The sequence below is a fragment of the Eleutherodactylus coqui genome, chromosome 1, assembly GCF_035609145.1.
Source record: "Eleutherodactylus coqui strain aEleCoq1 chromosome 1, aEleCoq1.hap1, whole genome shotgun sequence".
NCBI classification, from domain to species: domain Eukaryota; kingdom Metazoa; phylum Chordata; class Amphibia; order Anura; family Eleutherodactylidae; genus Eleutherodactylus; species Eleutherodactylus coqui.
In genome coordinates, this window is record NC_089837.1 from 194,653,537 (window position 1) to 194,776,917 (window position 123,381).

A 123,381-nucleotide genomic window follows, 5' to 3' on the forward strand; every position below is an offset into this window, starting at 1 on the left:
TGACCAGGCCAAATTTTGGAAATCTGACAGGTGTTTTTTCAACACATGTTGTACTTCTTTTAGGTGGTAAAAATAGAAAGATAGAATTTGTGTATATTTATTAAAAGTGCCAAAATTGGCAACATTTTGAAAAAATTGTCATTCTTTCACATTTTCAATTGCAATATCTCAAATATGTGCAAACATACTGTACAAAGTTTTGATAAGATATATATTTCCATCTGTTTACTTTATTCTGAGCGCACATTGGAAAAACTTTCGTTTTTTTAATCATTTAGAAGATTTACAAATTTAACATTTATTATTAACATTTTGAGGAACATTTTGTTTTCCTACATCAAGCCAAGATTGCAAAGGCTTACAGGTGTCATAATGATAGATGCCCCCACAAATGACCCCATTTAAAAAAATACACATTTAAATGTATTCACTGAAGGATGTCAGGAGTATTTTGCCCCGACGGTTTCTTTTAAGAAATTAATGTAATTTAGAGGAGAAAAGATAAAATTTCATATTTTGCAAATATGTCATTTAAAAGACAGGATTTTTTCCTATAGTGCACATGATAATGAGGATTTGCACCCAAAATGGATACCCCTCTTTGTCCTGTGTTCAGAAACATACCCATTGTGGCCCTAATTTTATATCCGTATGCATAACGGGGCCCAAACTGAAAGGAGCAGCCGGTGGCTTTCAGAACAGACATTTAGCTTGAAGGTGTTTTAGGCCCCATTGCACACCATGAGCGGCCAAAATGACACCCACATATGATATGATCCGTGAGGGGAGATGAAACTTGAACTTTTTTTCTCTTTTTTTAAACATTTTTTTTATTTGACATTGATGTGGATGTTACTTTGATATGTACCACCTACCTAAACATTGCCGCAGCCCAAGTACATCCCTTCAAGGCAACAGTATTTACTAACAGCAGTAATCTCTTTCATGCTCCCCATCATACTGCAAAAGTTGTTCAGAAATGGTTTAACAAACATAATAAAGATGTTAACTTGGCTTTCACATTCCCCAGATCTCAATCCAATCAAGAAAGTCTAATCATGGGAAACCCGACAACTTACAGGACCTGCTGTTGGGGTCTTAGTGCCAGATACCACAAGCCCCCTCAGAGGTCTTGTAGAGTCAGAATTTTTTCGTGGCATGAGACCTACCATACACAATATTGAGTAGATGGTTTTAATGTTATGGCAGATCAGTGTATGTTTTGCTGACCATATTCTTTTATTAGTTAGAATGAAACGTTTCCAAAGACATATTACATAAGAACAGAATATCTAGTAACCATAACTATAGTGTGATTCATCACTGGTGTTTTGGCATCATTTCTGTCTTGGTATATTCTACTTAGCAGCATAGGAAACTATGTGATTTTCCTTTTTGAATTTCCTGTGTAGCATGAGACACATAAAGGATAGACTGTACTTTCTGAAGACACTATGAAAGAATATTGTTTCAAAGTGAAATGAGCTCAACAGAAATGGATTTTTCACGGGGGGGGGGGGGCAGTAAAAGTCTAATTAGAAAATTCAGCCCTATTCACAGGAAAGACTTATGCTAAGATAATAATCTTTATTAGAATAATTTAAAAAGAGACAGTAGACTCAGGGTACAACACAAAACAAAGAGTTGGGAAGGATGTTGCAGCCACTCAAGGGTGGTCAAGCCACCAGAAATGGAGCACTAGCTCTCAAGCCACGTGCACTACAGTATAAATGCCCATTACTGACAACTTCTACATAGTATGACACTATAAGCTTATGCTATATGCACACATATAGACACATGCACAGAAATAGAACTGATGAGGGCTCAGGGCAAAGATAGTTATATATTAAAGGGACTTTACAGTTTTAGACAAATAAAATGCAAAAAATATGGACTTTTTTAAAATCAATGTATTTTTCAGCAAAAATAATTTTACAAATGTTTAACTATTTCCCTCCTGCACTTGCATGTATAGCTGTATACTACAAGCTGAAGGATTGAATTTCTTGCAAAATCCAATAGTGACACAGACTGAAGAGTTATAAATGCCCATTACTGACAACTTCTACATAGTATGACACTATAAGCTTATGCTAAATGCACACATATAGACACATGCACAGAAATAGAACTGATGAGGGCTCAGGGCAAAGATAGTTATTAGAGATGAGCGAACGTACTCGTCCAAGCTTGATACTCGGGCGAATATTAGCGTGTTCGGGATGCTCGGTACTCGTAACGAGTACCACGCGATGTTCTGGTTACTTTCAGTTTCCTCTCTGAGACGTTAGCGCGCTTTTCTGGCCAATTGAAAGAAAGGGAAGGCATTACAACTTCCCCCTGTGACGTTCAAGCCCTATACCACCCCCCTGCTGTGAGTGGCTGGGGAGATCTGATGTCACCCGAGTATAAAAATGGGCCCCTCCCGCGGCTTGGCTCAGATGCCTTGTGAGTTAGCTGAGGGAAAGTGCTGCTGCTGGTGCTGCTGTAGGGAGAGCGTTAGGAGTTAGTGTAGGCTTCAAGAACCCCAACGGTCCTTCTCAGGGCCACATCTAACAGTGTGCAGTACTGTGTTAGCACTGTATTTTTTTTTTTTTTTTTCAAAATTGGATCTGCAGAGCATTGCGCCCTGCAATAGGGACAGAAGTGGTGGTTAGGCAGGGAGAGTGTTAGCAGTGAGTGTAGGCTTCAAGAACCCCAACGGTCCTTTCTAGGGCCACATCTATCCATGTGCAGTACTGTCCAGGCTGCTGTTAGCAGTGTTGCATTTTTTTTTTTCTCTCAAAACCGGCTGTGCAGACCATTGCACCCGGCATTAATACTACAGGGATAGAATTGTGTAGGCAGGGCCAGAAGACATACATTATTCATTGAATAGACGCAGTGTGGCTTTTCCTTTGAAAAACAAGGGAAAAAATTCTATTTCGCCTGCCTCTGACAGTCCTCAGGGCTCTGGGTACGTGTGTGCTGCGTGCAGAACGTTAAAAAAAATCAGACGCAGCCAGCTACGTTTTACTGCAGGCTTGCGCCAATTTTTTTCCTGCATGGGAAATCCCTGATCTGCTGGAGCCAATAACTTTGCATCACTGCAGTTCTCTGACACATTTGCAGGGCCACAACACAGTTATTAAACTTAGTAGTATTCATTGAATACACGCAGTGTGGCTTGTCCTTTGAAAAACAAGGGAAAAAATTCTATTTTGGCTGCAGGCTTGCGCCAATTTTTTTCCTGCATGGGAAATCCCTGATCTGCTGTAGCGAATAACTTTGCATCACTGCAGTTCTCTGACACATTTGCAGGGCCACAACACGGTTATTAAACTTAGTAGTATTCATTGAATACACGCAGTGTGGCTTGTCCTTTGAAAAACAAGGGAAAAAATTCTATTTTGGCTGCAGGCTTGCGCCAATTTTTTTCCTGGCTTGGAAATCACTGGTAATACAGCATGCTGAGGGGTAGGGGTAGGCCTAGAGGACGTGGACGCGGCTGAGGACGCGTAGGCCCAAGTGAGGGTGTGGGCACAGGCCGAGCTCCTGATCCAGGTGTGTCGCAGCCGACTGCTGCGCGATTAGGAGAGAGGCACGTTTCTGGCGTCCCCACATTCATCGCCCAATTAATGGGTCCACGCGGGAGACCTTTATTAGAAAATGAGCAGTGTGAGCAGGTCCTGTCGTGGATGGCAAAAAGTGCTTCGAGCAAGCCATCATCCACCCAGAGTTCTGCGCCGTCCAGTGCTGCAAATCCGAATCCTCTGTCTGCTGCTCCTCCTTCCTCCCAGCCTCCTCACTCCACTACAATGACACATGCTCAGGAGCGGGAAGACTCCCAGGAACTGTTCTCGGGCCCCTGCTCAGATTGGGCAGCAGTGGTTCCTCTCCCACCAGAGGAGTTTATTGTCACTGATGCACAACCATTGGAAAGTTCCCGGGGTCCGGGGAATGAGGCTGGGGACTTCCGGCAACTGTCTTAAGACCTTTCAGTGGGTGAGGAGGACGATGACGATGAGACACAGTTGTCTTGCAGTGAGGTAGTAGTAAGGGCAGTAAGTCCGAGGGAGGAGCGCACAGAGGATTCGGAGGAAGAGCAGCAGGACGATGAGGTGACTGACCCCACCTGGTGTGCAACGCCTACTCAGGACAGGTCTTCAGAGGGGCAGGCAAGGGCAGCAGCAGGGCAGGTTACAAGAGGCAGTGCGGTGGCCAGGGGTGGAGGCAGGGCCAGACCGAATAATCCACCAACTGTTTCCCAAAGCGCACCCTCGCGCCATGCCACCCTGCAGAAGCCGAGGTGCTCTAAGGTCTGGCAGTTTTTCACAGAGACGCCTGACGACCGACGAACAGTGGTGTGCAACCTTTGTCGCGCCAAGATCAGCCGGGGAGCCACCACCAACAGCCTCACCACCACCACCATGCGCAGACATATGATGGCCAAGCACCCCACAAGGTGGGACGAAGGCCGTTCACCGCCTCCGGTTTGCACCGCTGCCTCTCCCCCTGTGCCCCAACCTGCCACTGAGATCCAACCCCCCTCTCAGGACACAGGCACTACCGTCTCCTGGCCTGCACCCACACCCTCACCTCCGCTGTCCTCGGCCCCATCCACCAATGTCTCGCACCGCACAGTCCAGCCGTCGCTAGCGCAAGTGTTGGAGCGCAAGCGCAAGTACGCCGCCATGCACCCGCACGCTCAATCGTTAACCGTCCACATAGCCAAATTTATCAGCCTTGAGATGCTGCCGTATAGGGTTGTGGAAACGGAGGCTTTCAAAGCTATGATGGCGGCGGCGGCCCCGCGCTACTCAGTTCCCAGTCGCCACTACTTTTCCCGATGTGCCGTCCCAGCCCTGCACGACCACGTCTCCCGCAACATTGTACGCGCCCTCACAAATGCGGTTAGTGGCAAGGTCCACTTAACTACGGACACGTGGACAATCACAGGCGGGCAGGGCCACTACATCTCCCTGACGGCACATTGGGTGAATTTAGTGGAGGCTGGGACAGAGTCAGAGCCTGGGACCGCTCACGTCCTACCCACCCCCAGAATTGCGGGCCCCAGCTCGGTGGTGGTATGTTCGGCGGTGTATGCTTCCTCCACTAAAGCACCCTCCTCCTCCTCCTCAACCTCTGTCTCGCAATCTAGATGTGTCAGCAGCAGCAGGACGTCGCCAGCAGTCGGTGTCGCGCGGCGTGGCAGCACAGCGGTGGGCAAGCGTCAGCAGGCCGTGCTGAAACTACTCAGCTTAGGAGATAGGAGGCACACGGCCCACGAACTGCTGCAGGGTCTGACAGAGCAGACCGACCGTTGGCTTGCGCCGCTGAGCCTCCAACCGGGCATGGTCGTGTGTGACAACGGCCGTAACCTGGTGGCAGCTCTGCAGCTCGGCAGCCTCACGCACGTGCCATGCCTGGCCCACGTCTTCAATTTGGTGGTTCAGCGCTTTCTGAAAAGCTACCCACGCTTGTCAGACCTGCTCGTAAAGGTGCGCCGGCTCTGCGCACATTTCCGCAAGTCCCACATGGACGCTGCCACCCTGCGCACCCTGCAACATCGGTTTAATCTGCCAGTGCACCGACTGCTGTGCGACGTGCCCACATGGTGGAACTCTACGCTCCACATGTTGGCTAGGCTCTATGAGCAGCGCAGAGCTATAGTGGAATACCAACTCCAACATGGGCGGCGCAGTGGGAGTCAGCCTCCTCAATTCTTTTCAGAAGAGTGGACCTGGTTGGCAGACATCTGCCAGGTCCTTCGAAACTTTGAGCAGTCTACCCAGGTGGTGAGCGGCGATGCTGCAATCATTAGCGTCACCATTCCTCTGCTATGCATCTTGAGAAGTTCCCTGCAAACCATAAAGGCAGCCGCTTTGCGCTCGGAAACAGAGCCGGGGGAAGACAGTATGTCGCTGGATAGTCAGAGCACCCTCCTGTCTATATCTCAGCGCGTTCAGGAGGAGGAGGAGGAGCAAGAGGAGGATGAGGAGGAGGGGGAAGAGACAGCTTGGCCCACTGCTGACGGTACCCATGCTGCTTGCCTGTCATCATTTCAGCGTGTATGGCCTGAGGAGGAGGAGGAGGATCCTGAAAGTGATCTTCCTAGTGCGGACAGCCATGTGTTGCGTACAGGTACCCTGGCACACATGGCTGACTTCATGTTAGGATGCCTTTCTCGTGACCCTCGCGTTACACGCATTCTGGCCACTACGGATTACTGGGTGTACACACTGCTCGACCCACGCTATAAGGAGAACCTTCCCACTCTCATTCCCGAAGAGGAAAGGGGTTCGAGAGTGTTGCTATACCACAGGACCCTGGCGGACAAGCTGATGGTAAAATTCCCATCCGACAGCGCTAGTGGCAGAAGGCGCAGTTCCGAGCACCAGGTAGCAGGGGAGGTGCGGAGATCGAGCAGCATGTACAGCACAGGCAGTGCAACAGTCTTTAAGGGCCTGGACAGCTTTTTGGCTCCCCAGCAAGACTGTGTCACCGCTCCCCAGTCAAGGCTGAGTCGGCGGGAGCACTGTAAAAGGATGGTGAGGGAGTACATAGCCGATCGCACGACCGTCCTCCGTGACGTCTCTGCCACCTACAACTACTGGGTGTCGAAGCTGGACACGTGGCCTGAACTAGCGCTGTATGCCCTGGAGGTGCTTGCTTGTCCTGCGGCTAGCGTCTTGTCGGAGAGGGTGTTTAGTGCGGCTGGGGGAATCATCACAGATAAGCGTACCCGCTTGTCAACCGACAGTGCCGACAGGCTAACACTCATCAAGATGAACAAAGCCTGGATTTCCCCAGACTTCTCTTCTCCACCAGCGGACAGCAGCGATACCTAAGCAATACGTAGGCTGCACCCTCGGATGGAAGCATAGATCTCTCTCACCATCCAAAACGGGGACATTTCTGCTTCATCAATCTGTGTCTAATATTCCTCCTCCTCCTGAAACCTTACGTAATCACGCTGAACGGGCAATTTTTCTTAGGGCCACAAGGCTCACTCATATAATTTTTCTAAAAATTTTTTATACGTTTCAATGCTCTTAAAAGCGTTGGAACTTTAACTTGAACCAATTTTTCGTTAATCTGGGCTGCCTCCAGGCCTAGTTACCACTTAAGCCACATTAACCAAAGCGATTAATGGGTTTCACCTGCCATCTTGGTTGGGCATGGCCAATTTTTACTGAGGTACATTAGTACTGTTGGTACACCAATTTTTATGGGCCCTCACCTACAGTGTAATCATAGCAATTTCTATGTTCTTCGCCTGCACTCATGGTACAGAAAGGTGTGTGGGGTTGGCCTACACTTTAGCTACATAAATGTAACTTGGGCTTTGGCTATACTGCAGCTACTGAAATGGAACTAAGACTGCGCTCCCACTATACTGCTGCTTCGGAATTGTTCCTGGGGCCTGTGTAGGCTGCTACTATTACTTAAATGGAACTTAGACTATGCTCCTCCTATACTGCTGCTTCGGAATGGTTACTGGGGCCTGTCTTGAGTGCTACTATTACTGAAATGGAACTAATACTGTGCTCCCCCTATAATGCTGCTAGTGATATGTTAGTGGGGCCTGTCCTAATGCTACGGCTGAAATGTTACGAATTCTGGGCTCTGCCTATACCGCTGCTAATGGTATGTCTCTGGGGTGTGGAAACAGAGGCTTCCCAAAGACATGATGGCGGCGAGGCCATTTCCCACCAACGCGGTTACTGTTAAGGTGCATATAACCACGGACACGTGGAGAGGACACGTAGTGCCTCAAAAACATCCCCCTCCTCCTCCAACAATGAAAACATTCTTGGCAAATGCCTTTGCATTGGTTCATCTGGTGGCAGTCCAAGAATTTCACCTTTACCGATACAACAAGAGAGCCCCCCCACCATCCCCCCCCCCCCCCCCCGCCACGGCCCACTTAATCCTGGCCACATTCCGAAAACCAACAAAATACAACCCTGCTACTAGGTCCGCAGTCACCACCACATTACCACCAACGCGGTTACTGTTAAGGTGCATATAACCACGGACACATGGAGAGGACACGTAGTGCCTCAAAAACATCCCCCTCCTCCTCCAACAATGAAAACATTCTTGGCAAATGCCTTTGCATTGGTTCGTCTGGTGGCAGTCCAAGAATTTCACCTTTACCGACACAACAAGAGAGCCCCCCCACCATCCCCCCGCCACGGCCCACTTAATCCTGGCCACATTCCGAAAACCAACAAAATACAACCGTGCTACTAGGTCCGCAGTCACCACCACATTACCACCAACGCGGTTACTGTTAAGGTGCATATAACCACGGACACGTGGAGAGGACACGTAGTGCCTCAAAAACATCCCCCTCCTCCTCCAACAATGAAAACATTCTTGGCAAATGCCTTTGCATTGGTTCGTCTGGTGGCAGTCCAAGAATTTCACCTTTACCGACACAACAAGAGAGCCCCCCCACCATCCCCCCGCCACGGCCCACTTAATCCTGGCCACATTCCGAAAACCAACAAAATACAACCGTGCTACTAGGTCCGCAGTCACCACCACATTACCACCAACGCGGTTACTGTTAAGGTACATATTACCAGTCTGACTGGGGCATACAGACACCTTGACAGAATGAATAGTGTGTGGCACATAGGTTCCCCATTGCTATGCCCACGTGTGCAGCTCCTGATGGAGGTGGCACAGGATTGGATTTCTCATTGCTTCTGTACAGCATTGTGGGCTATCGCCCCACCACTTTTAAAGAGGGTCGCTGCCTAGCCGTGCCAACCCTCTGCAGTGTGTGCCTGCAGTTCCTCCTCATGGCAGACGCACTTATAAATAGACATGAGGGTGGTGTGGCATGAGGGCAGCTGAAGGCTGCGCAGGGACACTTTGGTGTGCGCTGTGGACACTGTGTCGTGCAGGGGGGAGGGGGGTTGGGCAGCATGTAACCCAGGAGAAGTGGCAGCGGAGTGTCATGCAGGCAGTGATTGTGCTTTGTTGTAGCTAGTGTGGTGCTTAGCTAAGGTATGCCATGCTAATGAGGGCTTTTCAGAAGTAAAAGTTGTTGGGAGGGGGGGGGGCACTCTTGCCAGTATTGTGGCTTAATAGTGGGACCTGTGAACTTGAGATGCAGCCCAACATGTAGCCCCTCGCCTGCCCTATCCGTTGCTGTGTCGTTCCCATCACTTTCTTGAATTGCCTAGATTTTCACACATGAAAACCTTAGCGAGCATCGGCGAAATACAAAAATGCTCCGGTCGCCCATTGACTTCAATGGGGTTCATTACTCGAAACGAACCCTCGAGCATCGCGATAAATTCGTCCCGAGTAACGAGCACCCGAGCATTTTGGTGCTCGCTCATCTCTAATAGTTATATATTAAAGGGACTTTACAGTTTTAGACAAATTAAATGCAAAAAAATATGGACTTTTTTAAAATTAATGTATTTTTCAGCAAAAATAATTTTACAAATGTTTAACTATTTCCCTCCTGCACTTGCATGTATAGCTGTATACTACAAGCTGGAGGATTGAATTTCTTGCAAAATCCAATAGTGACACAGACTGAAGAGTTATACAGCTGAGGGAATGAAATATTCAATATACATTTACAGTAGGGCAGGATAGGTAAAGTTAAAGTCCCCTGGTGCAAGCACTGAGTCATGACGTTTTCTTGGCAGACTGTTTTTGCGGGGTGGTTTGCCATTTCCTTCCCCAGTCATCTTTTTAGCCCCCAGCATTTTTACCGACTTTGAAAGGATGGAAGGCTGAGTCAACCTTGAGCCGGCTACCTGACCCAAGCAGGCATTGAACCTGCAACCTTCAGGTCGTGAGCCTTAAGGCCTGAGCCACATAGGGCAGGGTAAGTTGTGCTAACTAAAAGCTTACAGCTGGTAGGGGGGACTTGAATATATTCAGGCAACTTCTATTATAATACGATGAAGAGTATTATTGTACAATCTAGCTAAGAAGTGTGGGCAGACAGTGCTGCTATCTCCTTGTAATAACAAGCACCGACTACTGCTACCCAGCTCCTGTGAGCAATGTGAGCCAGGCCCTGTCTGAGGACATCATTAATTTATTTGCAATGCCTACTCTACTGCCACTGATGTCGGCAGTCCCGCTCCTCCCTCCTCTCAGTCACCTGAACCCTGGCAGTGGTGACAAAGCGCAGTGCAAAAGTTCAAAAATGTTTTTGGATGAGACCCAATTACTAATTCCTATTACCCTTTAATAAATTCTGTCAGGAAACAGATGATGTTTAGTGAGCAACGTGGTGTCAGATGTTGGCAAGGAAAGTGGTATGCAACCCAGCTTTGGTGTCCTGAAAGGCCTAACGTCCTGTAGTGAGTGGGAAAGTGCTGGTTTCCATAAATAAAAGTGATATGTTGCAGTAAAGAGCCAGGACGGCTGAAAATGGAATAAACTGCATGGTGGCATTACTGAGACTTAAAGCCAAAAATTCCAGAGATTGTTTTTTGTGGATGCTAGACGGTCATTGATGTGGGAGTTGCCATGAAAAGTCTCGTTCAAAATTTTTGGCAGTAGCTAGCCAAGCAAAAAGAGGACTGTTGTCACCGTCACAAGTGCTGTTCTTTTGGAGGACAAGTGGAACAGAGGGCAGTTGCTTGTGCTAACAAGTGTCAACAGCACTTAGTTGCTACAAAGAAACGTTGGCTGGAGGTGCACCAATGTGTATGGATGTGCACCTAAGTGTCCTCTGGCCAGGAAGCCAGTGATGCTGAAGGCAAGGACATGTGAGTTGGTGGGTGGAAACCGACAGTTGGTCAGGTTCGACCCCAATCAGGAGGTATGAAGAGTGCATCTGTATATACTGTTTATTGAGATGGGACCAAAACTGGTGAGACTGTTCTGGTTACTTTTGTGACTGACTATGGGATTGTACAGCATGAACTTGTATAGAGCATTGAACGCAATGTTTATACTGGGCAGAGACTTTTCATACTTTTGGCACCTGTGGGAGGGAGAGTGTCATATGCAGCCTCCTATGCAATCTGCTGTTTAGCAGTCTAAGGCCCAATGTCCATGGGCAGATTTGATTTGCGGAATACACACGGGTCACCCGCGTAGAAGATCCGCCATTCAAAGTGCCCATAGGGAAGCATTGGCATCCGCAACTGAATTTAAGCATTTAAGGATTTAAGGATTTTATTTGCAGACCGTTTGGTGTGGAAAACAAATCGCAGCATGCTCCATTTTAGTGCGGATTCCGTGCGGACGGGCTCAATAGAAGTCAATGGGTTTGGACAATCTGCAGTGCAGACGCAAATACAAGTGCAGATGTACTGCGGATTTGAAGGCTAAGATCAATTAGGGAGTTGGAGAAAAGGCTGGGAGGTAAGGCTGCAAATTTTTTTTCTGCGGGGATGATCTGCAGTGCATCCGCATACATTCGCGCGGAAAAACCATTACATCCACAATCTTCCGCAAATGCTTTCTGTAGGTCTCCCACAGCAGAAATTCACGTGAAGAATCCGCAGTGCCCATGGACATGAGGCCTCAATAGCACAAGCCAGAAATAAGCCTCTGAGCAGATAGTGGCTGGAGTTCCATTGTTGAACAATGTGAACTGTCCAAGGTCCTACATTGGTGTGTCCTGTGAAGTTGCAGTGTCACAAGATAAGTCTGTGAGGTGGTGAAACCATCCAAGGGACTGGTAATAGGGTGCAGCATAGACTTGCAAGAAAACAATGAACTCTGGCTTAAAAATGTGTTGCTGGATGTGTCTGCATTGTGTCATTTCTATTAACAAACAGATAAGAGGATTGCAAAGTCATGTGACGTACTTAATGGGTTTTTTGTGTTTAAGAAAAATGTATATGAAGAGTGTAGTGATAAAAATGTGCAATATTATCTAATAAAACTGACACAGAATCCTTATGTAATAAAGTTAATGGAATATCCTGTTCTGTTTACAAAATGCCTACAATCTGTAAAGTAATGCACAGTCTGCACAGGTGAATGCAGAGTGGGAACAGGCTGATACAGAAAGCTCAGCCACATGGGAATTAGCTCAAGTATGCCCCTAGTGGTAAATTGTAAAAATAAGAAAGGGATTGCATGTATTTCTGAGGGTGAAGGCAAACTAAAGTGAGGTACTGTCAGTACAGTTTCCTGTGAAATTAATGTGGTTGTTGGCAACCAAATGTCTGTTGATACTACAGATAAGAAAAATGCAAAAAAAGAAGAGTGCTTCTCTGTGAAAACCATGATGTCCAAAATAGAAAAAGAGGTGAACAGCTGTGTAAAGTTCAGTGAAAAGATATCCAAATGAGTGAGAACATGGATATTCTTTTGAAGGCCAACATGATTGTAGAAGAAGCATGTCAAGCTGCAAATTTAAAAAATCGGGAGTAGTTGGAAAAGAAAGCTGTTAGCTTGCATCTAATTGCAGGAGAGGCCAAAAGTTACAAGTAGAAATTACAGAAGGTGACAAATTACAGGCACAGCTGTCTGGGAAGGCATACAAACTGCAGGTGGAATTGGATAATGTCACAGGACTGCTTACTCAAACAGACAACAAATGTATTACATTTTCTAAAGACTTTTCTACATTGGAATCTCAACTTCAAGATTCTCAGGAACTGTTATAAGAAGAAACTCGTCAGAAGCTTGGCCTTAATACAAAACTGAGACATAGGAAAAATGAGTTGCTCCAAATGAGAATACAGAAGGAGGCCCCTGGAGTAAAGGCTGAATTAGAAAAGCTCAACAAGCAATTGTGCATGGAAAAGCAAGACTTGGTTAGCACCAAGAAGAATGCTGAAAAGAAAGTTCTGGAACTGAAAAAGTCCAGGAGTGTGTTCCAACAGCAAGTAGAAGAAATGAAGACCCTGTTAGAGGAACGTAAAGATGAGTTACAAGCAGGAAAGTTTGTCAAGTCGTGCTTAGAAGGTAACCTGGAAACTGTGTGAAGTCAGTGCCATCACCTGATTAGTGGTGCTGCGCTCAGTTCAGGCCACAGGATACCGGGTGAAGGATTGCGCTGACAGACGAAGTCTTAGGAGGTGCACGCTGCATCTGCCAAAATCAGCTGTGGGTACACAGCTGATTTCAACATTTTGACTGTTTACAATGTGGAAAAGCCGCAAAATTTGCAGCAGAATTTCCACTGTGAACATTCCGCAGCATTTCTGCCCTGTGTAAACACAGCCTTTGTTGCCCATACCAATCAACCACAGAACAGCTTGCATTTCTCAACAATTATGAGGAATGAAAGATAACCTGTAATTATTTCCTACAGGCAAGAAAGACCGTTTTTGTTGTAGACCATTTCATAAATCTCTCCCTTGAGGATTTGTAATGAACACTTGCTTAAATATTCAGAACATGATTTATGAATCTAAAGTAATATCAGTTCATTTCCCAAACGTATTAATGATAAAACATGAGAATACAGGAAATAGGAGAATTGTATTCAGATGATTCAATCCTCTTTGGCTGTCCATGACAAAATTATATAGGATATTTCTAATTTTTGGAAAGTTAATCCTTTCAGAAACAATTAAACTATTTGAACTAATAAGTTCTGAAGTTGATTTTTTTTTAAATATATTATAGTTAGAGATGAGCGAGTATATTCGCTAACGGCAATTGCTCGAGCGAGCATTGCCTTTAGCGAGTATCTCCCCCGCTCGAGACTGCAGGTTCAGCTGCCGGCGCGGGGGAGCGGTGAGTAGCGGCTGTCAGCAGGAGGGAGCGGGGGGGGGGAGAGAGGGAGAGAGAGAGAGATCTCCCCTCCGTTCCGCCCCGCTCTCCCCCGCAGCTCCCCGCTCCGTGCCGGCACCCGAACCTGCAGTCTCGAGCGGGGGAGATACTCGCTAGAGGCACTACTCGCTTGAGCAAATTGCCTTTAGCGAGTATACTCGCTCATCTATAATTATAGTATTTCTATTATTTTTTAACATTCAAGCCTTTCTTAAAGGATCAAAATGAAACCACTATACCTTCAATTTGTCTGTTTAAGGCTACATTCACATGGGCTAGTGCGAGAAACTTGGCTCAATATCTTGCTTGCCAAGGTGCCTTTTTTAACGCCAATGCGAGTTGTTTTTCATTAAAAAAAAGCCTTGCATCGCTTATGTGAAAAATTGCAATCCTCGGGCACATGTTTCATGAGTGTCAGAGAATCAGCAAGTGTTTCCCACTGATTTCAATGAGAGAACATTACATTGCACGGTATACAAGTGTCATGCCATGTCTTTTAAGGTCAGATTGGAAAAAAAAGAATCATTTTGATGTAATGCCAAAAGATAGAACATCTTGTTCTATCCTTGCAGCATCTCTAAAAAGGAAAACAAAACACTCATGTGTAAGTCCATTCAAAACTCGCATAAGATTCTCTTCCATGTGAAGCACATAAAATAATCTTTGAATTCTCCCAAGTATACAGATAACAAATATGTAGATGTTACATGTTGGCTGTTGCACTTATTACTGCTCAAAACAGCAATCTCCATTAAGGTTTTAAATGATCACTAAATTTTCAGCAGACTTGTCCTTATGTGATAGTCAATGTGATTGCTAAGAAAAATACAAATTACTCTATTTACCTAAGGGTGTATTCACATGGTCCACAAAACTCAGAGAAATAGTGTACTTGCAAAGCTGCAATTTTTTTTCCTGCGAACGCGATGTATTTTGCAAGAAAAAGATCACATTTCTGAACATGCGATTCTCAAAGTCACATGTTTTAATGGAATAAATTTTAAAATTTGTACTTGAATGAAAATCACATCTGTGAGCATGATAACATTTTTTTCCTTTTCCCATAGAACAGAATGGTCATCACAAGCAAAAAATCGCCTATGTAAAAAGTTCCGTTGCAAATAATGAGTTCTATTTTTGTGCAGATGTTGTGTGATTCACAACACACAACTCGTGCATAAAATTTCCTGTGTACATAAATCTTAAAATTAAGTTTTTGTATTTAAAGTGCTGCCCACTAGTGGTCTCTCTTCCTTCTAATTTGCTCTCCACTGCCTGTTGTCAAGTGAAGTCTGTCTCTAGTAACACAGATAACAAGATGGATAACAGGAAGTGGGAGGGGGTGTTGTCTCATGCTTCTCCCTCTAGGCAGGGGAGAAGGAAGTCACTGCAGAGGGAGGGAGATTCATACAAATGTGTCACTGGAGTTAATAGAAAGAGCCTTGCTGTACTATAGCTACTGGAATCACATCTACACTGCTCAGTACTGTTGTATAGGATGCACAATTATGCTGTTTTTTTCTGTCAGCTGTAGAGGATTAAGGAGCAGAATCTACTGTTTTCTCCATGTGCAGTGTATGGATTTATCATACCAACTAATCTTTTCCCACTAGCTCACAGAAAACTGAAACTTAGAAATCTGTTTGTAAGTAGGGGATTATCTGTATATATATTTTTTTATAGGAATAAGAATATTATTCAGTTTTAATTTTGGAAGTGTGGCACTTACATTTGACACTATTTTTGTCATTTTAGTAACAAAAACATAATCATTGCACTTCTTTGTCACAATACTAAGCCTGGTCCAGAGAATTGCTGTGTCCAATTAAAAATATTCAACCATCAAATTGCCAGCTTAAAGGGGTTTTCCAGGCACAAATACTATTGATGACCTGTCAGTGCCGCTATACACAGGGCTCGGATCAGAAGCAGCTGTAGTGGCTGGCGCCTGTAACCAGAGGCACACCTCCCACTGATTTCCTAGTGGTTTAAGGAAGGGGGGAGGGGGGAGGATGTAATACAGAGGTCCATCAAAGCCATTTCAAAACTGAATTGTTTCTTAAAAAATTGAATCAGGGAGGCAACATGTTCTAGCATGCATAGAGACAAGACGCATCTAGAGGAGTTCTACCTAGAGAAACCAAGCCATTCAGCTCATCCTGAGCCTCAGCTAAACCCGGCTGCCCCAGCGCTGATCCCCTTCCCTCTTGGGGAGCATTTTGAGACCTGTGTACATAAACTAATTAGAGGAGCTATAAGGACAGGGTCGACCTGGGCCTGAAAGCCTCGGCCTGAATTTTCAGCCACAGACACCCGGAAGTGTAACCACAGCTCTGGCAGCGGATCATGACGAAAACCATCCCGGAGGTCCCGACGGGGAAGAGGAACAGACAGGAGGGCATCCACCGACCCGTTCTCTGGGGCAAAAGGCAGGTTAGCGGGCTGTGGGAGGTGCCGTTGCATGCATCGGCTGCAGCAGCAGCAGCTAGAGACAGCTGCTCTCCTCTCCCTGGCCTTCACAACAGGAGGAGTGAGAACCTTGGATCTCCTTTGTCGTAGTGGTGTCCTGCTGAATAACATGGCCTAATGAGGCCCTTGAATCCCCGACCTCCATTTCAAGCAGAGCTGAGGAGGCGGAGCTATAGGCCTGTGTTTGACACATAACCAGAAGCCTGCCCTAAAGGGAGACAGAGAGTAGAGGGACACGTAATACAGAGAAAGAGAGGCTGCATGTCTGCTTTGCTCCTCCTGCTTATTTGTCAGAACAGGGGTTTACTACTGGGACTGACATCCAAACTCACCCAAAAGCCCCACATTACATAATGGCCATCATCTTGCAGGCCTGAGGGGAAAAAAATAAGAACTCCTGATTGCAACTATAAGAAAGGGCTGTAAGGAGAGAGCAGCAGGGAGAATTCACTCACTCAAATAGGAGATCTCAGATTTATGGAAAGACGTGAAAGAAGTGCACATTAGAATCAATAACCAAGAGGACTCCTGTACTAAAATAATACACCATGCAGAAAAAGTCAAAGATATTCTGATCGACAAACATAAAGAACTGTACCTCCAAAGAATCCACATAGAGGATGTGGAGAACCACTCCAGACGTAACAACATACGCAAACGTGGGATCCCTGAGATTCCCACCACCCTCTCCTAAATCTTCAAGGGTTTCCAAACAGAACATGGATCATGAAAACCCCGGAGGACCTCCCCATGGTTCTAAGCAAGCTAGACTTCTCCCACATTCAAATCTCAGATTGGACATCTGCAGAAGAATCGCTAAATCTTCTCCCTCTCCCTAAAATGGATCACTGGTCCCAAGTCACCCAAAACATGCCAAGAAAGCTGTGAAGAGTGGAACAGGACCACACTAGGTCCCCCAGAAGAGGTCGTCCATCAGATGAGACACCCTCTCAACAATCTGCTCTCCTTCGTGCAGATAAATATTGACTCATTTGTTTTCCATTTATTGCAACTTGCCTGTTCATCATTATTGTTCAGGTTTTTTTTTTCAATGTTACTTTTGGCTATGCTGGGAGATCTGGCTGGAGCAAATTTTATTTGATTCACCCAGTTTCCTCTACGACTTTTGCTAATATAGGATCATAAACGATCCTCTTTGGTTTGTGTTCCCCACCCCCCCTTCCAAACTTTGATTTCTTGCTTTTGAACCTGAGCAGGAGCGGACATAGTCCAGATTCTTCTGCCCAGCTGCAAAACTTTACCAACTATTTTTTATTCTCGTTCTCATGTTCACTCTAAAGATTTATTGTATTCTCCGCTATTCCACTCCCTTTGTTTCAACTAACTCTGCGGATCCTAACAAATGCCCTAAACCAACCTATACTATGTTTAATGACACATTATCTCTTTTAATGTTAAAGGTATTAATTTTCCACAAAAGAGGTCCCAGGTCCTTTATTTACATTATTTAGATAACAAAATGGATATATCCTTTCTACAAGAAACAAACTTTAAGAAATGCTATACTCCTTAATCTAAGAATAAAACATTCAATAAATAGTATAACGCATCTTGTCCGCTCAAAAGACACAGAGGTGTGGCGATCACATTAAATAAAAATCTTCCATTCCAATTTTGAAATGTCCAACCAGATCCAGAGGAGCGTTATATATTCCTCAAAGCCACCATTCATGATGAAACATATACATTTGCCAATAATTATGCCCCAAATAATAACAAAGTAAGCTTTTTCCTTACAATCTCTGACCAAGTAGAAACATTTTAAAAAGGTCAGTTAATAGTAGGGGGAGATTTCAATGTACCCTTACAACCCTCGATTGATACAACAATCTCTAGGGATCAAAATCCATTAATTATCCTGGTCAACCCCCAATAATAATTCTTTGCTAAAAGAGATCAACAACCGTCCTACTGCAACCTCCTTTAAAATATGGCATAAGCTAAACAAGAAAAGGAGACTTATACCTTATATAAAACAGATACTCCCCCTCTTAAACTTAATGCCAAACGAATTGAAACGTCTTAAAGGCTACCTTTTGCAACACTCTAAACATCTCAATACACCATCTTCGAAACTCTTTCACAATAATCTTTTCATTTCATTACAAGACCTCCAAGAGACGTTAGGTTTACCACAACTAAATAAAAGGGATTATGAGCCAATCACAGACTCAATATGTCTGTTCCAGATTGATATTCTTAATACAAATCACACTTTACTTATTCATAATGAGTACCCCACATATATCACAAGCTGGGAAAGAGCTCTCGATACTGTATTCTCACAAAACGAAATTAAGACCATCTTAAAGAACTTGCACTCAAATTCAACATCAACATTCAACATCAATACCAAGAACTAAATTACTAAATTATCTCCAGATGGTATAAAACCCCAGACCTCCTACATAAAATTGATCCAAAATACCCTTCAATTTGCTGGAGATGTCTCAAAGCAGAAGGTACACCATTACATATTTGGTTCGCATGCTCGTCTCGCCATCCTTTTTGGCGGGAAGTACAAAAGATACTAAATCTCATCTTTAAACATGATGTAATACTCTCGCCTAAACGTTTCCTACTCAACATAGTACCCTTGACCGATACGGAAAAAAGAAATACACTGCACCCATTCATCTTACACATAGCTAAAACCCTAATTCCTAGACACTGGATAGATAGAACCACCCCGTCCCCAGGATTCAAGAGTGGCTTAACAAGATCCGCATACTAAGTAGTTTCGAAAAAAAAAAATAGTTTTACCTTAAAACATGGTCTGAATGGCTCTCCTACTGGAACAGATAGTTCCCTTCACACACTTACGCTTACCAATCAGTTGGTATATCTCTTTAATTCAATACACTTAGTACATACCTTTCTAAAGGCCCATTCACACTGAAAGATAATCGCTCAAACGACAGTTTGAATGACAGTTTTGAGCGATCATCTTTGCCTATCTCCAAGTGGCTAATTAGCTATTTAAGAGTTAATGCAGGTGGAGCAGGATACCACTGCGATAACCCAAAGAACAAAGCAGCTGTTTTCTATATGCAAACATCTGCATTGTTCTTGGAGCTTTCAGTTTGTGTCCCGCTGAGAACTGCCAGTGGGATACCAGCTGAAAAAATGCTACCAGTGCCGCCCGCTGAGAAAATCAGCGTGCGGCACTAATAACAGTCATCGGTGATTTCTAGCTTGCTAGAAATCACCGATGAATGAATAGTGCACAAACAGTGCACAATGGCTGCGCATTTAGACGCAACGGTCATCGCTCAAAAGATGGATTTTGAGTGAATTTTGAGCAATAATCGTGTCTAAATGGGCCTTTAATAGATCATTAAACAGAGCCCCAAACCCCTTGGTGTTCCCTCCCCACCTTTCCTTGGTTAAACCCTGACCACTTTTTGTAATCTGTTTTAATGATTGCAGGAAAACCTACAATTTGGAAGAAATGAAAACTCTGTTGTGCGGTTAAACTTGTACCCCACATTCCCCTTTTTTTCCTTTTGTACCATCCCCAAACTTTATAAACAAAGAATTTTTATTTAAAAATATTTAATCTGGGAATGTTCTTCAAAATTTGAAAAATTGCTGCTTTACTCACAAGCCTTGTAACATCCTGAAGAAATAAAACAGTTTAAAAATGATGCCAACATAACAGACATATGGCAAATGTTATTTAATAATTATTTTGTGTGGTGAGATTATCTGTATTACAAGCAGAAAATTCAGAAAAATGCGTAAGTGACCGGACTATAGTAATTCGCAGTGGCCGGACTGGTTACTTTTAACGATGTCTGGGGCCACAAACAGAGAACTGCAATATTCCCCAAGCCAAAACATAGTTTGTCTGTATAGGCATATAAACATGATGCAGCTTCTTTCCCTGCTCCCACCAATACAACCCTAGTTAACTTCTCTACTGGTATACAAGCTACAACACCCAGCAGGAATATATCCTCTCTAGAGTATCTGCCCCTAAGAACAGACAGCGTGTTATATAGGCATATAAACATTGTTATGTCTTCTGCAGTCTTTCTTCAGTAAGATTGTCTGTACTGTTGTAATGTATTATGGTATTGGTTTATTTCTAGCATTACTAGTTGGACTTTCTGTTAGGGCTCCATCTAGTGGGCATTTGTATACTGAGCCTCAGTTTATTTTGCCCTCTGTGGGATGTTGTATCTTTTACCCATGACCTCGGTGACATCATCAGCTCAGCCCACAGTAGTCATTTTCTAGGTATATTCTCTTCATGTCTGGACTGTTCTAGATACCTCCTGGAAATCTTCGTTATCCAGGCCCACAGTGGCATCGTCAATGTGTCTGAACTTCTACCCGAAGTCATACTCTTACATCCTGTGTATATTATGTTTCCCGTTCCATGATTATACCCCTTCTATAGTTTCTAGTCTTATGTGTGTTATTCAGATAGCATAGCATGTGTCCTAGTGTATGTGCGTGCACACCTATCATCTCTCATGGCTGTATTACATGCTGCCCATCTTTTCACATGTATGTAATGTATTCTATGTCCTGCTATGTTAGTGTACATTGCTAAGTGCATTATTTCTTTGTTCTACAGTTTTACCTCTGCCTTGCAAAAAAGTTGAAAGCGGACTTTGCTCCATTGTTATTGTGTTGCAGGGAAGGTTGTCTGCCTGTCTACTTATGCTCCACTCATAGGGAGGACAGAACAAACATGATGCAGCTTCTCTTTCCTGCGTTCAACTGTAAAATCGCTGCTGGTTACACTGTGTCTATGTTATATATGGCTATGTCATGTAACGCAGGCATCCAGTGAAACTGCTGCCCATATGCAAGATGGAGAACACATTTGGTGACAAGGCTTCTTGATTTCCTGCATGCTGTCCTCCAAAAAACACTCAGCAAAAGAAAATTCTGAATTAAAATCCAGGTTCTAGACTATTCATGAGGGTCCACATGAATAGTCTAGAAACCTGGACATAAACTGTTTCATTATATATTGACATATATGTGTATTCACTATGTAAGTAGCTAGAACTCTCCTATAAAACTGTGCTAAATCACCCGCTGCAGCTGGGGACCACGCCAGTAATTGTAGTGTCTAAGCATGTGGAAACCATGATTAAAATGCAAAGAGCCCCCCAACAAGTTTTGCTACTAATGCAACATCCTCATAGTGGGGCTATAAGCAAAGGAAAGGAATACTGGCCAATTTTGCTTGCAGAAGGTGACCTGGAGAGTGTCCTAACTAAGCAACCCAGAATAACATACAGGAAGGGTCAGAACCTTAGAGACATTCTTGTCCATAGTCACTTTGATATAATATCCCAGCCCAGTAGGGGTATTAATATGGAGGACTCCCTTGGCAACCAACCCTGTGGTAACTGTTCTTTTTATCCATTTATGACCAAGTCTACTATTTTTAGGAATACATTATACAGAAAAAAATATAATATCAAACAACATATCAACTGTAGAACACAATGTGTGATCTATGTGGCAATGTGTAACTGTTCCATGTTATATGTGGGGAAAATGATACAGGAACTATGAAAGAGAATTTGTAAACTTTAGCATAATTGTTACGGTATACTACCCTTGATATGCCAGCCCGGGTGCCCCAGATCTCACCCACAACCCCTGTCCCTGCCTGCTTGCCTCCACTCCTGGCTAACCCCAGGCGGGCAACTGGGCGGCAGTCCCTACTCTCACTAAGGACCAAAAAAGGGACGCTGGCATTCCTGGATGGAAAGGGTAGAACACTGAAAGAAAAGGCAGATGTAAATAACCAACATGAACAATACTGTTGCGTCCTCCGGATGTGCAACCTCAAAAACGCAAACAAAAGGCACAACTGTGCAAAAGGAAACAAAAACTAAGGGGAATTCTCTCCCTATAGTCCCCTAACTCGAGAGGGGGCCCTGCCTACTCGGCGGACCAACCGCTCTGAAAAGTGCAAGCCCGCATGCGTGCCTGGGCCACTGACCAGTCCCTGTCCAGGAGCCCTAGCACAAAAGAAAGGAGAAAACAGAAAACCAAATAAAGCATAAAAGAACTTAGCTAGGAGCTTAAGCCAAGGTGTGCTCCTCCGTCGCTGTCCAAAGGTAACTGAAGGATTGACCAGCACAGGAGATCATGCTGGCACTGTTTAAGTAGGAGCCAAGCTACTCAGCACCAGGTGCTGATTGACATTACTCCTGCAACTACCACACCCCTCACCTCCAGGAGAAGCAAGGGCACGCCCAAAACCTGGTCTGGCCTGCAAGCAAAGTGCAGTCCTCAGAACGGCTGCAACAGTACCTCCCCTTCTAGAAGGGGCCCCAGGACCCTTAGGACCAGGATGACCAGGGTTTGATCTATGAAAATTTTTTTACCAGACGATCTGCATGGACATCCGCTGCAGGAACCCATAACCTCTCTCCTGGCCATAACCGCGCCAGTGCACCAGGTACTGCAGGGAATTCCTGACTAGACGGGAGTCCAGAATGCGGCTGATTACAAACTGCTCCTCCCCATCCTCTAGCACAGGAGCCGGGGGTGGTGAGTCATTTCCAGAATCGATGAATCTTTTGAGCAGAGATTTATGGAACACATTGTTAGTTTTCATCGTGCTGGGAATTTCTAACCGGAAGGCCACCGCGTTAATCTTCTCAATTATTTTAAACGGACCGATAAATCACGGGCCCAGTTTAGCGGATAGTTGTTTCAGTTTTATATTTCTAGTAGACAACCACACCAAGTCTCCAACACAGAATCCCGCCCCTCAGAGCGGTTACTGTCTGCAACTCGCTTGCTGCGCCAAACGGATCGCTGTAAATTTTTCTGGACCTCCGCCCACCCGGCCTCCATATCAGAACAAAACTCATTTGCTCCTGGTACTTCTGAAACCCTCTTGGAAAGGGGGCCAAAACATGGGTGAAATCCGTAGTTACAAAAGAACGGTGAAGTCCCCGTAGCCTCCAGTGGTCTATTGTTTAGAGCAAACTCGGCTAGTGGTAAGAACTTCGACCAGTCCTCCTGATTTTCCGAGGCATAACAATGTAAATACTGCTCCAGGTTCTGATTACACCTCTCAGTTTGCCCATTGGTCTCAGGATGGTATGCCAAGGAAAACGAAAGCTGGACACCCAAACGAGAGCAGACTATTCACTAAAAGCTAAACACAAATTGTACGCCGCGATCGGAGACTATATTCTCTGGCAAGCCATGTAGTCTAACGATGTGGCAAATGAACAAACTCGCCAACGTCATGGCGTTAGGTAAACCGGGGAGTGCCACAAAATGGCACATTTTACTTAACCGGTCTACTACCACCCACACAGCAGTGTTGCCATCGGAAGGTGGTAAATCCATAATGAAGTCAATGGACAAATGCGTCCATGGTCTCTTAGGAATAGGCAGCAGCAATAACATACCGGCTGGCCGACTGTGGGATGACTCGGTTCTGGCACACACCTCACATGACGAAACAAAACTGAACGTATCCCGTTGTAATGACGGCCACCAATAGGTTCTCGATAGTAACTTACGGGTGTTATTAATCCCCGGATGCCCAGCCAACACCCAACTGTGAATCTCGGCCAGCACCTGTAACCTTAGATGAACAGGAACAAAAAGCTTCCCAGCCGGAAGCTTTGAGGGTGCCAAATTTTGTGCTTTACGGACTTGCTCCTCTAACTCTAATGACACTGCCGACACCACCACCCCTTAAGACAGGATAGGGGCAGGGCGTTCCTCAGAAACTACTGGAAGAAAGCTTCTGGAAAGAGCATCGGTTTTCACATTCTTCCAGCCTGGACGATATGTAACTAAAAAATTGAAACGGGAAAAGAAAAGCGACCAGCGTGCCTGTCTGGAATTAAGTCTCTTGGCAGATTCCATATATATGAGGTTTTTGTGATCCGTGAAAACCGTTACTTTGTGTTGCGCCCCCTCTAAAAAATGACGCCACTCCTCGAATGCCCATTTAATCGCCAGCAATTCCCTGTCCCCAATGTCATAATTTCGCTCCGAAGACTAAAATTTACGGGAGAAGAATGCACACGGGCGGAGATCTTGCAATGTCTCCGTTCCCTGAGATAGAACTGCTCCAACCCCCACCTCTGAAGCATCAACCTCAACAATAAAGGGCCTGGAAGAATCTGGCTGCACCAGAACCGGAGCAGTTGCAAAACACCTCTTCAATCTCTGAAATGACTGCATAGCTTTCGTCGACCATTCAGTAGGAAAGCACCCCTTCTTAGTCATATCAGTGAGAGGTTTAACTATCACCGAAAAATTCCTAATGAATCTACGGTAATAGTTGGCGAACCCCAAGAACCTTTGTAAGGCTTTCACATTTTCTGGTAGGACCCAATCCTGTACAGCTCGGACCTTCTCAGGATCCATCATGAACCCTTCGTGGGTAATTATATGCCCCAAAAATGTGATCTCTTGTACAGCAAACACATACTTTTCTCTTTTGGCAAGCAAACAATTCTCACGCAAAGCTTGGAGGACTTGGCGAACATGAGAAACATGGGAATCAAAATCCGGAGAAATGATCAAAATATCATCCAAGTATACTAGTACAAATCTGTCCACAAATTGAGAGAGAACCTCATTGATCAAGGACTGGAATACAGCAGGGGCATTAGTGAGGCCAAAAGGCATCACCAGATTCTCAAAATGCCCCTCTGGGGTATAAACGCAGTCTTCCACTCGTCCCCCTCCTTAATCCGGATTAAATTATATGCCCCGCGCAAGTCTAGTTTGGAAAACCAGTTGGAGCCATTCAACTGCGAAAACAGATCTGGAATAAGGGGGAGAGGGTATGGATTGCGTTTCGTGATTTTGTTCAATTCCCTAAAGTCAACACAGGGACGTAACCCCCCATCTTTTTTCTTTACAAAAAAGATACCCGCTGCTACTGGGGAATTAGATGGTCGTATATGATTCCTTCTCAAGCTGTCCAGGATATAATCTTTGAGCGCCTGTCTCTCAGGGGCCGATATGTTGAACATGTGACTCTTGGGGAACTTGCAGTTCAGGAGAAGTTCAATGGCACAATCCCCCTTTCTGTGCGGTGGTAATTTGTCTGCCCCCTCTTGGGAAAATACATCAGAGAAGTCAGCGATAAATTCAGGCAACTCCTCTGCCTGAATGGAGGCTATATCGGCAGAAATGCAACCGGACAGACAACCAGGGCTCCTTTTAACAATGTCCCCCTTTTACCAGTCCACTACTGGGTTGTGTAAGCGCAGCCAGGGCAACCCCAAAACTACTTGCGTAGGGAGGGATTCCATGACATATAGTGTTATACATTCCGTGGGGAACATCCTAATCCTTAAATGGACATTAGGTACACAAAAACTCTGATTTCTCTGAGATAGTGGAGCAGCATCAATGGCAGACACAGGGATGGGAACATCCAAAGCACTCATCTCTAAGCCTAAACATTTGACAGTCTCCTGATGTATTAAATTAATACTAGCTCCACAATCCAAAACGACTCGTATGGGAATTTCAGCGGAAAGCACCAGCCTGGAAGAGGATACCCAAGCAATCTGATGGCCAAGAGGGACCTTCCCTCTAACCTCCAGGCCATCTAGTTTTTCCCACTGAGCATTACGACGTGGGCAAAACTGAGCCATATGACCTGTACGATTACAGACAAAGCATTGGCCATTAAACTGTATCGTCCTTCTCCTCCTAACCCTGCCAGCTAGAGACCCCAGGCTGCATGGGCTCTTCCATACCTATAGGTAGGAGGCCGGGATCCGTAGACAGTTCCTGATGCCTCTCCCTGATCCGTCTCCCAACTTTAATAGCCAGAGACATGGCCTCATCTAGACTGCGAGGTACTGGATGTCCTACCAGTACGTCCTTAATCTCATTGGACAGACCACAGTGGAACTGGCTCTTTAAAGCAGGGTCATTCCACTGAGTTTCTGCTGCCCAACGTCGAAACGTAGCACAATAATCTTCCACAGTGGAATCTCTCTGTCGCAAACGTCTGATATTTCCCTCAGCCACGGCTATCTTATCGGGGTCGTCATAAATAAGACCCAAAGCAGCAAAAAAGTTATCCACTGAGGTCAGAGCCTCAGATGTCGGGGGCAATGAAAACACCCATGCCTGTGGCGCTCACTGCAGTCTGGACATTACAATGCCCACCCTCTGGGTGTCGCCCCCCGAAGAGCTAGGACGCAGTCTGAAATAGAGCTTACAGGCCTCTCGAAAGAATCCGAATTTCTACCTATCACCAGAAAAACGGTCCGGTAGCTCAATTTTTGGTTCCTTGCAGGGAACCTGCAGCGCAAGTTGTCGCTGTTTAATCTCCGCGTGCCGAGCTGGTGCGACAAAACCTCAAGGGGATTCATGTTAACAGCACACAATCTCCCTGAGTAGGTAAGGGCTGGTCAATCTGATGCGTCCTCCGGACATGCAACCTCAAAAACACAAACAAAAGGCACAACTGTGCAAAAGGAAACAAAAGCTAAGGGGAATTCTCTCCCTATCATCCCATAACCCGGGAGGGGGCCCTGCCTACTCGGCGGATCGACCGCGCTGACAAGTGCGAGCCCGCACGCATGCCTGGGCCACTGACCAGTCCCTGTCCGGGAGCCCTAGCACAAAAGAAAGGAGAATACAGAATACCAAATAAAGCATAAAAGAACTTAGCTAGGAGCTTCAGCCAAGGTGTGCTCCTCCGTCGCTGTCCATAGGTAACTGAAGGATTGACGAGCACAGGAGATCATGCTGGCACTGTTTAAGTAGGAGCCAAGCTACTCAGCACCAGGTGCTGATTGATGTTACTCATGCAACTACCACACCCCTCAGCTCCAGGAGAAGAAAGCGCATGCCCAAAACCTGGTCTGGCCTGCAAGCAAAGTGCAGGCCTCAGAATGGCTTCAACAAATACTAAGCAGAACTGAGGCAGATGGAAAAACGTTGCGGATAATAGCAAAGTATAGCAGACAAGATGACAGTAGCAGGAGACCAACAGAGGCAGACTAGCTAGCACACTGAGGGAAACCACTAACTGGCAGTGATTGCAAGTCTCTGCCCGACCTTTAAACAAAAGCCTACGCGCAGGGGCAGAGAGAGGGAGACAGCTAACTCCCAACAGAACACAACAAAAGGGAGCTCGTGACCGGCAGCTGCACTCACAGGTGCACGCGCGCACGGCGCCGTGCACCACCAGCACCATGCCGCCCACGCCGGCCAGGCAGCCGCGCCCCCCCTCCCCCGCAGCCGGCTAGGGGGGATGCACCCTAACTGTGGGACCCCACACTCTGCAAACCCAGGAGGACCAGCAACCACCGCATGGTAACAATAATAAGGACAAAAGTTGATACCCCTCTATTGAGGCACTTCAATACCGTACATGGGAGTGATTTGAATGTATTGAGGTTCTGGAGTATTACCCAAATTTGGTTGGGTCCATGTGTCAGTCATATAGTTGCAAAATTACTAAAGGAAGAGGCCAGATGGATATTAAGACCCAACTCCAAGAGTCTCATTAGCCTCAATGAAGGTTTTTCCTTTCGGCATTCCTTTAAGTGGGCCTTGAAAATTGAGTTTTTATACTAACCCTCTTTCTTATACCTTCTATTTGTTCTCAGTGGAAGTACTCATTGGCATTTGTTATATTATACTTTATCAGTACCTCCAAATAAGTATGAAAAACTAACAGTAATACCCATGACTTTTTCAGGATGTAGACCCATTGATTTCCCACTTCATACAGCACACATGGGTGTCCTGTATGAGGTGTCCGGGATCAAGTGTCTTATGCAGTTGAATGATGCAGTTAAACAGCGCAGTTCAACAGTGCAGGAGACAGGTAAACTCCACATTCATCCACACTCTGCACATTAAAACCCTCATCTTCACACTAACATCCACTGCTATCCTATGCCCAGCCCCAACACACTCATTCCACATCCGGCCCTCCCTGCTCTTCTCACCTATGCACAGCTTTCACACTCTCCTCACTTTCTTTAAATGCCTCCATCCACCTCTCGCTACCACCAAGAAACACCACAGCCACCCTCACAAATCCCCCAATCACCTGCTCACCCTCGCTACTCTACTACTTTTAGCTGCAGGGACATCTTCTCCAACCCCGGCCCACCCCACACTGCTCCCTGCCAAAACCTTTCCCTAATTAGCCCACGTGCACCCACCCTGTCCCCTTCAAATGCACCCTTTGGAACTCCCAATCTGCATGCAACAAACTCCCAATCATCCACGACCTCTTCACTTCCAATCATCTCAACATGCTCGCCCTCACTAAAATGTGGACACAGCAGTCTGATTCTGCCTCCCCCGCTGCATTGTTCTTTGATGGCCTGCAGTTCTCCCACAGATCAGACGACAGGTGCGGTGGAGGAGTAGGTGTTCTCCTCTTGCCAAATTGCACCTTCCAGGTCCTCCCCCTGGCTCCCTCCCCCACCCTCTCGTGGTTCAAAGTCCATACCCTACGACTCTTCTGTCCACTGTCCCTGCGTGTCACAGTCATTTACCAGCCCCCGGGTCCCACCCACCAGCTCCCAGAGGATTTTGCTGCCTGGATGACCCATTTCCTTTCCTGCGAACTCCCAACCCTTATCCTCGGTGATTTCAACATCCCCACTAACAACCCAATCTGCCTCCCAGCTTTTAATGCTCACCTCCTCCCTCTGCCTATCACAACTCTCACACTCCACCACTCACAGAGACGACAATGCTATAGACCTAATTTTCCTCTGACTCTGCTCTGCCTCCCATTTCACTAACTTCCCCCACCCACTCTCTGACCACAGTCTCCTCTCCTTCTTTATTAGGCACCTGAGCATTTCTCCCGATCCTCCCACCTATTGCATCTCTAGCAACCTTCACACCGTCCACACCCAATAGTTTGCCGAGACCCTACAGTCCTTCCTGTCCCCCATCTCTCTCCTCTCATGTCCCAACCTAGCTACTGAGCACAGCTCCACCACCCTCAGACCTGCCCTGGGTAAAGCAGCACCCTTCATGACCCGAGCCGTCTACTGCAGACCATGACAACTTTGGCTCACGCCCCAAGCGCGCTTCATCCGGTGATGTTCTAGATGTTCTGAACATCTGTGGTACAAACCTAAACAGCCTGCAGACTTGACCTACTTCAAATTTATGCTAATAACCTACAAACGTGCCCTCCACCATGCCAAACAGGTTTATTTCCTCTCCCTTGTCTCCGCCCACTTCAAAGAAAAAATCGAAAACATCCAGAAAGAAATTTCCAAACATTACATGGCTAGCCTCGATCCTGGACTTTTCAGCGCTGCATCCAGCACTCATTTACTATCTATACTAGAACCAACAATAGAAGAAGTCTCCAGACCTCTTTCCGCTGCTCGCCCCACCACCTGCACTAGAGACCCTCTTCCCAGCTGTCATTACTCACCTCACCACCATCTTCAACCTCTCCCTAACCTCTGGTAGTTTCCCCTCCTAATTTAAACACTCCATCATATCCCCTCTGCTAAAGAAACCGAGCCTTGACCCAACCGAAGCTGCCAGCTACTGACCCATCTCCAACCTCCCTTTGATTTCCAAACTACTTGAACGCCTGGTTTACTCCCACCTCACATGCTTTCTCTCTGATAACTCTTTCTTCAACCCCTTCCAGTCCACCTTCTGCCCCTACATTCGTCCAAAACGGCCCTCACAAAAGCATCAGTTAACGGCCAAATCGAGGGATGACTACTCTCCACTAATCTTCCCTGACCTCTCCATTGCATTTGACACTGTCAACCATGATCTCCTCCTCGCTATGCTTTGCTCTATCAGCTTAAAGGAGAATGCTCATTCCTGATTCTCCTCCTACCTCTCTGACCAATCTTGTAGCATCTCCTTTGCTAGCTCTATCTCCTCTCCGCACCCCCTCTCTGCTGGGGTCCTCCAAAGCTCGGTCCTTGGCCCCCTTCTCTATCTACACAGCCCCAATCGGACAAATCATCTGCAGATTTAGCTTCCAATACCACCTCTACACTGATGACAACCAGTTATACACCACTTCCTACAACATCTCTACACCTTTCCTCCAAAACATCACCGACTGTCTGTCTGCTGTCTCTAACACCATGTCTTTCTTTTTTCTCAAACTTAATCTCTCTAAAACTGACCACCTTGTCTTTCTGCCCTCAACCTGCCAACCTCCCCCCAACATCTCCATATCAGTATCTGGCACCATCATAACCCCCAGACAGCAAGCCCGCTGCCTTGGGGTCACACAGGATTATGACCTCTCCTTTATTTCCAACATCCACATGCACCTCAGGAACATTGCTAAAATCTGGCCATTCCTCACCACAGACACTCTAAAGACATTCGTTGTCATCCTCATCCATTCCCGACTCAACTACTGCACCCATTGCTCATTGGCCTTCCCTGCACCAGCCTCTTCCCTCTCCAATCCATACTAAACAGCACTAAATGTGGCAGCTAGACTCATCTTTCTATCTAACCGCTTCTTGTATGCCTTTGCACTATGCCAGTTGCCCCATTGGCTGCCCATACATTACAGAATTCAATTCAAACTCATCACCCACAATGCTCTCCACGGCACCGTGCCTACGTATATCGCTTCCCTCCAGTCCATACATCACCCAGCCTGTGCGTCCCGCTCTGCTAGCACACTCAGACTAAACACCCCTCTAACAGGAACCTCACATGCTCGCCTCCAGGACTTCTCTAGAGCATTAACAATCATCTGGAATGCTCTACCTCAAAACATCCGGATAATCACCGAAGCATGGAACTTCAGACACATCTTAAAGATGTACTTCTTCAAAGAAGCATACCAAACCTCCTGATCTTGTCCCCCACCCTGACAATATGCCCCCTGCCCTCCATATGGCTTTTTCACTTTTGCCCAACATGTACACTTTCTGCCCCATACCTCCTGTACTTCCCCCACCCCATTTGTGTCCTTAAGGCCGCCTGCAGATGGCCAGGTCGGATCCGGCAGCGAGAATCCTCGCCGCAAGACCCGACCCGAGCGCCTGCAGAGAGCTGCGCATGCGCAGACCGAAGCTGGCAGCGGGTGAGTGACATATCTGTGTTAGGCTCTGCGAGCCCCGCACAGAATAAGAGCATGCCACGGTTTGTTTGCCACGCGAGATTTCATGCGGCCAAACCGCGGCCGTCTGCATAGGATTGCATTTGTTAACACAATCCTATGCAGGCTTCCAGCGGCGAAGATCCCGCCGCGGAATTTCCGCCTGTCTGCAAGCAGCCAAAAACTGTATATCTCATGTTATTGTCGCATTGCTGTGTTACCCTTGCTCTACCACCTGCCCCGTACCTTCTGTATCACCCCAAACCCTTTGTTTCCAAATAATTGAATACCACATGTAACTTTTGTAATTTCTGTAATTTTCGTATTATTTGTGTTCCCCTTGTAGTAATATTTGCACCTTGTATATGCAGTAGGTAATATAATTTAGGGGTCTGGGGTAACATATAAGTGCTTAGCTGTTAGTTACACTATTCCTAAGCCCCTAGGGTAAGGACACACTTAGCGGTCTACTATTTTTCGGTCGCCTAGTACGCTATGCATTACACAACGGAAACCCACATACGGCTGTGTGAATGAGGCTTAGACTGGCATTAATCAAAATATGTCTCTCTATTTATTGTTGCATTGAAAAGTATAATCAATTGTATATACTTTTTAATACAGTTGGAACAGTGGGATCTGGGTGTATCCTGAACAAATGTATGTTAAAAGCACATTCTTTTGAAACACATTTTTAAACAAAAGTTTATGGGCACTTTGATGTATACATTAGAAAAGTTTTCAAGTATATACTTGATAGTAAACCAAAAAGGTGGTATTCAAATATCCATGATTGTGTCTTATTAAGGCCGCATCCACACGGGCGACATGATAGCAATGCAAGAACATTGCAGCGATATCGCATCAGTGGTCAGTGCGATATCGCTGCCTTTCACTCGTGTCGATAACGTGATTTTGCGGTGCTACAAAGTCGCGCGACTTTATAGCACCATCTGCTAGAATTTTCGGGGGTGCCTGAAATATAAGCCCTACCCCGAAAATAAGGTCTAGCAGCAGTAAAATAAATAAATAAATCACCTAAGAAGCGCTGTCCAGCTCCGGCGTGGGTTTCTTCTTCACGTCCGGAACTCGTCTTCAGTCTTCTGCCAGCCCTTCCTGGATTGGAGGATCAAAATCCCCACCTCCAGGAAGGACTGGCTGTGATTGGCTCATGAGCACCAGGGGCTCAGCCAATCAGAGCCAGCGCTCAATGAACCAATCACAGCCATTCATTCATTCATTGAATGGCTGTGGTTGGTTTACTTAGCACTGGCTCTGATTGGCTGAGCCACCGCACTCGTTAACCAATCACAGCCATCCCTTCCTGGAGGCAGGGATTTTGCTCAACCAATCCAGGAAGGGCTGGCAGAAGACTGAAGACGAGTGTCAGATGTGAAGAAGAGATACGCGCTGGAGCCGGTGATGCATTATTTTTTGTTTGTTTTGTTACTGCAGCTAGGGGTTTTACAGTAGGACTTCCTACTGTAAGAGTTGCATTGCACAGCATGCAACTGCATTTTCGTGTGATGTGATGCAACAAAAAGGCAGGCTGCATAAGGAAACATGCGCTAGAAAAAAATTACAAAACGCGGCTGTGTAGAGAATGCCGCGATTTTGTAGTCTCACAATGTCACACGCTATTTTTTTAAAAAAATCGCTCGTGCGGAAGAACCTATAGGAAAGCATAGGCTCTACATACATGCGATTTGTAACACTGTCGCATTGCGACAAAATGCCACGAGAAAGTTGCCCATGTGGATGTGGCCTAACATACACACAGTAATTATACTTGGTAGTTTTCTTCTTGGACTTATCAAACAGCATCTAAACAGGTAGGCAGGTTTTGTACAAGTGAATTTATATAAACTAAGAAACACAAAGTGCACAAGCAGATGACTCAGGAAAAGCTATACTGCTAACAATGTCATGGGTGTAGTAATAAAAATAGACACATATGTGGAATCTGGGCATAATTTGGTTTTATAAGCTCTTCACAGCCAGCTCAATGGTTTTATGGATGAATGGATGCACGAGTAACACAATTTCAAGACTGAGGCTGTATTGTCTGAAAGCTGTGTGAGAGAGAACAGTGAACACACAATCGTTTGCTAAAGAGTTACTTTCTAACTGCAAAAGTCAATAGTGCAAGTAAAGATAAGCAACTTTGAAATATATTGTATTATAGAAACACAACTTGTTTCCAATTTATCAACCACGTTTCTTCTCTCCTTGCCTCATGCACTCATCAATACACTGGTAAAATTTGTCTTCAGAGAAGCAGCGATGAGATGGGTTATTGGCTCACTGAGGGATCAGATTACAGCTGTAGAGGTATATGGAGAAGACATGAGGAAGATGAGTAAGGCCTCATGTCCACGGGGAAAATCAGATCCGCTGCAGATTCTCCATGTAGAATCTGCAGCGGGTCCCTCCTGCCCCGCGGACATGAGTGCTTAAAATAGGAATTTAAAAGCATTTACCTTTCCGTAGCGGGCGGGGACGCTCTGCTGTTCCTCACGGCCGGATCTTCATTTTCGGCCGGCGGATGAATTCCTGACGCCGGCGGCACGTCGCCGGCACGTCGTCGACGTGCCGCGCGCATGCGCCGGGCACATCCGCCGAGCCGAAGCAAGGGAGATGCGGCCGTGAGGAAGAGCAGAGCTTCAGCGCCCGCTCCGGGTGAGTAATTCTTTTAAATTCCTATTTTTGGTCTCCCGCGGATCCGGACGGCTTCCATAGGCTTCAATAGAAGCCCGCGGGAGCCGACCCCGCGGGAGACCCGCATGAAAATGGAGCATGGTCCAGATTTTTTCATGCTCCATTTTTTTTAAAATCTCTTTTATTGACGATCCGCGGGCATTTATCTACCCGCGGGTGGTCAATGCATCCCTATGGGGTGCGGATCCGCGCGCGGGAGATCCGCTGCGGATTTTAAATCTCATTTTGCCCGTGGACATGAGCCCTAAGAGGATGCAGTAGCTGCAGAGAGAGTTGCAGATATACCCAGATCCTGCTGCTTTTAGTAAGTGTTTTACTGGCTTACCCCAGTGCTTGATTCACTGCTACACTGCTTCAGTGTTGCTGCTGACTCTGCATATGTATGAGACTTCTATAATTGCTTTTGGCAATTCTCTAGCATGTGCCTGTTTTTAGCTACAATTGTGCATGCTAAGATTTCGGATAATAGCTAGTTGAGACAGTCTAAATAAAGACCTTTATTAAAGGGGTTGTCCCGCGCCGAAACGGGTTTGTTTTTTTTTCAACCCCCCCCCCCCCCCCCCCCCGGTCGGCGCGAGACAACCCCGATGCAGGGACCTAAAGAAAGCTTACCGGAGCGCTTACCTTAATCCCCGCGCTCCGGTGACTTCTATACTTACCGGTGAAGATGGCCGCCGGGATCCTCTTCCTCCGTGGACCGCAGCTCTTCTGTGCGGTCCATTGCCGATTCCAGCCTCCTGATTGGCTGGAATCGGCACGTGACGGGGCGGAGCTACACGGAGCCGGCATTCTACACGAGCGGCCCCATAGAAGACTGCAGAAGACCCGGACTGCGCAAGCGCGGCTAATTTGGCCATCGGAGGCCGAAAATTAGTCGGCTCCATGGGAACGAGGACGCTAGCAACGGAGCAGGTAAGTATAAAACTTTTTATAACTTCTGTATGGCTCATAATTAATGCACAATGTACATTACAAAGTGCATTAATATGGCCATACAGAAGTGTATAGACCCACTTGCTGCCGCGGGACAACCCCTTTAACTCTATATGTCCAGTAAGACTCGAATTAGATCTTCTTTAATAAACTTGATAGAGACTAATGAGTTTTCTTCTAAAAATTAAATACAGAAGTAGAGGCAAAGTGTGGGGATGGAAAAAGAGTAAAAGAGGTAAAAGTCCAGTTACCGACCAAGATTAAAGGCCCATTTACACCAGCCGATGATCGCTAAAAGATCGCTCAAATGACAGTTTGAGTGACAGCTTTGAGTGATCATTTTGCATAAACTATTAAGTAGCTACTTAATTGCAATTAAGTGTGCAAATAAAGCCTTCACTGAATGCAGTTAACAGCCCGAGGACTATTATCTGTGCTCAGATCCTTTGTTCTCCACGGGAAAAAATGCTATCAGCACTCCCCGTGGACTGAATTTAACGATCAGCTAGCAGTGCCCAAAAAGCGCATGATGGGCACGCGTTTAGACGCGCCGATGATCGCTAAAACAATAGCCGATTAGCAAATTTTTTTTTTGGCAATCATCGGCTGGTGTAAATGGGCCTTTACACAAAGAGCAAACAAATCTTTATTAGGCCTCTATCACACAGGCGTTTTTGTACAGCATTTAGCGCTACTTTTTCAGCGCTGTGATAAACGCTTTACAAGGCTCCCATTTATTTCAATGGGGCTGCTTACACAAGGCTGAAAGCACTATGTTGAAAAACACTGCATTTTGAAAGTGCTGTATATTCTATTCTTTTCAGCTGTGTGTCTCCCATTGAAATGAATGGGCAGCGTTGAAAAACGCAGCGTTTTTGCAAACGCCCTGGGTGAGAGAGTCCTTACTCTATTGAGATGTAGGGGGCTAATTTTGCCCCTTTGAGGTATTCCCAGTGCCACACATATGTCTCTCATAGTCCTAGTGTATTTTTGTATGCTGTTTGTTACTGTATTGCAATTCCATATGCATGTTATGATACTTTTGGCCACTGGATGGCACTGTAATTATGGAGTCGGTTCCTGGGGAGAAGTCTAGCTTAGACAGGAAGTTTGTGGGCAGTGTGTTCTAGTTTGTGCAGAGAAAAAGGAGAAAGGGTTTGTAGAGTAAGTGGTGTCAGCTGGCCATCAAGTGTTACCAGCAGCATTCAGACAAACTAGAGTAATTCTAGCACAGAGCAATGAGTCAGTCAGTGAGCTGGCCTGATACTGGAAGCCTCATCTGTGACCACCACCAGCATGAGTACAGCACTAGGGTAGAGACAAAGTGGAAGTGCCCCAAAGCCACAGAGACTTTGCATTATCCAAACTGATAACATTGAGAGACTGTTTATCTTCTACTGGATTTACTTATATATGTTCTGCATATATGATTTTGATCGATCACGTACATCAAGTAGAACAGGAACCAGGCATTCTGGAGAAAGAAATCACATGGCCCTGAAACAACTACCAAACGGGAAAGCTCCGGGCGTCAAAAACCAGCCTAAGGGCGCCCACCCACTGGCGATTTTTTTTCCCTGCGAAATTCGCAGCATTTTTTTCTCTGCAGGGGTCTATGGGACTTGTAATGTTAAAATCGCGATCGCGCAAAATCGCGATTTCGCGGTAAATTGCGATTTTGCGCGATCGCGATTTTAACATTACAAGTCCCATAGACCCCTGCAGAGAAAAAAATGCTGCGAATTTCGCAGGGAAAAAAATCGCCAGTGGGTGGGCGCCCTTACTGCTCAAACCAGTGTCAGTCAAGCTTCTAACCGACCTATGTCAAAAGATCTGGAGCTCCAAATCGTGGCCCAAAGACTAGACAAGATCTGTCTCTGTCACACTTCCAAAAAAAGGTGATGCTCAAGACTGTTCCAATTACTGCACGATCACCCCCATACCTCACGCGAACAAAATTCTTTTAAAGAGCATACAAAAACGCATAGCATACTAAAACAAATTGTTGAACAGGAACTGCCGAAGGTTCAAGCTAGCTTCCACCAAGGACGTGGTACCAGAGACAAATCGCGAACCTGCGCTGGATCATGGAGAAGACCAAAGAGTATCAAAAGGACATGTATATTGTGTTTCATCGACTATAGCAAGGCATCTGATTGTGTTGAGCATGACAAGCTTTGGAAGTGTCTGAATCAAATGGGCATCGCAGAACATATTGAACAGCTGATAAGGTCGCTTTACCAAAATCAAGAAGCAACAGTCAAGACAGTTTATGGAAACACGGATTGGTTCGGAATAGAGAAAGTCGTATGGCAAGGCTGCATTCTACCACCAGTCCTTTTAAATCTGCAGCAGAAATGATCATGAGGCGATGCAATCTAGACAAATCAGAAATTCGAAGTCAAAACGGGTGGTAGAAATGTCAACAACCTTCGATATGCAGATGACACCACCCTGCCTGCGGAAAGTGAAAGGGACCTGGAATACCTTATCCTACGAGTGCAAAAGAAAAGTGAACGCATGGGACTGTACCTCAACAACAAGAAAACGAAAGTCATGACCGCGGTAGGCAACGGAAGTGTGAATATAAAAATTAATAAAGAAGACGTTGAGTCAGCCCAAGATTTCATCTTCCTTGGATCCCAAATCGATTGCACTGGCAATCTGGATTTAAGATCAATAGATGGATAACACGTGGTAGGAATGCAATGCAAGGAATGGAAAATATCTGGAAAAACAAAGATATTAGCATTGCAACGAAAACCAGTGATCCATAGAGTGACCGAAGGTCAGATGCGACTGCATGGATAATCCTCATCATTGTTCTGCATTGTGGTGCCATTCGCACCCTTGAAGTTGTAGCCAGATAATCTACAGTAAAGTAAGAAGTGATTGTAACTACTGCCTCAGTGCTACTGTCTCCTCTCCACCTCTGTATTACAGATAGATATAAAAAAATAAATAAATCACAAATTCAAAAATATCAATCTTTGAGTTGTTGTGTTCTGTGATGTTTTTAAATATGTTTGCAGTATTTGGGAGATTTTTAGAAATTAAAATATGATTAAATTCTAAATTCTGACAATCCGGGTCATGGCATATTGGTCTTCTAGGGTTTTAAAAGTACATTATTAATGAATAAATGAAGTCAGATCATCGTAAAAACAGATTCTATACGTTTTAATAAAAACAAATTGCGGGATAATTTCCACAAACTAATGGAAGTCTCTGAATTGTTCTAGAAACTTGGGATAATACAAACAAAATATTTTTCTGATGAGGCAGGAAACGATAGTTAGGGTGGAGATCCTTGAGTTGCTGACCAAGATAATTATGACATACTATTAGAGATGAGCGAACACCAAAATGTTCGGGTGTTCGTTATTCGGAACGAACTTCCCGTGATGCTCGAGGGTTCGTTTCGAACAACGAACCCCATTGAAGTCAATGGGCGACCAGAACATTTTTGTATTTCGCCGATGCTCGCTAAGGTTTTCATGTGTGAAAATCTGGGCAATTCAGGAAAGTGATGGGAATGACACAGTGACGGATAGGGCAGGCGAGGGGCTACATGGTGGGCTGCATCTCAAGTTCACAGGTCCCACTATTAAGCCACAATAGCGGCAAGAGTGCCCCCCCCCCCCACTGTCAGCATAAAGATCGTCCTCCTCTGGCACAGCTGTAACAGCTGTAGCAGAGAAGAACGATGTTTGCCCATTGAATTCAATGGAGCGGCAATACAGCATGTTCCACTGAATGCAATGGGCTGCCGGCGATCGCAGGATGAATGGTCGGAAAGGGGTTAAATATATAACCCCTTTCCTGCAATTCATCCAGAAATGTGTTACACTAAAAATATATACCGGCGTATAAGGCGACGGGGCGTATAAGACGACCCCCCAACTGTCACCTTATACGCCGGCAATACAGTGGAGCAAAGAATAAAAATCATTACTTACGTTTTTAGATGATCTGCGGCGCTCCTGCGGGCCCTTCGCAAGCGGATTCCACCTATGGCTGCGTGAGCCCGGCGTTATTTAGACCGCTACCTGTAATACACAATTTACAAGAAGCCCGTTCGCCTTCCTGCAGTTCCAAGAGCACCTTGTTGAGCGTCTTCTGTGCGAGACCGCCGCACCTCATCAAGCTTACGGAGACTCACAGTGCGCCACTTTTTACACCCCATACCCGCTACTGAGGTCACGAAATACCCCAAAAAAACATGAGAGGGGGGGGATACCCGGTATTATTGTCCCATGTACCCATCCCAACCAGTCTCCGTAATTACGGCTGTCTTTGGAAATACCACACAGTGCACATTATTGCTTTTATATAAGATTTGGGGAAAGCCGAAAAGGGCGCGGAGGGTGGGGGGATATTTTTAGGGAGTCAATTTTTATTCCGTACAAATGAACAATGGGGCCTGGGATTTATTCAGTTGTGCCCTGCAATCCAACGGGTGTTCCCTGCATTACAGGCCTTGCCACGTGTCCTTTAAGTAGATTAGGGCCACAAGGGCTATGTTTTTGAACACAGGACAAACGGAGGTATCCATTTTGGGGTAAAGGTCTTCATTCCTATGTACACTGTACAAAAAAAACAGTTTTTAAATTGCCAAAATTGCCAAAAAAATGAAAATCGTAATTTTTTTCCTTCTGCTTTGCTTAGATTTATTCAAATACTGTGGGGTCAAAATATGCAGTACACCCCTAGATGAATTCATTAAGGGGTCTAGTTTTTAAAGTGGGGTCATTTGTGGGGATTCTTTATCGTTTTGGATGCTCAATGGCTCTACAAGTGGGCAATGGGGCCTGGAATTTATTCAGTTGTACCCTGAAATCCAACGGGTGCTCCTTCCATTATAGGCCTAGCCATGTGTCCTTTAAGTAGATTAGGGCCACAAAGGGTATAGTTCTGAACATGGGACAAACAGGGGTACCCATTTTGGGGTGAAAGTCTTCATTCCTATGTATGCTGTACAAAAAAAACAGTTTTTAAATTGAAACAATATTTCCTACTGCTTTGCTTAGATTTATTAAAAAATTGTAGGGTAAAAATACACAGTACACCCCTAGATGAATTCGATAAGGGGTCTAGTTTTCAAAATGGGATCATTTGTGGGGGTTCTCTGTCGTTTTGGCAGTTCCAGGGCTCTACAATTGGGCAATGGGGCCTAAATCACCTTCATGCTAAATTTCTGTTCTGAAAGCCACCGACTACTCCTTTCATTTTGGGCCCCGTTGTGCATCCACACATAAGATTAGGGCCACAATGGGTATGTCTCTGAACACGGGACAAGCATGGGTATCCATTTTGGGGTGCAAGTCTTCATTCATGTGTGTGCTGTACAAAAAAAGCAGTTTTTAAAACGACAGAATTGCCAAAAAAACGAAAATCACATTTTTTTCCTTTTGCTTTGCTTGAATTCGTTCAAAAACTGTGGGGTCAAAATGGGCAGTACACCCCTAGATAAATTCGTTAAGGGGTTTAGTTTTCAAAACGGGGTCACTTGTGGGGGTTCTCTTTGGTTTTGACCGCTCAAGAGCTCTACAAAAGTGCTATGGGGGCCTAAAACGCCTTTAAGCAAAATTTATGTTCTGAAAGACACAGACTACTCCTTTCATTTTGGGTCCCGTTGTGCATCCAGACATAAGATTAGGGCCACAATGGGTATGTTTCTGAACACGGGAGAAACGGGGGTATCCATTTTGGGGTGTAAATTCTCATTTTCATGGGCACTATAGGAAAAAAATATGTCTTTAAAATTACATATTTGCAAAAATATGAAATTGTATTTTTTCTCCTGTAAATTGAATTAATTCCTGAAAAAAACTGGTGGGGTCAAAATACTCATGACACCCCTCAGTGAATACATTAAGGGGTGTAGTTTTTAAAATGGGGTCATTTGGGGGGGTATCTATTATTCTGACACTCATGAGCCTTTGCAAACTTGGCTTGGTGCAGGAAAACAAAGTGTTCCTCAAAATGCTGAAAAGTAATGTTAAATTTGTACGTCCTATAAATGGTTAAAAAAAACAAAAAAAAACACAAAAGTTTTTCAAGTGTGCATTCAGAATAAAGTAAACAGATGGAAATATATATCTTATCAAAAATTTGTACAGTATGTTTGGACATATTTGAGATATTACAGTTGAAAATGTGAAAAAATGAAAATTTGTTCAAACTTTTTCCAATATTGGTACTTTTAATAAATATACACAAATTATATCGGTCTCTTTTTACAACCAAAATGAAGTACAACATGTGGCGAAAAAACAATGTCAGAATCACTTGGATATGTAAAGCCTTTACGGAGTTATGCTACGTTGAACGACGCATGCCAGATTTCCAAAATTTGGCTCCGTCACTAAGGCGCAAACAGGCTTTGTCACTAAGGGGTTAAAAAGCTGTAGGACTGAAACATACACACATGCATAAAGTGAGCTAGGTGTCCCCTCTAATCGAAGTTTAGAGAATGGGAGTGTGTTCTCCCTAGGGGATCAACCTGATCTGTAGAGCAGACCGGGGTAATGTCTTTTGATATGGTCATAAATGGGGATGATTGCTGATGCTTGGGGTGATTAGCCCTGCCCCGGGACAACATGATATAAGTCAGGGGCTTTGCTATCAGGCACGTCCCATATTACATAATTTATATTTATGTGTATGTTTCAGCCCCACAGCTATTTAATGTACCATATAATGTACTGAAAAACTTTTACAAAATTCTAATGGGGAGAAATGGAAAAAAACGACATTCCGACATCTTTCGGTGCGTCTTGTTTCTACGGCACACAAACTGCAACAAAAATGACATGATAACTTTATTCTATGGGTCAGTTCGATTACTACGAGACCAAACTTGTATAGTTTTTTTTTTTTTGCTGTACTACATGCACATGCACATGAACATGCTTGTCTGAATGAGGAAGGCGTTAAAGTGTTTTTTTGGTTGGTAAGAGCTCAAATGATTGATTAGGGTTGCCAACCCCATATAAATTCCTGAACAGTCCATAAAAATAGGGGATGCTTTTCCATTGTCCATAAAAAAATTGATGTGTCTGTGATTTGTTTTGAAGCTGGAACAGCTTGCAGAGATTAATGTGGCTGTAGCTATCATTATTTTACGGTTCACAGTAAATGCTTATGGGGTCTTCATACCATTGTTCTAGGCTGCAGACATATATAACTTATCATTTTTAGGATTCATTACAGTTTTCTAATATGTCGGTAAAAAACATTACTTGTCTGTGATTTTTGGATAGGTGATCCAGAAAAAAGAAAAAAATGATGATGGCAGCCCGAGGCCAGATGTTTACTGGATCTCATGGTAGAATATGTGTTAATTGTGTTTCAGCTTTATGAGCAATATTTTTACAATGTTTTTAGTATGTTTATTAATAGAGATGAGCGAACGTACTCGTCCGAGCTTGATGCTCGGGCGAATATTAGGGTGTTCGGGATGCTCGTTACTCGTAACGAGCACCACGCGATGTTCGGGTTACTTTCACTTCCCTCTCTGAGACGTTAGCGCGCTTTTCTGGCCAATTGAAAGACAGGAAAGGCATTACAACTTCCCCCTGTGATGTTCCAGCCCTATACCACCCCCTGCTGTGAGTGGCTGGGGAGATCAGATGTCACCCGAGTATAAAAGTCGGCCCCTCCCGCGGCTCGCCTCAGATGCGATGTGAGATAGCTGAGGGACAGTGCTATAGTGTTGGAGCTGCTGTAGGGAGAGCGTTAGGAGTTAGTGTAGGCTTCAAGAACCCCAACGGTCCTTCTTAGGGCCACATCTAACAGTGTGCAGTAGTGTGGAGGCTGCTGTTAGCAGTGTTGCACTTTTTTTTTTTTTTCCAAATCGGCCGTGCAGAGCATTGTGCCCTGCAGTAATACTACAGGGACAGAAGTGGTGGTTAGGCAGGGAGAGTGTTAGGAGTTAGTGTAGGCTTCAAGAACCCCAACGGTCCTTCTTAGGGCCACATCTAACAGTGTGCAGTACTGTGGAGGCTGCTGTTAGCAGTGTTGCACTTTTCTTTTTTTTTTCCAAATCGGCCGTGCAGAGCATTGCGCCCTGCAGTAATACTCCAGGGACAGAATTGTGTAGGCAGGGCCAGAAGACATATTTTATTGATTGAATATACGCAGTGGGCCTTTCCTTTAAAAAAAAAGGGCAAAAATTCTATTTGGCCTGCAGGCTTGCGCCAATTTATTTCCTGGCTGGGAAATCACCGCTCTGCTGCAGTTAATAACACTGCAGTTCTGTGACACACAGCAGGGCCACACAACACATTTATTAATTGATTGAATATAGTCAGTGGGCCTTTCCTTTTAAAAAAAAGGGCAAAAATTCTATTTGGCCTGCCTCTGACAGTTCTCAGCGTTCTGGGTACGTGTGTGCTGGGTGGAGAATGTAAAAAAAATCATACGCAGCCAGCTAAGTTTAACAGCAGGCTTGCGCCAATTTATTTCCTGGCTGGGAAATCACCGCTCTGCTGCAGTTAATAGCACTGCAGTTCTGTGACACACAGCAGGGCCACAACACATTATTGATTGAATATAGTCAGTGGGCCTTTCCTTTTAAAAAAAAAAGGGCAAAAAAATTCTATTTGGCCAGCCTCTGACAGTCCTCAGCGTTCTGTGTACGTGTGTGCTGGGTGGAGAAGGTAAAAAAAATCATACGCAGCCAGCTAAGTTTAACAGCAGGCTTGCGCCAATTTATTTCCTGGCTGGGAAATCACCGCTCTGCTGCAGTTAATAACACTGCAGTTCTGTGACACACAGCAGGGCCACAACACATTATTGATTGAATATAGTCAGTGGGCCTTTCCTTTTAAAAAAAGGGGAAAAATTCTATTTGGCCTGCAGGCTTGCGCCAATTTCTTTCCTGGCTGGGAAATCAAATCACTGGTAATACAGCATGCTGAGGGGTAGGAGTAGGCCTAGAGGACGTGGACGCGGCCGAGGACGCGTAGGCCCAAGTGAGGGTGTGGGCACAGGCCGAGCTCCTGATCCAGGTGTATCGCAGCCGACTGCTGCGCGATTAGGAGAGAGGCACGTTTCTGGCGTCCCCACATTCATCGCACAATTAATGGGTCCACGCGGGAGACCTTTATTAGAAAATGAGCAGTGTGAGCAGGTCCTGTCGTGGATGGCAGAAAGTGCATCCAGCAATCTATCGTCCACCCAGAGTTCTGCGCTGTCCACTGCTGCAACTCTGAATCCTCTGGCTGCTGCTCCTCCTTCCTCCCAGCCTCCTCACTCCATTACAATGACACATTCTGAGGAGCGGGCAGACTCCCGGGAACTGTTCTCGGGCCCCTGATCAGATTGGGCAGCAGTGGTTCCTCTCCCACCAGAGGAGTTTATCGTCACTGATGCCCAACCATTGGAAAGTTCCCGGGGTCCGGGGGATGAGGCTGGGGACTTCCGGCAACTGTCTCAAGACCTTTCAGTGGGTGAGGAGGACGATGACGATGAGACACAGTTGTCTATCGGTGAGGTAGTAGTAACGGCAGTAAGTACGAGGGAGGATCGCACAGAGGATTCGGAGGAAGAGCAGCAGGACGATGAGGTGACTGACCCCACCTGGTTTGCAACGCCTACTCAGGACAGGTCTTCAGAGGGGGAGGCAAGGGCAGCAGCAGGGCAGGTTGCAAGAGGCAGTGTGGTGTCCAGGGGTAGAGGCAGGGCCAGACCGAATAATCCACCAACTGTTTCCCAAAGCGCACCCTCGCGCCATGCCACCCTGCAGAGGCCGAGGTGCTCTAACGTCTGGCAGTTTTTCACAGAGACGCCTGACGACCGACGAACAGTGGTGTGCAACCTTTGTCGCGCCAAGATCAGCCGGGGAGCCACCACCAACAGCCTCACCACCACCAGCATGCGCAGACATATGATGGCCAAGCACCCCACAAGGTGGGACGAAGGCCGTTCACCGCCTCCGGTTTGCACCGCTGCCTTTCCCCCTGTGCCCCAACCTGCCACTGAGATCCAACCCCCCTCTGAGGACACAGGCACTACCGTCTCCTGGCCTGCACCCACACCCTCACCTCCGCTGTCCTCGGCCCCATCCAGCAATGTCTCGCACCGCACCGTCCAGCCGTCGCTAGCGCAAGTCATTGAGCGCAAGCGCAAGTACGCCGCCACGCACCCGCATGCTCAAGCGTTAACCGTCCACATAGCGAAATTTATCAGCCTTGAGATGCTGCCGTATAGGGTTGTAGAAACGGAGTCCTTCAAAAGTATGATGGCGGCGGCGGCCCCGCGCTACTCAGTTCCCAGTCGCCACTACTTTTCCCGATGTGCCATCCCAGCCCTGCATGACCACGTCTCCCGCAACATTGTACGCGCCCTCACCAACGCGGTTACTGCCAAGGTCCACTTAACAACGGACGCGTAGACAAGCACAGGCGGGCAGGGCCACTACATCTCCCTGACGGCACATTGGGTGAATTTAGTGGAGGCTGGGACAGAGTCAGAGCCTGGGACTGCTCACGTCCTACCCACCCCCAGAATTGCGGGCCCCAGCTCGGTGGTGGTATCTTCGGCGGTGTATGCTTCCTCCACTAAACCACACTCCTCCTCCTCCGCAACCTCTGTCTCGCAATCTAGATGTGTCAGCAGCAGCAGGACGTCGCCAGCAGTCGGTGTCGCGCGGCGTGGCAGCACAGCGGTGGGCAAGCGTCAGCAGGCCGTGCTGAAACTACTCAGCTTAGGAGATAAGAGGCACACGGCCCACGAACTGCTGCGGGGTCTAACAGAGCAGACCGACCGTTGGCTTGCGCCGCTGAGCCTCCAACCGGGCATGGTCGTGTGTGACAACGGCCGTAACCTGGTGGCGGCTCTGCAGCTCGGCAGCCTCACGCACGTGCCATGCCTGGCCCACGTCTTTAATTTGGTGGTTCAGCGCTTTCTGAAAAGCTACCCACGCTTGTCAGACCTGCTCGTAAAGGTGCGCCGACTTTGCGCACATTTCCGCAAGTCCCACACGGACGCTGCCACCCTACGCACCCTGCAACATCGGTTTAATCTGCCAGTGCACCGACTGCTGTGCAACGTGCCCACACGGTGGAACTCTACGCTCCACATGTTGGCCAGGCTCTATGAGCAGCGTAGAGCTATAGTGGAATACCAACTCCAACATGGGCGGCGCAGTGGGAGTCGGCCTCCTCAATTATTTTCAGAAGAGTGGGCCTGGTTGGCAGACATCTGCCAGGTCCTTGGAAAGTTTGAGGAGTCTACCCAGGTGGTGAGCGGGGATGCTACAATCATTAGCATCACCATTCCTCTGCTATGCCTCTTGAGAAGTTCCCTGCAAAGCATAACGGCAGATGCTTTGCACTCGGAAACGGAGGCGGGGGAAGACAGTATGTCGCTGGATAGTCAGAGGAGGGGGAGGAGGATGAGGAGGAGGGGGAAGAGACAGCTTGGCCCACTGCTGACGGTACCCATGCTGCTTGCCTGTCATCCTTTCAGCGTGTATGGCCTGAGGAGGAGGAGGAGGAGGATCCTGAAAGTGATCTTCCTAGTGAAGACAGCCATGTGTTGCGTACAGGTACCCTGGCACACATGGCTGACTTCATGTTAGGATGCCTTTCTCGTGACCCTCGTGTTACACGTATTCTGGCCACTACGGATTACTGGGTGTACACGCTGCTCGGTATAAGGAGAATCTTTCCACTCTCATTCCCGAAGAGGAAAGGGGTTCGAGAGTGTTGCTATACCACAGGACCCTGGCGGACAAGCTGATGGTAAAATTCCCATCCGACAGCGCTAGTGGCAGAAGGCGCAGTTCCGAGGGCCAGGTAGCAGGGGAGGTGCGGAGATCGAGCAGCATGTACAGCACAGGCAGTGCAACACTCTTTAAGGCCCTGGACAGCTTTATGGCTCCCCAGCAAGACTGTGTCACCGCTCCCCAGTCAAGGCTGAGTCGGCGGGAGCACTGTAAAAGGATGGTGAGGGAGTACGTAGCCGATCGCACGACCGTCCTCCGTGACGCCTCTGCCCCCTACAACTACTGGGTGTCGAAGCTGGACACGTGGCCTGAACTCGCGCTGTATGCCCTGGAGGTGCTTGCTTGTCCTGCGGCTAGCGTCTTGTCAGAGAGGGTGTTTAGTGCGGCTGGGGGAATCAACACAGATAAGCGTACCCGCCTGTCAACCGACAGTGCCGACAGGCTTACACTCATCAAGATGAACAAAGCCTGGATTTCCCCAGACTTCTCTTCTCCACCAGCGGACAGCAGCGATACCTAAGCAATACGTAGGCTGCACCCGCGGATGGAAGCATCGTTCTCAATCACCATCCAAAACTGCTCCTCCTCCTGAAACCTGACGTAATCACGCCGAACGGGCAATTTTTCTTAGGGCCACAAGGCTCACTCATATAATTTTTCTAAACCATTTTTATACGTTTCAATGCTCTTAAAAGCGTTGAAACTTTAACTTGAACCAATTTTTCGTTAGACTGGGCTGCCTCCAGGCCTAGTTTTACCACTTAAGCCACATTAACCAAAGCGATTAATGGGTTTCACCTGCCATCTTGGTTGGGCATGGCCAATTTTTTCCGAGGTACATTAGTACTGTTGGTACACCAATTTTTTTGGGCCCTCACCTACAGTGTAATCATAGTAATTTCTATGTTCTTCGCCTGCACTCATGGTACAGAAAGGTGTGTGGGGTTGGCCTACACTTTAGCTACATAAATGTAACTGGGGCCTTGTCTATACTGCAGCTACTGAAATGTGAAAGAGACTGTTATCTCCCTAAACTGCTGCAATGGGAATGTTACTGGGGCCTGTCTTGAGTGCTACTATTACTGAAATGGAACTAAGACTGCGCTCCCCCTATACTGCTGCTAGTGATATGTTAGTGGGGCCTGTCCCTAATGCTACCGCTGAAATGTTAATAATTCTGGGCTCTGCCTATACCGCTGCTAATGGTATGTCACTGGGGTGTGGAAACAGAGGCTTCACAAAGACATGATGACAGCGAGGCCATTTCCCACCAACGCTGTTACTGTTAAGGTGCATATAACCACGGACACGTGTAGAGGACACATAGTGCCTCCAAAACATCCCCCTCCTCCTCCAACAATGAAAACATTCTTGGCAAATACCTTTGCATTGGTCCGTCTGGTGGCAGTCCAAGAATTTCACCTTTAACGACACAACAAGAGAGCACCACCACCATCCCCCCGCCACGGCCCACTTAATCCTGGCCACATTCCGAAAACCAACTACATAAAACCGCGCTACTAGGTCCGCAGTCACCACCACATTACCACCAACGAGGTTACTGTTAAGGTACATATTACCAGTCTGACTGGGGCATGCAGTGTGGGCCGAAGCCCACCTGTATTGTATCTGACGTTAGCTCTGCTGAGTAGGGCACTGCAATGGGATATATTTATGTACCGCCGGTGGGTTCCAGGGAGCCACCCATGCTGTAGGTGCACACGGAGTTTAACCTACATCTGTCCACTTGTAAAGAACCCCAGTCAGACTGGGGCATGCAGTGTGGGCCGAAGCCCACCTGCATTAACCACGACATTACCTCAGCTGTGATGGGCAATGCAATGGGATTTTTTTATGTACCGCCGGTGGCTTCCTGGCACCCACCCATGCTGTGGGTCCACAGGGAGTTGTTACTACATCTGTCCACTTGAAAAGAACCCCAGTAAGACTGGGGCATGCAGTGTGGGCCGAAGCCCACCTGCATTAACCACGACATTACCTCAGCTGTGATGGGCAATGCAATGGGATTTTTTTATGTACCACCGGTGGGTTCCAGGGAGCCACCCATGCTGTAGGTGCACACGGAGTTTAACCTACATCTGTCCACTTGTAAAGAACCCCAGTCAGACTGGGGCATGCAGTGTGGGCCGAAGCCCACCTGCATTAACCACGACATTACCTCAGCTGTGATGGGCAATGCAATGGGATTTTTTTATGTACCACCGGTGGGTTCCAGGGAGCCACCCATGCTGTAGGTGCACACGGAGTTTAACCTACATCTGTCCACTTGTAAAGAACCCCAGTCTGACTGGGGCATGCAGTGTGGGCCGAAGCCCATCTGCATTAACCACAACATTACCTCAGCTGTGATGGGCAATGCAATGGGATTTATTTATGTACCGCCGGTGGCTTCCTGGCACCCACCCATGCTGTGGGTCCACAGGGAGTTGTTACTACATCTGTCCACTTGAAAAGAACCCCAGTAAGACTGGGGCATGCAGTGTGGGCCGAAGCCCACCTGCATTAACCACGACATTACCTCAGCTGTGATGGGCAATGCAATGGGATTTTTTTATGTACCACCGGTGGGTTCCAGGGAGCCACCCATGCTGTAGGTGCACACGGAGTTTAACCTACATCTGTCCACTTGTAAAGAACCCCAGTCAGACTGGGGCATGCAGTGTGGGCCGAAGCCCACCTGCATTAACCACGACATTACCTCAGCTGTGATGGGCAATGCAATGGGATTTTTTTATGTACCACCGGTGGGTTCCAGGGAGCCACCCATGCTGTAGGTGCACACGGAGTTTAACCTACATCTGTCCACTTGTAAAGAACCCCAGTCTGACTGGGGCATGCAGTGTGGGCCGAAGCCCATCTGCATTAACCACAACATTACCTCAGCTGTGATGGGCAATGCAATGGGATTTATTTATGTACCGCCGGTGGCTTCCTGGCACCCACCCATGCTGTGGGTCCACAGGGAGTTGTTACTACATCTGTCCACTTGTAAAGAACCCCAGTCTGACTGGGGCATGCAGTGTGGGCCGAAGTCCACCTGCATTAACCACGACATTACCTCAGCTGTGATGGGCAATGCAATGGGATTTTTTTATGTACCACCGGTGGGTTCCAGGGAGCCACCCATGCTGTAGGTGCACACAGAGTTTAACCTACATCTGTCCACTTGTAAAGAACCCCAGTCAGACTGGGGCATGCAGTGTGGGCCGAAGCCCACCTGTATTAAGCACGACATTACCTCAGCTGTGATGGGCAATGCAATGGGATTTATTTATGTACCGCCGGTGGCTTCCTGGCACCCACCCATGCTGTCGGTCCACAGGGAGTTGTAAATGCATCTGTTTCCACTTCTAAAGAACCCCAGTCTGACTGGGGCATGCAGTGTGGGCCGAAGCCCACCTGCGTGAACCACGACATTACCTCAGCTGTGATGGGCAATGCAATGGGATTTATTTATGTGCTGCCGGTGGCTTCCTGGCACCCACCCATGCTGTGGGTCCACAGGGAATTGTTACTACATCTGTCCACTTGTAAAGAACCCCAGTCAGACTGGGGCATGCAGTGTGGGCCGAAGCCCACCTGCATTAACCACGACATTACCTCAGCTGTGATGGGCAATGCAATGGGATTTTTTTATGTACCACTGGTGGGTTCCAGGGAGCCACCCATGCTGTGGGTGCACACTGAGTTTAACCTACATCTGTCCACTTGTGAAGAACCCCAGTCTGACTGGGGCATGCAGTGTGGGCCGAAGCCCACCTGCATTATCCACGACATTACCTCAGCTGTGATGGGCAATACAATGGGATATTTTTATGTACCGCCGGTGGGTTCCAGGGAGCCACCCATGCTGTGGGTGCACACGGAATTCCCATTGCGGAGTTGTACCTGGCTGTGACTATTTATAAAAAACCGCGGTCTGACTGGGCCATGCAGACACCTTGACAGAATGAATAGTGTGTGGCACATAGGTTCCCCATTGCTATGCCCACGTGTGCAGATCCAGATGGAGGTGGCACAGGATTGGATTTCTCATTGCTTCTGTACAGCATTGTGGACTATCGGCCCGCCCCTTTTATGGGGGGGTCGCTGCCTAGCCATGCCAACCCTCTGCAGTGTGTGCCTGCTTTTCCTGTGGCAGACGCACTTATAAATAGACATGAGGGTGGCGTGGTATGAGGGCAGCTGAAGGCTGGGCAGGGACAATTTGGTGTACGCTGTGGACACTGTCGTGCGGGGGGGGGGTTGGGCAGCATGTAACCCAGGAGAAGTGGCAGCGGAGTGTCATGCAGGCAGTGATTGTGCTTTGTTGGAGGTAGTGTGGTGCTAAACTAAGGTATGCATTGCTAATGAGGGCTTTTCAGAAGTAAAAGTTGTTGGGAGGGGGGGGGGCCCACTCTTGCCGGTATTGTGGCTTAATAGTGGGACCTGTGAACTTGAGATGCAGCCCAACATGTAGCCCCTCGCCTGCCCTATCCATTGCTGTGTCGTTCCCATCACTTTCTTGAATTGCCCAGATTTTCACACATGAAAACCTTAGCGAGCATCGGCGAAATACAAAAATGCTCGGGTCGCCCATTGACTTCAATGGGGTTCGTTACTCGAAACGAACCCTCGAGCATCGTGAAAAATTCGTCTCGAGTAACGAGCACCCGAGCATTTTGGTGCTCGCTCATCTCTATTTATTAATCACACCCAAAAAATGTAAGGACTTTTCTGTCAGTCCTCAAATCTGTACTTCCCTTGATGACCATAAGCTACAATCCTTTACATCTGACAGATGCTGATAGCCATGAAATCAACAGATGGCCATGTAACAGTTGAATTGGATCAGAAAAAGCACTGTTTAAATTGAAGGTCTTAAGTATTAAGACAGGCGCAAACATTTGGCTATAAATAGGCAAACCTTATTGAACAGACATAAATGTTTGGACGTATTGTCACAAGTATCAATTATTGCTCTGAATACTTGTAAATGTTCTCACTGCCTGAATTATTGCCGTGTGTATGACTACCGTGTTTCCCCATAAGTAGGTCCTACCCTGATAGTAAGACTTACCCGAGTTTTCAGGAAAGGCTTGAAATATAAGCCCTACCCCGAAAATAAGACTTAGCTGACATTCACCCACAAAAAAATCAATACTCACCTGGTCCGCGGTATCCTAATGGTCTTCAGCAGTGCTGCGACAAACTACAGAGTCCTTCTCGTCTGCCATCTCAGCTTCTTCCGGTGATGGGGTTTTGAATACCCCGCCTCCAGCAAAGCGAGCGCTGTTATTGGCTAATCGAGCACTAGCAGCCAATCACAGCTGGTGCTCGATGAGCCAATCACAGCTATTCAGTGATGTCATTCACTTTTGGGCAAAACTTAATGTAAGACAGTGTCTTATTTTTGGGGACACACGGTAATCAATAATTTGATGCAAGTATCTGCTTACTATCAGCCAGTTATCTTAGGGTGCGTTCACACGTTGCGGAAACGCTGCAGATTTTCTGCAGCGGAAAAATTTACTATCAAAATTAATGTGATTAAAAGTAAACCCAGTTCACTTATAGAGAAAAAAAATGCTACAGATTTTCTACTGTGACTGTACTGTAACCATAATCTGCGGATTTGCTGCAGATCCGTTGTGGAAATTCCGCAACAAATCCACAGCCTTTCTGCAATGTATGAACACACATTTATTTCTATATACTATTAATATTCAGCGATCAGTGAAGGCCTCAGTATGAGTACCCACAAATACACTGTTTGGCCTTAGTTAGACGGGCGTTTTTTGCCGCGATTTGCGCATGCGCATGCGTCCGGCGATTTTATAAAACCATTGCTTTGCAATGGTATCGGACACATGAGCGCTTTTTATGCGCTCGTCCGATAAATTATAGAACAGAAATCGCAGATCGCACCTATCTGCGATCTGCGATTCCTGTTCTCTTCTCTATATGCGCTCAATGGGGCCGGCGGCAGCAGCGCCGACCCCATTGAGAACATATAGAAGACAAATCCTTCTCTGCCACAGCTGTAACAGCTGTGGCAGAGAAGAACGATGTTTGCCCATTGAATTCAATGGAGCCGGCAATACAGCCGACTCCATTGAAAGCAATGGGCTGCCGGCGTGCGCAGGATGAATTGTCGGGAAGGGCTTAAATATATAAGCCCTTCCCTGCAATTCATCCAGAAAAGTGTTAAAATAAAAAATATATATATACTCACCTGCTCCCGGCAGCCGGAGTTCCGTGCGGCCGGCCTGCAGTGGGTGTGAAGGGGGTGTGAGTCAGACCTGCCCCCTGATTGGCTCAGCGCTGAGCCATTTAAGCCCTTCCCGACAATTCATCCCACACTCGCCCGCAGCCCATTGCTTTCAATGGAGCGGGCTGTATTGCCGGCTCCATTGAATGCAATGCGCTGGACAGCTCCGGCCCGTTTCTAATGAAATGCGGCTAGGAGCAGATTTTCGGGTGATTTTCGGGCACCGGTCACGCGATTTGCGGATGCGCATCCGTCATGCGATCCGCAAATCGCGCGAAAAAACGCCCGTCTGACTAAGGCCTTTGAATGGACACCCATTAAATAGACACCCACAGATCTAAAATAAATGGCCTTTTCAGTTTTAGACACCTGGATAACTCCTTCAGTTAATTTAAAAAGTTAATGGAATATTGTGTTACAGACAAATACCCACAACATTTAGGGCGCCTACCCACTTGCGTTGCCGATTTTCGCGTGTGAAAAACGCGGCGTTTTCGTGTGTTTTTTGCGCGTTTTCCGCGCGTTTTTCACGGTGTTTTTTTGCAGCCCTCCATTGACAATCATGGGTGCATTAAGAGAAAAATAAGGAGACATATGCAACTGACAGTTCCTGTGTGAAAAAACCCCATGAAACGGAAAAAAACCCCCAGATGGACTCAAGAACACATTCTATACTAATTGCTCTTGAGAAAAAATGCAAAACATCACAGGAAAAAAAATCGCAAGTGGGTAGGCACCCTTAGGCCGGGCTCACACCACTGGATTTGGATTGCAGATTCTGTGATCGTTTGCGTGGCGATCCGTGGTAAAACGTGGGCATTAGTACAAATTGCGTATTCCACAAGTGGGGAAAAAAAAAAACAACATGCTCTATTTTTCCCACGCGGACAGCCTCTATTGAGGTCAATGAAGGCCATCCGACCCGCAGCCCATACAAAATTAACATATTGTATGAACATTGCATATGGGCTGTGGGTACCAGCGTCATCACTAAGCGACAGTGCGGGAAATACAAGAAAACTAAAGAAAACCATGTACTGTGCATGACAGTGAGCCACGGTCATTTGCAATGCAGTGGAAACAGGCACACAGGGTCGCCGACCGGGCTCACAGACGGAATCTGCTGTGAATCCGGCCTAAGTAGGTCAAGTTGTAAATTATAATTATTTATTATAATTATTAGTATTAGATAAATATTATTACAGATTACATTATTATAACTGTGTCAATATTTCTGGGTATATTTTAAAAATATTGTTACACAAAACTTCAACAAATATACACTGTACAAATGTTCAGGCCCAGATTCTCCATTAGACCAGTCTCACACTGTAGTGAAATTGTACTGCACATGACAGTTCAACCTTGGTCTCATAACACATTCTCCCACATACTTTTGGCAGAATTGATGTAGGTTTTGGCAAAACAAATATATACTGTACAAATGACCAGGCTCACACGGCCAAAAACGTAAGACGCTGCAGAGGCCGCGCAGCATTTTACAGCTGTGGAGTCCACGGTGACCTGGTGTACAGCTGCGTATGGTAGTAAAAATTGTACTGCACATGACAGTTGAACCTTGGTCTCATAACACGTTCCCCCACAGACTTTTGGCAGAATTGATGTCGGTTTTGGCAAAACAAAGCCAGGTTCGCATGTTTTCCTCTGTGAGAAAAGGCTTCCATCTTGCCACCCTACCCAACAGCCCAGACATATGAAGAATACAAAGGATAAGTGTTGCATACACTACACAACCAGTATCTGCTAGGAATTCGTGCAGCTCCTTTAATGTTGCTGCAGGCCTATTGGCCACCTCCTGGGCCAGTTTTCTCTGGTAGTTTTATAAATTTCTGAAGGACGTCTAGTAATGTCACTGTTGTGCCCGAGTTAATCCAATTTTTTCATAACCATCTTCACTGTGTTCCATGGTATATGTAATGCCTTGGACATGTTTTGGTCCCCTTCTCCTGACTGATACTGTCCAACAATCAGACCCCTTTAATGTGCTGTGGGCTCTTTTGGGCTTTTACTTAAAAATACAACTAAGAAAATGTCAGGAAAATCCTACTAGAAGAGCTGAACTTTATATGGGGAAATCAGAATCCCTGTAAATAGTGGCAGCGGAGTGCTGACTACTATTTAACATCAGTATAAATGTGATTGGCTAATTCTGAGCACAAGCACATACCCAAATATAAGAGGGTTTCACACTTATGCAACCACATTATTTTAGTTTTGTTATTTTTATTTTTCCATCCTAAATGATTTCAGTTTGTTTTTCAATGTAATTGTACATATAGTGGGGTGCACCAAAACACCAGCTTTGTTTTCCACAAATCTAGCTACTGATACTGGAGCGCTGGCCAAACATGCTAGCCAGCACTCCATTCATTTAAACAGGGCTGACGGAGATATCTAAGCAGGTGCCGCTCGGTAATCTTGGCAGTCCCGTTGAAAGTGAATGGAATGCTGGTGCGCTTGTATGACCAGCGCTCCATTTAGTCTCTGCTTCGCTGCAAGGGGTGCAGTAACCCTGCAGTGAGAAGTACAGGGGACATAGGATAGGGAATACATTCAAATTCTGGTACAACCTCTTCAAATATATTTAGAGATGTGGAGTGACTTTGTATGCCACCCAGCTACTGGAGTGAGAATGTGACAAATTTAAAGTCACGTTATAAATTGTCTCTAAGGCCTTAGTCAGACGGGCGTTTTTTGCTGCGATTTGCGCATGCGCATGCGTCCGGCGATTTTATAAAACCATTGCTTTGCAATGGTATCGGACACATGAGCGCTTTTTATGCGCTCGTCCGATAAATTATAGAACAGAAATCGCAGATCGCACCTATCTGCGATCTGCGATTCCTGTTCTCTTCTCTACATGCGCTCAATGGGGCCGGCGGCAGCAGCGCCGACCCCATTGAGAACATATAGAAGACAAATCAAGCGCTGAGCCAATCAGGGGGCAGGTCTGACTCACACCCCCTTCACACCCACTGCAGGCCGGCCGCGCGGAACTCCGGCTGCCGGGAGCAGGTAAGTATATATATATTCTTTATTTTAACACTTTTCTGGATGAATTGCAGGGAAGGGCTTATATATTTAAGCCCTTCCCGACAATTCATCCCACACTCGCCCGCAGCGCATTGCTTTCAATGGAGTCGGCTGTGTTGCCGCTCCATTGAATGCAATGCGCTGGACAGCTCCAGCCCGTTTCTAATGAAACGCGGCTAGGAGCAGATTTTCGGGGCGATTTTCGGGCACTGGTCACGCGATTTGCGGATGCGCATCCGTCATGCGATCCGCAAATCGCGCGAAAAAACGCCCGTCTGACTAAGGCCTAAAGTGTGGCCAAGCAACAAGCCATGCTCAGTTTTGAGAGGTGTAACACAGTCGCACCACTATAGGAGTTGCATGGCTCGCATTTGTGACCTGGGCGCCTTGCCACTATAGCACATGGGAGGCGATATGGACAATGCTGGTGTAACCTAGGTATGTTCTGTGTATAACTATATATGTATAGCTGGTATAAGTTATACTGTATAACTTATGCATGGAGCATGCTTGTTATCTCCTGTTTATAATTATATATGCACAGCTGGTATAAGTTGTACATCTCCCTTTATATAGTGATATGGACAATGCTGGTATAAACTGGGTATCTTCTGTATCTAATTATATATGTATAGCTGATATAAGTTATACATCTCCTGTATATAGTGATATGGAGTATGCTGGTATAACCTGGTTGTCTCCTGTACATAATTATATATGTACAGCCTGTATAAGTTATACATTCTGTGTGGTAGTCCTGTGAGAGACGCCAACGTTTGTAGTGTCCTGCATGGGATATTGCAGGGTAATGGCTAACTACCCAAGCATACGGTTCGAGTTGGGAGGGTGTAGTGCATGGACCTGTCACGGTGGCACTTACCAACTCCTGTTCCCGGAGTGAGTTACAGCAGCATAGGATAGGGCCAGTAGTCTAGTAGTTGTCAGTTCGGGACGCCACCATTCCACACACCGGCATGCATTCATGGTGGCTGAAACAACACCGGACAAGTGTATCGGGTCCCCAGGAACGGTTGAGGCCCGGTAAAACTTTACTAGTGACTTTTAAACACGGTACAACAAACTTCAGCAGGCAGAGTTTACAGTGCAGGCAGATTAGTAATATTCAGACAATTTGACATGAAAGTCAATAGCCACAGAATAGCAGTAATTATCACCCCGCTCTCATAGACTTCAGCACGCGTGGGTGTCAGGTAAAAGTGTACCACTGTACGGTGATCCAGACTTCAGACGGCCACATAGGAATTATAAACATACTTAGGGTGACTACCCACTACAGTTCTTTTTCACTGCGAAATTCGCAGCGTTTATTTTTCTCCAGGGGTCTATGGGACTTGTCAATGTTATAATCGCATCGCGCAAAATCGCGGTAATTTGCGATTTTGCCGCAATGCGTTTTTAACATTAGAAAGCCCCATAGACACCTGGGAAAAAAACGCAGCAAATTCGCAAACGCAAGTGGGTAGTCACCCTTAGGGCTCCTGCACACTTGCGTTTTTCTTGCACGTTTGTTGATGCGATTTTGCTGCGTTTTTTTCACATGATTGTCAATGGGACTTTCTAATGTTAAAAACGCATCGCACAAAAATTACAAAGCACAAACTTGCGATGTGTTTTTAACATTAGAAAGTCCTATTGAGAATCGCATGAAAAAAACGCAGCAATATCGCTGCCGCCTATGCGCAACCGCTCACATTGTTTTGGTTTTTTTTTTAATCTTTTTTTAAATTAATCTAACTCTCGCTCAATTACCCAATCCTGCTGCACTTACACCTTGCGCACAGACACTTATACACTCACACTCTAATATCCCCTCCCTTAGTCACAGACACACACTTAGACCCACAGAACCACAGGCACACACACACTAAGACCCACACCTAGACCCACAGGCACACACACTAAGACACACACTTAGACCCACACACACTAAGACACACAGAGTACACTTATCTGCTCTGTTGGCAGCTCTGGTGACGTCACCTGCAGTCTCATCGGCAGGACCTCTCTCCCGGCATCCGCGCTCCCTGTGATCCTGGTGCTCCGGGAACCCGCTCCTCCGCTTCTGCCCACTGACTGGCTGCTCCCTCAGACTCCTGGTGGCGCCAGTGCTGGCTCCTGCTCTGCTCCGATATCCCCTGCTCCCGGCTAGCTCCCCTGCTCCTGCTCCTAGCGCCCATTACCTGGCGTCTGATGTCACTTCCGTGAGAAAACTGATTTAGGTCTGGGTACAGGTAAGGTAATGACTGGACTGCAGACTTTATGGTTTAGGTATGGATACAGGTGCAAATGACTGCAGGCCACCTGGTTTAGTTATGGGTACAGGTGCAGATGACTGCTGGCTGTGTGGTTTAGGTATAGGTACTGTCACAAATGACTGCAGGCTATAAGGTTTAGGTATGGGGACAGGTGCAGATGACTGAACTGTAGGACTGTATGGTCTAGGTATGGGTACAGATGCAGATGACTGCAGGCTGTATGGTTTAGGTACGGGTGCAGGTGTCGATGACTGCAGGCTATATGGTTTAGGCATGGGTAGAGGAACAGATCACTGCAGGCTGTATAGTTTAGGTATGGGTACAGGTACAGATGACCACAGGCTATATGTTTTAGATATGGGTACAGGTACAGATAACTGAACTACAGGCTGTATGGTTCAGTTATGGGTACAGGTGCATATGACTGCAGGCTTTATGTTTTTGGTCTTAAGAGATAACTTTGAGCTTGAAGATTTGGATCTGGAAAATAATAAAGATTAACAGATGTCACCAATCAAAAAGATGTCAACTGTGATTACTGGAGGTAAGGGCAAGTTCACACGGCTAAAAAGATTGCTCAAAAGATCAAATTTCAATGCTACTTGCCTTGTATAATAACAAGACATTGAGCAAGAAATCGCTCAGTAGTTGCTAGCCACTTTGTTCTGACTAACTGAAACTAAATTACTAGTGAGCGACCCGCTCTCAGTGTAAACAGGCAGTTGTTCATTCTTCAATGACTGCCTGTTCACAATGAATGAGTGCGGGTGGCCAGAAGAGATCTCCAGCACGCTCCACCTCCATTCATTGAATGATTATCACTGCTGTGTGAAAGCACAGGAACAATAGTGATTGGGACAGCTGCCATGTGCTTACGGTCCTGATAGTGATTACATTGCATTTAGTGTTACTTTACGCAGGATGACCATCACTGTGTAGAGCTGGTGTCTGACTACTATATGGTGCCAGCATTATTTTGAGGTATCGCAGATAAGCCCACAGTTATAAAAGTCCTGTAGATGTAGTGCCTGTAAGATTATAGACCGAGAGATAAATCATTCGCCTAATTTTTTCAGACTTTAGGAACATCCTTGGTTGTTAGTGTTACATGGGTGGACCTCCTAAGAAACTCAGTGATCCTGCAGAAAGCTCTGAGCAGACGACGGCCAGCAGTCATCAAGTGCCGTAAGGGGGGGTCCAAGCTGAACTTTTGCACCTAAGCCCCTGGGCCTTCAGCTACGCCCCTCATGTAACATCTGGTTTTTTTGGAGTAAATGTGTTGATTTGCACCACAAAAATGTGCAACTTAATCCAGAATTCTGACACAACACTAGTAACAGAGGTGTCCTTTTAAGCTTAGAGGACATTGATATGTAAATCTGGCAATATCCTATTCATATGGTATGTATACAAACCTGTTGAAAATAATTAGCATGAATGTCTGTTAAAGTGACCATAAATGGATCATTCAGGGTATCTACAATGGCAGAAACATTTCCTTCCAGCTTACCACTCTACAAAATTGCAAACATTTCCATGCCCTATGGGACAATGACAATGTTCCATTTTAGTCATCCTTATGATCTCTCTGAATGTATAGCAGAATAGGGGGAACAATGTTTGTCTGAACCTGGATAAAGCTTCAATTAATAGCTACCTCTATTTTAGTTACTGATCTCTGAAAGCAGACTATACCTTTGTGAAGTAGTTGTACTTGTTTTAGGATGCAACATGTTACAGTACGAACTAGAAAATCTAAAAACGTAAAGGCAGACATGAGAATTCTGTTACTTTGACACTTTTCTATGCTTGCTAAGGAACACCTCCCAGATCCTCCTCTGTAGAGTCCCCTCCTTCTGTAGATGAAATGAATTTTATGTTAGTCAACTAGAGCAGTGCACAAGGAGACTTCAGATGTGCACTTGCCAGCTTGTGGTAATGCAGCTTGTGGCTGTGCTGTTGCTGCTCTGCGGTGAGCTTTGCACTCTTTCAGCGTCCTTCGAAATCACTATCCTGCACACGAATGATGTCCATGCTCGTGTAGAGCAGACCAACAAGGACGCTGGTAAATGTGGCACCCCTGCAGACTGTTATGGAGGGGTGGCCAGGAGACTCACCAAGATCAATGAGATCCGTGCCACCCATAAAAATGTTCTTTTGCTGGATGGAGGTGACCAGTTTCAGGGGACTATTTGGTTCAATGTTTATAAGGGAGAGGAAGCTGCATATTTCATGAACCACTTAAAATATGATGCCATGGTGAGTGCCAGATATAGTAACTGATATAGTAATGGCCAGGTGTTTGTGTGTGCCGTGTAGATGTCTGAAGAGCAGATATGATTGTGTGTGACAAATGGCAAAGACTCAGCAAAGAAAATAGCCTGAACCTGGTGCCAGGGCAGATTTCTGTGTTAGATGTGTTCATACTCCTGCTATGTCTACCCAGAAAAAGCAGAAATTTGCCATCAGGCTTAGATCAACAAAAATAGCCCAATTTGTTGTCAGATGCTCAAGACATTCCACAAATGTGTGTGAATTTGCGGCATGTACTGATTGGATGCTGGCGGTGTGCAAAGATGTATTTCTGGTTTAACCCTTGGTATTCACTGTGGGGTCTGCAAAACCCCTAAATTGTAATTCTTGCTTACATTTATTTAAATGTCTTGGACTAGCTTGCCACATTCATTTGTGACTTTGTCAGCTATCTAAAGTCTTCTATGATACTATAATTGTCCTGTTTCTGGGATTTATAGAAATGGGTTATACCTCTTTCAGGATCAACCCTACAATGAATACTATGTTACAATATTCCACAGTGAATACCAAGGGTTAACTGTCTCTTGTTACAAAATGTTTGCAAGTCTTTAGATAACATGATGTAGTATCATGGCACACTGCTACATTTCAAACTCAGCTCTGCTGAACTTATGAATCCAGTCTTCTGCAGCTGTATTAGGTCCCAATTAGCATATAAAAGAGAAGACAATACATGTGTAGTGTACTAGTGTTATTAGTTTCAGTGAAACAGTATTGCTTGGTAGTCATCATTAGTAAGCATGACCTAACAGGGGTTTCAGTCTTGTGTCTCACCCACCCATATATAGGTCATTAGTATTTACAAACATTCCCATGCTGATACTTACATTTGATAACAGATGACAATGGCTGGATTGTTTCACTAATGTGGGCATGGCATAAAGATTGTAAATTCTGATATAACCTGTGGTTTTATAAAGAGACCTGTAAGGATAGACTTTTAGTTAATTATGTGACTTACAGGTACAGATGTAGTGGAGCTGAGTTTGTCAATTAGCACAGCTCACAGGGACCTTTCACACGGGACAGAATTAGTCCGTAGGAACATTTCTGCATCACAATGTTAACTCTATGGGGCTTGAATTCTGCACCTGTTCAAATCCACTTGTCTTTACTTCTAAACTGCAAGATTAAATTCTGCAGCGGAAAAGCTGTCTGCTGTGGAATTAAGGACGTCTTGCAGAATTGTTGGTGCAGATTTCTGACTTACAGGAGATGTGATCCTGCAATGGATGTCTACGAAAAAAACACAAATTCCGCAAGATGCACGGCATAACATATTCTGCAGTTGAAAACGCAACACAATCCACATTAATTGACAAAATCTACATCTTCCCTGCATCCTGCGGACAATTCTGTCCCATGAGAAAGGGCTGATTCACACAGATGTATTCGCATGCACAAAATTAGTGCGCAGAATAAGCTGAATCCATTGATTTCAATAGGTCCGCTAGATTTGCTTTTTGGAAAAAAAAACGCGTAATGCTCCACATTTGTGTGCATTTGTGAACCAATGGTCCCCATAGAAGTCTGTGGGGTGCGCATAATGGGATGTGCAGTATGCTACGCAATTCTTCGGGAAAAAGAACACATCTGGCACTCAGGCTAAATAGCCATTTACATTGGGGCGTGGTAGTGCAAAAAAAAACATGACCTGCAAGCACAAAAAGTACAGTAAAATACGCCGATTGACTCTTTCATAGTGCAAATGCATTGCGCTGTTATGTGCAGAAATGCATACGCCGTGTAAAGCTGCCCTAAAATGTCAAACTGTTATCTGCAGCTCTACACAAGAATACAGGTAAATCACATGTTTTACAAGTTTTTACAAGGGTCAGGAATGCTATCTTTTTTCCTTAGGGAGAACACCTAGAAGGTGAGTGAGTGAGGAGACTTATAAAGCCATTCATGCTCCTCTGAGTAATATGCAAATAAGGGAGTTGGAGCAATACTTCTGCAGCGCCACCTATTGGAAGGCAGCATTTCTGCAAGTCAATGTCACAGTCTTTATTCAAGCCTTGTAACAATGGCTGAGAATAAACAATGACTGGGAGTTTTTAAAAAGTACATAAGAAACAGTTATAGCAAATACATTTCTGTTACAGTGTAGCAGTGTGAAGGCGCTCTTACAGGCAACCAGGACGCCTCTCATTGTTGTCTTTAATTACATTCCTTTAAGTGAATTTTTAAGACATACAGAACCTAATAAGATTACACAACGCTTACGGCCAATGAAAGTACTACTGGGAACATTGTGAAAGATCTGCATATTGTTATAGGAAGGTCATTACAACATAACATTCCTGTATATGCTAGAAAGTATTTCCCTGCAAATTAAGAAAACATTCTAGTAAAGTATTCTATTGTTTTCTTCTAGCCCTGATGTTGTAATTGACTTATCATTATTATACAGAAACTGGATTAGTAAGGTATATTCACATGGGGCAGATTCGGATTTTCAGTGCATATGGAAAATCAGCAGCATTTACAGTAGCAGCAATGTGAATGAGATTTTCAAAATCTTGTTTTCACACTCCAGAGAAAATCCTCCCAAAATCCATGCAGAAGGTGAAATGTGTTTCAGGGAATACAGCCACATGATCAGATGCATTGGAATTTAATGCATCAGACCGTAGCGTATATCGGCCAGGCCGTGAAAACGGCGGCCGATATACGCTCGTGTGAAAGAACCCTTAGATCACCAAAAGATCGTATGAGTCAGGTTGACTAGACATCTGGATATTGTGACTATAAGCTGCAAGGAGCCATTCACAGGCACATCCAGTACAACCCAATAAGGACCAGATATTTTTCATTTTTTTTATTTTTTTCCCCCATCTTCTAATAACCATTTTTTCCCATCGACATAGCTGTATGAGGGCTTGTTTTTTACAGGACAAGTTGTCATTTTTATTGTTACAATTTCCCATGTTACCATGCACTGTAAAACTCAAAAAATTTTAAGAGGGGCAAAATGGGAAACAAATTCAAATTTGCTATTTTGGGGGGTTCGCTTTTATGTCTTTCACAATAAAAGTTACTTGTGAATTTTTGATGAGTACAATTACTGCAAAACCAAATTTATATATTTTCTTATATTTTACTATTTTTGAAAAGTGAAGAAACTTTTTTTTTCTTTCACAAAAATTGTTTTCTGTCACCATATCCTGAGACCCATAACTGTTTTTTTTTGTCAGTTGGACTACGTAAAGGACCTTTCATATGGGGCAGAATTTTCTGCGCAGATACAGACTTTGTCAATTAGTACGGATTTTGTCAGTTAGTAGTTTGTGCCCCTCAATCCATAGGGGTGCGGACGCCTGAATGCCCCTCCGGCCGCAGCATGCAACATCTGTGTGTTGAGTACTTATGGGGGTTTATCTTACATCTGGCTAGTTCTATTCTCTTTCCTACTTTCCGTTAAGGGACAGACTAGGCTCGTAGGTATAAGATGCAGGCCAGTTCTTGGAAGGACGATCGCCCTGCTTGTAGGTAGGGTCCACTCTCCCAAAAGTTGCTAGGGAAAACCTTCTGTTTTATGTTTGCTGGTGTGGTCAATCTTGGACTGTTATACCTTGGTGGTAACCCCTTACTTAGTTCATTCAGGCTAGGTGAATAAGCCCTGCATGAACGTAATGCACATATTACAGAACAACAAAGTAATTAACAGTTTGAACAAGTGGGATGAGAACCCCGATTGCTGGAGCTGAGTAAACAGGAAGAACACAAAAGGTAAAGTGCTTGCCTTGTATGATGGTCCAGTCATCTTTTCTATTAAATAGGGTAGTAGATATAAAGCCACATGTGCCAGGCATTGACTGTGCCATGTGCCATGCACAGATACGAAGCACATTAGGGTGCAAGGAGTGTGGGGGATAGTGTTGAAAAAAGGGATGATTTTCTGAGGAATAGTGATGATAAAAGGAAAGGAGTCAATTCATGGAATATAATAGGTCTACCTAAAAAGAAGTGTTTTTAAGTCATACTTAAAACTGTGGTTGGTAGGCATTAATTTGCATGCTTGGGATGGCAAACTCAAAGAGAACTGATGCAGCAAGAAAATAAAAGTCTCGGAGATAGGAGCGACAAGTTTGGCTTATGGAGGATGTTAAGTCTGAGATCATGGGTAGAACAATTTCCCTTTTCCATGCATGATCATATTAGTGAGTTAAAGGGGCTGTAAAGGTATTCAACAAAATGGCTTCCCTCCCTGCAGCCTATGTAATCCTGTCCTAGGATGAGAATACATCACTAAGACCAACCCAGCCCATGCCTCAACCCCACTTGCCCACAGGTTGCAAGAAGGGTGGCCATTTTGATGAATTCCCGGAAACCCCTGTAACAGCCACTAGCTCTTTAGCACTTGCATTTTTTTGCTACTGACCGGTTGCTTGGTAGTTGATATTTTCTTCTTTGGGTCTGCTTATTATAACAGAGCTCAGTAGAGCTGCTCTTCTCTGCCTACTATATAGCTTAGTCCAGCTATTTGTAACTCATTGAAGTTGCAAATTTTTATGTTTTTCTGACAGATTGCTGGTGTTTTGCGTTTTTGATATCTGTGAACTATATTCTTTTACTACCATTCTGTTTTAAATGGTCGGCTCAGATGAGCCCCATGAACTACACTTACGGGATCATAGGGGCTCTGAGTCCAACAAGGTTGTTCTCATACTCATCTCTCTGCCTGCAAGGTTGCTGCTTTGTGGAATACAGCGGATTACTTATACTCGGCTCCTAATGACATGATTAGTGACTTTATATAGCAGTAATAGGGTTTATTGGCTTAAAGTGCAGAATCTAATGTGTTACCTTTGGAACTAAACTATTAGTCAAGTGATAACATAATCATAGACATGAGATTGTTGTTCACAACTCCATTTATTAGTTATTGGACAATTTAGGTTTTAACCTGTCTGATTCATTCCCCTCGCTTGCCTTTTCATTTTTGTTTATATCACATTAATATAAATGTCTTTCTCTGTTTAGGCTCTGGGAAATCATGAATTTGACAATGGTGTATCTGGTCTTCTGAGCCCTTTCCTCATGAATGTACAATTTCCGGTTCTGAGTGCCAACATTAAGTCGGACAACCACATCGCATCTAACATCACTGGATATTTTCAACCATATAAGATTTTGGATGTTGGTGGTGAAAAAATTGCAATAGTTGGATATACTTCAAAGGAAACCCCAATATTATCTGATCCAGGTGATACATTCATTCCTGCTATGCTGTAACACTTCCTGTGTCTAGTCTGTATGGCAATGAGCTCTTGCAAGTAAGGACATAACATATACAGAAATGTCTTAAAGGAACTATATGACCAGATTTTCTTAATTACTTAAAATCAGAGAAACACTTTCCATTTATCTAATCTTTTTTTTAATTGCTGACTGTCGATTTCTTTTTATTCTGCTATCTATACATGACTGTTATTAGTGTACCTTGACGCCACCAGGAAGTAGTGCTGGAGAGAGCAATGACAGCCCGGTGACACCCCCAGTACCTAATTGGCTGAACAGATGGCTCCCCTGCAGGTCCTGCAAGCTGAGTCATTCTCCCCTCTTCTCCCGGCCAACACTTGTCCGGGGTGCTCCTACTGTCGGCACTGCAGCTTCATCCCCGTTGTCCTCGCCGCTGCTGCTGATCGGCATGGTTCCCTCTTGCTGCTGGGCCCCTGCTCTCCTGCAGGAGTGTGCGCCGGCCGGCAAGCAATTACTGTCCCCCAATACACTGGGCCTCCATGCTGTCCTCCTCCTCTTCCTGTACTCCGCCGCTGGCGGGTGTGAGGCATTGTCCTGGCGCCGATGTGGCCTCCATGCTGTCCTTCTCCTGTAGTGTGCAGTTGACGGCTATCACTGTCATTCCACCGGCGCTGTGTCCTCCGTGATGCACACCATGCAGAGCGTGGACATAGAAACATTGCATGTTCCGCTGGCGGGGAAGTCACTAACGTGGCTGTGTAGTCCCTGCTGCCGACAACCCTCGGTGAAACACAGAGCGGGTGTCCGGCTGCGGAGAAGGCGATTGCACCTGTGGCTATGCGTGGCTGGCGCGGTCCCCGCTGTGTGCATGTCAACTAATCGCAAGATTCCATGGACAATGGCACATTTGGTGAGACGGCTGCAAAACTCGTAGCAGCGTGTGCATTGCCTGACATACACACACTGCTAGGACCTTGTATTCTTCTGCCTATCGGGTGCTGGGGGTGTGACAAGGGCGTTCTCCCTGTCATTCCCCTAGCTTCCGGTGGCGTCAAGATACACTAATAGCTACATGACTATAGGGGTCGTCCATCTTGCTTGAGCTACATTTAACAGCATTTAGAGAGATACTTTAGAGCAACTTCATGGACCTTTCATACAATAGACAGGAGATGACTCATTGACTTCTAAGGGAGACTGTTTTAGACATGCTCTGTGACCTGTTTAGGGAGGGGGGAGAATAAGGTCATGTGGATAGTGGATTCTGTGTTAACTACATGTAGGTGTTACCTTTCAGTGTAATCCTGCCTGTGTGGTTGAGGAACCTACACATGGGACAATTGTCAGGTGCATTAGCACTCCACAGCAGTTCCAGCAACTAGCACTCCTGTTCTTTCACACAGGAGTGACAGTTGTTCTATGAATGAAGGTGAAGATCGCTTCTGGCTGCCCACCTCTACAGCCATCTTTCCACGGACGCAACAGAATATCGCTTTTATTTATTACCTCCGTAGCCAGCTGGGGGGTACCGACCTCGAAAGGATGGAAGGCTGAGTCTACCTGAACCAGGCGGGGATTAAACTTGCAACCTTCAGGTCATAAGCGGAAGCATAGCACTGCATTTTTGCTGCCCACATGAGAGATTGGCTCTTTGAGAGAGCAGTAGTAGTAGTAGTAATAGAGAAGTCCAATCCCACGTAGATTCCCATCCTGTGTTCTAATAATAAGTAAAGGTTGAACTTTTTTTTTTGATCATTCAATTTTGTACTTTCCTTTTAAGACACATGGCTTACACAGCCAGATGGCATTTCTAAAATCACAGACAATCAGCATTCAGCAATAAATTTGGTGTTATGTATGTAATTCACAAGAACAATATATCAGTTGCAGTTTATGCTCACGTAATAGGCACCCATGTCAGTCAGTGGGTCTCTTCTTGACTTTTTTCTCCCACTGGTTTCATGCAGACATGTACAAAGTTTCTTCTGTCAGAATAAATATGAAACGTGCCATATTCCATCGGATTATGGCATGCTCCACTAAATGCTATATCATGGACATATTTTTCCCTAGAAAACTAGCTTTGGGGGAGAATATCTCTGTAATACAGTGTTGTACAAAGATAGCATCCTCTACGCACACAGCTCTACCTAAAGGGGTAGTCTTGACACATGCACCTCTACCTGTCACTGCTGCCTAGACTATCCTAGACTAATGTTAAATTAGGATGATGTATTACCATTTGACAAATTATGTTTTCTGACATACTGTGTTTCCCAAAAATAAGACAGATGTGCTAGGGCTTATTTACAGGGGATGTCTTATTTTGACGCAGGTCAGCCAAGTCACTTACCAAACAGGCTCGGTCCAGGTCCCTCCCACTGCTCTCCAGAGTCCCAGCGCGGTTCCTGCAGTCCTCGGCTGCCCACACAGGATTACTTCCTGGTTACGGGATTCAGAAATCCCACCTCCACGAAGGGATGGCTGTAATTGGTTCTTCAAGCGCTGCATTGATTGGCTGAGCCACATGGAAAGCATAGTAAAAATGCAGCAGTTGCGTTTTAACTGCCCTTTTCATGCCCCTAATGCATTGCCATTGACTTTTTTTCTGAACTGTAAGTACGGCTTATTTTGGGGATATTTCAAGCCTGCCCAAAAATCCTGAAAAAGCATGCTATGGCTTATTTTGGGGGGAAACTGCAGTAGTACTGCACCCCTTAAATTAAGGAGATATCATGCAGTACCATGTGAATGAGCTGTGATTGCAGCTGAGACCATGTGATTGCTGCTTAGTATATTAGAAAGGGTATGCAAAGAATCCTGTGATAAAGCCAACAAATGTGTTGAGTACTTAAAATCAGAAGGTGAATAGACCCTCGTCCATGGGTTGGGCAATTCATAGTTGACCTTGTTTTTATTTTGAGGGACCCACAGGGGGAATTAGAGAATTATATCTAGGGCAGGGGCATAACTAAAGGCTTATGGGCCCTGGGTGCAAAAGTTTATCTTGCGGCCCCCCAACTTCTTTTAACCCCTTAACACAGAGTCGTAACTTCCAGTTCCTGGGTCCCAATGCAAAACCTGTAACAGGGCCCCCAACTATAATGCTTTATTCCTAGTACTGGGCTCTCTATATGGAGAAGAGAAGCTTTATGGGGCCCCTAAGGCTCCTGGGCCCAGGAGCAACCGCATCCTTTGTATCTCTTAAAGTTACGCCAGTGATCTAGGGAATTAATAGTAATCATTGGGGTCTCCACTGCACATGTTTCTGAGACCATATGTTTGGAGTGGCATTTTTTTTTTAGAGGAGTTGGTTGTTCATTCTAAAATTCACCTAAACAAGTTGACATAAACAACTATCTATTTAAATTTCTGAAGTTGTCATTACATGGAAATCAAAATATACCATAGAGTCAGATGAAAAGGGTACAGAGGAATTGTTCAACAAAAAAAATTTCCAGGCCAGTTGAAAACTATGAAAACACAGTTTACCCAAAAGGGGTACCCCAGAAAATTGGTGGATGAGGCTAACTTCACACTGGTGAGGGCGATATGATTCATGGCCTGATATCACCCTCGCCATCTATGTGAAAACAGCCTCGCATCAGTGTTGGAATGAAGGGAACACCACTTCTGATGCTGACCCCATTGAAAACAATGGGCGCTGCGATGCAAGAACACACAGATATATAGAGCATGCCGGGATTTGCTTCTTGCATAGCATTGCATCGCGGTACTATGTGGGGAAAAAAAATCGCTCATGTGTATGAACCCTTTCAAATAAATGGGGTTCATATTTGTGCAAGATTTGTGCATCTCGCAACATACAAACTCGTGCGATTTTCACGCCAGTGTGTGAAGGCAGCCTAATGCCACAAGAAGGATTTGTCTCAGTACACATGTGGACTGTTTAAAATCTAATAAGAGGTGTAGTCAGATGGAAGAAGGGAATACTGTTCAATTTTTGCCTCAATGCAATGCCGGGCATTCAAAAGTTGGAAGTAAATCTTGGCCTATATAACTGAATGATCCAGTAGCAGTGGGTACTTTGGGCAAAGGCCCCTTGCTAACCTTTAGCTCCAAATCTCAAAGGAAAGATTGCTCCATCATGCCCTAAGGGGGAGGACTATAGTGCAAAAAGAAAAGGACTAGTGTTCAGGGGTAATATTGCTACCCTCTTAGGGTCCTATAAGTGCGGTAACAGAAGGTGCAAATGTTGTGATTCGAATAGAAATGATGTACAATATGTCACAGTTTTTTTCTACAGGACATATAATCTTTCTAAAACAATATAGTGGTGCCTTGGGTTAAGAGTTAATTTGTTCCGTTACAGAGCTCTTAACCAGAAAAACTCGTAAGTCAAATCAATTTTCCCCATTGAAATGAATGGAAAAGCCATTAATCCATTCCGGATCGCGAAGCTCTCCCACTGATTTCAAAGGGGATAGTGTTGCCCCATTGAAAGTAATAGGACGCTGGCACCCCCGCAGTGATTTTCAGGGAAGGGCTTTAAATATAAGCCCTTACCTAAAAATCATCCTTAGTTGTAGTAAAAAAAATATATACTTACCTCTCCCGGGGGTCAGGAACATCTAGCCGCTGCTTGTTCTCCCTGCACTGCTCTGAAGCTTTTCAGCAGGCGGGAATTAAAATGCAGGGAGAACAAGCAGCGGCTAGACACGCCTGAGCCCTGGCAGCGGCAACAGGTGAGTATATATTTTTTACTACACCTAGGGAAGATTTTCAGGGAAGGGTTATATTTAAAGCCCTCCCCCGAAAATCACTGCAGAGGTTACCGGCAGCCAATTGCATTCAATGGGACCACCGACAGCAGCGTCAGCCCCATTGAGAGCAAGGCTCTTAACTCAAGTTTTTGCTCTTAAATCAGAGCAAAAATTCGGAAGAGAGACGGCTCTCAAGTCAAAAAGCTTGTAAGCTGAGGCACTCTTAACCCAAGGTATTACTTTATATGTATTGTGGGTCTAGGTATGTTATCTATATGTTGCCATCTCCTTGCCACCTGCAATACGCAAGTGGAACTATATGAACACTATAGGAGCATATTAACAAACATTGCTCCAATAAATACAATAAATTTACTCAACATAGTGTCTCTAGACATTTTACACAAGTCTATAATGGTGACCCCCATGGCCTTTCAGTTGTACCACTTGACACAGTTAGGAAAAATTTTAAAAATTACATAGACAAGGAATGTTTTCGACTTTCCATTTAAATTGTGTTTTTCCCAAAGGGTCTGAATTTAGCTCTTGAATATGTTTTTTATTCATTTTTATTTTTATACTGGATTTTTTTATTGGATTTTCATTATATGGATTCGTTTTACCTTATTATGATGGATCACATGATTATTAGTTTTTATATTGTCATGCATTTTATATAGCATTTTGGTATTGTGTGTATATGTATATATATACATATATATGTGTGTATATATGTATGTATATTTATATATTCTTTTTTTATAGTTGCTATATGGCAAATTAATGGTCTATTCCTATTGTTTCTAATATCAGTATTTATGAATTTATATTAATTTACTGTCAAAGTTGAGAGATTTCTTCTCTTTTATTTTTTAAAATACATTTAATGTGTAGCGTTGTATCTGGGCACCGGGCGGTTGCATCACATGGTTTGTATCTTTCGGCTCAGTGATGTGTTCCACTGGTTGGAACACGGTGCTGCGTACTTTGTGGGACGTCACTTCTGCTCCCGAATCATTACATCACGCATTGTTATGGCTCAGGGCTGCTTCTCCTGTTGGAGCGTGGTACGGTTTATTCCCCATACACTGCCTTTGCCTCCTACGAGCGGTGGCGTTTCACGCTGGAACACATTACATTATAGCGCCATCTCTGCTGGCAGCTTGGATTTCCCAACATGGCCATTTTGTGTTCACTTGGTGACTGCAGCCACTTATTTTGGCTTTTGGCAAATCTCTAAAGAGGCTTGGATGTCGCAGGCTCATAAGTGAGCCAGCACCATCCCACGACTGTAAATCACGACATGTAAGGGAGAAGTGGTTTTTAATAGCTTTTGCCTTCTCCTTCCTCGGCTACATAGCACTCATGGAGCACTATGTACTAAAGAATGAAAGCGAAAGTATAACTTTCACTATGCGACGGGCGATCACATGACTGCTAGGTGCATCCCATTAGAGCAGAGCTGCAGGGTCCTAGCACACCCTGATCAACTCTGTTAGTGACTGTTGTCACTACAGGGGAATGTTTTCACCTGTAACTGAGGCTCCTATGGATGATCCAGCTACAGAGGAAAAGTATGAAATAAAAAATAAAAAAAGACCATGTGAATGACCCCCAGACATTTTACATGACATCTCAAAGGGCATGGATGGTAAAAAAAAATAGTTACAAAAATAAGTTAAAGAAAATTACAGAGTAAAATAAAAATATATACATAAAAAATAAAATGACCCACCGCCAACGCCAACCAAAACAGTTGCCATATGCATCCTGTAATCCAAAACTATACAAATTATATATCACAACGTCCAAAACAAAATGAGGAACCCATTCTGGTACTTTATTTTAGAATAAATATATTAATTTAAAAATAAACAACCATAATTTTTAAAAATATATATATATTTACCTTTTTACCCCCAATGAAACTGAAAAATGGAAAAAAGTAAGTGAAAAAAGATATTAAAAAATGGCTCTATATGTCCAGAAAAAAAACACAGCAAAAATAACTTTCGTAGCTGAAGAAAGGAAAGTAAAGCAGTAAAACCACCACATGATTTGGAGAAGGACTTCTGAGTAAAAAAAAGTTAATCCTAAGAGGGCGCTAGCAGAAAGCCCTGCTGATTCCACCCAAGCACAGTGATTGACAGTTTTCCCTGTATCAATGTGTATGTAGCAAAGGTTGTCAATCACTATGTGGACAAGGTAAGCTGGACTCTCACTATCTCTTCTAGGAGCCCTGTCAGGATCTACTTTGCTTTTTCTCAGAAATCCTATGCCAAATCACATAAACCTAAATATCACACAGTGCAGCTTTCTTTGTTCTCTCAACCATAGCCTGTCCTTAGAAAGGGCAGCATAAATCAACTGGCGGGTTTGCCCGGATATGCCATAACTTTGGGAGAACAGAGGTCTGATGACTCACATTTGCCTACATGTTTAATGAAGAGGTGTTCGAGCTTGTGAGTGGCCCTCTACATCGAGGTCTATGGGAAAGCTATAGGAATACTCAATCACGCCTTGTCTTTCATCTCTCCACTGAACTGTATGAAGAAAGCATCAATTCCTGAACTGGGGTAACTGTTCTCTTGATAGGTGCCTGTCTCATCTTTTAGACCCTTACCTATTACACATTTATAGCATATCATATCATGTACTAAGCCATAAATGATTACAATGGGAATATACCCCTTTAAGTGAGCCTATTGCAGACCTACATATGAAGGTTTTGCTTGATTGCCTTTATTGTATTAAATAGGGGTGCACTTTATATCAGCAGCACTTTGAGCCGGCAAGCAAGGACATGTAGGATTTGGCTCTTCTGCTGAGAGCTGCAAGTCCTGGTATGACCTATATTCACAGAGTATAGTAACCAAACATCAAAGGAATTTCAATGCGTCTGGTTTACTTATTTATTTTTACATTTTGTGTTTCAGGTCCACATTTGATATTTGAAGATGAAATTTCTGTGTTACAAAATGAGGTTTCTAAAGTGCTAACCCTTGGAGTAAGCAAAGTTATAGCGCTGGGACACTCGGGCTTTGAAACTGATAAACTCATTGCTCAGAAAGTGAGAGGAGTTGATGTCGTGGTGGGAGGACACACAAATACATTTCTTTATACAGGTTAGTACTTCAAGTGCCCAAACTGTTATTTTAAGCATGAACAGTTCGTGCAATGGACTTGGACTGCTTCCACTATTTGTATTTAGAGGTTGTGCAGAATTAGAAAAACATGGCTGCTTCCACATACAGTGCCACATCTATCCGCAGGTTAAATGTGGTATTGCAGCTCAGCCCCATGGTAAGGTGCTATTTCTGGAAGAAAAGGTTTTCTTTGCTATGGAGAAGTCTATAAGAAAATGCATAAAAAATACAAACCCAAGAATGTGCAGTGCCGAGTTAGAAAAAGAACCCCAAAATATGCCAAAATACTGTTTTACATGCTTTGCACCTTATTAGTGATGTATTTTAGGGCATATGGCTCCTTCACACTGGCGCGTGCGATATCAGGCCATGATTCGCGGCTCGATATCGCACCTCCCATTATCTGAAAGCCCCGTCGATGGGAGGTGTTTTCATGTGAAAACTGCCTCGCATCGCTGCAGGGATGAAGAGAATCCCCGCGGCAGCTGTCACAGCCACGGCAGAGGATCGCAGAATTGCTCCCATTGATCTTAATGGGGTTGGCACTGCTGCCGCCGGGCCCCATTAAAAACAATGGGCGATATCACAGCTAGATAGGACATGCTGCGATTTGTTTTCTGCAAAGCAGCGCATCGTGGTACCTTGCAGGAAAATATTGCTCATGTGAATGAACCCATTCAAATGAATGTGGTTCATATGTGTACGAGATTTGTGCATCTCGCAATGCACAAATCTCGCATAATTTTCTCGGTCTTGTGAAACTAGCCTTACAGGAGGACGGCAGATGAAAGGTAGCAAATGAGAGCTCCCATACTGGGTAAGTCCAGGCATTGGATTGTGCACACTTGAGATACTCAGACCGAGGGAAGACGCTGTATCCTCCTGTTGTAGAGGGAATCCTCTGGAAGTGTAGAACTGCTGAGCTTGATGGTCGGAAACAGGGGAGTATGCAGGAGATAGTGTTCTGCTGTCTCATGTCCACTGCCAGCGCCAAGTTGGGAGTTAATAGAAGGAAAAACTCAATAAGTGTCCCTGAGTTACCTTTTTTTGTTTTCTCCATACTGCAGCACTAAGGACTCATTCACATGGCTATATGCGTAATACAGTGTGTGAATCACGCAGCATTTTACCACCGTGGGAGCTGGCGATGAGTCAGCTATCGCTGCTTATAGTGCACTGCACATGACCGTGTATCTCACGCACGCAGTCATGCGCAGTGTGACTTGTGTCTTTTTTTTTTTTTAAATCCCGCGCTCATAGCGGAGTTGTGTATGCAATGCCGCCCATATATAATGTATTGCGTATGGACAGCGTTGCATACACTACCCATAGAAAAGAATAGGGCTGTTTGTGCATGATATGCAGAGAAGTAGAGCATGCTGCGATCTTTTTCACGCACATATCTATACGTAAGGTTTACACGTTAATGTAAGTGGATCAAATAAAATCAATGTACTTTCATTGACTCCATTCACCACGTATCACCCGGTCGTCCATCACATGCATATTGTGCGGTGAAATCACGGTCATGCGAATGAGCCTATAGTTTCCGAAAAGACTTTATAATGAAGTGCCACTGGGACTAGCCTCTATGAGCTGATCTGCAATTATACACTCCATAGCAGCGAGTGTATTAGCGCATGCCCCATGTGTTTAAGCACTCAGATGCAAATCACCCTTCAAGTGCTATCCACACCTTAGGCATTTACGGCATATGTACAGGAGATTGCAGGTTTTCACAAAGATGCATACATCATATGACTTGCGTTTAAAAAGTTTTATATCTCAATGTCAAAGGTACAAACAGTAACAAAATCTGTCACCCCAGTGCATATAGTTACTACATTCCAAATGCCGATGGAGGCATCAGAGGCACAAGACGGTGTAGTCACATGCCAATTGCAGTGATGTTTTGAGGAATCTCCCCCTTCCTCAGGCAAGGATATGTACAGGATATGCCATAAATACCTGCTATGACTGTCCCACCTCTAGAACACTCACTTATTATTATTCTGCTACCGGTATCTTCTGATTACTGGCTATTACATTCACAACAGAGTTCATAAATGCTTAAAGGGGTTTCTGGGCAAAAACTATTGATGACCTAATCTCAGGATATCTCAGGATTAGAGATGAGCGAGCATACTCGCTAAGGGCAATTGCTTGAGCGAGCATTGTCCTTAGCGAGTACCTGCCCGCTCGAGAGAAAAGGTTCGGCTGCCGGCGCGGGTGACAGGTGAGTTGTGGCAATGAGCAGGGGGAGCGGGGGGTGGAGAGGGAGAGAGAGATCTCCCCTCCGTTCCTCCCCGCTCTCCCCTGCCACTCCCTGCCCGCCACCGGCAGCCGAACCTTTTCTCTCGAGCAGGCAGGTACTCGCTAAGGGCAATGCATGCTCGAGCAATTGCCCTTAGCGAGTATGCTCGCTCATCACTACTCAGGATAGGTCATTAATAGTTGATCGCCAGAGATCACCGTTCTGGATCCCCAGCAATCAGCTGATCATTCACGGTCCCATTGGCAATAATAACAGTCTCCACTAATATTTTGGCTGGAAAGCCCTTTTAGAACAGGAAGGCTCCATTAACTAACTGAAATTCAGTCTATAGATTTGTGCTATCCTGAGTAGGCATTATGACTGCTCACCCTGCTCTGAGTGGTCAGGATAACTAGAAAGAGTCCGATATCCAGATAGAGAGGCACACAGACAAATGCTGGTTGCAACAGCATGTATAGTAGGAAAAAAAGTCCACTGCTAGCTATGGCCACTTAGTTGTGACTCAGAACATTCGTGTTTGAAAATAATAAGTATTATGTGGGCTTGGAACAGTTGCCAGTTTTTATTGTGAACTTTTACAATAAAGGATCTTAGATTTTATTTTTCTGCTTTTGGCCTTTTTTCCTACTAATCATATCCTGACATGCAAGTCAAATTAGCTTAAAGAGTTTCTGCACTTTCTCCTTTTGGAGCGCTTCTGCTCTGTCTGCCTTTTTGGCTCCTTCCGGCAGCTGAAGACGTCCCTATATAGCACTATATGGGGCTGCTAGAAAAGTCTGGTGGAACAGAAACACTCCATATGTGGAAGTGCAGGCATTCTTTAAGCCTTATGCAGATGACCATAATGCATCTCCATTGAAGCTCCATGTAGCAGGAAGATGTAACAGAAGTAATGTTATCCAATGGAGGTCTCCACATCTGTGTGTGATTTTATTTTTTTTTTATGCTGGGTTGATTTTTGGCGGCACACTGCACATCGTGATATGAATGAAAATCATGCCATCTGTCACTGGAGAAATGCCAATTTTCCTCCATAGAAGTTAATAGAGACTGAAAAATTGCATTTGTTTATATCAATTCATGTGAAACCTGTGTGTATGTATACTGTTGCGGTTTATTCTCTTAAAATACTGGCATGGAAGATTAGTTTTGAAACATGAAATACTTCAGAACACATACAGCACCCATATGGGACACCATTTAGAACTCCTACAGAAGTATACAAATGTTCCATATAGTTGTGTGCATGAGGCCAAAAGGCACATGCAAATGTTACAATTCTTAAACAGCTCATAAATAGTTGATTTGACCGCTATGATCACTGGGTCAACATTTAGGAATATTTATTTTTATAGCACCAACATATTCTACAGCATTTTACAAACCAGAGGGTACATGTAGAGATGAAATCAAACATTACACTTAGTATAAAACTAATAATCAGTCAATATCTGCATATGTATATAAGTGCAATACAATGAATAGGGTGTAGGGGTGATCAGGTTTGGGCGGAGTATGTAGGAACGGGAGAAATGGAGACGAGTTAGTTTACAGAATGTTATAGGCCTCCCTAAAAAGAGATGTTTTTAGGGCATTCTTAAAATTTTGAGTGTTGGTGATTAGCCTAATTGTCTGGGTTAGCGCAATCGAGAGAAATTGGAGACAGGAGTGGAAGGTTTGAACTACACCTGTCCATCAGCTGTTTTTGGTAATGTAACCTAGTTCCAATTAAATGCATGGGGGTAAGCAGCAATACTACACAACCTGCAGATATGTATGGCTCTGTTTTTCTAATTCCTGATGACCTCTTTAAGGGCTCATTCAGACGAGTGTGTGTTTTGCGCGCACATAATGCACGCTTCTAGAAGAACCAATGGGTTCCTATAGAAGCGTTCATATGCGCGGAATTTCAAGTGCAAAACAGCATGCACCTAAAAAAGACAGGACATGCACTATCTTTGGTGCGCGTTTTGTAGGAGTTTCCATTGACTCCTATGGGAGCAGGAGTTAATGGAAACTCCTGCCCACGGAATAGCTTCCCCGCTGCTTACAGCAGGGCATTTAAAAGAGGTTTCTAGACAGAAGCACCTTTTAAATGTCCCACTGTTAACTCCTTAGTCCCTGCAGGGATGAGGAGACTCCTTGAGGGTTCTGTTAATCCCCGCGAGGAGTCCCTTCATCATTGAACACTGTGACTACACTGTCGCAGTGTTCAGTGATGATGGGACTCAGGGGCATAACTAAAGGCTCAGGGGCCCTGATGCAAAAGGTGAGCTGGGCCCCCCCCCCCCCCTCTATCTGTATCTGTACCCATACCTATACCTAAACCATGCTGCACAGAGGCATAACTTGAAGCTTCTGGGCCCCAATGCAAAACCTGTAACAGGACTCCCAACTGTAATGCTTTATTCCTAGTACTGGGCTCCTTATATGGAGAAGAGAGACCTTATGGGCCCCCTAAGGCTCCTGGGCCCCGATGCAACCGCATCCCCTGCACCCTCTATAGTTACGCCCCTGATGGGACTGCAGCGGATACGACAGAATCCCCTGCCACAGCTGTCACAGCTGTGGCAGAGGAGTGCAATGCCATCCCATTGCTTTCAATGGGGCTAGAGCTGCTGCCTTCATCCCCGTGGGGAGTCCCATAATCACTGAACACTGCGACAGCGCTGTCACAGCGTTCAGTGATGAGGGGACCTTTGTGGAGCAGCTGCGCTTTTTCACGCACAGCTGCTCCAGTGAATGGGCAAAGTTTTATGCGCTGCCCATTCATGCATTTTCCGCTTATGCGAGCAGTGCATTTTTTTCATGCACATAGGTGCGCAAAAAAACACGCTCGTCTGGCCTTGGCCTAAGGATAAAGAAAGATTTGCACAGGTTTTGAACTTTTTACTGAGCAGCTTGATAGTTTTGTATGTATTTTGTAAATATTCTTTATGGCTCTCCTTTAACATTAGTGAATTTCACTATGATTGCAGGCACACCACCCTCCAATGATGTACCTGTTGGGAACTATCCCTTTATAGTAAACTCTGACGATGGTCGATCTGTGCCAGTTGTTCAAGCTTATGCCTTTGGAAAATATCTTGGCTACTTAAATGTTACTTTTGATGAACAAGGAAATGTTTTACATTCTTCTGGAAATCCAATTCTACTGGACAGCAACATTCCTGAAGGTTAGCAAAATATCTGTGTCTTATCTAATCTGTAAAGCATGAAGGTATCTAAAACCACATGTTTAGAACTTCCTGGTTAACATATCGGTAATCAGCTTTGCCCTTCTGAACTGGTCCAATACCACATCTGCATAGTTAATTTGTAACTGCACACCCAGAAATGACTGGACAATATACACTTTTGTGTCAAGGTGTCATATAAGCCATGTTTACTTATAGGGACATTTTACAATGAAATTAGACCAATAAACATGGAGAAGCCTTTTAAAATGTTTCCAGTTAAAGATTATACTATCATAGAAAAATGATGTGTAAAGTGTATATCAAGTTATTGTTGGCCCTTGTTATCCTACTCCTGTAGGCCAAATGCAAACATGGCCAAATGTATATTCACATCCATGCACTTGTGGAACATCTCATTCAAAAACATTACCTTTAAGGCCTGGCGCACATAGACGAGTCGGATTCCGCAATCGGGAGGCACGCAGCGAATTCCAGCTGTGAGCCCAGCCATTGACCCTGCGTACGTAATTGTATTGAGTCTGATCGCTAAGGCACGCAGGCAATCATGCGCAGTACTGTTTTTTTTTTTTGTTTGTATTTCTCGCACCATCGCTTAGCGATGATTTGCATACCCACAGCCCATGGTATATCAATGATCCTAAAGCACAATGGACTCTATGGTCGTGGATTCAGCGTAGTAAGATAGAGCATGTTGTGATTTTTCTTCCGTTCGTGGAATACGCAATTTGTACCCACAGGTGTGAAGGAAAATTCTAAACTACATGCCTTTCAATGCCCGCGTATTACCGTGGATCATCCGCGTGGATGGCAATCGTGGAATCCGAAATTCAAATCTAGGTGTGGGAGACCAGCCTAACATGGAGTTTGTTTCTACATTGCTGCTATAAAACACTGTATTGTCCTGGGAAGGCATTCCCATAGACCTTGGAGGAGATTTACATCCATTAATGAGATCGGGCCTGGACAGTGTGATAAGAGTTAGCTTACAGCCAGCATTCCTATTTATGCCAAAGGTTGCTGATCATATTAAGGTCAGGTCTCTGTATAAATCATTCGAGTTCACTAAGTTTGGCAAGCCATTTTTCATGTGGCTTAAAAATACACACTGGCTTCTCTAGTGGACATGGCTATTGCATAGCATGGGCAGAATCATGGAGTAGGAGCTGCTGTGCCTCACCGTCTTTAACACTAATCCTGAGTTCCCAAGCACCTGGATTTATTGTGGGAGATACCTAGGAGCAGGCTGCGGCGGTTGTTTGTGGATCGAGTGGGGATGGCAGTCTAAGGTACCAGCGAGCACTCGGGCTGCCGCATCTTCACTGAAATCGGGCTACCATCTTGCCACATGGTCCTCTTCCTGTGGCCATATCTTGGAGGGGGATGCAGAGGGCAAGGGGAGGATATAGAGACTGCCCATTTCTACTGGGAACACCATAGCATGTCTGCAGTCCTTCTGCTGCCTGTCTTTCTTTCTTTGAGACCCTCTCAGCTCATTATATCCTGGAGGACCCTGTAGCCTGGAAACATGCAGAGGCTGCGAAGAGGGGGTTGAGTGACTCTCCTACAATAACTTGTAAAATATTCAATTTCAATCAAATGCCATTCCATCATCACACAGAGGCTCTGAATCCTTTAGAAAGCATCATAGATTTAGCAGACTTTGTGTTTCCTCTGTGAGAGATTGGGTGCAGAAGCACACTAATCTATGTGCTATACTCCCCATTAACCACTTAAAGGGACCACACACCCACTTTCAATATCCATCCAAAACTAAAAAAAACACAGGAGCTGAACAGAGAGAAGTCCAATGTAGGCAATCCTCCACCATGGACTGACTTAAGCAGTTTGTTAGAGAGGATTGCCATGGTGGTGATGTGAGCCTTGACCCTCCATGTGCTATCTCTTATAAGACACCCACCACTTGATCCAGATCCAACAACTAAGTCCAAGGAGCCAAACTTGACATTGAAGCAGGTATCCAATCAAGTCCTCCTTAGCTATTCAATCATCTACCGCTGCACTCATGGGTATACTTGATGAGGTCAAGGTAGATGTAAGCCTTCAGAATCTTTGGGACCACGTCACACATATGGAAGATAGGATATCTACCATAGATGATCTGCAGTGTGAGACCTTACCTACAAAGCTGAGATGTGGCTACAGAAGGCAGATGACCTGTAAAATCGCTCCAGGAGAAACAATCTCTGCATTGTCGGCATGCCAGAGAGAGTGGAGAGGCAGACCCCAGGGAAGTTTGTGGAGGAATGGCTCCACAATCTTTTTCCTGACACATCATTCTCTAGAGCCTTCATAGTCGAGAGAGCTCACCGGGTCCCAGCGAGACATCCTATTCCCGGAAGCCCACCGAGGCCACTACTAGCATGCCTACTAAATTGTAGAAACCGAGACACCATGCAAACTGCTCACCGTGATGGTGAAATTCGATATGAGAATTCAGCCATTTCCCTCTTCCCGGACTTCTCAGCGGATTTACAAAAACACAGGGCATCTTTTATTGCAGTCAAATGCAAGATCTGAGAATTACAATTGTCATATTCCATGACTTATCCTGCTCAACTCAGAGTGATTGATGGAGACCACACCAGGTTCTTTGCTTCTCCAGCCTAGGCGAAGGAATGGATCTTGACCAAGCACCGAACTGAGAAAATATGACATCCTTTTTTCTCATCTCTCTACCTGTATAAATCCTATGTAAGTGGATTATTCATTATGTGGACATTTTTGGAGAGTAGTTCCTATTTCAGTTTAGTTGAGAGGGGGACCATGTAACTTGTAGCTTTATCCTGCATATACCCCCGAGATGAGCATAATCACTGAATACTATTTCCCCCTACTGTTTCTTATATTCTATTAATGCTTTTGAAAATGCATAGGGGAATGTAATACTCCCATAGAAGTTTATGTGGAGCAAATTTATTTCATAGCCAGTAAATGGCATTGGTAGCAACCTAAAATTCCTTTATCAATATACCACTTGTGTTGTTGTTGTTGTTAGCTGTTTAGTCCTTCATGACCCTCAGTGACCCTAAAGGTGAGCTCCCTCCATGTTTTTCGGTTTTACACTGCTTCTTTCAGTTGTGTGTAGAGATGAGCGAGCACCAAAATGCTCGGGTGCTCGTTACTCGGGACGAAATTTTCGCAATGCTCGAGGGTTCGTTTCGAGTAACGAACCCCATTGAAGTCAATGGGTGACCCGAGCATTTTTGTATATCGCCGATGCTCGCTAAGGTTTTCGTTTGTGAAAATCTGGGCAATTCAAGAAAGTGATGGGAACGACACAGCAACGGATAGGGCAGGCGAGGGGCTACATGTTGGGCTGCATCTCAAGTTCCCAGGTCCCACTATTAAGCCACAATAGCGGCAAGAGTGCCCCCCCCCCCCGCACTGTCAGCGTAAAGATCGTTCTCCTCTGCCATAGCTGTAACAGCTGTGGCAGAGAAGAACGATGTTTGCCCATTGAATTCAATGGAGCCAGCAATACAGCAGATTCCACTGAAAGCAATGGGCTGCCGGCGAGCGCGGGGATGAATTGTCGGGAAGGGGTTAAATATATAAGCCGTTCCCTGCAATTCATCCAGAAATGTGTTACAATAAAAATATATACCGGCGTATAAGGCGACGGGGCGTATAAGACGACCCCCCAACTGTCACCTTATACGCTGGCAATACAGTGGAGCAAAGAATAAAAATCATTGTCATTGGCTGTGATTGGCTGAAGGCACGTGTGTTTCTGGAGGCAGGGATTTAAAGCTCTTCGTAGAGAAATCAATGCTCTGCCGGGAACCAGGAGGGAACAACAGCCTGCAGGAGCGCCGCAGAACGTCAGAAGAAGTAAGTAATGATTTTTATTCTTTGCTCCACTGTATTGCCGGCGTATAAGGTGACAGTTGCGGGGTCGTCTTATACGCCCCGTCGCCTTATACACCGGTATATATTTTTATTGTAACACATTTCTGGATGAATTGCAGGGAACGGCTTATATATTTAACCCCTTCCCGACAATTCATCCCCGCGCACGCCGGCAGCCCATTGCTTTCAGTGGAACCTGCTGTATTGCTGGCTCCATTGAATTCAATGGGCAAACATCGTTCTTCTCTGCCACAGCTGTGGCAGAGAAGAAGGATTTGTCTTCTATATGTTCTCAATGGGGTCGGCGCTGCTGCCGCCGGCCCCATTGAGCGCATATAGAGAAGATTTATGGCCTTAAGAAGGACCGTTGGGGTTCTTGAAACCTAAAATACTCCTAACACTCTCCCTATAGCAGCTCCAACACGATAGCACTTTCCCTGAACTAATCTCAGAATGCATCTGTGGCGAGCCGCGGGTGGGACCGATTTTTATACTCGGGTGACACCTAATCTCACCAGCCACTCACTGCAGGGGGGTGGTATAGGGCTTGAACGTCGCAGGGGGAAGTTGTAATGCCTTCCCTGTCTTTCTATTGGCCAGAAAAGCGCGCAAATTTCTCAGGGAAGAAAGTGAAAGTAACTCGAACACCGCGTGGTACTCGTTACGAGTAACGAGCATCTCGAACACGCTAATACTCGAACGAGTATCAAGCTCGGACGAGTATGCTCGCTCATCTCTAGTTGTGTGATATCCATGCCAGTATCAGCTTTGCTAAAACCTAAAGTAAATTACACTGGTATCCACTGAACTCTTTTGCCACGTTGATCTAATTTATGGTTCAGTCAGTTGCCTGTTGTGCAACTGATCATGGCTGTGATCTTAATTATTCTTGTTCAATATAAACAATCATGCCACATTGTTTGCTTGTAATGCTCTGCAGCTAAACTGTCCTACAATCTTGATATTTACTTTGATGTACTATTTTACGACTTTGGAAATCTGAGTCTGTATGTATTTGGAATGATAGATAGAGCCATTGTTTTTTTTAAAATATTTTTATATACCCTAAAAAATGGCTGGAGTGACCTATTATGTCATGGAATGTCCGGGCATGGGCTCCGCTAGGAAAAGCTCCATGACTGTTTTTCACAAATACGATGACAAAAGCTACATATCCTTTGTTTACAGAAGACTCACCTCATTCCAGCCACAACCAAATTACTACATAAGGCATGGGTACAATGGTTATACCATGTGTGCCATACAACATATTCCTGGGGGGTGTCACTCTTAATCCGAAATTCTTTATGTTGGAAACCCGAGCAAGCCTGAGTGAACCCAGAAGGAAGATATAAATCTGTAAGAGGAAAGATAAATGATATACCGTATGGTCTTCTTTGTTTTTATAATCTGCCCCCTGCAACTATAGCCCTAATAGCAGAAGGCATCTCCTTTACTGCTTCTTACCCAGATGCTTTTGTGATATGAATGGGAGACATGAATATGACTATGGACCCCCAGCTCAACAGATTTGGAAACCAGGTGCCTTGCCCTTCAGAGAATGGGCTTAACCATCCTGGCTGCAAAAGTCTCTGAAGCAAGTTGGCTTGATTTATGGCATGTCTTCCACCCTAATTTGTAAGAATTCTTATGTCATGCTGCCTATAGCCATGCATTAAGCCGTATTGACTATGATTTTAGGTCTCCATCTTTATTCCCTACAATTTCAGTTTTCATGCACCTGCCGAGGGGAGTGTCAGACCACTGGATGTAACTCTCCTCATCCACCCTGCATCCCTCCTGTATTGAGACATGTTGTTAAAGCTACATTTTGTGATCTCCTACCATGAGATGTTCCTGGACATTCGCACTGGATGTTTTAACAGTATTTTGCTATCATCTGCATATCCCATCGTCTGCAGTCCTGTTCTTCCATGGTCCTTTTCTTTCTGGTGACATCGTTCACCGTGTTCATCACTTTTATCACCAAGACAATCTGGAAATCCATACAAAATGACTGCAGGTCATGTAATTTGATGTTCATGTTACAACCAAGTGTTCAAAAGCAGAAGCGAGCGTATTCTCCACAAGTTCACCGTAGTTTGTGGATTTATAGTTCCCAAGAAAATGCTTTACAACTATACAAAACAACGACCATGCACGAGCCTCAAAGTTGTCCACTGAATCTTAAAAATTCTGGTCTTTCATGAGTTCCCGGATTTGTGGTCCATTGAATGTACCTGCTTTTAGCTTTTCCATACTCATCGCAGGGAATTTTCTACATATATAGCCAAAACAAATTCCATTTCTTTTCAGTGTCTTTACAAATTGTTTCATTAAACCAAGTTTGATGTGCAGTAGGACAATAAGTATCATATATACTAATAATAAGCAACTGCTGGTGGGAAAATAAAGTAACTATAACAAAAATAGATAATGACATCAGGAATATTTCAAAAACTAGAACCCCTAGAACGTAATGGACTTTCAGAATCAGGAGCAGAGAGATTATCTAGCAACCATGACCTTCCCACAGCTTACGGAGGACCATATATCTTTATTAGATTCCCCTATCCCCTAAAGTGAAATAGAAGAAGCCTTGACATCAACGTCTTAAAGCAAAGGCATCTGGGTCAGATGACTTCCCAATTGAAGACTACATTCAGTATTGTGATATAGTAATTCCACAACTGCTTTTCCTTTATGGAAGGGTATTGCAGAAGGTCGATTCCCAGACTCATTCAATAAAGCCACTATCTTATTGACACTAAAACCTGATAAAAACCCTGAAGATTGCAGCTCATACCGACCCATTTCATTACTGAATGTGGACCATAAGATTATAACCAGAATTCCAGCATCCAGGGTGAACTTAGCTTTTAATGACATATACATCCAGATTAATCAGGCTTCATGCCTAGAAGATCTACATCTGACCAATTTTAGGAGGGTCTAATTGGTCACTAAATTGGATGGAAACAGTAAAGCGATTGGTCATTGGCATCCCAGGATGCTGCTAAGGCCTTTGACTCCATCGAATGGCTATATTTACTAGAGGTGATGTGATGTTTTGGATTCGGAGACTCAATTATTAGATGGACCTCTATTATTTACAATACCCCTATGGCTAATATTTTAGTCAACGTTTACTGTCTAGATCCTTCCCTCTGAGCAGAGGAACATGTCAATGCTGCCCACTATCACCTTTGGTTGCAGTGGCCATTAAGCCTTTGGCCCTAGCTATCCGACAAGATACTAAATATACAGGAATTTACATAGGCCCTAGGGAGAATAGCATTGGCTTGTTTATGGATGACCTGATCTTATTCCTATCCAATCTAAGAAATCTCTCCAATATGTTATCTCTCATATTGATAGGTTTGGAATTTTTTCTGGTCTATGTATAAATTGGCAAAAATTCACCTCTATGCCCCTGCGATCGAGGGATTGGTCTGTTGGCGAGGTAATGTGCCAACTCAAGATTGTTACCAGATTCAAATTTCTAGGTGTATTTCTAGAGACTACATGTATAGTTACAACCTGAACATCGCCCCAATGCTCACTTTTCTTAAAGATAAATTTAAAATATGGTTCCCTACCTCTATCAGTTGCGGGGAGAATCAATCTTATCAAAATGATAGTCCTCCCTAAGTTCCTATATAACCTAGGACATTTAGATACTACAGTTCTACAAATGTAGTCAATTTCATGCTATCCTCCTTTACATAGAGCAAGCTGTATGCCAAACTGCAATTAGAGACCCTTCAACGTCCCAAACATTCTGCAGGTGCATCCCTACCAGACTTTTAACATTACTATATAGCCAGCCAGTTAAGATACCTAGGACATTAGCTCTCAGAAAATCCATTGCCTGATGCTTAACACCATTTCATGTACTTTCTATCTGAGACATTCTCCTCGGTGGTACTGGAGCATCCTGACCTTTTACGCTAGGCAATTGCTGCCTATCCAGGTGACTGGTCATAAGGAGATCCCTTTTGAAACTCCACTATGGAGCAATAGAAGTCTCTCGCAACTCCTAAATTATTTGTAAATGGGATTTTTGCCTCTTTTGAACAACTACAGCAGTCACACCGGATTCCCAGATCAGATTTCTACCGATTTTGCAATTAAGATATGCACTTCCTGTCCAGTTCCCTGAGCCACGACCATCCATTTCTGCATACCAGTTAATTGGGGTTTTGTGCACACAGGTACTAGGGGCATAATTTCAGTGTTATATATTCGCCTCACTCAATCCAAAAATGCGTACACATACACCTGTCTGTAAAAAATAAGTGGAAAGAGCTTATCCACTTGCTTACTAGTAAAGACTGGAGTTGTTCTATGTCATTCTATACTGCGGTATCGCCAGCAGCAAACAATAAACTTATTCAACTTTTCATCCTACATTAATGCAAGTTCAGTCCCCGCATGATTCAGGTAGCCTGCACAAGCTTGACTCAGCCTTCCATCCTTCCGAGGTCAATAAAATTAGAACCCAGCTTGGTGGGGGGTAATAAATAATAATTACCTGAAAGCGCTGTGGAATAAGTTGGCGCTATACAAATAACAAGATTTATTTATTTACCCTGCACACACTAGACTCTCTAAAATGGGTATAGCTCCTGCTTCACAATGCCATAGATGCTCACTGCCTAATACAGATTTTGCACATTTAATATAGAGTTGCCCCATAATTCAGTTTTTTTGGACTGAGGTGATAGATCTACTCAGTTAAGTAATAGCCATGCTACTCCCCAACACTCCTAGTGTTTGGCTACTGGGTCTCCTCAAGAGGCAACAATCTCCCCCGTCCCACTCTCCCCAACATTTGCCCAGTGGCACAATATGGTAAATACTATAAAAACATTGTGTATAAAAACAGGAGATGCCCTAACAAGTTCTTCAAAATTTGGGTGTCGTTCCCCTGCTACAGCTCTCACGCAAAATGCTTATCAACTTCATAATTTATTAAATTCCAATGATACTCCAACATCAAGCTAAATTAAATATATTAATTTTTATTATTTTGTACAATATACATGTAGCATGAAACAGAACACCAAAGTTGTAATTGTATTTCTTTCTTCATGTTAGTGTTAATTATGCTTTGTTTGTAATTTCATATAATGTTTCTATCAGTCTTTTGAAGTACAAGCAACAATTGTTTTGATGTTTGTTTTAATTTTTAATAAAACAAGTTTAAAAATACTCACTGCAAAAGCCCCACGCCTTGTATGGGAATTGTAAAGCAGATCTGGGTGCAGATTTGCCACAGAAAAAGTGGGGAAATTCAGCAAATTCAGCTTTTTTTATTGTAAAGAATTGAGAGCATTTCAGCAGAAAATCTATATGTAAAACTTGTGCAATTGTTTGTGGTGTGAATATACCCTAAAGGAGAGCTGACCTTTTGGCAGATTCTATTTTCTATTCAGTTTCCAAAATCTTAAATGACTATAAACAGGCAAAAATATATACGTAGTGTATATGGCGTGTTAGCAGTGAAAACCATAAAGACAATAATTTAAAAGAATGATGAAAAACCTTTTTTTCATGCATTTCACCATTTTTAGAAAATTCATATAAACTCTACCATACGCACTCAAGAATGATTCCTTATGGCTCGTTCAGACGAACGAGCCCTTAAAAATATACAACTTGTCCTTCAAAAACAAGGCTTCCAGTAGCTACTTAGTCTGAGGGCTCTTTCAGACGAGCCCTGTCCGCGCGCAGTATAGTCATGTGCAAAGCTCACGGCTATACTGCTCTAATGAGTGCGTGAACAGGCTAATTCAAGCTACATGAAATAGCCCATTTGTATGATCCGGGGTGCATACTTCGTGCTTTTCAGCTCCCATAGGAGTGTATGGAAAACGCACAGCAAAGATAGGATAGGTCCTATGTTTGCGCGCACCTTGGAGCTGACATGCGAGTTTGCACTCACATGTCTTATCTTTGTTAGATGTGCAAATTCAATGTGTCTAACAATCGGTTAGATTCAGCATGTCTAACCCATTGCTCTTATAGAAGTGCGTCCTCTGCACGCCTCTAATACACACGGACAGCGCTCGTCTAAACAAGCCCTTAGGAATAAATAAAGTTATGGCTGATGGAATGAAAGAGGCAAAAGCAAGAAAAACGTGTTCTAGATACTTAAGAGGTTAATGGGTGTTCATATGAGCTTCACACTTTATTTATAATGCTGAAACGTTACATCACCAGGTGAATAAAGTACTGCGACCAGTGGCGTAGGAAGGGGGGTGCGGCCCGCCCGGCTGCCATCACTGAGAGGGGTGACAAAAAAAATTTTCTGCACTGGGTGACCTTGCTAGGCCACTGTCTAGATGAACTGCAGTTATCCACAAGCTGCAGCTGCTGATGGACAGATAGAGCTGGGTTTACCTCCTCTGACAGCCTCTGTGGCTCTTCAGCCCATCCCAACCTCACCCGTCCACACGGAGTGCAGTCAGAACCTTCCAGGACATCACAGTCACATGATCAAGGTACTGCAGAGGGTCCTCACATCCCCTCTGAGGAGGTGGCAGCCAGCGGTGCAGTCTGTGTGAAGTGTTGCATACTGACTCCTAGCGGTAGCTGGTGCTCTGTGCCACTTGTTATGTGTGTGACTATGTAAATGTGAGACTGTACATGTGAAAATATGTGTGTGACTGTGTATGTGAGTGAGTGTGTGACTGTGTGTGACTGTACATGTAACTATCTGTCTATGTATCTATGTCTGTCTATCTATCTATCTGTTTATGTATCTATATATGTCTATGTATCTATCTACCTATGTCTATTTGTCTCTGTCTATATCTATCTATCTATCTATCTATCTATCTATCTATCTATCTATCTCTGTCGGTATTAGTGTATCTTGACGCCACCAGGAAGTCCTGGTGGAGTCAAGAATGACAGGGGTGGGTGACGCCCCCTGTAGCTGATTAGCTGCAGAGCCGGTCACCCAGCAGGTCCTGAAAGCCCACAAAACATTTGTGAGGAAGCCATATCGCGATGACCCCAGCTGCAAGCCTATTCCCCGCTTGTGCCCCTGAAGGAGGAACGCTAGTGACTAATGAAGCACAGGCCGCCTCGGCAGCAGGTAAATCAAAGGGCCCTTTTCCCTTAATGGACGAAGTTGGGTGCTGCGGACTGCCGCAGCTGCTGGAGCTGTGAGTGGGGGAGCGGCGGTCAGGAGCACTGAGGCGGCCGTCCACTAACAGCTGAGAGCACGGAGACAGCGTCCCAGACGGAGGCTACACATGCTACGGCAGCGGGGCACCACTGGTCACCAACAACACACCCGGGACAGCAAGTGAACTCAGACCACACAGCCACCGTCCGGGACAGAGCCTCAACATGGTACAGGGGGACGGCTGCTCACACAGATGCGAGGCTACAGATGCGGCAGTCACCTACCACAGTGCCGCCGACCGCCAGTGACCTCTGATGACTGAGGCAGCGCCGGGAATAAGCGTGCAGATGCAAGACGGGACGGCAGACGCGGTCACAGTGAGGGCTGCAGCGTCTGGATTCCTTTGTTTCTTGCGGGCCCCGGAAGCCTAAGGGTGAGGGTTACTTAGCTTCTTTCCCTTTTACAGATACTCATTTCGTAGGACCTTCCAGGCTTGGCCCTATCAGGAACTAGGGGTGTGACAGGGGCATTCCTCCTGTCAAACCCCACGCTTCCTGGTGGATTCAAGATACACTAATACCATCTCTGTCTTTATCTGACTATCTTTCTGTTGTAGTAATGATATTTGTATGCTATACATCATTTATTATCTTGTCATGTGTTTCTTATATCAGCTTAGGCATATATATATACTGTTATATCTACTCTTTTAGTAAAAGGTTAGCAGTTAAACATGTTCATATACAAACTTGTTCAAAATGTCTTAGTCCCTTGCATATTCCTCCCCCTCATGTTTCCCACAGAGTAGTTGAACATTCTGATTTGATAAGCTTCTCATTTACTGATAACGCTATATGCCTTCTCCAAATTCTTTCACTTTTGATACTTTACTAGAGATGAGCAAGCACCAAAATGCTCGGGTGCTCGTTACTCGGGACGAAATTATCGCGATGCTCGAGGGTTCGTTTCGAGTAACGAACCCCATTAAAGTCAATGGGCGACCCGAGCATTTTTGTACATCGCCGATGCTCGCTAAGGTTTTCATTTGTGAAAATCTGGGCAATTCAAGAAAGTGATGGGAACGACACAGCAACGGATAGGGCAGGCGAGGGGCTACATCTCAAGTTCCCAGGTCCCACTATTAAGCCACAATAGTGGCAAGAGTGGGCCCCCCCCCCCTCCCAACAACTTTTACTTCTGAAAAGCCCTCATTAGCAATGCATACCTTAGCTAAGCACCACACTACCTCCAACAAAGCACAATCACTGCCTGCATGACACTCCGCTGCAACTTCTCCTGGGTTACATGCTGCCCAAACCCCCCCCCCCCCCCCCCCGCACGACGCAGTGTCCACAGCGCACACCAAAGTGTCCCTGCGCAGCCTTCAGCTGCACTCATGCCACACCACCCTCAAGTCTATTTAGAAGTGCGTCTGCCATGTGGAGGAACCGCAGGCACACATTGCAGAGGGTTGGCACGGCTAGGCAGCGACCCTCTTTAAAAGGGGCGGGGCGATAGCCCACAATGCTGTACAGAGGCAATGAGAAATATAATCCTGTGCCACCGCCATCAGGAGCTGCACACGTGGGCATAGCAATGGGGAACCTATGTGCCACACACTATTCATTCTGTCAAGGTGTCTGCATGCCCCAGTCAGACCGCGGTTTTTTATAAATAGTCACAGGCAGGTACAACTCCGCAATGGGAATTCCGTGTGCACCCACAGCATGGGTGGCTTCCTGGAACCCACTGGCGGTACATAAATGTATCCCATTGCAGTGCCCATCACAGCTGAGGTAACGTCCGATTAAATGCAGGTGGTCTTCGGCCCACACTGCATGCCCCAGTCAGACTGGGGTTCTTTAGAAGTGTACACATTGAGTTAAAACTCCGTGTGGACCGACAGCATGGGTGGGTGCCAGGAAGCCACCGGCGGTACATAAATATATCCCATTGCATTGCCCATCACAGCTGATGTAACGTCAGCTTTAATGCAGGTGGGCAAAAAATTAATTGGATTACACTGTAGGCGAGGGCCCCAAAAAATTGGTGTACCAACAGTACCAATGTACCTCAGAAAAATTGCCCATGCCCAACTAAGAGGGCAGGTGAAACCCATTAATCGCTTTGGTTAATGTGGCTTAATTGGTAACTAGGCCTGGAGGCAGCCCAGTTAAAATAAAAATTGGTTCAGGTGAAAGTTTCAACGCTTTAATGAGCATTGAAACGTATAAAAATTGTTTAGAAAAATTATATGACTGAGCCTTGTGGGCCTAAGAAAAATTGCCCGTTCGGCGTGATTACGTGAGGTTTCAGGAGGAGGAGCATGAATAGAATACACAGATTGATGAAGCAAAAAGGTCCCCGTTTTTGATGGGGATAGAGAACAATGCTTCCATCCGCGGGTGCAGCCTACGTATTGCTTAGGTATCGCTGCTGTCCGCTGGTGGAGAAGTCTGGGGAAATCCAGGCTTTGTTCATCTTGATGAGTGTAAGCCTGTCGGCACTGTCGGTTGACAGGCGGGTACGCTTATCCGTGATGATTCCCCCAGCCGCACTAAACACCCTCTCTGACAAGACGCTAGCCGCAGGACAAGCAAGCACCTCCAGGGCATACAGCGCAAGTTCAGGCCACGTGTCCAGCTTCGACACCCAGTAGTTGTAGGGGGCAGAGGCGTCACCGAGGACGGTCGTGCGATCGGCTACGTACTCCCTCACCATCCATTTACAGTGCTCCCGCCAACTCAGCCTTGACTGGGGAGCGATGACACAGTCTTGCTGGGGAGCCATAAAGCTGGCAAAGGCCTTGGAGAATGTTCCCCTGCCTGTGCTGTACATGCTGCCTGATCTCTGCGCCTCCCCTGCTACCTGGCCCTCGGAACTGCACCTTCTGCCACTAGCGCTGTCGGATGGGAATGTTACCATCAGTTTCTCCGCCAGGGTCCTGTGGTATAGCATCACTTTCGAACCCCTTTCCTCTTCGGGTATGAGAGTGGAAAGGTTCTCCTTATACCGTGGGTCGAGCAGTGTGTACACCCAGTAATCCATAGTGGCCAGAATGCGTGTAACGCGAGGGTCTCGAGAAAGGCATCCTAACATGAAGTCAGCCATGTGTGCCAGGGTACCTGTACGCAACACATGGCTGTCCTCACTAGGAAGATCACTTTCAGTATCCTCCTCCGGCCATACACACTGAAAGGATGACAGGCAAGCAGCATGGGTACCCTCAGCAGTGGGCCAAGCTGTCTCTTCCCCCTCCTCCTCATGCTCCTCCCCCTCCTCCTCAACGCGCTGAGATATAGACTATCCAGCGACATACTGTCTTCCCCCGCCTCCGTTTCCAAGCGCAAAGCGTCTGCCTTTATGCTTTGCAGGGAACTTCTCAAGAGGCATAGCAGAGGAATGGTGACGCTAATGATTGCAGCATCGCCGCTCACCATCTGGGTAGACTCCTCAAAGTTTCCAAGGACCTGGCAGATGGCTGCCAACCAGGCCCACTCTTCTGTAAAGAATTGAGGAGGCTGACTCCCACTACGCCGCCCATGTTGGAGTTGGTATTCCACTATAGCTCTACGCTGCTCATAGAGTCTGGCCAACATGTGGACCGTAGAGTTCCACCGTGTGGGCACGTCGCACAGCAGTCGGTGCACTGGCAGATTAAACCGAAGTTGCAGGGTGCGCAGGGTGGCAGCGTCCGTCTTGGACTTGTGGAAATGTGCACTGACCCGGCGCACCTTTCCGAGCAGGTATGACAAGTGTGGGTAGCTTTTCAGAAAGCGCTGAACCACCAAATTAAAGACATGGGCCAGGCATGGCACGTGCGTAAGGCTGCCGAGCTGCAGAGCCGCCACCAGGTTACGGCCGTTGTCACACATGACCATGCCTGGTTGGAGGCTCAGCGGCGAAAGCCAGCGGTCGGTCTGCTCTATCAGACCCTGCAGCAGTTCGTGGGCCGTGTGCCTCTTCTCTCCTAAGCTGAGTAGTTTCAGCACGGCCTGCTGACGCTTGCCCACCGCTGTGCTGCCACGCCGCGCGACACCGACTGCTGGCGACGTGCTGCTGCTGCTGACACATCTTGACTGCGAGACAGAGGTTGCGTTGGAGGAGGAGGAGGAGGAGGGTGGTTTAGTGGAGGAAGCATACACCGCCGCAGATACCAGCACCGAGCTGGGGCCCGCAATTCTGGGGGTGGGTAGGACGTGAGCCGCCGCCGCCATCATGCTTTTGAAAGCCTCCGTTTCCACAAGCCTCTACGGCAGCATCTCCAGGCTGATTAATTTGGCTATGTGCACGTTTAACGCTTGAGCGTGCGGGTGCGTGGCGGCGTACTTGCGCTTGCGCTCAAACAGTTGCGCTAGCGACGTCTGGACGCTGCGCTGAGAGACATTGCTGGATGGGGCCGAGGACAGCGGAGGTGAGGGTGTGGGTGCAGGCCGGTAGGCACTCGTGCCTGTGTCCTCAGAGGGGGGTTGGATCTCAGTGGCAGGTTGGGGCACAGGGGGAGAGGCAGTGGTGCAAACCGGAGGTGGTGAACGGCCTTCGTCCCACCTTGTGGGGTGCTTGGCCATCATATGCCTGCGCATGCTGGTGGTGGTGGCTCCCCAGCTGATCTTGGCGCGACAAAGGTTGCACACCACTGTTTGTCGGTCGTCAGGCGTCTCTGTGAAAAACTGCCACACCTTAGAGCACCTTGGCCTCTGCAGGGTGGCATTGCGCGAGGGGGCGCTTTGGGAAACAGTTGGTGGATTATTCGGTCTGGCCCTGCCTCTACCCTTGGCCACCGCACTGGCTCGGCCTGTGCCCACACCCTGACTTGGGCCTCCGCGTCCTCGTCCACGTCCTCTAGGCCTACCCCTACCCCTCAGCATGCTGTATTACCAGTAGTGCAGAAACAGAACGCTGTAATTAAATGTGCCGCTTATTGGCCTGTGGTTGGAGGCTGACTTCGCTTACAGAACGCACAGCAGAGACAGGAAAGAATTTTGCGCAAGCCTGCTGTAACACTTAGCTGGCTGCGTATGAATTAGGACAACTACCCCCAGCAGAGACCCAGTACACTTGTGGACAGGAATACAGCGGTGATGTAAGAGGCAACACAGAGGCAGGAAAGAATTTTGCGCAAGCCTGCTGTAACACTTAGCTGGCTGCGTATGAATTAGGACAACTTCCCCCAGCAGAGACCCAGTACACTTGTGGACAGAAATACAGCGGTGATGTAAGAGGCAACACAGAGGCAGGAAAGAATTTTGCGCAAGCCTGCTGTAACACTTAGCTGGCTGCGTATGAATTAGGACAACTACCCCCAGCAGAGACCCAGTACACTTGTGGACAGGAATACAGCGGTGATGTAAGAGGCAACACAGAGGCAGGAAAGAATTTTGCGCAAGCCTGCTGTAACACTTAGCTGGCTGCGTATGAATTAGGACAACTACCCCCAGCAGAGACCCAGTACACTGAGGACGGTCACAGGCAGCCCAAATAGATTTTTTTTCCCAAATGTTTTTGGAAAGGCCCACTGCCCATATACACTAAATATGTCTTCTGTCCCTGCCTCACCACTACTGGCCCTGGACAATGTAAAATTACTGCAGGACGCAATGCTCTGCACGGCCGATATACAAAAAAAAACAAAATGTGCAACACTTCAAAAAGCAGCCTCCATACTACTGCACACGGTTAGATGTGGCCCTAAGAAGGACCGTTGGGGTTCTTGAAGCCTACAATAACTCCAACGCTCTCCCTATAGCAGCTCCGGCACCAACAGCACTGTCCCTGATCTCTGTCAGAATGCATCGGTGGCGAGCCGCGGGAGGGGCTGATTTATATACTCGGGTGACACCTGATCTCGCCAGCCACTCACTGCAGGGGGTGGTATAGGGCTTGAACGTCGCAGGGGGAAGTTGTAATGCCTTCCCTGTCTTTCTATTGGCCAGAAAAGCGTGCTAACGTCTCAGAGATGAAAGTGAAAGTAACTCGAACATCGCGTGGTACTCGTTACGAGTAACGAGCATCTCGAACACGCTAATACTCGAACGAGTATCAAGCTCGGACGAGTACGTTCGCTCATCTCTATACTTTACTAATCTGTGAATTACCATATCCTGGAACTTCTGTATATGCAATTTGGCCCACGCAGTGAACGTAAGAGGAGCTCTATTAGCTCCCATATCACTATCTATCTATCTATGGCCCCCTGCACACGGGCGGAAATTCTGCGGCGGGATTTCCCGTGGAATTTCCGCCGCTGGAAGCCTGCATAGGATTGCGTTAACAAACGCAATCCTATGCAGACTGCCGTGGCATGTCCTATTTCTGTGCGAGCCCCGCACAGAAACATCACTCACCCGGCGCCAGCTCCGGTCTGCGCATGCATCGGCTGCCCAGCATCCGGCACATGAAAGAGCCAGAGCTGCGGGGCGCCGGTGAGTACGCGCTGGTCCCTGCAGGTGCTCGGGTCGGGTCCCGCGGCGAGAATCCTCGCTGCCGGATCCGACCCGCCCGTCTGTAGGCGGCCTAAGCCTATCTATCCATCTATGTCTATCTATCTATCTATTCATCTCATTATCTATCTATCTTTATGTTTATGTATCTATGTCTATCTATCTATGTTTACCTAGCTATCTATCTATTGTTCACTATGAGTCAGGCTCGGCTCTCTGGCTTAGCCATCTTGTCAATTGAAAACGAAGTAGCGATAGGAATTGATTTTGATGATGCGATCTCAAATTTGGAGAGAAGAAAGTCAGGAGACAGAGGTTTTAAGTGTTTATGCCCACAATGTTAAATAAATAAACCAGAAATATCTTATTTGTGCTTCTGTTAATAATTTCAGAATTGGGCAGGAGGTAGGGGGTTGGTGACAAAAAAAATGGCTACACCGGGTACCACCTGACCTTGCTACACCACTGACTGCAACTACTTGTTTGCTGCTTTCATTGTCTACCTATTTGGATATGGAGTTAATAGACTACTTCTAGCAGAACTTCTGCAACAGCACAGTATTAACTTATGGTATGTGGTTCCTTTCCCTGCCTGAATACTTTAACATTTGTCACTGATCATCACAGTGTAAACCAAATGTGTCAGTACTCAGTCCTGTGCATTTGTTGTTTTGCAGAGAACATAAAAACACTTTAAATACTCACACGGGCGTATTTGGCAAGCATATTACATGCCTCGCCGAATCAATAAATATACTTGCCAGAGCTCCAAAAGCACTAATGTTTACGTATATATACATATATAGTATATCTACATTTGCTTTACAGCACCTAAATCATGTTGCCAAACACTGGCCAGATAATAATTATATAGTGTCTAAACTAATACTTCTATATAGTGCGCAAATAGCAGCAAAATAATAAGAGCCCAAATAATACACCTATATAGTGCCCATATAATAGTTCTAGCCTGTATAATGATACTGCATGTAGTGCTCCTATATTACTGTCATAAACCACTTTTATTGTGTTATCAGTAGTGCTTAAATTAACGTGATCACCTGTCTATATAGTTTTTGTATGGCCTATGAGAAAACGTATCCTGTTGCTATGTATCAAAATTCTGAGAAATGTTTTTACCTTCATATTCATGGTTTCATTGCCAAATGGATATTGCACATTAATGTCTGTATGTGCAAGTAACCTGGTTAAATAAATATCAGCTTAAACAGGAAATGAAAATGGTGCCAGTTCTAACAGAATGTTAAATAAGTATGCCAAGATTTTAAGTTGTTGGACAAATTTTAGGTTAGATGAGAAGGAACCCTGCATATGATCCATTGATGGTGAAAGGAGGAGGAGGTTGTTCAATGGATGTGGCTCAGCTGGGATTCTAGGTTGAAATCTGACCAAGATTTGGAAAAACTACAGGCAGATGTTATCTTCACTCAGATTTGAACCTAGGATTCCACCAGCACTACAAAGCAACAGTGCTAACCTCTGAGCCACCACATTTCTTTTCCTTCTCCCAAGAAAAAGAAGAAGCACAAATAGAACATACAAACTCCATGCAGGTTTTGTCCTTGGTCAGATTTGAACCAGCACTGCAAGGCAACCCTGCTAACCACTGAACCACCATGCTTCCTCTAATTTCTTCCTCCTCTTCCTCAAGAAGTAGCACAAAGAGAGCATACAAACGCCATGCAGATGTTGTCCTAGGTTAAAGTGGAACATAGGGCCCCAGCACTGCAAGGCAATAGTGCTAAGCCACCATGCTTATTCTACTTTCTTTCTATTTATTCTTCCGCTTGCGCCATCTTCCTCCTCTAGAGAAGGAGGAGAAGGAAAGGAAAAAAATATTGAGGAGGAGGAGGAGAAGGAAAAGTAGAAGGAGAATAAGAAGGAAAATATCTTCTCCTTCTATTGGTCCTTCTTTTCATTTTCTTTCTTTTTCTATCCTTTTTCTCATTTTCTCATTTTCTACTCCTCTTCCTCCTCCTGCAGTTGAAGAATCAGGAGGATAAGGAAGAAGCTTGGTGGCTCACTGCTCAGTGGTTAGCACTGTTGCTTTGCAGTGTCGGGTATCTTGGTTCAACTTTGACCAAGGACAGCATCTACATCGAGTTTGTATGTGCTCTCTCAGTGCTGCTTCTTGTCCTTCTCAAGAATAGAAATGAGGAGGAAGAAGGAGAAGGAGAAGAAAATAAGAGAAAGTATGGTGGTTTAATGGGTAGCACTGTTGCTTTGCAGCACTGGCTGTTAAGTTCAAATCTGACCAAGGACAACATCTGCATAAAGTTTGTATGTTCTCCCTGTGTTTCTTGTTCTTCTCTGGAGTAGGAAGAAAGCAGAGGAAATATGGTGGTTAGTAGTGTTTGTATGTTCTCTTTGTGTTTCTTCTTATTGTTCCCCTCTGGAGAAGGTATTAGCACTGTTGCCTTACAGTGCTGGAGTCAAATCTGAGGGAGGACAACACTAGTATGGAGTTTGAATGCTCTCTTTGTATTTCCTGTTCTCCTCATGAGAAGGAAAAAGTGTGGTGCCTCAGAGGTTAACTTAGGACTGTTGCCTTACTGACAACAACATCTGTATGGAGTTTTTCAAAGTCCATGCAGTTGTTGTCCTTGGCCAGATTTGAACCCAGGACCCCAGCAGTGCCAACCATTAAGCCAAATCCATTGAACAACCATCACTGTGTTCAGTACTAGTTTTAGGTACTTCAGGTTTGGCAAAAGTGAACCTCCTGAAGTTCTGGTTCTCATCGAACTTAAATTTTAGTGAAGTTTCGCTCCCAAATTTGGGTCCTAATGGTTCTCTTCATCCATCTCTTAAAATAAAACCCTGCATATACTTTAACATCTTTATATATCTCTTTTTTTAGATTCAACGCTTTTATTGGAAGTTAACAAATGGAGGGAACAATTAAATAACTTCTCTGCTCAAGTGATTGGAAAAACCTTAGTGTTTTTAAATGGCTCTTCTCTGGAGTGTCGATTTCGAGAGTGCAACTTGGGAAATCTAGTATGCGATGCTATGGTAGGAGCCTGTAATAAACTGACACGTTTATTTCTTTGTTCGCCTCAGCTTATAAGCATTTCAGAATTTTAAATGAAAGGCCAAAGATAAAATCCAGTGTAAAAATAGTGCTGGCCTGAAAGCGGCCTCAGGGTGGTATAAATACACCACAAACTAATCCACCTGTCTTGTATGTGTAGTTTAACCCCTTAATGAAGCAGACCTTTTTTTTCCTCACCCCCTTTAAAAAAATCATAACTCTTTTATTTATCTATCGACGTAGCTGCGTGAGGGCTTGTTTTTTGCAGGATGAGTTGTATTTTTCACTGGTGCTATTTAAAGTACCATATAATGTACTGAAAAACTTTTAAAAATTCTAAGTGGAGTAAAATGAAAAAAAAACGACATTCCGCAATTTTTCAGTGCGTCTTGTTTCTACGGCGCACAAACTTCAACAAAAACTACATGATAGCTTTATTCTATGGGTCGTCACGATTACAACGATACCAAACTTGTATAGTTTTTTTTTTACTATACTACCCTTTTTTTTTTAGCCTTTTTTTACTATACTACCCCATTTAATTTTTTTTCAATTATTTTCTGTGGTCATCTTGTGCGCGCAATAACGTTTTTATTTTTCGGTCGACGTAGTTAAGCAAGAGCTCATTTTTTGCGTGATGTCCTGTAGTTTCCGGTAGTACCAATATATGACTCTTTGATCACTTTTTATTACGTTTTTTCTGGGAGACAGCGTAACTGAAAAAGTGCATTTCTGGCGTTCTTTATTTTTATTTTCCAACGACATTCACCATGCAGGGTAAATAATATGCTACTTTAATAGATCAGACTTTTACAGATGCGGCGATACCACATATGTATTTTTCTTTTATGATTTAGATTTTTTTATTACAGATATGGCGAAGGGGTGATTTTACCTTTGTTACAATCCCTTTTTTTTTTTAAGCCCCCCTGGGGGACTACAACGTGTGATGCTTTGATTGCTCCTGCAGTATGATGTAATGCTATAGCATTACGTCATACTGCAATTTGACAGGTAGTCTATCAAGCCACCCCACGGGGACGGCTTGATAGGCAGTCTGCTAAGGCAGCCCTGGGGCCTTTCAGAAGGCCCCCAGGTGCCATGACACCTGCACAGCTCCCCCGATCTCATCGCGGGGGGGGGAAGCTGTGTGGGACCCCGAAAATCCAGGGGATTTAAATGCCGCTGTCAGAATTGATAGCGGCATTTAAAGGGTTAATAGCCATGCTCAGTTGATTGCAGTTATTGCCCGCAGGTGTCAGCTGTAATAAACAGCTGACGCCCACGCTGTATGAAGAGAGGTCGCCCCGCGACCTCTCTTCATACATACCCTGACGCTCCAGGACGTAAATGTACGTCCTGGAGTGGGAAGGGGTTAAAGCAGATTCAAGTGCAGATTTGCCTCAGAAAAGATGGACAAATGCTGCATTCATCTCTTTCCATTGCAAAGAGCAGAATTCATAGCATTTTAGCTGCAGATCCGTATCCGAATCCACATCAAAATTCATATTTTAAACTTGTAGATATTTTGGCGGATTTCTTTGTGGTTTATGTTTATAGTGTGAATGTACCCTAAGGCAGCCTGCACACGGGCGGATTTCAATTGCGGAATCCTCAATCGGCATCCGCGCAGACGATCCGCGGTAATAAACACCCAAAGGAAAACATGATCTTTCGCAGCTCCACGCACAGGTTTGAATTGCGGTTTTCGCAAGCAGAAATGAAATTGCAGCATGCTCCATTTTGCGCGGATTCCCCGCAGACGGGCTCAATTGATCTCTATGGAAGTGTTCAATCTGCAATGCATCCACAATTACATTGCAGATGCATTGCAGATTTTAAGGCAGGTACTTCTCAGGTTGCTTGGAGACCAAACAGGGAGGTGGGGAAAGGCTCCCCATTTTTTTCACGCGCAGACAATCCGCTGTGCATCCGCGTACATCTGCGCAGAAAAACTGATGAATCCGTGATCACATGCAAACATTTTAAATTCATTTCTGCGTTGAATTGCAGGTCTTTCACTGTGGAAATCTGCTCGCGGAATCTGTCCTTGCCATGTGCAGGCAGCATAAGGCCAAATACACACGGATGGGTCGGATTCCAGCCAGTGACACCTGCGTACTTGTCCGGATCTGTTTTGTGGATGTGCTGGTCAGCACATGTGCAGTACAGATGACACCGCGCCGTCGCTAGGTGATGATGCGGATAACAAGGCCCATCCGCAGTGACAGCTGCAGATGAGCCACGAAGCAGATGGCTTCCATTGATGTCAATGTAAGCCAACCACCACACAGAATCTGCCCCGAAATAGAAAATACTGTGATTTTCCCTCTGCGAGCGGAAAAATACAACTGATTTCCTCTCATGAACAGGGAAAAGTGACTTTCTATAGCATGTCTATGGGAAGTATTTGCTGCGGAATCTGGAGGTGGACGCCTACTTCGGATTCCACAGTACAAATACACCCATGTGCATTGGGCTTTAAGGAGAGCTGACTTTCTGGCATCTAAAGACTTCAATCTACAAAATCTATTACTTATTGTCCTACCTAATATTATGTTCAATGTTCTTGTTTTCTTTCATTTAGATATATAACAATATTCGGAATCCTGATGAAATAAGATGGAACCATGTTTCTCTCTGCATTATAAATGGTGGTGGAATAAGAGCATCAATTGATGAGAAATCCAGTAATGGTATGTGTAAAGAATGACTCTAACCTGTCCTTGCAATGTGTTCAATGCATTAATGGCATGTAGTAAATACATCTAAAAAGTCTACATACCCCCCTGGCATCGCATCTGGGAAATTCTGATCCTCTTGCGCAAGTTTCATGCGCAATAATGTGGTTGCATAAGTGTGAAACCCTCTTATATTTGGGGATGTGGTTGTGCTTAGAATTAGCCAATCACATGTAAACTGATGTTAAATAGTAGTCAGCACTCCGCTGCCATTATTTACAGGGATTCTGATTTCCCCATATAAAGTTCAGCTCTTCTAGTAGGATTTTCCTGACATTTTCTTAGTTGCATTTTTCAGCAAAAGCCGTGGTCCCTAAAGAGCTTACAACTAGAGATGAGCGAGCATACTCGCTAAGGACAATTACTCGATCGAGCATAGTCTTTAGCGAGTATCTCCCCGCTTGGCAGAGAAGGTTCGGGTGTCGGCGCGGGTGAGAGGTGAGTTGCGGCGGTGAGCAGGAGGGAGCGGGGGAGAGAGAGATCTTCCCTCCGTTCCTCCCCGCTCTCCCCCACTGCTCCCCGCCTGCCGCCGGCAGCCGAATCTTTGCTCCCGAGCGGGCAGGTACTAGTTAAGGGCAATGCTCGATCGAGCAATTGCCCTTAGCGAGTATGCTTGCTCATCTCTACTTACAACACATCAAGGGGATCTGATTGTTGAAAGGGATCAGTCAGGAGAAGGGGACCAAAACATTTCTGTAGCATTGCACATATACCATGGACAATTTGGGACACAAAACCTTCAGGCCTCTGGTAAAAAGCTGAAGATGAAGAGGGATTTCACCTTTCAGGACAACGACCTAAAGCATACCCCCAAATCAAGAAAAGAATGGCTTCACCAGAAGAAAATCAAAGTTTTGAAATGGCCTAGCCAGAGCCCAGACATGAATCCCATTAAAGATCTGTGCACAGGCTATAAGAGGGCGCTACACATGAGATGCCTTTGCACTCTGACAGTTTTGCAGCACTATTGCAAGCAAGGGTGGGCAAGGATTGCCAAGTCAAGATGTGCCATGCTGATAGACACCTACCCAAGAAGACTGAACGCTGTCATAAAGTCAAAGGGTACATCAACAAAGTATTAATTTTAGGATGTGCATATATTTACGCAACACACTATTTTCGGGGGCGTTTGGTTTGTGTTTTCTGGGGGGTTTTTTTCATCCTACAAGATTTCAGTTTGTTTTTCAATGGAATTGTACAGATAACGGGTCACATTGAAGGTGGAAATAAATCTGAAATTCACGTTTGCCAAGAACATGGCATTTTAACAGGGGCGTGGGGACTTTTTCTATCCATGTATAGTATGCTACCAGAAATATTTTATAAATAAGAAAACACTTATTTCTATGGAAAAGATTACTATAAGGCAGGAATGACTGCTTTCTTCAGCATCTACTAGCCTGTGTGCAGATGCTGAAGTGTAACTTTCTGTTCCCCATGTGGTTCACATGGCACTATGTACATTTAGCTAGCACACTGAGCATTTGTTTCTTAACATTGCTGTACAGCAGTGAACAAAGAAACTGTTGTTCGAATGCATCACATTTATATTCTTCATAAAGAAAAGTGTCAATTTTCTACTTGGCTGCACTCGTGTTGGCACTGGTAATACAGTAATGCAACCTAACAAGTAACCTAATAAAAGTTGTATATGAAGTTGTAAATGGCCACTTTATTAATGGCACCCATCTAATAGCTTGTTGGACCTCCTTCGCCATTTAGAACTTCAGTAATTCATAATGCCAGGTGTCCGAGGACCCAAGGTGTTCCAAAAAAACATTCCCCACACCATCCTCCACCAGCCTGAACTGTCGACACCCGAAGGAAGGATTCAATGATTCATGCTGCTTATGCCAAATGCTGATCCTCTCCATCAATGTGGTGCAACAAAAATCTGGATTCATCTGATTAGATTATGTTTGTTTACTGCTTGATGATCCAATTTTAGTGTTCTTTTGCCCACTGGAGTCTTGCCTTTCTGTTTCAACAGTCCATCTGTTGTACATAGCCCATCCATGCTAAGAAATGATGATTTGTGCATTAAGATTAGAGATGAGCGAACGTACTCGTTACGAGTACATACGCACCCGAGCACCGCCATTTTCGAGTACAGCAGTACTCGCGCGTAAAGATTCGGGGGGTGCCGTGGCGGCACGGGGGGTAGCAGTGGGGAGTGGGGGGGAGAGGGAGAGAGAGAGGGCTCCCCCCTGTTCCCCGCTGCTACCCCCCGCACCGCCGCGCCTCTCCCTGCCCCCCGGCGCCCCCCGAATCTTTACGCCCGAGTACTGAAGTACTCGAAAATGGCGGTACTCGGGTGCGTAAGTACTCGTTACGAGTACGTTCGCTCATCTCTAATTAAGATACATTATTTGGAGCACCAGCATTGTATTTGGCTGCAATTTGCTTGATTGTGCAAGGCCTTTTTAAGACAATGATTCCAGACATCTTCCTAGGACCTTTTGTCAACAAGTTGCTTACATCCACAGGACACCCTTGTGCTTGATGTTTTATCTCCATCATACCAATCTCGATATACTCTCAACACCGTTGTAAAAGAATACCCCACACAGATGTCAGACTTCGAAATACTGGTCGCACTCATTTAGCACCAATAACCATGCCTTTCTTTAAGTCACTTGGATCGCTCAATTTTCCCATTGTAATGTGGACTCTCACTGAAACTGGCTCATGGAAAAGTTGGGGGTCACGTGTCAAATTTCCATACAGGGAAGCTCTATTCATGAAAGGGCAAGTGTCTGTAATAAAGTGGCCCTTCAGTGGACTCTATGTATCATTACTACTCTGGGTGTTCAGGCAATTTGCTATACAGAGTGCTATTAGCCTATATGCTGGGTTAGGTAAAAGTGGAATGGAGATTGTAAAGTGCACTGATGACCTGTATGTCTTCCATGGTAGGGTGCATCTAATTTGCAGAATCAGGCTTGCAGTGTAAAGGCCCTTTTACACAGAACAATAATTGTTCAGATTATAGTGCGGATCTGAACGTAATTATTTACTGTAAACGCTACCAGCGACTGAACGAACGATGATAATATGTTCACTTTTCGTTTATCGTTCGCTTTAGGCAGGCATAAGAATAAAACAACGAACGGCCTGTATAAACAGGCAGTCAATAATGTATGAGCATCTACCTCCTTACTGTGAGTGGAGGCAGGCGGATGGAAGCAATCTCTGTCCCCCTCCATTCCCTGAGCAATCATGTGAAAGCACAGCACCTGACAATCATCCTGTGTAAAAGGACTGTAAGGCTAATTCCACATGGGCGATCGCAATTTTGCTGTGAGAAAATCGCTTCAAAATTGCGTCTTCTACGATTTGTGAGCGTCAGCGATGCTTTTTTTTGAGAATAATCTCACATCGCTGCCACCCACAATAAAATTGCGCAATTTTTTATCTCAAATATCAATGGGACTTTCTAATGTTAAAATCTCACCACAACACATGTTTATTGTGTTGCGATGCAACAAAATGCAGGCTCTATAGGGATACATGGGAGATAAAAAAAAAATCACGTATCACAGAAAGACGGGCATGCTGCAATTTTTTTTTTATCTCTCAACAATGCAAACATCGCTGATGGGAAGGAAACCGTTGTAAATCATTGGTTTCCTAAACTGCTTTTTTACTGACGATCACATCAGGCGAAAATCTTGCGTTTGTGAATCCACCTTATGGCTGGGTTCCCACAGGACGGAAATCCCGAGGAAATCCCACGGCATGGCCGCACCGAAGAGCCGCAGGATTTCCGCAGGAGCGCCGCAGCTTCAAAACCCGCAGCAACCACAGGTTTTGGAGCAGTTCAGTGGCCGCCGGCATTCCGTTGCAGCTTCCACTCCCCATAAAGAGGACTGAGGCTGCAACAGAGAAAAAAAAAAGAATTGACATGCTGCAGATGTCAATTCCGCGCCACATCGTTGGTTCCGCCCGGCTTTGCCGTGACAGATTGGCCGCCCTGTGTGGACGAGATTTTTTTGCAAAATCTCGTCCACTTGATTGCCTTATCCCGAGATTAGGAGCCGCGGGCGGATTTGCCACACGGGAATTCCGCATTGAATTTCCACAGCAAATCCGTCCCGTGTGAAACCAGCCTTAGGGCTCTTTCACACAAGCATCGTTTTGACGCTGAGAAAGCACGTCAAAAAATGGCATTTAAAAGAACCCATTGTTTACTATTGTTTCTTTCATATGAATGCTTTTTTGACGCGCTGAAAAACTTGTGCGTCAAAAAAAGCGGAATAGGCGCGTTTTTTTGATGTTGATATTTCACTCCATCAAAAGAAAGGACATGTCCTATCCTTTGACGGCAAAATGACATCCCGTAGGAGTCTATTGTGAGCTGACCAGCAAAGGGAGGGGGAGCGACATACTCGTGAATAGTGGCCTTGCTGTTTTAGTGATCCCCTGCCACGTTTGACAAACATTGTTTTCAATAGGGAAACCTCGCATTGCATTACATTGCACCGCATGCACCTAGCATGTGGAGCGATGTTGCCACCGTCTCCATTGAAAACACTGGGAGATGCGAGGGCACGCCCAAAGAATAGCGCGTGCCATGATTTGTTTCCCGCACCACATTGCCCCTGTATATGACACCATTCAAAAGAATGGGGGTCATATTTGCACAAGAATTGTGCGTCACACAACACACAAATCTTGCACAATTTTCTCGGCTGTGTGAAAACTGCCTTAAGCTAGAGGCAAATGAATGTATCCATATTGACTTGAATGGGCAAGTCTCTTCCACAAATTGCATCAGACTAGTGCATGCCGTAAGTGTTTTCTCGCAATCAACATTAAATTTAAAAAAAAACTTCCACATTGACTAATATGAGGCTGTGTGCTGTCTGAGTCTAGTCTGTTGCTTAATTGGACAGCACACAGCCTGGAATAAATGGTAGTGTGTCAGAGGCCATACTGAAGTGCGAAGAAAAAGACAAAAACACACAGACTGCATACAGATGATATATTTGGGCATCCACATGTGCAGCATGAAAAACATTTGTTTGCAGATGCAAGTGGATGAGTTTTTATACTCTGGTGTGCCTCTAGTCTATGGCTAAAGGTACTCAAGTGTGTATTCTGTCTGTGTGCTATTTGAGTAAGAATGGACTAGACTTGGACAGCACACGGACCCATTGTAGTCAATGCCGCAAGGCACACATCAGTTTATCTTTTTTATAAGCACACGGATCAGAAGAAAATACTTGCCGCCGGCACTATTCTGATCCAATTTGCGGACAAGACTCGCCAATTCAAGTCACTGATGATGCAAAAAAAAACCTAACAGCAGTTGGATGCAGTCTATGTTTTTCTCTTTAATATCAGTCCATTGCTCAGGTCCCATTCACACGTGTGCCCACAGTTCTGGTCTTTTTTTCATTGTTCGGCTCCATCCTCAGAGCCAAGCAACGAAAACACCAGAACTGCCGAATCCAGATCATTCTGGACCTGAATGGCACCAAATGTGCCCCATCGACTAAAATGGGGCCTTCCCTGCTTCTAGCATTCCAACTGGCATTTTTCCAGATGAAATAGTACAATTTGCTGTGCTAGTTCATCCAAGATTTACAGCTCGTTCTGCGCCAGAGGCTCCAATGTGAATGGGCCTAAGAAATGCAGAAAAAAAGAGCTAAGGCTTTTTCAGGGTTTTTTTGTGGAAGTGAGAAAACAAATGACATATTGAAGTAAAAAAGACACACGGACTACATATGGAAAATATATGGAACTACACACGTCCTAACACTGATAAGTTTTCATACGCTTTTGTACCACTAACCTAAAGCATGATAGGTGAGTCTGGCTGGTCCTTGAGCCTCCAATGAGACAGGTTCTGGTCTGTACATATAGCAGTAGTGCACAAAACTAAATGGGAGATGTGACAAAGTTAAATGCACAATGCATTGTATGGCCGTGCAGCTTATACAGGTGGAACCAATGGAAGCACTGGGCTACACCCTACGCTGTGCAGCCAAAAACACATCCCAAAACCACAGTAATCTGACATAAAATCACATGTAGGCTTGTACGCTACCACTAAGTGTATGGGCCCCCTAAATACCCGTAATCTATCATTTAGTATTTTTTTACATTTATTGTGTAAATCCGCCCTCCCCATCCCCCTTCATGAAGAGCGTGCAGGGGCATACATTACATAGAATATATACAAGTACTTTCCTTGTCTGAAGTTGATGCTTTCAGACTTTGTTTTGACTGCACTGTAATGAAACCTTTTCAGACATTGCTCGCTATTTTTATTTACGCCTACGTACGGATGACCACTTCACTACCCAGACACATCCTTTGGTAAGCAAACCAACACTGAAGTCATAGGTCATAGAATTTTCCAACTCAAGACTTTAGAACATCAGAGGTATGAAAACTAGCGCAGAATAAAAGTAACACTGTCATCCTTCAGTTTTCAAATAGTGATTTGATTTGTACTTTTACCAGCACTAGTTTTATACAAGGGAGATTTTATTTTTATGTCAAATAGTAGTAAAGCATGTTTTGCATATAATTAGCATGGAAAGATATATACTCAGACATGCTGCCAAGACTGGAAGCTTGCATTAAGGGCTCAGTCAGACGGGTGTTTTAACATGCAAATTAATGTGCGCTAAAACACAGGCCCCAAAAAAATTGTGTCACTGAAGCAGGCATCACGTAGAAAAAACGCACATGGCCACATTTTTGCGCACATATAGTGTGCTGCCCGCTATCCCCTGCTGCGGCTGTGACAGTTGCAGCAGGGGATTCCTTGGATGTGAAACCCCTGGATGCTGTCACATCCAGGGGTTTCACCTTTGGTCACCTTTAAAATCCCCGCCTGCTGAAAACACTTCAGAGCAGTGCAGGGAGAAGACCTGGCTGGATGCGCATGAGCCCTGGCCGCTGCAGAGAGGTGAGTATATATATATATATATATAATTTTTTTTTACACAGTTTAGGGATGATTTTCAGGGAAAGGCTTATATTTAAAGCCCTTCCCCGAAAATCACTGCACGGCTTGAATTCAATAGGAGAACATTGCGCTCCTCTGCCACAGCTGTGACAGCTGTGCCAGAGGATCGCGATCTTCACTGTATGTTGTCAATGGGGTCGGTGCTGCTGCCGCCGGTCTCATTGAGCCCAAGGTGAAACCACTGTATGCGACAGCATACAGGAGTTTCACATCCAAAAAAGATGGATTCCACAGTTATCTGCGTTTTAAAATCTGCTGCTCTATATTTACCGTTGCGCATTTTTGTGCGCAGGTAAATATTGGGCATATGACCACCATTGAAAAGAATTGGTTCTATTAAGATGCGGATCGCAAACGCAGGTAACATACGCACATAAAAATGCCATCTGACTGAGGCCTAAGTTGAAACAGTGACAACTACAATGCACCCATACCGTAGTAGTGACAGTCATACACTAACTTGAAAAAAATCCATCCCCTAGAAGGAGTTGTCAGAATCGAATTAAACTCACCCTGTGTGATTATAATGTTGATATAAGTAAGTGATTATAATATCAGAGGAAAAGGGGAATTAATTGCAGAAAACTGACCCCTTGTAGGGAGGCTCTAGTACCCTGTTGGGCCACCTCTAGCTTGGATACAGGATGCGCTATGGGTGGGTATGGAGGCATGCAGGTTCCGTATGGTATCCTGCCGCATATTGGTCTACATTAGCTGTAATTGAGCCTCTAGATCCTGCAAACTCATAGGCTGTCGAAGCTGGTGACTGAGATGGTGCCATACATGTTCTATTGGTGATAAATCTGGCAACGAGGCAGTGTGACAATGTTGTGGAGACATTCCTGTGACTGCCATGCTTTGTCCAGCCAAGCATTATCCTGCTGGAAAATGAGAGGTAATATATGTGGCTACAGGATGTCCTGAACATATATCGCTGAACTGTCTTGTTTCTCATACTAGTACTATGGATTAACAACTGTCGTTTGCAATGCCCCCTCAGACAATGGCAGCAGCAGTGGGGACAGTGTGCTACTCCACAGCAAAGGCAGGATTGAGTTGTGTGACCCTAGGTCTCCAGACGAGAACATGGCTATTGTCAGTGCTCAAACTAAACCTTGGTTTGTCACTGAAGACAACCCAGGTCCACTCTGTAGCAGTCCAGTTTTGTTGGTCTTATCTTTTTTCGCAAGCTCTCACATACTTTTGGCAGACTTGATGTAGGTTTTCTCAAAACGTAGCCGCACTTGGATGTTTTTCATTCTTAGAAAAGGCCTCCGTCTTGTTACCCTACCCACAGCCCAGACATATGAAGAATAAAGCAGATGGTTGTTACATGCACTACACAACCAGTGCTTGCCAGATATTCCTGCAGCTCCTTTAATGTTGTTGTAAGCAGCTCCTTTTGGGCCAATTTTCTTCTGATCGTTTCATCAATTTTTGAGGGACATTCCATTTTTGGCAATGCCAGTGTTGTGCCAAATTTAATCCCATTCTTGATAATGTCTTCACTGTGTTCCATGGTATATGTAATGCCATGGAAATGTTTTGGTCCATTTCTCCTGACTGATACCGTCCAACTATCAGACCCCATTAATGTATTGTAAGCTCTTTACGGACCATGACTTTTACTAAGAAGTACAACTAAGAAAATGTCAGGAAATCCTACTAGAAGAGCTGAACTTTATATGGGGGAAATCTGTGTTTCTCAACTCCAGTCCTCAGGGACCACCAACAGGTCATGTTTTCAGGATTTCCTCAGTATTGCACAGGTGATGTAATTGTTGTCGGTGCCTCAGACATTGCCACAGGTGTTCTTACTATAGAATATCCTAAAAAAAAACATGACCTGTTGGGGTCCATGTGGACTGGATTTGGGAAACACTGGGGTAAATAACAATTCCTGTAAATAATGGCAGCTGTGTACTGGTAACTATTTAACATGAGATTAAATGTGACTGGCTAATTCTGAACACAACCATAACCCCAAATATAAGAGGGTGTTCACACTTATGCAACCACATTATTTTAGTTAGGTAGTTTTATTTTTCCACCCTAAAAGATTCCAGTTTGTGTTTCAATGGAATTATAGAGATAGTGGGACACACAGATGAATCAACAAAGATGAATCATTTCAGATTTATTTCCATCTTCATTTCTTAACATGACAAAAACCTTTAACAGAGGTGTGTAGACTTTTTATATCCACTGTATATACCCACCCCTTTCAGGATGAGTCATGCAGTGTAATTTATTAGGGTAGATTGAGTCGTACAATGTTCAAAGGTGAGAATAACATTTAAATAATCATTGGCAAGGAAATTAAAAACAGTAACGTGGAAAGTGGTCCAATAGCAATCCACTACCCTCATTACTTGAAATCAGCTGTGACCTGCCACCTCCAAATTCTGTAGGGAGAATAACGTAGGGAAAAAAGGAAAACAGAAGAAGAGGTGAGATAAGGTGAAGGCGCTCCGTCTCTTGATGTTGGGATGTGCCATTCCGAAATATGTACAATTTCTGGAAGAATACTTAGGCGTTAGATTAGTTCATCATCATTTTGGCAGGGAAACAGGAAACATGGTGGTTTACAGAACAAAAAGACCTTCAAGTCTGGGTTATTTGGAATCAAAAGGGGTTATATTTTAATTGATCCCTATATTCTGGATTTCTATTAGCTGTCAGCAAATGGGAACAGTCTTACTTACATTCAGAGGCTGAAAACTTGCACAGGCACACCAACTGTTAATAACAAAAATGGACCGCACTTCTCCATTTTCTATACTAATCTATCGCTGCTAAGAATAATTTCCATAAATGAACATGAGGTTCTTAGCATACAGTTTGACCCAGTGTTGTATAACCCTACGTACCATTTCACAGCAACCTCTTTAAGTGTGTCCCTACTCTATTGCATGCAATACTACATAGTGACTGCCACCACCATCATAAAACAGTACCTGTAGGCAGGACGCAGCAACCTGACAGTAATTCTGCCTCCAAGCAAAGCCACCTTGGCTCCGAATGACACCAAACTGTAGGCACTACACCACAGTAACAACAGCCACCATACAGCACTGCATCAAGTCAACTGATCACAAAAGCTCATTTCTGTCTGAAACCCATGTGGTCTTAAACAGGGGACTGGAAACAAATAGGTAGTTTTTTTGCACTTGTGGTATAGAAAAATAGAAAGACTTTATGCTTTATTACTGAGAGTTTGCTAACCTCGTAATCACTCTAGAGACAATCAACAGCATAAATCTCTCTCCTGAGGGGTCTATCATACAGGTGGAATCTTACCGCATTCTGCACCTGTTTTCCACACCAAAATCCACACGTCTCCATGCACATTTTGATGCAGAATTAAAAGGACTTAAATTAGCCTGGAAATTCTGCATTAAAATCCACAATTAGATTTTTGGGGCGTTTGAGCGGAATGTGGAGTGAGGGCGGTTTCAGGCGAATGTGATTTCCTCCCATTATGCGACGGTGATAATAACGTCCGCATAATGGGATAAAACGAAGGCACTGATTTCAATGGATTTTAGTGGTTTCAATTTCACTATTGGGATTCTCGCCCGTTAGGGCGCCCACCCACTGGCGTTTTTTTTCCCTGCGAAATTCGCAGCATTTTTTTCTCTGCAGGGGTCTATGGGACTTGTAATGTTAAAATCGCGATCGCGCAAAATCGCAATTTACCGCGAAATCGCGATTTTGCGCGATCACGATTTTAACATTACAAGTCCCATAGACCCCTGCAGAGAAAAAAATGCTGCGAATTTCGCAGGGAAAAAAAACGCCAGTGGGTGGGCGCCCTTAATTGTACGGCTGAGAAAAGATAGGACATGCCCTTTCTAGCAGCACCTATCTTCCCGTGGCTTTTTTCAAACTCCTACACTTTTTGAGTTTGAAAAGTCGACAAAGAGGAAGAAATTCCCCTCGTTCAGATGCAACTATGCTCTTGGGGAGTGTAGTTGCGCCTACACTCGTCTGAAACGGCCCTAATGCTGTATTCTGCAGTGTGCATTCAGATGAATGGGAGAATTGCAACATTTCTGAAACAAATGTACAGGGGGCGTAGCTTAAGGCTCTTGGGCCCAGGTGCAAAAGTTTATCTTTGGGCCCCACAACTTCTCTTAACCCCTTAACGCAGAGGCATAACTTGAAGCTCCTGGGCCGCAATGCAAAACCTGTAACTGGGCCCTCAAGTATAATACTTTATTCATAGTACTGGGCTCCCTATATGGAGAAGAAAAGCCTTATGGGCCCCCTAAGGCTTCTGGACCTGGGTGCAACCGCATCCCCTATGGTTATGCCAGTGGTCATGTATGAACCTACCCTAAGGGCTCATGTCCACGGGCAAAATGTGATTTAAAATCCGCAGCGGATCTCCCGCGCGTGGATCCGCACCCCATAGGGATGCATTGACCACCCGCGGGTAGATAAATACCCGCGGATCGTCAATAAAAGGCATTTTAAAAAAAATGGAGCATGAAAAAATCTGGACCATGCTCCATTTTCGTGCGGGTCTCCCGCGGGGACGGCTCCCGCGGGCTTCTATTGAAGCCTATGGAAGCCGTCCGGATCCGCGGGAGACCAAAAATAGGAATTTAAAAGAATTACTCACCCGGAGCGGGCGCTGAAGGTCTTCTCTTCCTCACGGCCGCATCTCCCTTGCTTCGGCTCGGCGGATGTGCCCGGCGCATGCGCGCGGCACGTCGACGACGTGCCGGCGACGTGCCGCCGGCGTCAGGAATTCATCCGCCGGCCGAAAATGAAGATCCGGCCGTGAGGAAGAGCAGAGCTTCGCCGCCCGCTACGGAAAGGTAAATGCTTTTAAATTGCTATTTTCAGCGCTCATGTCCGCGGGGCAGGAGGGACCCGCTGCAGATTCTACATGTAGAATCTGCAGCGGATCTGATTTTCCCCGTGGACATGAGGCCTAAGGGCTCATGTCCACGGGCAAAATGTGATTTAAAATCCGCAGCGGATCTCCCGCGCGCGGATCCGCACCCCATAGGGATGCATTGACCACCCGCGGGTAGATAAATACCCGCGGATCGTCAATAAAAGGCATTTTAAAAAAAATGGAGCATGAAAAAATCTGGACCATGCTCCATTTTCGTGCGGGTCTCCCGCGGGGACGGCTCCCGCGGGCTTCTAGTGAAGCCTATGGAAGCCGTCCGGATCCGCGGGAGACCAAAAATAGGAATTTAAAAGAATTACTCACCCGGAGCGGGCGCTGAAGGTCTTCTCTTCCTCACGGCCGCATCTCCCTTGCTTCGGCTCGGCGGATGTGCCCGGCGCATGCGCGCGGCACGTCGACGACGTGCCGGCGACGTGCCGCCGGCGTCAGGAATTCATCCGCCGGCCGAAAATGAAGATCCGGCCGTGAGGAAGAGCAGAGCTTCGCCGCCCGCTACGGAAAGGTAAATGCTTTTAAATTGCTATTTTCAGCGCTCATGTCCGCGGGGCAGGAGGGACCCGCTGCAGATTCTACATGTAGAATCTGCAGCGGATCTGATTTTCCCCGTGGACATGAGGCCTAAGGGCTCATGTCCACGGGCAAAATGTGATTTAAAATCCGCAGCGGATCTCCCGCGCGCGGATCCGCACCCCATAGGGATGCATTGACCACCCGCGGGTAGATAAATACCCGCGGATCGTCAATAAAAGGCATTTAAAAAAAAATGGAGCATGAAAAAATCTGGACCATGCTCCATTTTCATGCGGGTCTCCCGCGGGGTCGGCTCCCGCGGGCTTCTATTGAAGCCTATGGAAGCCGTCCGGATCCGCGGGAGACCTAAAATAGGAATTTAAAGCATTTACTCACCTGCAGCGGACCGCGAAGCTCTTCTCTTCCTCACGGCCGCATCTCCCTTGCTTCGGCTCGGCGGATGTGCCCGGCGCATGCGCGCGGCACGTCGACGACGTGCCGGCTATGTGCCGCCGGCGTAAGGAATTCATCCGCCGGCCGAAAAAGAAGATCCGGCCGTGAGGAAGAGCAAAGCTTCGCCGACCGCTACGGATAGGTAAATGCTTTTAAATTCTTATTTTTAGCGCTCATGTCCGCGGGGCAGGAGGGACCCGCTGCAGATTCTACATGTAGAATCCGTAGCGGACCCGATTTTCCCCGTGGACATGAGGCCTTAATGTTGTATGTTATCTTGTGCAGTTTTCTGACATACTTCTTGAAATACTAATCCTTACAATATGTTATCTGTTTATAGGAAGCATAACTGTTGAAGACTTATTATCTGTGCTACCTTTCGGGGGCACTTTTGATCTTATTGAAATTAAAGGATCAACGCTCAAAAAAGCATTTGAGCACAGCGTGCATCGTTATGGGGCTAGTACTGGAGAGTTTTTGCAAGTTGGTGGTATGTTGAATTCCTCATTTCCTATATAATTGAATACAAAGCTCCCATTTCTACTTTACATTAAAAAAAACTAGAATTATTTCTTATTATTCCAGTGAACTGAAACAAATATTTGATCAACTTTATAAATAGTCTTCATTGAGAAAATTTCACTGGATTGTGTATGCAGTTCCAATGCAAACCTATGTCCTAGAGTGGGGTGGGGACCTGAAAAAGTAGTATACTCTCAAAAAGTTAACAAGCTTTAAAATGTGTACTATAGGTACACTCCATACACTGGGAAATCTTCAAAAACATTGACTGGGTGAGTCTACAGATTTAATAATATGCCTGTGTGTGCCAAAAGTTTATGGTGTTACTGCAGTCGAAAGCCGCTGATTACGCTTTTCAGTACAGTAACGGCATGCTCTTTTGTCATACATGGGTCCATGTAAGGCTGTAGACTTGCCAAGTAAATATGTATCTCTGAAAAATTAAATTGCATTGTTTTTTATCAGTCAATGAACAATGTCTCCAGCTGCATGGCAAACATCTGTATTCAGCATGAGATTTTACAACATATACCCTGAATGTGCAATTGCGCATACTTTAAAAAAGGTAACCATAAGGGCTCTTACCCACTTGCGTTTTATTAACTTGAATATCAATGGGACTTTCTAATGTTACAGACGCATCGCACAAAAATCACAAAGCACAAACTTCCGATGCGTTTTTAACATTAGAAAGTCCCATTGACATTCGCGTTAAAAAAACGCAATGCATAAGAGCCCTAAGTGTTTCATGTGAACTTTTCTCAACAAGGCTGTTTGGCATGGCTTGATATTTGTAGAAATGTAATAAGTTATATGTGCTGTCATTTACGAAAAATGTGTGAAAGTTCAAAAAAGTAAGACACACATGGAAACATTAACAGGATTAGAACCTCACACAATACAAGTATGTTTCTCTTGGCACTTGATAACTTTTTTCCCACTTAGGCTGCTTTTTGTTTTTACAAATTCAGGGAACAATAGAGTTTTGCACAGATTTAGTTGATCTCTCTACGGAGATACTAAGATTCATAAAAATAATGTGGTGAGAAGTCAATGTCATCATCTCTACTTTTGCAGCGCACATGTGCATTATGTAACTCTATAGGTTCAAGGATAAGGGCTTGTTCACACAGGCCATTTTCACTTCCGGGTCATGTGTGTGTTTGCAACTGACTGCACATGGGCAGCACACTGGCCCACTTCAGTTAATGGGGCTGTGCAGACGATAGTCCATGTAAAACATTGCTGCATGTCCTATTCTGTGCCGAGTTCTTTGACATCAGTCATTCATTCAAGTTAATGAGTGTGCAGAAAACTGGAGTACATGGATGACAATTCTATGTGCTCCATTTTCACACATCATTGTGCATGACAAAAAACCTGTGACACATGGAAGTAAAAAAATGACACACCCAACACATACAGGTGCAAAACATGGATTAAAATTGGTCACTTTTTCACTAACCAAAATCGAACCCGCTTGTATGAATAAGGCCTTATACCTGTTGCATACAACCGTATAGAGACTCATCAATGTTGCATGTGAGAAAAAAAACTGAGTGCAATTCCATATGCCACCAGTATGTGGTCCGTGTGTCCATTCTTTCAGTGTGTCTTCCATTTTGCAAAAGAACTGACATTGGCCTAATTCTTTATTTATGCACTTCTTAGCAACAGATTCATGAAATTTGGACAGCACCTGAGTACTGTCCATTTTTTTGCATCCCCATTGAATAGGCCACTCTCATCTATAAGTTGGATCAAAATAGTGCATGCTATGTTTTTTTTTTCATTCAATCCGTATGTCCAAGTGAAAAAAAGTGGTGTGTGATTGTCACATTGAACACTATGAGTCTGGGTACTGTCCAAGTCTACTCAGTTGTAGAGCATACAGCTGTGTACCTTAGGGCCAATGCACACAGCCATGTTTTCATGCTGTGTGCCGTCCATGTATTCCATGGACACTAAATTGTCCCATTACAGCCTATGAGGCTTTATACATGAGGAATTTTGCCCACAGACCAATGATCTGTGTGAAAAATAAATCGCTGCCTGTCCTACTCTCATCCGTCTTCTGGGCTAAGGACAGAACATGTAATGCGAAGTGTCCATGCAGATGGGGCAGCACACAGACGGGTGTCTGTGGGGTATCCAATACAAGCTGCATCCGAGTTTCTCAGGCACAATTCACACTACAGCCATGTGAATCGAGGCTCAAGCTGAAGGGTGTATTCAGATCTAGCAGATGTGATGCAAAACTTTCTGCAAGTGAAACTCTATCTCATACATGTGAATGGAATTGTTTCTCCAAGATGTCTTGGATCTCTACAAATCCCATTCAGATAAATAGGACTAAAACTTCCGCAACTAATCAGCCAGATTTTAATAATTTCTTATATGGTGAGAAATAATTCCATAATTTGAAGACCCATAAATGTTATCTCTTTCCTCAATAATATCCTATAAAATGGTATATTTATGCATTCCTTACTTTTCTATTATAGGAATTAAAGTGGTTTTCAATACAGATAAGGAACCTGGAGAAAGAGTTGTCAGTTTAGAAGTTATATGCACTAAATGTCGAGTACCAAAATATGTTCCAGTGCAAATGGATGAAGTGTACAAGCTGGTTCTTCCTGCTTACATTGTTGAAGGGGGAGATGGTTTTATTATGCTGAAAAATGAGAGTTTGAAACATGATAGTGGTAAGTTATCAATAATTCCATTATAAGTGCAAAAGACACTTAAGGCTTTGTACACCTCCATACTAGAGGTTCCATTCGGAGCATGGGGTGCCGATCTTTCCCAAAATCCCAGATCAAGTAGCCTAGTATGCTGTTTTATCATTTGGGAAAATGCCTGATGGCATAATGAAATATAGACAGACCCCTTTATCATCAGTCAGGTCCTTCCAGCACCATTCAATTCATCATAGGACTGATCTGTTCGGGCAAGGATTCCATTTCCCTACGCATGAAAATGGAAACCAGAACTGAGCCTAAACGCTGATAAGGACCCAGCCTAAACAGTTTTATATCTATGTTGTTGAAGCGGTCATCCCTTGCCGATCAGCTGTCCCTTGGGCCGATCTTCTAATGCATAGCGCTGCTGTGGCCTGCAGTGGTACTACAGGATGCAGGACCACTCCAGGTCAATGTATGATGTACATGGCTGTCTGCTTCCGGCAACACAACAGCTCCATACATTAGAACAGCGGCCTGATAAACAGCTGATCTGTGGAGTCCCAGGCAGCCGACCACCGTTGATCAGCTATAGATTGGCTACATTTGCTTTTCACAATCAGCACGTTTTCCTCTCCATAAAACACCCTCAAAATAAAGAACCTACACTGTTTACAGATTTTATAACCAAGATGTCCCTATGTTTTCAATTTCATTTTCATGGGTGCTACTATTTCTTTCTAAATTGCCGAACCTGCAGTGGCCAACTACTCACGGTTTTATTTGGCAATCATAGAAATGATTATGGGGTATTATTCAGCATTTAAAAAAATCCAAACCTATTGCCCCTTAAAAGTTCCAATAGCTTACCCTCACGTCTTATCTACTAAACATCCAACCCTGCCAGGTTTTATTGACTTGTATTGCAGAGTGTGGGTAGGTCAGTGTTCTCCAATTAGTGTTTTGGCAGCCATGTGTGGCTTTGTAGCCCACTATATGTGGCTCCACAGCCAGTGGCAGCTGGAATTAACATTGTGCTCTAGTAGAATGACAGTTATTGTAGTTTTTCTTAAGTTTAGCACAAGGGTCAAAACCATCTGACTTGCAGTATTTCCCAACCAGAATTCTGTAAAAATACATTACTCAGCCCCTACACCAAGTTTATGTGAGATAAGTATGGAAGGATGGATTTCCTGGGAGTGGAACATTTTAAAGAGGTTTTCCTATAGGTTTTCTATAGGTAATAAGAATCATGCAATATACATTCCTCCTTTTAATACCGTAAAGAGGCTTTTAAGAAGCTCACTAGATTAAAAACTCTACCCGAGATATTCAACCTTTTCTACCAGTTAACAGAGTCATTAGGGTCTGAATGATTGTCGGGAGAACGTGCTATTTTGCCCAATATGCTAAAAGTTGTATACAGACTATGCAGCTTAATGTTTACCAAACTTCCTAACAGATCAGATTGTGTTGTGTGGCGACCAATCTACAGCTTATTGCTTATTACTGGAAATAGATGTAGATGAGTCGTGGGTTAAGGGCTGTTTACATGGGTCAATAATCATTCGGATTCCCGCAATCCAGTGAGTATCTGAGCCATTATCATTCATTGAAAATGCATGCCTCAATAGAATGCAGGACCAGAATTTGTTCGCTTGTCATTCGTCCAGTTTCTGCATGCAGAAAACTGAATGATAGATAGACCAGTCTAAACAGGGAGTCATTCACTTATAAACAACTGCCAGCTTACTGTGAATGGAGCCAGGCCAGAACTATTCCGACGCTCTCCGTATCCATTCACTGGCGATGATCATTCCTGTGTAAAAGGATTCTAAGGCTGACTTCACACGGTGGAGCACAATATTGGGTTGTGATTCACAGCCCGATATTGTGCCCGTCAACATACGATTTCCTCGCAAATGCGAGGAGTTTTTGTAACAAGCCGCCTCGCATCACTTCAGGGAAGTAGCGCTTCTCCGACGTGGAGGGAATGGGGGAAACCTTGCATCGCATGCACCTTGAAAGCAATGGGAGATGCGACAGCACGCCGAAAGACATGATGTGCCACAATTTGTATGACCCCATTCAAAAGAATTTTCTCGCCTGCCTAAGGCTTCCTTCCCACGAACGGATTTACGCTGCGTAATTCGCAGCGAAAATCCGCTGCGTTGCCCGCTGCTATTAGGTTCTATTGAACCTAATAGCACAATGCTCACGATGCGGAATTCCACCACGGAATTCCGCACCATGAAATCTCCCGTCCTCACCCGCGGCATGCTCTATTTGCCACGGGTGTACGCGCTGACGGCTTCCATTGCAGTCAATGGAAGCCGTCCGTTCACACTATCTCCCGCTGTAACACAGCGGAAGATAGCGTGAACACGCTTTCCCGCCTACCGCCGCCGCGTCGTATGACGTGGCCGGCGCGTCACGTGACACGGCCGGCCGCGTCATGTGACGCGGTGGGCGTGTCACATGACGCGGCGGCGGTGGGCGGGGAAGCGTCTTCACGCTATCTTCCGCTGGTAAGTATGGGGTCTCTGAGGGGCGCCGTGACGGGCTTCGCCGCGGAATATTCCGCGGCGGAGCCCGTCACGCTCATGTGAAGCCGGCCTAAGAGTGAGACAATCGGAAATCATTCTTAACTCATTGTTTGTTTTATTTTGTTTTGTATGATTAAATCACAAAGTTCTATAAAAGAATAAACATTTACTCTTACTTATACGTATTATTATGTTTTTTCTAGGTGATCTTGATGTAGCAGTGGTTGCGAATTATGTTCATAAGATGTTAAGAGTCTACCCTGCAACAGAAGGGAGGATTCAGTTTTCAAAAGAAGACTCTTGCCGTTCTTCTTCAAATGTTAATCAGATGAACTTGTCCCTGGTTTCTTTCATAACTTTATTTGTGTTAATACAAAAAATACTCTGAAAACCATCATCAAAAACAAACAACAAAGATTTATCAAAATTATATATTGCTTTTACTTGTCCTTTCTCGCTGGAATAGGAAACATAATGCTACTAACCCTGCAGTACTTAGGAGAACATTTGCATTGTTTTTGAAATGTTTTGGAATATTCAGAATACAGATCTCCACCACATCCCAAGACCTGAGCCCATAACAGCTGCAGTTATCAGTAGGTGGCGCTCCAGAGGAGATGTAGTATGGTGTTTTGAGAAGAAAGATATAAGAATAGGACTCACCCGATGTCACCAGATTAGCCCCTAACAGGGGGTACCGGTACGTCACAGTCTAGGAGGGCTTGTAAAGCTAGTGTCTGGCCGGACACTAGCAAATAGATCGATCAGGTGCAGTATCCCTTCCGTAGAGCGTCATGGTATAGTCCATTAGGCGCAGGCACACCGGAAAATGGAAATAGACAATACAGCCAAAAAATTAACCAGCGCTCCAATGTGTAGCAGGTAAAAATGAAATGATATAAAAATATGCAAGATTAAACTGACTTCACAGGGGTGCCTGGTCCTCGGCACCCCTGACCCCAGATAGTGTGTAGTATCACAGACGTCAATAGAGAGGTTCGGTGATAGGAACTAACTTGTTTATTGACAATGCATGCAACGTGTTTCGGCTTTACAATATTCAGCCTTTCTCAAGCATAAAGTAAAAACATCAATCGGTCCCGTATATATATATAAACAAAAGAGACGCTTGATTACCTGTCTCATGTGGAGATCCCGCCCGTAGCACCGCTCCAGCAGCGCACTGCCAGTAGCGTGACCTCCGGTCATGTGATTGTCACGTGTGGAACGCATCAATGCATTCCACACACAAACTACAAAGAGGCCGTCCCGGTGACATGTATTCCGGTCGCATGATCACGGCGCGTGGAGTGCAACATGCGCTCCACAGTAATGCCACACTTCTTATAATCACATATTATTAATATTTCTAATATTATTAATAGTATTTTTATAATGATTAGAAGGTGAGATACCAGTTATTTATCATATACTTTATTATTCGGTATGTGAGAACTTCTGCATATGAATTTCATATTAGATTTTGTAATTTTTTTATATTTATGCACACACGCATTTTTTATTTTATGAATTGCTTTAGGTGATATTTTAAGTCAAATGGGACTGTCTTATGCATATGTTTCCCATTTATAAATTATATGGCAATATTGTGGGACGCTATCTAACACCCCACAGGCCGCAGTCATGTGATTATAAGAAGTGTGGCGTCACTGTGGAGCGCACGTGGCGCTTCACGCGCCGTGATCATATTACCGGAATACATGTCACCGGGACGGCCTCTTTGGGTTCACTTCTCGTTCGACGTTTATTTTATACAGGCATAAAAATCATTGTTGGCTCATTTACACGTCATTGCGTGTAAACAGCGATTGTTTAGTCATTCACATCCACTGGTACAGTCTTAGGCCACCTGCACACGGCCTGGTCGTATTCCACATGCCGGAACCCGCAGCGGTTATATGATGATTGCAGAAGGGCCGCGGGTCAGACGGCTTCCATTGACGTCAGGGGAAGCCGTCTGCATGGAATCTGCCTCAAAATAGAGCATGCTGCGGGTTTTCCCCCGTGAGCGGAAAATCACAATTGATTTCCGCTTGTGGGCAGGAAAAAACGCTTTTCCATAGCATGCTTTGGGCAGTATTTGCTACGGAATCCAGAGGTGGACGCCGGATTCCATAATACAAATCCAGACATGTGAAGGCGGCTTAAATAAGAGCTTTCCAAAGGCTTCTCTAGACTAGACAAAGCTATATCTGACTTTACAATAACTAGCCGCTGTATACAAACGTACAATTTGGTATGAAAGCCATATAGGAATATGCTGCAGTTTTTCAACATGCAATTCTTACAAGTCTTTTCCAGCATGAAAACAAATACGAGGCAAAGAGAAAATCCCATTAATTCAAAGTGCAATGATTATACCCAGGCCATGGAAAAGTAGCCCACCTC

At 45.0% G+C, this 123,381-nt stretch overlaps 1 protein-coding gene across 1 annotated transcript; it reads left to right on the forward strand.

Annotated features, from left to right (window-relative positions):
- Positions 1–60,150: 60,150 nt before the first annotated feature.
- Positions 60,151–121,402, forward strand: NT5E (5'-nucleotidase ecto). The gene is made up of 9 exons (XM_066590551.1): positions 60,151–60,500; positions 65,544–65,766; positions 73,423–73,611; positions 78,886–79,083; positions 99,437–99,591; positions 102,198–102,306; positions 115,564–115,713; positions 118,250–118,450; positions 121,176–121,402. Exons 1-9 carry the CDS (start codon positions 60,156–60,158, stop codon positions 121,358–121,360), a joined length of 1,755 nt encoding a protein of 584 aa, XP_066446648.1. The 5' UTR covers positions 60,151–60,155; the 3' UTR covers positions 121,361–121,402.
- Positions 121,403–123,381: the final 1,979 nt, after the last annotated feature.

Bases quoted from the DNA above. Each gene is read 5' to 3' on its own strand.
- NT5E (XM_066590551.1), top strand. From the start codon at position 60,156: ATGTGCACTTGCCAGCTTGTGGTAATGCAGCTTGTGGCTGTGCTGTTG. The intron at 99,592-102,197 runs GTAGGAGCCTGT...TCTTTCATTTAG, and splicing joins ATCTAGTATGCGATGCTATG to ATATATAACAATATTCGGAA. The intron at 115,714-118,249 runs GTATGTTGAATT...TTTCTATTATAG, and splicing joins AGAGTTTTTGCAAGTTGGTG to GAATTAAAGTGGTTTTCAAT.